Here is a 133,901-nt window from a genome sequence, read left to right as displayed (position 1 = left end):
GATCGGATTTATCCAATATTGCAGTGTACATTATCGTCCTCCAGCTCCATAGCGCCCAAAAATAAGACATTTCGGCTTACTTTAAAACAACATTTCAAGTTCAAACAAATTTCTGTTTGTAAACAAAGACAAAACAGTATAGCCGTAGAGCATGCAGATTGACCACTTTGGTTACACTGGGCACCGAGCGGAATATATAGCATTTTCGGTCGCCGGAAAATTTAGCGCGTCTGAGTACTAGGCTTTAGTGATATATATAAAAAAGCCGAAAACTAAAGTGAATGTGGTTTCGACAAGAAAATATCGATGGAACCACCGATGGTATCGATATTTCTATCATTCATTATTAATGGGTTTCAAATGCAGCTTGGAAAAACACATTTTACATTAACAACAACAAAAATATCGTAATAGCGGTACGTATCAAAAATAAAATAATATCAGCAATGCTAATACAAAGTAAAATATAGTCATCATAGTGCAATGTCGATCTACAACTTATTCCAAGGCCACGTACCACAATCGGAGGCAGTGATTAACGGGGCCGACTTGTCGATCACGCAAGTACATTATTCACACCTCTTGAATGTTGGTGCGATCGAACAGATCTCAAATTTGGCACATTTCTCATCTGCTGGGCCGTTTGCAATCATTTTTGACGTGTTCCATATTCCCTGGTTGCCTAGGCCCGCCTATCTGAACTTTCACAAGTGGAAGGTGCTGGCGATAGCGGCCTTCAATCTGGACGGAAGCAATTTCCTTTATTTCTTGTACATGACAGTGGTAAGTTAAGTGATGTGATATACCATATATATATGAATATATTAAATTTAGTATATATGTATAATAATGGCAGGTCTGCGTAAACAGGGATATCTGCGGCCGCAAGGTCATAGACGCGGGCCTGGAGCACGTCATGCACTCGATCCGGAGAGCTGGACTGACGACCAGCTTGATGGCGATAATTTCCGATGGCTGTCCTGTCAATTTGAGGGGAAGGATAAGAGCCACCCATGATTTCCCTATCCTTTGGGACATCGTTCACCTGCGGGCCAACTTGGCCAAAAATCATGGAATTACCGACACGGTGCTGGATCAGATTTACTGCCTGAAATTCGATGCCGAGCACTGGCAAGCCATTGCCTATCCGCCGGTGCTGCAGGACTTGGAGGACGGACGGATCCAGACCGAGGTCGATAGCATCCGGCGCTTGGTAGAACGGCGCTTTGCCTTCTCGGCGGAACCTTTCACCACCCTGGAGCGCCTGAACAGCACCAATCTGGAGCTGTGTGTTCGGGTGATAGTGAACTTGGTGTTCAAAGTCCTGGAGCGGCATGGAGCCGCAGTAATGCAGCCGGCCCCTGTGCGGTTCATGGCCCGGACTGTGGGCGTTGCAGAGCTCCTGACGCCCAAGCCAAACTCCATCTATCAGAGTCAGGGTCCATAGCCACAAAAGTTTTTTAAAGCAAATTTTTTAATTTTGACCTACACCTTTTTTTTATTAATATAAAGTGTTTATAAAAGCATTTCAAAATATTTTAAAATACAAAAAATGAAATTTTTGTAAACTTATTTTTATGTACCATTTAGATTCTACATCTTTAGGGTGAGTAGGGCGAGGGGGGAAAGCACTGAAAATTAATTTCCATTATGGCTATAATTATGATCCGATCTAATTCAGATTCGGCAATCTGGTAGATATGGTCAATTTCTACAATTTTTAGTTTTATCGTATCTTTAAAATTGTGGCTGCCACTGATTTTCGTCCTTTGTGGAGGCGGAAGGGGGCGGGGCGAAATTTTAAAATACACTTGTAGCAGTGTGACTCGGCTATTGATGCTGATCAAGAATATATATATATATATATATATATATATAAGAATATATATACCATGAAAATAAAAAATACTTGTTTAGTTGTTGGCAGCATGTTAAGGGCTGGCTACATTTTTTATTAAATTGGCAGCATGTTATATTATGGGCAACATGTTTTTAATAAATTTACAACATGTTTTTGCAACCGTGGCGCCACTATAATCATATAACTGGTATACTGCTATAAATCTCAAACTTGGCAATTTATGGACAACATGCTTTTAATAAATTGGCAACATGTTATTTTATGGGTAACATGTTTATAATAAATTGGCAGCATTTTATCTTATGTTAAGTGGTTGACAACATGTTATTTCGTTGGCAGCACGCTGTTAGTACATTGGCAGCATGTTAAGTGTTTATACAGGGCTTGAGTGGGTTAAGCGCTCAGTATTCTTGGTCACACTGTAAGTATTGTTTTGTTTTGTTCGCTCGCAAAAAATGCCGGGAAAAAGGTAAATTATTCATTAATATGCATTAATACGCATTAAAAAACGCATTTGCAATGCATTCCAGAGCTCGACGCCAGCTGATTAAGAAGAAACAAAGGCAACGGAGACGCCAGAAGCATGCCAAAGAGCGTGACAGGCAGGAGCAAGAAGCAGAAGCAAGAAAGCTGGAAGACTGCGCCTACCAGCAATGGCTTACAAAGCAGGCGGCGCTTGAGGATTTCCAGCGTTTGGCTGCGGAGCGCCAACAGCAGGAAGAGGAGGAAGCCTGGCTACGACGTGAAGCCCTCGCCCAACGCCAATTTCGTTTGGATGCGGCCAAACGGCAGCAGGAGGAGGCGGAAATGGAACGTTTGCGGGATGAAGAGGCAAAGGCGCTGGCTAAACGAGAAGAGGAGCAGAAAAAGCGGCGTCAGGAACGGCAGAAGTTTGCCGAAAAGGCTGCCAGCGAATTCGAATCAATGATGAAAAGTATGGACGAATACTTGCACAACGCCAAGCAGGCAAAGCCACCGGACCATCTGTTGCGTATGGTAGATACGCACCCCGAAGAGCGACCCTGCGAATTCTTCACTCGCACAAACTCTTGCCGTTACGGCCAAAGCTGCACCTTCAACCACAGACGTCCCATGTTGGGAAGGATCCTCTTGATCCGCCACTTCTTCAACCATTCGCTGCTGCAGAACAAGAAAGTGCACAAAGAGTACGCCAGCGGCGATGAAGGCTTGGAGCAGACGGAGCACGATCTGCGCAGCGACTACGATGAGTTCTTCAGCGACGCGGTCACAGAGCTGGAGAAGTTCGGCAAAATTGTCAATTTTCGTGCTGTGAGGAATACGCTGGAACATCTCAGTGGTCATGTCTTTGTTGAATACGCGAATGAAAAGTTTGTCTTGCCCTTTCATCCATAAAAGTGTTGCTTAATTCATTTCTCGTTCCTTTTCCAGATGTGCCTTGCGTGCCTTTATCAATCTGCAAGGTCGCTACTATGCCTCCAGGCGCCTCAACGTGGAGTTCTCCAATCTTTACCACTGGCGTGGCGCAGTCTGCGGTACGTGACCTGCATGCCAAGAGCCGTATCCTTTGACAAAACAAAACAAACCAAACCATTACCAATCACGCTTATCTTATTTATTATACCATTTTTATGCAAATCTATTGATTCTTAAAGGTTTGTCCTTAACACGCAAATGTCCCAAAGGTAATAGCTGCGGCTATCTGCATTTGTTTCGCAATCCAAACAATTTGTTCAACAAGGATTTGGAGTACACGACCACACCAAGAAGTGCTCGCAATTCGGGAAAGTCTCCCCTGCCCAAGACTCCAAGGTAAGGATATCTACAGTACGCCATTTCATAATTACTGATTCTACATTCCACTGGAGCAGCTGGAATGATGGTGACGATGATCGCGGCAGGAACTGGCGCTGGTCGGAGAGTCCGGAACTGGAACTGGAGAACTCCAAGGCTTTGAGCAATCACATTCAAAAGTCAAGAAGAGATCACGATCTCAAGAGTCCCCGCCACACTGAGCATCATTCCCGATCAAGAAATGGCAGTGATCGTAGGCCAGATTGCAGTTCATCCAGATCTAAACGCGAATACTCTTCAAGAGGAGATCGCAGCTCCTACAAATCATATAATGACTGCCACTCCTCCAGATCTAGTCGTGATAGTAGTCCTAGTCCCAGTCCCAGAGCATATGGCGGAAAGTCCCACCAAGAATGGAGTTGCCGCAGTGAGCACAGTCGCTCCAGATCCCCTCAGGCCCATAAAAGACTTCGAAAATAAAAACTAAAGTATTCATTTAAATTTGTTTTATGGGATCTTTACAAAATTTTATTCAATCTCTTTGTGGGGTGCAGGAGGAAATATGAGTGTCTCAAACAAGAATACTAAAGAGATTTTCAATTTGTTGTATAGATGAAAGTCAGAGCAAAGTTCCAGTATAAATATTTCGTCTCAATTGGAGTTTAACGTGCAAAATTGGCAGTATCGGAACGAGATGGTGAAATATAGTATAGTTGTCGGGAAGGGAATACGAGTGAGTGCTGGTGGGGAGGGGGTGGTGAGGGAAGGAGCACATATACATATGTGGTATGCATGTAGGTGGTAAGATCGGAAATTATAAATTCTAAAGTCTATTTGTCTTGCTTTCTTCCGTTTTCGTCGTACACATACAAACAAAAATTATACAAAAACTCGTTTAAGGAATATTATAATAAGTAGCTTTAAAATTAGGCAAACAACACGACCTTCTTATAGACGAATGCCAGGATTTGTGGCAGCCACATAGCGCAGCAGCTCCTCGTTGTCCTCACAGATGACGGGCTTCTCGTGGTAGCAGGCAACATCGTGCCATGCGATGCCATCATTGTACACGTTGTTCAGCACGGACAGACACTGCTCCTTGGTCTGGTTGATGTCGTACTCGGCATTGTCGGGCTGTGGACGCTTCTTGTGACCGGTCTGCGACCAGGGATTGTAGCCCCATCCCTGAGGAATGCGGTTGGTGGCCTGAATCTTCTCGCGAGTTGCGGACCAGAACCATCCATAGACGCTCTTGGGCTCCAGATCGGGACGGTTCTCGCAGCCAGCAAAGTCACAAATGCGGCCCGCTGTCCAGATATAGGGCACATCGTTCTGCTGAATCACACGGAAGATCAGATTGTTTTTCTCTTGGGTCTCCAAAGCCACCAGGTCCATGCAGTATTCGCGGCACAGGTTACGGCCATCCAGCCAGTCGACCTTCTTGTTGGCCAAAGCGGGCACGTGGGTGGTTAGGAACATGTTTTTGCCGCGGTAGGAGAACTCCTTGGGGCCTGCAACAAAAGATAGAGAGTGTGATTAGCCTGGGTGTGGCACAATACCGGTTATCATTGTCCCCGAGTTCAATTTCAATTTCAATTTTTCAATGCGAATCCCAATGCAATGGACTTGTACCTGTACCTCCACTGCCCCATCCATTGGCGAAAAGGCAAAAACGCCATGGGGCTTACACAACTTCCCCACTCGAAGCCTCGAGGGGTTACGCAATCTTCGCAATTTATGCAGCATGCTTCTTTTTTTGCGCTGCTACTGCTGCTGCTGCTGCCACACCGAGAGCTGGAGCTAACTGTCTGCCTCTGTTTTGTGCCTCGCAAAAGGTTTTGTGTGCCTTTGTTTGTCTACGGGGAACAACAATGGGAGGCGAGGCCCCCGCGCTTCCTACAACCCAGTCGTGGTGGTGGTTCATCTGGTGGCACATCTGTGAGGCCATTGTGCCACCAGTCGTCAGTTCCTCCTGCTTCTGCTGCTCTTTCTCGAACTTGTTTCACTTCGCTGCCTCCGTTTGGCTACTGCACCTCTTCGCCAGCTTCCATTTGATTAGCTATATGTACATATGTGCGATATGCCACGCCCCAAGCCCCCCTTCCTCTAGCCCGTTGCCTGTTTCCACTGCTGCTGGCACGCGTCATTAGCCGCGCTCTTTAAGCCGCTTTTACAGCGGCGCCGTTGCAGCCGTCACTTTTGCAATTTCCAGCCTCTGACTTCACGTCAAATCAGCTTAAGTCTCCGCATAATGGCCTTATTTGCCATTGTTTGCACATTATTATTTATTTAAGCTGCCGCTTCCAATTTCCCCATCACACATTTCCAGGCTCTTTTGTGGTGTCGTGTGGCACCCAGGTCAAGGCAATAAACAAAAAGTACACAACATTCAATGCTCAATGCCTCACTTTCTTTGGCTGTAGTATAAGTACTCATATTTTCCTAACTTGGAAAAAAAAACTTGCATAATAATCAGGTAGTAGTTTTTTGCGATTGGCATCTGTAAATGAGCTGTTAATTTCCACAGAAAACCCCCTCGTCTCACTCGAATATGGCTCAGACAAACCAAGCGCCTAGAAATACGATTGCCCCTTGTCGAATATGATTTAGAAAAACCAGAAAAAGACCGTTTTCGAATGTTAATGATGAAGCGAATGCATGCCTGGGAGAGTGCTATTGTTGTTCGTCTACAAAAGGCAATTAAGTTTTGAATAGTTAATCAGTTGATTTAACTATTTGAGACCTAAAAAACTTGCGCCTGCATAACTGGAAATTTCTAAAAAAAAAAAAAGATGAAAGATCTAAATCGCAGCAGCGTCGGAGCAACAGCTTGAACAACAAAACTGGAAATGCAACTTTGTGACGCCCCAAAATTAAGTTGCATGTTTAACTGCTCGACCTGTATATGCTCACATACTCGTACACGTATGAATGTATGTATGTATATATTTTGCTGTGTGAATGAGCGTGTATTAGGGTTTGTCTAATTAGCAATAACTGCAAAGTGTTCATTAGTGTACCGGATATGCAGTGATGATGATGCTATTGTTTAAGCGTTTTGCCTGAACCCTGATGCAATTTTTGCAATCTCAAGCGATGACTGGCAGCACCAATTACGTGCAGGGTACGGGTACGTGAGAGACAGCCAGCGGCAGCTCTTGCACTGGAAGTAAGAGTGTTTCCAACTATGCAAGGATCTAGTTTTTTCAGTTCTTGATAGTTTTTATGGTGCCAAATGGAGTAATAAAATATAACAAGTTCTCTTTCGAAAATATATGCAATTGATGAAGAAATAGCCCGCAACTGGTTCTGCGTGTAGGACGGACCCGCTCCCGTTGAACTAGAGCTCACGTCAGAGCTCACACCGAAACAAGCTTTGTGGAATTTATTTATTTAACAAAAAATGGCAGGCAAAGAAAGTGTGTAAAAACTATTAAACCAAATGGTAACAAAACACGTCAGCGACCTTCAGGCCAGCCCCCGCACCACTGCTGTGGTGCTGTGGCTACACCCACACGTCGCATTGCCCAACGATTTCAAGTGCAAACTTGGAAAACGATGAGACAACTGCCATGTGCTTAACATTCTCAACACGTTCCCCGCACTTTTACTTTTCGCCCAATGCATTTTTGAGTCCCATTTATATCTAAACTTTGAATCTATTTTGGGATACTTACGGCTGGCGCACTTGGCGGGCACGGGCAGTGAGAGGAAGCGACCCGGCTTGGTCGCTGTCGTTGTTGTGGTGGTTCTGGCCGCATTGCCGCAGGCCGCCACCACGCAGAAAGTCGCTAACGCCAAAGTGACTTTCATCTGCAAATACCAAAAAGAAGAATAGGTTGAAAAAGCGTGATTAAAACGTTTGTAAATAAGTCAAAGTGAAATATGGCAAGACAAGCCATTCATTTGTCGGATTTGGCAAGTTTTTCGTACAGTTAAAGATGGAGATACGGGCTACAGCTACGGATATGTTAATTGTTGACACGTTGTCATTAACATAAATTTGTACACGATTATTGAGCGATAAAGATGCCATTCCGCACCGCGCCCTTTTGTCCGCTTCACCAATGCGTGCGTATACGCAATTTTGTATAAATTTTCAACTCGATGGCAAATCAAAGATGTAAGCTGGCGTGTGAGATCGGTTTTTATGTCAAGGATGCGCAACCGGTTGCCCCCGGGGGCACTTGAGAGCGGCCACTGACACACTGCCACACTGACTACCAAGCGCCGATGGCTGCTGGCTGCTGGCGTTGGCTGACGGTGGCGACGACACTTGAGACTTTATTATTTTTATTGTGGCGCAGTGGCAACGTGATCAGCATCGAGCATCAAGCGGCCAGCCACAGCGGCAGCATCGTCAGCACATCAGATTATTCATAAGTAACATAAATGAGTTTACCGAAGCATGAGATACCCTTGTAGAGCCACTGTTTGACTTGCAAGACTTGTTCTTTGATCAAAGAAATTTGATCTATGCAAAAGATTTAGCCAAGGGACATCGGAAAGTGTTTCATTCTCTGCCTGACAAACATCTCGTCAAAATATTAATAGCTCGTACCAAGTAGGGTATACAAATTCATTTAGCATCTGCATCAGCTTTAGCGGCAGCAGCAGCCACAGCAAACATGTTGATTACACAAGCTTTGGGGCTGACCTTAACTGGTTTTATTGACTTTTTATCGCCTGCTTTCCGACGTTGCGTGTCTGCAGGTCCGGCTGGGCTAGAACCTTCCACGCTTTTAGCATTTCAATTAAACTCGACGCTATTTCTTCCTTCCTACTCCAACTGATGCTAATGCTATTTATCGCGTTTATTTGACCGCCTGTTGTCCGTTGATTTGGCAACTATAAATCATTAATGACTCCGCTTATCAACGGTGGCCAGTGGCTGATTTGGAAATTCAAAGAAATCAATTTCATGCATAATGAAAAGTGGATTTCAAAGCATGGCCTGCCTATTATCTATTTCATTTTTGACAGCGACATTTTCGGAAATCCGAACTGAAGAGTTTAAAAATGAAACGCGCCTCTCTGTCCATCCATCGGTCAAACAAACGAATGTGGAAATATGCATTTCAATATCTACGAGTATTATTGTTTCTTTTTTTTCGGTTTATCGTCATTTTGTTTGTTCATTTGTTGCGTTTTGTAATTTGTCCATCAGCGCCTTGCCACTCCATCGTTTCCCCGTTTCCCATTCCTCGTTTCATGCATGTTAATAAATCAGTCGACCAGGCTGATGATGCATTTAATTATATGGATTGCTATGGCTATTGGGCTCCACAAACAGACCCGTCAGTCAGTGCCCTTTAAAGCCTGTCCGTGTAATCGTGTGTTTCTCTTTTTCAGCCCTTTTTCGTCAAGAGGTTATGGGTTATGAAAATTTTCATCTGCAGCTTGCGCAAACTTTTCAATGGAATGCATCATTTTTAGTGGGAACTGCTTAAAGTTTGACCAGAAAAATATAACTATGAAATTCTTTGGAATCTTCGGGCTAATTTTCCATTTCAAATAAAAGACTTAGGAAGCAAACTTCTTTCTTGAAATGATGCAGATCACACGTTTCTTGTTCTTGGCACAGAAATATTAGCATTTGAACAAATGACTGAAGCAACGAACTCGTTTTCTGAAGATTCTCCCGTCAAAGCAAATTAGTTCTCATTTATTCTGGTCTTTCAAGTTCTGAATTGGGTTTTTTTTTGTTGTATGTTTGTCTCGGGATGGGTTTATCAAGTTTGCATATCCTTGAACAGCTCACAGCACTTCAATTGTTTCGGTTATATATTTTATCACACACTTGTCTGGTAGTCCTTCGATTGTTCACACACACATACAATATGCATGTATGTTATATGTATAGTATATAGAGACACTGTATATCCTTGGACGCGGGTCTGGCGCTTACCTTTGCTTGCTTTTCGGGTAACACTTCACACCGCTGTATTGTCCACTCTTTCAAAGGGAGACAACCAGACGAGACCAGACGCAAACGAAAACAAAAGTCAATTGGCAGCAGCAAAGTGTTTTATAGTCGAGATCCCCCTACCAGGTGCGACTTCGTGCAGCTTTGAAAAGCTGCGATGGTGACGGCGAGTCAGAGTTCGGCTTTCGGCCTCAGCTTCGGCTTCGGCAGCAGCAGCAGCAGCAGCTTCGTCAAGCTTTATGGCTTAAAGCAACAAAATCTCTACGAGATGAGTTGGCCAGAACATCTTTCAGACGATGGCGACAACTCTTGTCTATAAATATTTATACCCCGAGACGTTCTTTTTTTTTTTTGTTAGCGTTTTTTCTTATTTATTTACTTTTTATTTAAAGCAAGCTTTTGTCTCAAACTGTAGTTTGATCGTTTTTTATAGCTCAACACAGATATATCCATTAAGTAGTGGATCGTTGTAGTGCCTGGCACTCGATTCGAGCCCGAGTACGAGTATATCCCAACATTTTGTTATAGACGTATTTCCAAATTGATTTATGCAAACACTTGGCGCACCTTCTGCTCATCCATCTCCCTGCCTGCCTCATATATCAAATTTGTGTGTTTTTTTTTTGTATAGAGTGTTTCTGCTAGGCCTTGATCTTGAAAAGCCTTTCGAAATGCCATTAAAACAAAAAACACTGATGATTTGGCTTCTTTTTTTCGGCTATTGGCTTCCGCGCTCGGCCTTTGCGCACGCGCTGAAAGCGGTTCGATTCGATCGCGTCTCCGCTGATTTGTTGTTTCTTTCCGAAAATATTCCAAAAAATTGCGGATTTGTTTAATTGCCATGTGAATGAACTGGCTGTTTCTTTTTTTGGGGAAAGGATGGTCGCACACATTGGGTCTCGTAAACGCCCCCGCTTTGATGGGGCCCCCCCTTGGGTGCTTGGCAGTGCCAGCCGGATCTGAGAGTTATTCGGGTTTTGTTCTTAAAAAGTTGTAGAGTTTTATATGTGTTGCCTTTTTTATTTTCGCTCATAAATATGCAAATTAATTTCTTGATTATGTAATTTATTATGTGTCTGTGTGCGAGTGAATCCCCCCTGAGCCGCTACCCCGCTGAAATCATTTGGGATTGATTTGGTTCGCATTTTTTGTCACAAGACGCATCTTGGGGGGCAAGTTCAAGTTGAAAATCCTGTTTAATTGTCATCATCAACTTGACATTTGACGGATTTTGAACCCGTGACTCTTGGACAGCTCTAATGTTTAACCTTACAACCAGCGACGGGGTGACGGGTGACTCTTTTGACGCTCGCTTTTCGTATAGGTATTTCTACGCGTTTTGTTACTTTTATTTTTGTTATATTTCTGTTGTCTGCTAATTGACCATGAAGATGTTTCAGCCAAGTTGTTTGGGTGGCACTTTTGTTTGCCATTTAGTGGCATTTAATAGCGAACTAATTTTGAAAGCGGATTTGAAGTTTGAACGTACAAAAGGAGCGGCTGCAGACAGTCTCACACACAGACACACGGCAGCTCCAATTCCAGCTGCTCCCTCTCTACGGGGCGCTCCCAGCCATGCCCCTTTGCATATTTTAATTAGCCCTATTAATATATTACTCTTTTAAAGTTTGGCAGTCACCTGCCTTGGGTAGGGGCCATGTGCCAAAGCCCTGAATGGTGTTGGCCCAACAGATTAACACCAGCACCAAATTAATTACACCTTTAGCTGTTCGGTGCTAAGTTCACATTGCCAAAAACGAAAAAATACACATAATACTTGTGTGATTGGGAAACATTTCAGTTGGTGACTAGCACGAAGGCTGGTCACGTTGATCAAGGATGGAGTCGTGGGGGAAGTACAAAGGTACACGTCACTTAACATGTGATCCATCATTTTACTTGGGCTATAATTTTTTATTAGCTTCCACACGCATTTAAAAAGTTTAAATCTAAAAAATGTTATCAGAAGTTAATTTATTAATTTCACAGCAGTTTCTTATTGGTGCACACGGCCAGACTCTAGCTCATTTCATTAGACTTTGGTTTTTTTAGCCGGAGCTCTCAGCTTATGGGTCTTCCGCTTCCGAAAAGTTGGATTGTCTGATTCGAAGAACATCGAGTCATCTGTTGATTCATCGACGCATTCCGTGCTATAAATCTTTTCCTACATAATTCTCTAATCTGTTTTCCAAACTATGGAAATTTAAACAGTTTTTTAATGGTCTTTGCAATAATATCCGATCGGTTAATGATTCTGGCGTCTTTGTTCGGTTTCCGAGTTCTTCTTAAGTTATCGTATATTGAATTCTTGATACAAAAATATAAACATATTATATTCTGACATGATTTTTCTCTCGTTTCCATAACATCTTCGTTGACTCATGAAAACAAGCCTTGACTCCTGACTCGTAGCAAAAGCCTGAGCTCTGCAATTAAAGCACCCAACAAAAGTGCATCTGATTCCCTTTCCAAGAATCATTAGCAGCCATTGTTTCCACTTAATAATTAGAATGCAAATCGACAATGTTCTTGACGCTTCTTGGAGCTTGCAACATCCGCAATTCTCAACATCTTTTTTGTTGCCTTCCCCATTTTGCATCTGTTGCATCCGTTGAATGTTTTTCATTCCTTTTTTTTTTTTGTCAGTTATTGTACATTTTCGACCTTGAATCTGGTTTTTGAATTCGGGTTTTTGTGTGTGTGTCTTTACAGATGCCTGCACTTCCTGCGGCTCTGCCAGCCACCGATGGACCTTGTGAAGTTCAAAAACCGCTAAAAAAAAAAAACGAGACCTGAGAGAAGCGTCAATTGCTCTTAATCACAGATACTTGGAACAGAAGTAGCTACTCGTATGTGATACATTCTGGGTAGTTTGGTTTAGTCATCTCAGGGAGATCTCTTCTGAAGCTGAAGACGCATCGTGAGCGCTAGTCATTCAAAAAAGCAAATTGATTGACAGTTTTATGCGATGCCCGACCTTCGACGAAACATAAAACCTTTTGCAACTACAATAGGCATGCGAATGGCTATCCATGCTTTATTTTTGTATGTGTCTCTATGTGTCTACGCAGATGTGGCCCGCACCGCATTTCCATAATCTAAAGCAAAACATCAAGAGCTGTTTGAAAGCAAAAAAAAAAAAGAAACTTATACAACTTTAAACAAGATCAGTTCGCCCTGAGCGCGGAAGCACCCGTCGACACCAGAAACAGCAGCAGCGTGAGCAGCATGAGCAGCAGCAGCAACAGTATCATCTACAGATCTGAAGCAGATTCATCGAGGCTTCCGCTTCAATGAGATGCGTTGCGTTTTGAGCAAAAAAAAAAAAAAAACAAATACATAATACACACATCACACAATCAAGATGCAAATTGTCGAATCAACAATAGCACAAATAGCAACAAAAATAATCAATCTATTTTAACAAACGAATTCGAGCTAAAGAATAGCCTGAAGCTGACCTTAGCTCGAATTATGGGATTCGATTGGATTGAATTGGACTCGACTTGAATCTGCTGTTTAATTTTTTTGGTTTTTTTGAATTGAACTTTAGTTCACTTTTCGTTTTATGCTTGCGGTTTTGTTTTTATTTTTAGGTTTGGTTAGATAGCATTGATTGGCCGTATAGAATTTCTATCATTAACATTGAATGGGTCAGCACTGCGGACTTCAACTCATCTGGGGAATGCGTGAAGGCTGTCCGGGGCCCGGTCCCGTGCGTAATTGCAACTTGTTTTACGGCCAAGAAGCGCTGCCATGTAGCCAACAAAAAATCGACAACTAAGCATTAAATGAGAAAGAAAGGATACATTTGAGAGTCGAAGATTTTGATACTCTTGCAGAAATTTCCGTTACGTTTACGACCGATACTATCTATGGAATCTGTGGGATACAGTTTTCCGATTTCAATCTTACTTGCAACAAAAAGTATTTTGAATAGAAAAAGAGATAGATTATGGATATACTACTGTTAATGCAGAATAAAAATATATATTTAGTATGCTTTCTTCTCTTTGCCATCTGGTCTTTGTTATCTCTGTAGAAAAATGCATTCCGATGGGTTTACAACTTAGAGAGTCTGACTCCCTTCTCCGCTTTCCAAATCTTTTCACATACTCATAATACCCTTTTTAAGAGTATTAAAAATGCTTTTTAAATGCTTTTGCCTGATCATCAGATGGGAAATGTTGCCAAATTTGACCCCAAGAGGCCGGCCATCGGTTGTTCATTTACACATTAGTTGAGATTTAAATGCAGCAACAAAAGTTGTTTGTCTCTTTGTGTGTGCGCTGTGCGTTGGTTGTTGGTTGTTGCTTGTTTGTTGTTCAAGTGTTGGCGCTTTTGGCTTTTGTCGCACCACACGAAAAGTGATTGGCAACAAATTAATCAAGACCTTGCCGGGTCTCGCTCTCGCGTCAGCAGCAGCAGCCCCGTAGCATCCGTAGCTCCATTCCGAAGCTCCCAGCCGGAGTGTAATCATGAAACCTTTTATTCAGGCGCTAGGTGTGAAGCCAAGAAGAAGAACCTCAGCCCCCAAAAAGAGTATCTCCCAGAGATTACGCAACCAGCGAATGGATCGTAAAATCAAAAATACTCAAAACAAAAAACAAAAACAAAAAAAAAAAGAAATATTAAAATGATTGATGTCTGCAATTTAGCGCATCTGTGTAAAATAAGAAGACGAGAAACGGACCGACTGTTCGTTGTGACACAAAAGAATTAAGTGCCCGGGCACATTTTAAATTCGTCACGGAAAACGTGACAAAAATTTTCCATATGCGAAAAGCTGAAACAACATCAACGGCCCAAGAGATGATTGCGAAAATTCACAGTACAACAAACTTTGACACACATTTGGCATACACACAGAGAGATACAGATACAGATACAGCTAGAAGAATCTTTGTATCTGAAAGCTGTTTATGAATGAGTCGGATCTTCGCCCCCACCCATCCCATCCGAAACCATTCCATCCCATCCACATCTGGCTATGGCCATATTAAATGCTGCCAAACACAATGCAACATAAAGAAACAACCGGCGGGCTAATTGCACAAGACTTGGGCCCAGAGTGAAGTTCCTTGTATTAGTTCATTTAGAATCGCCATTTGTCTAATCAGCGCCATAAATCCGACAAATTATATAAACGTCTCCACCAACTGCACGGGAAAAAGTAGGTGTGTGCGGAACCCCAGTCGACTCTGGTTCCCAAACAGCCAGACAACCCGACAACCAGACAACCAGACAACTAGACACCCAGACGATTTAGTCAGTCAGGGGCAGATGCGGATGTGGCAACGTTGAGATAGCCATACCATAGAATGCGCCACCCAATCCGAGTCCAGAGAGTCTCCGTGAATATGCAATAGCTCAACTTTGCATAATTTGTGAGTGTTTTACATTCAGTATTATGTGTGTATATATATATTTTTGTAATTTTTACATCATCATCATACCATCCGACAGCGGGCGGCGCTCAGCGTTCAGCATTGTCGTCGTGGAGGAAGTTGCATATTTATAAGGCAAGAAATTAATTTTTTTGTTGTATTTATTCAGCGCTGGCTGGGGTGTCATGCTTATGAAATCAATTGAACATATGTTTCGGCCAGCGCACGGCAGTGTACACTCGTATAGTCATAAATCAGAAGCGCTTAGTCAGACAATTTTCTACGGCACCCCACAGATGAGAACCGCCACCAGACACAAAAGACTTAGGCAACGAACGCGTACTTCTCTCGCTCTTTTGTCTGGCGGCGGTACATATGTACAAGTACTACTGCAGGTCGTTAATTGAAATTGGATGGAGATTTGGAGATTTTAGAGATGTTGGACTACAGCCTCCAAATGAGGTTGGTCTTTTGCGCCATGGTAATGGCCGCTTCTCTGATGATGATGTATCTCAATGGCGGACATAAATGATCTGATTCTTTTCGCTTCATTCAGCTTCTCTCTTTGAATTGCTTTAGAATTTGTTAACTAGTTCAGCGCTTTAATGATTCTATTCTGCTATACTTATTCCATTTTTCGAGCTCGTTTTCTTTTTTATTCTTCTGCATGCAATTATTTTCTATAGCTAAAGCTATTCCTTTGTTTTCACATCTACATACATATGTATGTACAATTTACATCCCGTGATTTCTATGGAGTCTTCTCCATAAAGAAGACCCTAAAATCCTATTGCCAACTCTTTTCTACGGAAAATTCCTGCCTCGAGGTCTACCCAAAAAGAAACTCTCGAAATTGATGATCTTTTTTGGTGTCTGGTCAGTTGCAACTTGGGTTGCTGCAACGCACTTGTTGCACAGCCAACATCACTCAGTCTTACTCCACCCAACCTCTACCTCTACCTCACCTAACCCCACAACATCCGCGGCTGTCCGCTCAACCCAAAAGCAACTTGTGTTGTGTAAAGTTCATGGGTCGCCGGGTATTTTGTAGATGATGTTGCTCATGTGGCTGCTTCAGATGTGGCTGCTGCTGCTGTTGCTGCTGCTTCTGATGTGTTTTTGGGGCCTGCTCTGGGGGCTGCAGTTCGCTTAACAGTTTCAGGGTTGGCTGGTTTTTTTTTTCTGTTGGCCACAACTGCGTCACACGACCTCAACTGTCAGCAGAATTAGAAGCAACATCTACAACATTGGACCGCAGAGAGGATCGCAGCCGTTTGTCAGATCTTGTCACATGTCTGCCTCATAGCAACCCCCCACCCCAACCCCTTTGGCAGATGCGTGCCAAGTGAAGTCAAATTATTATTACAATTTTGTTGTTACAAAAAAAAAAAAGAGACACACAAAAAATTAAACACGCAGCAGACCTGTCCAACTTGTTGTTAGGTCTGCGGTCAAACAAGTGCACTTTAGAAATTGTTCATAAATCATAAACCCCAACGCGAGAGAGACGAGCAACGAGCCAGTTTCAAATGTAAAACGTTCAAGAAGTGCTAAGTGCATTCCGCACAGTCATTAACAATATTTTTATTGTTTACAATAATGTACTATACACAGGGAAAAATAAATATATACTATATGTATAATTTTTGGCCAAATTCAAACATATCCATTGAATATTTAAAATATCGAAATTACAATAATTAACAATGAAATTCTTTGTACCCATGAGATGTTGGGAATATATAGAATTGAACTCTAAATATCTCGTTGAAATGGATCATATTTGTTTGCCAGTGCAGTCATGCAAAGAGTTGATAATGTACATAGTACACACAGACTCTCCATATGTGGCTTTTGATCTGCCCGATTTTGGCTTCAGTTCAAGGACAGCTTCAACCCCCAAATAGCACACAAATCTTTCTTTTTGGCTAGATTTATGTGACAAGCGAAAAGCTTCTTCAAGAACATCTTCTTTGGCTGGATATATAGTCGTAGTTATTAATTAATCCATGGAGACCGACCAGACTCGTGCCAAGCGGCGAGGCGACCATATTCAGACAAAATCTCGCATCTCGGACCGCACTGCTCTCGACAGTTTAGCGGCTCCGCTCCGATACAACCAACAATGTTGTGGATGGGATGGGATTAGATGATGATACCAGTTTGCCTCAACCTTGAGCAGAGCGACAACAACATTTGCGTACCCCGTACCCAGTGCGAGGTACGAGATTTACCAGTACTCTGAAGAGCACTTCTTGAACCATCTCCATCTCCGTTTCTCGGTGTCTCCGTCTCTCTCATCGCTGGTAACTTTGTTGTTGCTGTCGCCACGATAACGCGGATGCGAAAATAAAAAGTGAATGTATAAGCCACTCGATGACGTTGCCTGAGAAGCGAAGAAGATGCCGCCACCGGTACGTGGCAGAACCATTAACCAGCTTGTGACTTGTTCCGCTCTGAACCTAAATAATATTTTTGGAGCTCTGCCACGGGCCTCTCGCTGAGAAGTGGTGGAGATGATACGGAGTGCGGAAAACAATGAATTGGATTGTTATTGGTAGCAGTTTCAAGATGAATCACATTATATCGTTCGTTGATGAGTAAGCAGTGTGGAAATATTGATCCTGACATTAAAGAGAAGTGAAAGGAGTTCGTTTTGAGGGGATATAAGCAACCAGTGGATCGGCAATGAAGGGCAAAGAGTAGTTAATAGATTGTTCATCTCAGAAACAATCAATCAATGTGAATATGTTATTGTCCACTTAAGAAATTTCAACCAGTAAAGAATAATATCTGTAGATTTGAAAACTGGAACTTTACAGAAGAAATCAACTCCGAAGAAATTCAACAGTTCTCACTACAGAACCCTAAACTTACCCTAACTTACTTAATTCAAAATCTTCATTCCACTATAATAAACCAATTTAAAAAAAAACCAACCCATTACATCCATATAAAGATATCATTTTATTTAGCTTAAAAACATGCAAATTCAATGATACTTTGTAAAATTTTCCATCGCCTTATACACATGTATGTATGTGTTAATATTTCAGTCCATTCAACTTTCTGTAAAAGGAAAATTATATTCTTAGTATTTCCAAATGTGAGCAACCTCCCCCATAGTTCAATATACCTTTTATATGATATTACCACACTCCATCATTTAATCTGTTTCATTTTTCAATTTTATTTCAGTCATGTGTAAAACTTCAAAACAGGTTGGAAATTCGAAACCATCTCAATGAGATAATATTTCAAACACCTACTCCTAACATAAGTAAATCAAATAAGCATATCGCATGCGATAATTCATTAATATTTATAATACCCACGAAATAAATAATGTAACCAAATGCAAAGTCAAAATAAAGCAATAGTTTGAGAACAGCCGCTAAAAAACAATGAAAAATGAATGACAAGTGGGAAAAATTAGTGGTTAAATATAATATGCATAAAATATTTATATATAATGAAGACAAACAAACAAAGATACTTAAAATAACTATTAAAGTCAATGAATATCTTCATAAATTTTATGTTAACATGCTTCAGCCATTGCTTCATTAAAGCCTCAGGGAAAAGTTTGTGCGCTCGAAAAGGAGAACAACCAACAAATGATTATCCTGTGTACGAAAAATAACGGGCCTAAAATTCTTCTTAAGGGGTGCATTTAATTTAGATGTGGCTTCGAAAGGCAATCTCCATTTAATCCAGATTGCTCACTTCTATAGGATACTTATATATATATATATGATATAGTATCCAATCCTGGTATTCCATACGTTCCAAATTAGTAAACCCTCTCTCAGGCGCGATTTTAAAGACCTTAAGAGCGCAACGAATCCACTTCCCACATAGCCTAGGCATCTCAAAGTCTATGACTATTTGAAAAATCCCAACATAAAAAAAGCTAATGGAACCATTTATCATGTATGCCGCCTGACCTTAGCACATACATACTGGGGATTGGTGGTCCACGCTTCAGTTTTCAATTTTGTTTAATTAAATTTGAGATGCGTTAAATATTTGCAGTTGTAAATTTGTATGACCTCTCTTGCCGCTTGATTAAATATTCATTTTAGTTGTTACTCAAAAGTGTGAAGTACATATTTACATGCATATATGGGTGTATTGATAAAGAGATTGTTTAAAATAGTTGAGGCTTAAAATAGTAGAAGGAATAAGCGAAAAATCGAAGGAAGATTCCAATTTTATTCATATTTTTGTATGGGCTGACTTTCTTCATACTATGAATGACTACATTTCACAGTGGTCCATTCTGCCAATCTGGCAGGTAATAAATGAAAAATTAAAATGCCGAATCTTGTTAATTTTTTTAACTTTTTGGAAAGTAAACATCCCACTGATATTTATTGCGATATTTATATATTTTTCCTATCGATAGTCCAGCACCGGTTGCACGCGGTTGTATCGCAGAAAACTTTCCTGTCCATACCTAAGTACATTTTACCGCCTTTTTATGGCTTTTGGTAAAGCAAAATAAATCTTAATGTTTTGTGTATTGTATTAAAATTACCATCCATTTTGATCAAAGTGTTATGTGTTGGTCCTGTGCTTATATGTATCAGTGGTACATCGTTGTAGAACTTAACATTTCCTTTAGTGTGCTATTAATAACATACCCGAGACTTGCATGGAATAGATCTTTTGACATCCGTCCCCATCCGTCCCCATCCGCCTTCAATCTTTTTTATTTATGAAACCATTTTTTTTTAAACTTCTGTGTTGAAACAAATCCCGACTACGTGCCACACGTTTATTTATTTGATTTTATAGGAAAAGTGGCAGTGTCAAAAAGCACGCTTTTCGCGATGTTTCGCAAGGAAACTGAGTAAAGCCTAGTACTCAGATCGGAAAACTGTTTGCCAGCAAACGAATGTCATATATTCGTAAGATACTAGAGCTATGTGAAAAAAAAAACAAGCGCTACCTCTGAAAAAAGCTTAAAAAAAAATACCAGACTTCAAAAATTCTTCAAAAAAAAGTTCTGCCATAGAAAAAAAACCATAATTAATTAAAAAAAATTGTAAATCCCCATATCTATCAGAAAAAGTCGGTTTGGATCCTTGAGGAAAAAAAAGCGACTCCTGTTGCGTGTTGTGAGTGGGGTGGGTATGGATGGTATGGATATGGCTGGGGTGGTTGATATTGGAGACATGGCTGGGGTAGAAGAGGCACGCTATTAGACTGATTGGTATTTTTTGCATCCATTTTCTGAATTTGGTTCGTTTTGTAGTGTCGTTTGGCAAGCAAATCTACGACAAACTAATAACTAATAAAAATCAAAAAATAAAAAAAAAAAAAAAAAAAAAAAAATTTTTATTTTTTTTTTTTTTTGTTTTTTGTTTTGCGGGGGGGGGGGGGGGGGGGGGGGGGGGGGGGGGGGGGGGGGGGGGGGGGGGGGGGGGGGGGGGGGGGGGGGGGGGGAAGAGGGAAAAAAAGGAAATTTGGTTGGGGGGGGTGGGGGTAGGTGGGGGGGGGTTGGGGGGGGGGGGGGGGGGGGGGGGGGGGGGGGGTTGTGGGTGTTGGGTTTTTTTTTTTTGTTTTGGGGGTTTTGGGTTTTGGGGGGGGGGGGGGGGGGGGGGGGGGGGGGGGGGGGGGGGGGGGGGGGGGGGGGGGGGGAAAAAAAAAAAAAGGGGAAAGGAGTGGGGGTGTTGTGGTGGGGGGGGGGGTGGGGGGAGAGAAAAAAAAAAAAAAAAAAAAAGGGAGAGAGGGGGGAGGGGGGGGGGGGGGGGGGGGGGGGGGGTGGAAAAAAAATATGGGGTCTTTTTTCCCCCTTTTCACAAAAATCCCTATTTTGGAAATGCATTAAGCAGAAAGTAAATTTCACTGCAAGTACTACATTTTTGAGCATAGTCATCATATTGCAATGGCACTAGTCGCCTTTGACTTCAAACCGAACCATTAACACGTACATACGTCTCATTTAATGTGTTTAACATTAAGAACACACATACTAAAAGTAAAAAACTGGAAAATGATTAAGTTCACGAAAGACGCGGGTGAGCTACAGCTCTATTCCATTATTCTCCTTAAGCAACTGTTAATGTAATGTTCATCAGCGATGATCAATGGAAGGTAACAATTGTCATTGTTATATATGTATATGAATATATTAAATTAGGTATACATATATGTATGTATAATAATTGCAGGTCTGCGTAAACAGGGAGTGCACGTCATGCACTCGATCCGGAGAACTGGACTGACCACCAGCTTGATGGCGATAATTTCCGATGACTGTCCTGCTAATTTGAGGGGAAGGATGAGATCCATCCATGATTTCCCTGTCCTTTGGGACATCGTTCACCTGCGGGCCAACTTGGCCAAAAATCATGGAATTATCGACACGGTGCTGGATCAGATTTACTGCCTGAAATTCGATTCCGAGCACTGGCAAGCCATTGCCTATCCGCCGGTGCTGGTGCCGGATCCAGACCGAGGTCAATAGCATCCGGCGCTTTGCCTTCACGGCGGAACCTTTCACCACCCTGGAGCGCCTGAACAGCACCAATCTGGAGCTGTGTGTTCGGGTGATAGTGAACTTGGTGTTCGAAGTACTGGGGCGGCATGGAGCCGCAGTAATGCAGCCGGCCCCTGTGCGGTTCATGGCCCGGATTGTGGGCGCTGTCAGAGTCAGGGTCCATAGCCACAAAAGTTTTTTAAAGCAAATTTTTTAATTTTGACCTACACCTTTTCTTATTAATATAAAGTTTTTATAAAAGCATTTTAAAATATTTTTAAATACAAAAAATTAATTTTTTTTAAATTTATTTTTATGTACCATTCAGATTCTACATCTCCTCTGCAAGAGGGCGCTCGCGTACATAACGCGACAGAGTGTGCGAGCGAGAGAGAGAATGAGTAGCGGGTCTCTTGCTGTAGGAGGCGGGAGAACCAACTAAAAACTAATTGTCTTCATTTTCGCTAAAATTATGATCCGATCTGATTCAGATTCGGCAATCTGGTAGATATGGTCATTCTCTACGATACTTTTAGTTTTATCGTATATTTGTATCTTTAATAATGTGCCTGCCACAGATTTTCGTCCGAGTAGCCAACAGTCAAGGCAGACGAATCACCACTTTCCAGCCTATTTCCAACTCTGTACGATTAAGACCAATAAAAAACCCTTTTACTTTCAGCTTTCAACCACAGCCAGAAACCTAACAAATTGCTGTGAACCCGGCGCGGCGAGCATACCCGGCCGAAGCGACGTCACAAGCTTTCCATTTAGCAAAGACACGAACCCACCCAAAGCTGCATCGTCACTATGGTTATCCCGCTCTAGCGCACAGCTATACATATATGTACTCCATGCTACAACACTATGGCCGTCTCGCTCTCGCGTCATCCCTCGAAACAACTGCGGCGACAAAAATGTTTGAAAATTGCTTGCTAAAACCGCTGAGCGCCTGTTAAATGACGCGCGATACAACAAATCGCACTAAGGCGGAAAAAGTCGCAGCAAACCGTGCCGTGTGTGGGCGTGTGTGTGGTGAGAAATTTTGCTGCTTGCCGCATTTTTCTAACGCCAAACACTTACGTGCCTCTGCCTCAAAAGACTGCTCTCACCTGTTGAGCAAAATGTGGGCACACACTGCACACCACTCTCAAGCACCAGGGAAAACTCAATCAGACACCAATCAGGCCCAATTACAATTGTGATTTCCAATAGGCTCGGGACCTATCGTCGAATGCAATGGCCAAAAACAATGGCCAATGCGACATGATATTCGAACTCCACCCACATAATTGGGGGGGCTATTGAAAGGCAAGGACAATGCTACATTGTTTATTTGTGTATGCGACTGTTTCGCAACATAAACCTGTTCCTTGGCCTGTTCATGTTCTTGCAGCACCAACTTGATCACTTCGATTGCAGTTCAAGAACTGTGTCCCCCTCCCTGCCATTTGTTTAATAGAACTTATTGGTTCCCTGTCCCGTCGCTTTGGGCCACTTTGGCCAGTAATGGTTTTATCCCTCTTTAAAGCATTTCTGGTTGGTCTGCCCGTCGCACCAGTCACAGTAAACAGCTGACGCCAGCCTTGACGCGCTATCATTTAAAAGCAAGAGGGAAACGAAATAGTTGCGAGTCTCGACAATAAGATTCCTGGCAGTCACGGCATACGTAGATGCGTATGTATAATATCACTACTCCATTAAAAATTGGGAACACCAATGCGAAACAGCCTATGTAAATAAGGAATAAAGTTAATTATAGATCATGCAAATCTAAAGAATCAATGGAATGGGAAACACTTTCTCCATGACGTCCGGCCAGTGAATACGCCCTTGTTCTCTTAGTTTACCCAGTATAACAATCGCAGCTGTGACGGCAGCCAATAAGAGCCGCCATCCAACTATGTGAGGGCAACCACCATCTGCATGTCGCTGCGCGCTTGGTATTCGCTTTGTGTCATTCGACCAGAACAAACTTTTCGAACTCCCGCATGCAGGCACTGGTCTGTATAAACCCACCAACCAAGCAGCGACGAATAAAAGAAGCAGAAGCAGAAACCAGGCCAAACGCCCGCATCCATCCGTCACGTACGGGCATGAATTTTCAGACTGCCACGGTGTGTGTGAGTTTGTTTAGCTGTGTGCTTGTGGTGTATCTGTGAGTTTGGTGTTTGGTGTTTTCGTTTTCATCTGGATTCGATAGAGCACGCCCCGTCTGTCTGCGGGTTTCTGTTGGCCTGGCTGAAATATCGGTAGTTTTCTGGCCGCGTGACATCGCCATTGATTGGAATCGGTATCGATAAAGTACTTGCTGTTGCACTCCCCGATCATCATTTTTTGGCCATTTGAATGTAAACCTGATCGTGTCAGGCATCTCTTCGATATCATTGAAAGATTTATGGTTTAAATCCATTGGAAACTCTGTTTTTGAGGCATTTTCTTCAGAAGCAGAAGCACGAGATTGAATAAACTGAAGAAATTGTGGCTGCATCGTGTATTCTTTGTGATGATCGTAATATTTTTCGTTTTTATTTCAACTTACTGATTAATGTTGATTAGTTAAATCTTTTATCTTGTAATAATGGTGACTATTTTGAAGATCTCCGTACAGTTGCATTTTCTTTACGCTAGTAGAAGGTATCTTGGTAACTCAAAGTGAGTACATTTCGTGCATTCTTAATAGTTGATTGAAATTACAAAAACCATAACAGATAACTAGCACATAGTTCATTCCCTTTGTTCATACATAAATACGTACTGAGGAGTGCGATTTGTCGACAATTACTATACAGTTCTTTGTTGTTCTCTCTCGCTGTTTGGAGTAAAAAATATACGAGTATGCATTCACATTCATCTCCGGTCTCGTCTCTGTCCGTATTCGTATATTTGTTTATGTTACGTTACCCTTAATGCAAATGTTTATCGCTCGTTTGCTTTCGTGCACGAGTGTATCGAATTCTTTGTCATCTGCTCGATAGGGCCAAGGTCGTTCATCTATACATTTCTGTTGGCCTGGCCGAAATATCGGTAGTTTTCTTGGCCTCGTGACTCCCACATCGAGTTTTGTTTATTTTGGTATCGTTGCCGTGAAGTGAAAAGAACGATGATTCATGCAGGAGCTGTTTTGACTTATTCATTGCCAAGATAAAATTTGAACAATCCCCTAACAACAGTATTATTAAACATACATGCATATAATAAATTAAAAATAGAAAATATTTTCATTTTTATTAATTTCCCCAAGTAAATTTCGATAGTGCAAGACCGATAATAAGTAACATTCAAAATCGAGGTGATTACAGAATTTAATCCGTTCCGAAACATATAAAAACTACGAAACTACTCCCTGGTTGCTAACCATCAATATATGATATATTTTATATATATTTCCCATAGAAATTTGTAATTTGTTCTTAAGTAACAGTCATACTTCCCACCAACTGTCAAATGCACATCTCTTTATTTTCCGCAAATATTTAATCATCGCACAGAGTTTCTCTGTGAGTTGAAATACCGATAAGAAATACATACGAAAATCGTGGTGGTTAAAGATATTTAAATGTTCGTACTTTTCACAAAAATACTTATCACAGAGGAAGTAACATTTAAAATTCATTGAGCCAATATCTTTTTGAGATCCATTGAATTTTTCAACTTTTACATAAAGAAATTTACATAGGTGTGGCATGAACCACAATCAAATATATGTACAAACATAATAACGTTTTGAATACTCGTAAATAAATGCTAAATTCAACTAAAATGCTTTGAAATGCATACTTCCCCATTGCCTGTTCGGCACAGCCCACTTCCCAATAAAAACACTCAAATGTATTTGCTAATTTCTTTATTTTCACATATCTTGTAATAAGTAATTTGTATAATTAATGCTCATCTCTTCGTTTATCCTTGCACATTCGGTTGAATTTTTCATATGTCCACAGTTACCACACGCAAAGTTATTGCAATTTGCCGGCAATTTATCGTAAAACTTACATTAAACATCCTTCAAATCTTAAATTCAATTGCTTTACTCTTACATTCTGTGTGTGTTTTGGTTTTTGGGAAATAGAAAACTATTTGCTTTTTGTGACGCCACCACCACCACTCTATCTCTCTCTTTGGCGGCGGCTATCATCCATGGTCGCCTACTCGCAATTGAAATATCTTTATGTCATATGTATGTATGTTTTATTTTAATGTATGTATGTAGTATCCATATTGGCTATCAATATTTTGGCTGGTTGGATGAACGATCAATCGATGTATGTATGTAGGTAGTTTTATTTTATGGTATTTGAGTAGCTTAATATATGATCTCTGATGAACTGAAAGTTGCTTTTTTTTTGTTCGTTATTGGTTCAGTGATTGGTTTTGCATAAATAGACTTTGTATTTTTTAGTTCGTTCGCAAAAAGGGACGGTAAAAATTACAATAAAATCATTATTTTGAAATATGTATGTATTTTCTGTTTGTTTTGCTTTGCTTTTGTTTCTGGCTCGATATCTCTACTAACTTCCATATGTATATAAATATATTTACAATTGGTTAGAGTTTGGTTTTTTTTCATAAATAATTTGTTCATAGGCAACTCCGAGGAGTTTTTATCTGTGAATGCATGAATGGACGTTGTGTGTTTGTGTGTCTGAGTGTGTGTGTGTTTCAGTGTCGTTTGTGTACTTTAAATATAAATTCAATTTAATGGCTCGGTAATTTACACAATATACGATCTTGTATATATAAATTTCATGTAGAATCTCCACCTCTTTCGATTGACAACGAAAACGAAACATCGTAAACCCAAAATGAAGCAACAAAGTTTCCATCTCTTGGAGGGTAGACTGGATGGGTACTGCTACTAGATAATGTGCTCTGTTGGTTGGACACTACTTTCGTGTTTAATTAGCTACGATAATAATATTTATTTAAACTTTAACGCTTTGTCTCGCTATTTTGTATGTTCGGTTAAGCTGCTTGGTAATCACCAAAGTTATTTATTTTGTGTGTGTGTTAAACCATAAAGTGTGTATTATATTAAGGCCATAAGAGCTTGTTGCTGCTGAAAGAATATATGATCGTAAGTTCGTCTAATGGTTTCATTAGGCGTGGCGTGGCACAAGATATTCTATATTTTCCTACAGCAACAAAAATAACAAAACTCATTGGAAATGAAAACAAAATTCTTATTTACTTGCTTGATATTTTTGTGTGTTTGTAATTTATTAATTAAATTAAATAATAATGCACAAATCATATGTTATTTCTGCAATTAATGCTAAGTGTGAACCACAAAAAAAACTAGGTTTTTTTTTCTCCATTGCAAACAATAATTAATTTCCTACAATTTCTTCATTTTCGCGAGACCCCAGTGGCGCTCTATAAATACAAATAATCATCATCAGAATCGTCTTTGAGACTTTGTAGCTTGTTTGCTACAGTGTTGGTACAACAATGGCTTGCGAACACCATCGATAATATACATTTCGGCGAGGAGGGAGGGGTCTTCTCCTCTTGTTCGTGTTACGTACATTTTTAGGGGGTACGACTGTACGAACCCTTGTGAAAATACTCTTGGTTATCGGGCAGGGCAGGCCAATTAATACAATACATGATACCACAATTGCCAATACCAATTTCGTTTGTTCAACGTCAACATTGTTTATCAATTTCTCTCGTTTTTTTGTTTTTTTACTTTTCTTTGCTTGCGCACAGCGTTGATAACAAAAATCAAATAATCAACGCGAAACTTAACAAAACTCAGATTGAAATCATACTAGGACGCTATCGAATACATATAGTACATGTGATTCGCATTTAGAAAAATACAATTCGTTACGTTATATCTTCTCGTTACCTCACACTTTTCGTTTCGTTTTAATTAAATTAATTGGACGTTTAAGTAACTAACCGTTAATAACCATTTACTGCTTTCGATCTTGTCTAACACAAAACTTTCATTCTAACTAAACTTTCAATAAATACAAATACAATACAAACAAATATATAGTTATAGTAGTTAGATGGAGAATAGTTATAGCTTCGTTCTCAAATCGTTCTCAATCTGCAGTACGTTTTTGTGTTGCTGTATTGCTGCAGGGGGCTGATCTCTTTATGTATCTCTCTCTCTCTCTCTCTGAAGGAACTCCAACGAACTTACAACTTAAGCAAAGTATAAACTAAAGCCAAAAGTTTACGCTGCACGCTGATTTTATGTTAGAAGGGATTGGCATTACTGCTCGCTGGATTCCTGCTCGATGGACGTGTACTGAACGAGGATTTGCCGCGTGTGCCGCTCTGCGGTGGCATCGGACGACGCACATGACGCATTTCGCTGTTTGGGTGGGGAGGAAACGAAAGAAAGTTGTTAGTTTTGTGAGTAGATAGAAAGTGAACAAGACAACAATGGTTATTTTTGGTCCCCATTGTTTCAACACTATAAATTTTGATGAGCGCACAGCGGGGTATTCTTGGGATTAGGCGGATTCCAGCAACGGGTTAGCAGGCAGGAAGGCGGCAGACATGCAAAGCCTTTGGGTTGCAATTTGCAAATGCTTACCGAATGCTGGAGTCTCAGGAATTGGGAGGGATTCAAGGGAGAACATAACAGAACTTTATGTGACAGTGACAGATGTGTGTGTGTGTGTGTAAGGGATTGATGGCTGACTTTTAGCGACCCAAATGCACCCACCGATCCATTTCCATCTCCTCCAGACGCTGTGTGAGGGCCAGCTTCTGCTGGACAGCCAGACGCAGCAGCTGATTGAGAGTCTTCTTCTCCTCCTCGGCAGCCTCCAGCTGGCGATTCAGATCATCCACCTGAGTGACATACTCCTCGCAGCGTGCAGCAAACATGGCACGCAAACCTAAGCAAACAAAAACAAAAAAAAAAATGATTAAGTAGGAGAAACACGGCAACTTATTGCTGGATAATTACTGGAGAAGGTAGCTGCATCCTCTTTGAGCAAACGGAGCTCGTTACGCAGCTTGGACATGGTGTCGCTGACAATGATCTTTTCGTTCTCGTACTTGGACTTGAGATTGGTGAGAGCCACCTCGGCGGTCTGTTTGTTTGACTTGAGCACATTGCGCAGGGTTCCGATTTGTTCGCGTTTCACCGACAACAAACTCTTGAGCTTGACTATTTGCTCCTGCAACTCTTCCATTTCCTCGGTGTTGCCCTTTTCCACAGCTGTAATAGATGATAATCCTTATAAACGATAATGCTTTCATACTCAAGAGAGTCCCACTCACCATCTCCACCCTCGGAACGAACTTTGTGTTTGTTCAAATCGATGGTATGCTCCACAGCTGTCTTCAAATGCTTGATCTGGTCGCTGACCGTGTCCACATACTTCTTGATCTCCACCGAATCGGCCAGACCCTGCAGATCCTCAACGATTTGTGGACGAGCAATGAACACATCAGACTTGAACTGCGATTGGATGGCAGTAAGCGAATCGTTCTCAAAGCTACAATGGGAATACAATTACAACGATTACAAATAACTCTATGAAGGAATATTCTATTATACCAAGCTAACCTCATATCATCGCTCTTATGATCCAGTAGGACACGCGTTGGCGTCTCCCCATTGACAGTGCAGACCAGATGATAAAGCTGAGCCAAATCATCGCTGAGGGCCACCAGAGTGCTACGCGCCGAGCCCAGGCTCTGGCCGGCATTCTGGGAGATGTGCGTGAGGGTCTGCACATCGCTCTGCAGATCCAGGGACTTTTGCTCGGTGGCCAGGAGCTTGTTCTTCAGATTGGTCACCTCATTGCGCAACGTGGTGGTGGCATCCGTGTAGTTCAGCCCCTTTTGAAGCTCGGAAATGTCAGTCTTGAGGCCATCGATCTCCTTGGCTGAGAGCGTGAACCAGTTGGCGTACTGCGAGATGATTGCCCGCAGCTGCTGCTGCAGTTCGTCCTTCTGGTCCTGTCCAGCCGTCTGGTCCTTGACATCGATCTGCTTCTTGAGCTGCACCAAAGCATCCACATGGGCGGCCAATAGTGCCAGGCGGGACATGAAGTTCTGCAACTCATTTTGTGACTTGTCCAGACTCGTTTGTGCCTCCCGCAGATTGGCCGTCAGATGGGTTTTCTCGTTCTCCATGCTCTCCAGCTGCTTTTCGAGCTTCTTCAGCTCGTTCAGATGGATTTCGGAGAAGAGATCGCATTTGGTGCCATCGGGAGATTTCAGTTCGGTGCTCAGGTCAGCCTCCAGGCGTTTCAGTGCTAGATTCTCCTCCTCGCCATCCGAATTCTGGCTGGCATTGTCCTCCATATTGTTGCGTATGCTGTAGGCCAGATTGCTGATGTGATACATGGACTCACGATTCAAATGGCCATCCAACTCCTTCTTCAGCGCATACTTTGCTTCGCGTTCCCCCTAATGCAGAATGATATTGAATCAGTATTTATGGATACATTTAATCATTCAAATGCTGCACCTGCAATGCCTCCAGGGCCTCCTCCATTTGCTTTTCGGCAATCTTCTTGAGATTCGCCAGCTCATCGACCTGTTGATTCAGCAGCTCAACCTCTTCGGTGAGACGACGAATCTCATGTTTGGCACCTTCAAATTCCACCTAAAAGAGAAGAACACAAATCATTTTGTTATTTCATCTTCCTATAGCATTCCTATCTATTGCCAGATGGACTCACCTGCGAGCTACGCAGATTGGAGACCTGCTTCTGCAGCGATATGTTCTCCTCCTCCAGCTCCGAGTACTCGCTGAGCATACGCGTCTCCCGAAACTTAAGATCCTTCAACTCGGACTTGAGACGCAGTCGATCCGCCTCGTTGTCGCTCTTGTCCCGACCAAAGTCCGAGTTCTCCTGCAGCATGCGATCGCGCTCGTTCCGCACACGCTCCAGCTCATGGCGCAGCTGTTTCGTGTCGTTCTCCAGATCAAAGATCTGCAGATTGAGCGAGGTTTCCCTGGCCGCGGACTCATTGAGCAGTGCATCCTCCTGCTCGATGCCCGTCTTGTTGGTGACCTTCTGTGAGCTTTGGAACTTTGTGAGGGCCTGAAATGGATAACAACCGAACGGAGGAGAGGGATGAGCGAGGTGTCAGATGGGGCGGCGTAAAGATGGCACAGCACAGTAGTAGTAATCATAAAAGTTTCCTTCCAGCAGCCCCAGCCATTGGATTTTTATTGCAGTAATTTGCATGTGTAAGTTATGGCGGGGCATGATGGGTGTTCGAAAGGGTGTGGTTCGCTTGGGTTGCTTCGACGAGGGGCGTTTACCACTAGGGACCTTTGCTGTGGCTCACTGCCTTTCACTTGGTTTCATTTTTCATTAAATTCCGTAGCACCAATACGCTTTAATCTCTTGGGTATATAAGCATTGGGAGGGAGCTGGTGAAACGTTTGCTTTTGATTTAGACCAATAGAAAAGTGGATACTCATAGTTGGTAAATGTTAAAATATTTCTACTCCAACGCACTATAATCCCATCTATCTCTACTTCCCTAAAGGATGAGTACATTCGCATTTTCTGATTGAAAAATATTTCCTTAATCATGTTCGTGTATTATTTTTCTCCCTCTGCAGTGCACTGCTATCTCCCTGATGCAGATGTATAAGCTAGCTGCTCGCTGGGATTCCCGGGACGCTGTCGTTCGCATTTATTGAATTTTCGTTAATTGCGTGCCTGGGCAGTGGCAGAGCCAGTAGTGTCGGTAAGCGCATTAAAGACGCTCGGAAGCACATAAAGGTTAATGGGGGGCACACCCAGTACCCAGGACGACGAGAGCCATGGCCGTCTGTTTGGCCAACAAGGTAAATATGTACGAATATACGAGGAGTATACATAATGTGTATGGGGGCCAGGCCAAGCCCTTAACTGGCCGCTGGAGACGCAGCTGACTGTTGGCATGCGGCATGTCCATATGGTCAGGGAGTGGATGGACGCCGGGTGGATGGGGTTGGGTGTGGTCTGCTCCCACCGTATTTGGGGGGTGTATAAACCTTATGGCGGCTTTAATTGAAATCTCAAACCCCGTCTGCCTGTCTGCCAGTTTTCTATGGGCCCATTTCGAGTACGTGCTTCACAAAGTTTCATCATCAAAACGCGGCCAGAAATCATGAGTGGGAGTTCTACAGACCGAGCTCAAAGCTAGAGAGAAGCCAGAATGTTTGAACCACAGAGTACCAACCACATTGCCCCACGAGGAGAGACCACGAAAAGGAAAGGAAAAGCGAGAATAGAGGAAACTGCATTAAGGACCAGTGAAAAGTTTCATTTGGGCCTTTCTTCTGGGTTCTCTCTGTCTTCCGTTTTAAATGCTGTGTAATTAGCAGGCGGCAGAGGCAACCAAATGACGCCAGTCGTGTCTACCCTTAACCCGTTGATAAGCCGGGTCTCGTTGGCCCACTCCTTTCATTTCCCTTAGTTTTTACTGTGGCCGTATAATTATCGTTGACGGCTCTGGGGCGACGTCAACCAACGCTTTTCCTCTTGTTGTTTCTGCAATCTCAATTTGACAATCGCACACACCCACAATCACTCGCCTCGCGGCCCTCTCTAGCCGCTCGGGCGGCGGGCTGTTTTAAGCCAAGTGCATTTCGTTAATTAGTGTAATACGAAGCGGAAGGAAGAGGGGTTATGGGGGTACAGAGGGCTGCATAGGCGGCCAACCTAAAAGAGAAAGCAAACAAAAGGCCAAGGCAAGAGTCGGATGGAATTTCAGCTGCCTAAAAGCTGTCGCACGTTCGTTCATGCAACCGAATGGCAAGGCGCCTCTTTAGTTAAGAGGGGAAAGAAAGAGAGATGGCTAATAGGGAAAGAGCTGGGAGAATGTAGGGTGGGGCAAGTGTGAGATAATCAACAAACAAAGAATCTGAAATGAGGGCGGATTTTAAAAGCATTTCTTTCAAATTTAACAAAGTGCATTATCCATACAGTAGAGATCCCTATACATATTCTTCGAGACAGCTTCTATGGTGTCAGATAATAAAGATCACATAACATTTCCATAGGTGGAATCATTTCTACGAGTAATGATTTGTTAATTCTTAACGCTAGTTGGTTGTTCTACATCAAACTTACACCCAAACAGGAATAGCCATCCGTAGTGAAAGATGGGAAATATGTACATCGGCTAATTGAGATCCTTACATTCTGATTCTCATTCGTATTACATTTATGAACCTAAACAAAGGCCAGCAACGCATCGATCATAAAGGAAAGGGAAGGTGAGTTCCTTTCGTTTTATTCTGGCTCAGATTGTATAACTTGTATATAATCTAATAGAAACATTCACACTCTTATGCAAACTTTGTTTCTATTCAGACATTTTTCAGAGCAAGTTACGTGTTCTATAAGTCAACCTTTCATGTAATCAACATTGACATCTCAGAGATAAGGAAAGCATCACAAGGCAAAATATTGTAGGAATACATTAGCAAAAAATCGAATTTGAAAGATTGTAAAATGGAATTTACCAACGATCTTCTTTGTATTTGGGATCCCAATTCTACAATATGCTTACAATCGAGTTTTCGATACTTCTGGAGACTAATCGAACGCTATATCCATTTATTTTAAATGCTCAAGACTTTCCTGCCTTTATTTTGGGTAAAAATAATTCCATTCTATATTTTAAAGCATATTTCTCTTCAATTTCAGTTTAAATTTCAGAAACATTGCAATTACACTCTATAAATAGAATATCATATCCTTTAATATCTACAATATTCCCACAAATACCGCACATATTTCTCACAGTGCACCCTCTCCAGCCATGTGAAGTGACGCCATAGACCGGGCAACAGGCCACAAACAAATGACGGCATAAACTTTATGCAAATTAGAAAAGATTTTTAATTAAGTCGAGCAAATATTAACACAGTTCAGAAGAGGCCAAACAGAGGAGGCACACCAGAAGAGGCACTCCACATAGTATGGCGCCAGACCAGACACCGGGTCCGTGTCCGGGCCTATGCCCCCATCCTCGTGTCTAATAGAACATTTCACAATGTATCTGCGGTTGGATTAGACGCAGCGATATCCCGTTCAAATGAACCGAGAGTGGAGAGGCAGGAGGCTGTGGCAGCAACAGCTGTTGCCGTCATCTCTGTCTCTGTCCCTCTCTATCCCCATCTGGATGAAATGATGTTGCAATGTTTGGTTTCCCACTGAAACAGCCACAGCTCCTCCTGGCCGAACAGGCACTAAAAATAGACCAGATTGCCCACATTATGACGCCGATGAGCAGAATTTTGGAGCGCAATGTGGCTGCGCACTTGGGTGGGAACAGCAGGGTACGGTCCGTACCGGCAATGGGCGACCGTAACAATTTTCCACCTCTTCCTCATTTTCCTGCAGTGCTACGGATACAGAAGACTGGGTGGGGTGAGGTCTGCTATGGGTGGTTATGCTCCCCAATGTTGATAAAGTATGCCATGAATGACTGAACAGATTGTATATATTGCATATTCCATGGGGGCGACACCACGCCCATCTCGTGAACCGACGACTGAGACGGCAACGGCCGCTTCACTCTCATGGAACGCAGCGGAGTAAATTTAAATCTGGTAACAGCCTACGAATGCAACACAAATAACAATCAACAATAAACGGTTTTGTGCACAGGCAAAAGTAGGGGTACCGTGTCGTAACGTTATTGTCGAGACACACGTATAAAAAGATATATAAAGATATCTCGTAAATGTTGCTTCAAGAATTGCACAAATTAAATCCATATATTCCATCTATCTAAAAAAGGTATTCAAATGATCTTCCATCTAGCTGCCAGCTATCTTTCATTTAATCTTTAATCTTCAAATAGTTTTCCATGATTCTTCAATCTATCTTCAAACTATCTTCAATCTACATTTCTTCACATGATCTTCCATCTATCTTCAAATGATCTTCCATCTATTTTCAAAATGATCTTCCATCCATCTTCAAATAATCTTCCAACTATCTTTAAACTATCTTCCATCCATCTTCTATTTATTTCAATCTTATTTCAATATCTATAAACATACATATGTATCTTCCACTTTCCATTTTATTTTACCATGAATCCTCAAAGATTTACAAAATTCTTCAAATAAGATTCGGAAACTATTTCCTAGCTAAGCTTTTTTTCCTCAGTGTACTGTTTGTTATGGTCTCTGGCATAATCTCTAGCCCACACACACAAAGTGAGAGAGAGAGAGATCCCCAAACACTCTGGATGGAGAGAGAGAGCGAGAGTGGATGGACGCACATTTGTGGCCATGTCAATGCACGGGCATGACACTCTCTGAATTTGAAATGTCGCCAAACAGAAGAAAAAAGAAAAGCCACAAAACAAAAAATAAATAAAACGACAAATGAAAACGGCGACCAGAGAAGCGAGAAAACTGCAAGAGAAAATAATGTGTGTGTGTGTGTGTGGAAATTTGTTAGCATGGAAACTGTGGCACAAAAGAACTCAAATTACGCCCTCAACGAAATGGGAATCCGTGAGATTTGCCAGCTGCGGGGCAAGCGGAATGTAGCATACCCTCTAAAGTGGCAGGATATGAAGGGAGTAATCCTGTTGGCCTGAAGCATACCTGGGGGTGTCCTAACATATCCATACAAGTGGAATTTTAAATTATATTTTTAAATTGAATATTCTACGAGTCTTAACGAAATTTTAGAAAAGAAAATAAAGCTCAAGTTAAAGCTGAAGATGTGAAATTTTTCATTTTTCACGGATACAAGAACACTTAAACTTTAAAAAAGAGAACTGCAAAACATTTCCTCAACCTAAACAAGCCCCAAGAAAACAGTGAGCTCTCAAGCAAAAATGCAGGAAATGTGAAATAGAACACAGCGTGGGGCATCCTACCACAAATCCTTGAAGGAGCGGAACCACATAAAACGAAATAAAAATAACTATTCCGAGTGCAGCAGCAGCGGCATCAGCATCCTCTTCCTCATGCTTCTTCTGCTACTGTAATATCTATTCTGGCAATGTGTGTTGCATAATATGCAGCGAATACTGGAATCCTCGCCCCCATTTAACAGCCAATAGTCATTCCGCGTTGCATCCATCTGGTTGCACATTGGCACACTGTTTCGAAAGCGATGTGGAGATGATTGCCATGCAAATGTCATCTGGCAGGCATCCAGCAACGGGATGGCGAAACGACTACACTCGAGGTCAAATTAGGAGACGGAACCCTAAAGGGGATGCGCCAAAAAGTTTACGCAAATAAATGGCACAGTCATTATGCAGGACAAACCAATCTGGGGTCCACACCAACACAGCCACTCACCCAAAACCCCATTCAAGATTCAGAGCCATCTTACTTGCACAGTCACCACCAGGAGACAGGACTATGTATCCATCGGCTAGACCCCACCAGGAGACAGAATTCCATCTCTCAAACGAGCCCCATCCTGTGCGACATCTCTCGCCCAGATCCCCTCCAGGACTTGCGACTACAAAAGTTCAATTGTCACAACAGTTGTCCTGTGTGCGCCCCAGCATCCTTGCTGAGATTTTGCTCATCATCGTCACAAGTTTTGTGTACTTTACATTTTCATTGCTTGCAATTCATTGCAACGGCCTCTGGGGAAATGGAAGGTAGGGGAGCTGTCTGGCTGTTGGGGCTTGGCGGGAAATACAACACTTTTTTCCTACTCATTTCCTTTTGCCGCTGCGACTCCTGCCACTGCCACTACCACTGATGCAAATGCAGCTGCCTGACTGCGACGGAAACATGTTTTGTCAGTGCTCAAGCGCCACATTTAACCCCTTGCAACCCACCATGCCCGCCAGCCTCCTTTTGTGTGGCATCCACTTGCAGTTACGGCTCTTCCTCTTATTGTTGTTGCTGCTGCCAGTTTGATTGCCGTAGAATTGCAATTTGCGCCAAAAGAACAGAACATCAGTGTCAAATCATTATAATTCTCTATTTTTTTTCTTCTCCTTTTTCAGCTCTGTCTGCTCTTAATCCTGCTCCTGCTGCTGCTGGTCCGGATCCTGTTCGTACTCCTGTTTCTCATTTTGTGGCTTTCATGTTGCTGTTGCATTTCTAATTGTAATTGTCTGCCCAGGATTTGGCTTGGTTGAGCATTTGGCAAGGATTCAGACTGCCATAAATTAATGAAGCTTAAGCTTAAGGTTATTCAAGCACCATTGCTGAGGGGATTATATTTATGGGACTGATTTGGATTTGATTTCGAAAATGTTTATATGGAAACAGAGCCATTAATTAGGATACCAATTTAAAGTCACTAATTGGACTTAAATTCGTGAATTTTTTCAAGTTTTCTTCAACTTTTTGGAAGACACATCAAAGGAAATATGGTGGTCCTTGCTCTTAACTGCTCGCAATGTTTCTATAAAATATGCTAAGTGCCCGACATTATGTGCAAATTATTTTCTCTATCAGCTAACGTACAAATTCCATTTGGAAAATTCACTTAAATTCTACTATTTTAACCTTTTTGTTAGTTTTTCAACATTCCACACAACTTTGCTTTAGGAAATTCCACACGAAACCACGACAAATAATGGCATTAATTATTAAATTTGTATTAAAAACTTTTCGGTTTCGACCAGGGCCCAAAAAGTAGCAAAGTTGACACAGCAGGCCCCGCGACAGGAACAGAACCCACAGCACTACGGCGGAATGTCCTTCGTGTGGGCCATAAATTATGGCCATCACACACACACACACACACACACACACACACGAACCGGACAGAACAGCGCCCGGACAGCACCAAACAGGACAGGAAATTCATGTACGAGGTGGATGGGAGGAGGGACTGCGTCCATGGTTCGCTTTATGGCCCTTGTTTCGGAGCCCATTTTAATTGCCGCAGTTACAAACGTCCGAACAACATCGTGTGTATCGCCCTGCCCCCTCTTGTTGCACTAACTCTGATTCCCTATGAACTGAATAAATTGCCAAATGGGCAACTGGCTCTGTGGCTGACAGGTTCTCCTGGCCAAATATTTGTTCTATGGCTGAAGTTGTTGCCAATTTGCAGGAATCCCGAGACCTAATCGAAACTCATTGCATTAAAACTCATTCAATGGGAAAATTTTTACCTCCGGGCCAAGTCTCATGGTAATTTTTCGATTATATGTATTAATTTTAGCAAGCTAATTTCACGCCCCGGGCACAGGTCTCTGGAGTCACAGTAGGGCGGAAACTTTCCATTCCGTGTCGTATCGTACCATTCCCCTCAGATTTGTGTCATTTCACGGTGAGGTCGCCCACGGCTGATATCTTGATTACAAGTGGAAATATGTTCCCCCCTTCTCATGCGCCACAGCCCCAGCCCCTGAGTTGCAGTTAGTGAAAAATGCCCGGAGTGACGTTGTCGTCGACGTTGCGAAAATTACTATACTCTTTCGGGATATTTTTGTGCTCATGAGATGTTTGTAACGCATAGAACGAAACAACATATTCCATTCCCACTAGAATCAACTCATTAGACGACATTTTATTTTCATATAACATTACCCATAGCCATAGTCTTCTCAGTCTACTAGAAAAAACCACTAGATAATATCAGTAAAAGACTACAAAATACCATAAGTATACTAGATATAAATATGAACCGTACCAGAAAATACTAGATAAATACCAGCAAAATACTACATATATAGAAAATATATATTTTCAAACTGATTTTTTAACTTCACGTAGATGAAAAAGGTAACTTTTACTGCTCGTCGAAAACGATAGGGTATGTTTAAGTCGTTGCGTATCTATTTGGCGTTACGTTTTTTAATTTTAAGCATCCATTAAAATGTGTGAGTGGGAGAGAGTGTGAATGTGTTTGTACGAGTATAACTGTGTGGGTAAGAGGAAAAGAGGCAGGCATTCATGGGGGTTTCCTCTCGCACTCGTTTTTTTGTGTTCTCGGAAAAGTTCAGTTGAGTTCAAATCCAACAAGCTGGAAACTATCAAGCGGGGCACAAGTACAAACTACAATTAATTGGCAGGCTTTTTATTATTTTCATGAATATGCAGGTGTTAACGTCCCCTGGGGGAGTGTTTACCCCAGATCTTTGAACTTTGCATAACCCTGCAGTTATGACATAATTAAGGCCAAAAAACAGTTTGTGGGTGAATATTATGCATATTTTATTAAAATTTAATTTAATAATTTTACGGAGCGACAACACATATTTTCATGAATATGTAATATTAATACAAAATTGATCATTCCTGAACGGTTTCATAATAAATATATTAATGGAAATTAAAAAAAAAAATATTCTCAACTATGTACACACAATTTGCACGTTTTACTTTGAGTTCTTATTTTACATACCGAAATTAAATATTTTTCCGTTCAATTGAAAGCAAATTAAAAATTATCGCATAACTTGCATAATTAGACAGACATTTTTTATCTCTCCCCTGCTAGTCATAACCGTAGAAATATCGTTTGCTTTAGCAACCGCTTTAATTATCAACAAAACAAAGAGAAAAGTAGAGTCAGCAATGGCAAACAAAAAAAATAGGAGGCAGAATGATTATAGTTCCCCCATTTGATTTTTGCAGACAAAGGGACAAAACTTTGCCTGTCGTCTGGCTATGCCCGGTTCCTGTCTTTTCCATCCAACCGCCTAGGCACCCCAAACGGTAGAAATTCCAGCGGAAATGCCAAGCGGCAGCGACGACTAATTGGCAGAGAGTTTGCTTAAACTGATGGGCATGAGCGGGACAAAGAGAGAGAATATGGCGCTAAACGTAGGTGCAAAATGAAATTGCAAAAATAGATTGACCGTGCAAAAACAAGAGAACTAAAACAATGGAAGTAATATTGACAGCTGTTTTTGATTTTTGTTTTCTTTAACGTTTACAGCTATTTACAGGTGTTTTTTCTTGCGTATTAAGTATTTGCGATATTTAGCCATTTTAACACACAAATATATTTAAAATTTTTAGTTGTATCAGTTACGTTACAGTACAAGCTAATCAGCTGTTCATGAAATTAAATTTTCAGAACATGGATACGAATCAAAATCCAAACAAAACCACTTTCAGGAAGACCCCTTATGCCTGCACCAATTAACCTTGTTCAGGAGAGAGAGAGAGAGACAAAGCGAGAGTTAGAATGCGTGAGAGAGAATGCACTGAATCGGTTAAAAGTACCGCAAGCCCAGTTTAGAAAAGCAGCACGTGACCATATGGTCATGGACAGTGGACTCAGTTCGATCAGCGATTATTTCAGGTAGACCTGGCAGACCAGACAAAAGAGAGTAATGCAAAAGACAAAAGCCAGAGAGAGAGAGAAAAGAGAGAGACTGGCCAACAGGTGAGCGAGTTAATTTGCCAGCAAGACAAATTGAAGTCGATTGTGAAAACGCTTGTGCTCTATGTCTGTGTGCGTGCTAAATAGTTGGGTGAGCAAGATAGCAGATAAGTGGCGAATACTTGGAAACAGATCAGAATGGTGATTACAGTGGACCCTGGCTAAAGGAGATTCCGGTGTATTGCGTAACGAAGGTTTCAAGAGCACATACGGAAGTCTGATAAGGGCTTCACCGGAAGGAGATCCGCAATGTACTTGCATATAACAGATTACAGATTAATCCCATCCTTTAATGAGATATTTACAGATATTTGAACTGCCTGTTGTACACCTCAACGATGTCCCACTGTATATTCCCCCCTTTCCCGACCACCGCTTACCTCTTGCGTGATGTCCAGCTCGTGCCGGGTGTTGTCGTAGAGCGTTTCCAGCTCCTCGCATTTCTGCTCCAGCGCCGACTTCTCCTCCAGCAGGGATAAGCCATATTGCGCGGACTGGGCGCTGGCGGAGGAAACCTGGTCAAGTTCCCGGGTCAGACGCTCCACTTCCATGCGCAGCTCCTCAAGGGATTGGCTGCCCTCCGTTTGGCTGGGACTGGACATGGCTGGTGGAGAAGAGGGTGCTGCTTATGGAGAGGGGAGTGTGGCTGGATCGGACGGTAAAGGCAGCCCGTAGGCGTGGCAGCGGCTCCGCCTGTCTCTCTCCTGTTGCTTGGGCGGAATCGTAGATTTCTTGTTCTCCCTCTGTTTTTGTTTTTGGAGGGAAATCAATAAAAGTTTTTCGTCTCTTTTTGTTTATGCCGGACGTGGAGCGCGCACTCACACACATTCAAAATGTGGGGAGGCGTTCATAACTCCACACACACACACACACACACTGTGATGTTCTCAGCTCTGCGCTGCGCTGGTGTGTGCGTGTGCGTTTTACCTTTTCTCTTTTGTGCTGCTCTTCAGTGAAGTGTAATGAAAATTGGAATTTCTGTTCAATTAAATTCTTTTTCACAAGCCAAAATGTGCGTTTGTTTTTGCACTTGTCGCACTTTGAACAACAAAATTATATTCCAGGCGCGTGTTGCACACTCGCCCACACCCACACAGCAGCAGTAGGCAGCGCAGCAGTGCAGGAAGTTGTTTCAATTAACAAAAAACGGCAGAGCAGAACACAGTTTTGTCGTCAACATGACATCACACGATTTCCACTTTCATTTTGATACGAATTTGTGCCCATACTTTTATTGTCGCCTGCACTGGCGCTCCGTTCGCGTTTTTCGTTGGACAAGTTTCGATGGAGACGGAACTAAACTGATATCATTTATCGTTATCGTTGAAGTGGAACTTAATATTACTAGCTAGTTGGGCCTCTCAGCCCTAAAAAAATAATTTTATCCGATAGAGACATCAATTTTCTACAAGATTGGCAAGTTTACAGAAGTCCTTTTTATTGGATTGTTTATATATTAAGGTTCAAACAAAAACAACATAAAACGAATGTGACGTCGTTTTGTGGCGCTGCCAGACTCGTGCAATTCGTAGTTGCTGCGGGCTGCCATACCATAATATTTTGTGACATGATATTCCTCGATTTTGATATTCCGTTTAATATTACTAGCTAGTTGGCCCCCTCAGCCATAAACCAATAATTTTATCAAATTCCTTAATTTTGTTAAGGATTGGCTAGTTTTCAGAACTATTTTTAATGGGATTGCTTAGATAATAGGGTTCAAACAAAAACGGCCAAAGCAATGTAACGTCATTGTTGCTGGTCAACCTAGTTTCTTCTATGCGTATGGACTTTTGTATACCTTATTTCCTTTAATTGATGTTAAATTTGTTGTTTCAGGCTGCTTTAAAACATTAATATTGCATTTTCGTTAGATTAAGTAATTTTTTACCTATCTATGCAAATGTTTTGTGTTTTATATATACATTTATCCCGGTTCTGATACCTATTATTGGTACCCATGAGCTACAAAATTTCGTTGATGTGTTTTAGTAGTTTCTGCATTAATTGGATCCTGAAATTACAAACAATATCTCAAGTCCATAATATCCATTTTCCCAAGGTATGCAGATTGTTGCTCATTCCGTGCCAAAGTTGCACAACAATGCTGCTACTTAATTTCCACATGCTGCTGAATTTTTTCCTATACAAATCAAATGTATCTTACGGGAACGTCGCAACCATGAATCTACGTTACCGTAAGATACATGCTGCCACACCACGAAAATGAGGGGAAAGTCACCACGAAAACGCTCTCTTCACCTCGGAAAAGAGAGAAACTTTTGAAAAACCACCACGAATTGAGAGCGAAAAATGTCAGTATTTGGCGGTAATTTTCAAAAGTATATTAATATATGGAAAAATAAATATTTCACTTCATTTGTTTTGTCGAGTGTGACTGGAACCTCAGAAACCGAGAAAAAAAAATAGGTTATCCCCGCTCTATTTAATCAGGTTAGTAACCAGTAAATATCAACGAAAAAATAATTAATAATTATTTGAGCCCGATACTATCACGATAGTATCGATTTTTTTTTTCAAAATATTCAAAACTCTCGATGGCTTAACTATCAATCGTTTGACAGCTCTAAGGGCAATAATAGAAGGCATAATTTTCAAGCAAAATCCAAAAACAAAAAACTTTTACTGCAATCACGTGCGACTTGGCTAAAACTAAAAGTTGTTTTTTATTTTCGTTGCCGGAAAGGTAAAAAAAAGGTATGGACAACACTCAAAACGGCCCATAAGACCAAACGCATGCTATGTAATATCCAACCTTTTTCCCAACATACCATGAAGTTTATAAAAATGTCCCAATCTGTATGGTAAGGTGAGGCTCGTACGAGACTTGTAATTTCCCTTGGCTGTTTTTGCCTGCCATCCATACCTTTCCATGACAACCCAAAAAATACCCCACAAATATACCTTCGCATTTAAAAATATTACGTACATATACCAATGAAAAGCAAATTTATTTTATTATTAAAGTGTGTATTCAAAAGTTTTTTGCGTTACGATATGTTGGTATTTACATGAACTCTCCTTCAACTGGAGAAGTGCGCATGGCAACTCTGTGCAACAGATTCCCATTTTCTGCAATTTGGTAACGCTCATATATAGCATATTGACCTGCGCTTATGAATTATAAGAAATTCATAATTCGTTCCATTCTATATTTACCCTTTTAAGCAAGTCCAGACCGAGCCTCTGATCTAGCTTTTATAGTATCCGCAGTCATTTCGCATAAATTATTAATCCCAAACAAATCTATTTCATTTTCAGGCATACCCTTATTCTGAAACATCCCTTCGATTTATTCCGATAACAATAACATTACAACATATGTTTGCGGCGCCTAACAGCATATTTTTCTTCTACATTTTTCTCAAAACAAAACAATCCGAGCAAGAAACATAAGAAATTCAGAAAATCCGCACAATTTGGTTGGTTGTTATTTTTGTATCGACTAAATTCCATCAATTAATGGTGCGTTCCTGTATTCCGTTTATTAAATATTCATTTACCTGCAGGAAAATGGAGGAACTATGCAGAGTTTGCATGGGAACGTCTGAAGCCTTCACAAACATTTTCGATGTGACAGAAAAGTGGGACACTTCGATTGGTGACATGATTGCCCAGTGTACCGGGTACGTGGTTAGGCGAGGTGACTCACTACCAGAAATCATATGTCCGCCTTGCCTTGAGGATGCTGTGAATGCATTCAATCTTATAAAAACCTGTGAGCAGAGCCATCAACTATATTTCACCCAGATGGAAGAGGATGAAGAAGAAGAGCTGTGTGATGATCCGAAAGACAAGGACTGGAAGCCGCCACCTAACGAAAGTGAGCTATCGCAACAAATTGAAACCGATGCTAAAATACATCGAAATAATACTGATAAGACGGATAATCCAAAACGACCCCACAAATGCTCCCACTGCTCGAAATCCTATCCACGAAAATGCGATCTCAGATTACACTTCCGTAACCACACTGGTGAACGACCCTACATATGCTCCGTATGTTCGAAAACTTTCGCACAAAAATCCAATCTTGAAAAACACATCCGTACGCACTCGAGTGACAAACCATTCAAATGCCCCGACTGCCCAAAATCCTTTCAACTAAAAACCTATCTCATGGGACACATGCTTACCCACAGAGGGGATCGACCCTGTCTATGTTCGTACTGCGGAAAGTCTTTTTCGTATAATTACGAGCTCGAAAAACACATTCGTACTCACACGGGAGAGCGTCCGTTTAAGTGTATTCACTGCCCCAAGGACTTTGTTCAGCTCAAATCTCTCAATTCTCATATGCGTATGCACACGACGGAACGAGAACAATCTTACCAGTGTCCTCACTGTTCCAAAGTTTTTAAAAATCAAACCAGCCTAAGAACTCACATTCGAATGCATACGGATGAAAAACCGTTCACATGTAGCGAATGCTCAAAGTCCTTCCTATACAAATCCCATCTTAATGCACACATGCGTATTCACACAGGGGTTCGACCCCATAAATGCTCTCACTGCTCGATGTCATTTCTACAAAACTCCCATCTCCAAGTACACAGTCGTATCCACACGGGAGAAAACCCCTACAAATGTCCACACTGCTCCAGGTTATTTAAATACAATAACAGAAGCTACAAACAACATATCCTTAATCACACAAGCAACAATGACTTGACGAGCGATGAGCGACCGTACAAGTGCTTGCACTGCTCCAAGTCCTTTTCCCTAGCTGGAACTCTTGGGGTTCACCTCCGTACACATATCACCGAACGAGCCTACAAATGCTCCGAGTGCTCAAAGTCGTTCAAACAAAAATACGAACTCAAAATACACATCCGTACGCACACTGGAGAGCGACCATATCAGTGCAGTCAATGTTCGAAATCGTTTACACAAAAATCTGGCCTCAGTGTGCACATCCGTACGCACACTGGAGAATCTCCATACGAGTGTTCTTACTGCGAAAAGTCCTTTAAAAAAAAAAGCCACCTGCAAATACATACCCGTACTCACACAGGAGATCGACCCTACTCGTGCTCTCACTGCTTGAAGTCATTCAATCAAAAGCCCCATCTCGCCAAACATGTCCTTACTCACACTGAGGGAAAACTCCACACATGTTCTTACTGCCCAAGAACCTTTAAGAAGAACTCTCATCTTCAAAGACACACCCGAACTCACAATAAACGGCCCTAAAGTGTTACAGATGGAAAAATTAAATTTTTGAGATAAAATATACACGCCACATAAAGAATGTCCCTTGCGAGTCCAGACGACCTCTAAAAAAGAAAATGAAGCAGTTGAAGATACTGATAACTGATACTGATCATATAAAGAGGATAGAACGCAGAACGATTTTTGGCATGTTTGCTACTCGATAATTAATTTAACTTTAGTTATTCCTGGAAAGTCCCAAAAATGTATTGTATTATTCAATTTAAATATAAATTAAATCATTAAAATTAATCGAAATGGTTTCATTTGAACAGGACGATATCGCGCTGTAGTCTCCCACGCTTATCTCTGAAAAATGGGCCATCAGTGAGGGCTCGCATAGAATTATAAAATAGCCGGATTTATATACATACATATGTACATACTATGTCCCAAATGATACAGGGCGATGGTACTTAACGCTGGCCAGAATATTCAGCTTATGTTCTGTGATGCTCACAACAGACCTTTCCCTCGTCAATATTTGGTTGCAGCGTGTTTCTGATCAACTCTTGCATGGCATACTTTTTTTGACGGGGTATGACATTACGTAAACATCTATCTACTTACATATGGTCCGCCGGATGCTGATTAGCGCATACGTGTGTATCCAGATAAATTATATATATGTAGATGCGAAAATCCAAGCAATATTATTGCCTGAACTCTTCGGGAGAATATCCGTGTGCATACCGGTAAGCGACCCTACTAATGCAGCCACTGCTCCAGATCTTTCTCCCAACGCACACATCTCAGGGATCACATCCGTACACATACCGGCAAAAGACCTTACCAATGTTCCCACTGCTTAAAGTCGTGTATAAAGAATTACGAACTCAAATTACACATCCGTACGCACACAGGTGAACGATCATTCCTATCTTCCCAATGTGGAAAATCCTTTTCGAAAAATTTCAATCTTAAAGTATAAAATACAAATGTAGTCACTACTCTAAGGGCTTTCGTCCGATCCGACTATTCCGCTCCCCAGTGTCCTCACTGTTCCAAGTTCCTTAAAGAATTTTTGCAATTTGCATCTGGCATGCTCAGATTACACAAAGGATACCTTTGGGCTCACGAGTGAATTAATGCTTTAATTCAGGGGATTACAACGTTAATTTAATTTTAGTATTCGCAGACGAAGCTAAGGAATTGAGTTCTGCAGAAGCTCCAGAATGCAGACACTAAGGATGAACCGTCACAAGCTCGGGCTGAAGACATTTACATAGAAATATGTATAAAAAAAAATATTTGTTATACAGAATAGTTTAAATACATAGAATAAATTATGATAATAAATTTAAAATTGCATTCTTTAATTTTGTGTTGATGTAAAATCGATTATGTATTCTATTTAAAGCTAAGTCAGTAGCTGTAACGACTCCGATTTCAGTTTAGTTACTTGTTGAACAGCTGTTTTTGTATGGCACTCGTATTTTAAGCAGAGGGAATAATTTCTTTTGTAGCTAATTTATATTACAGTACAATCCAATCACAGAATTTATTACTTCAAAACAAACGTAATTCATTTTCAGGCATACCCATGCGCTGAAACATCCTATACGAATTATTCCGATAACATAGCATAAGTTTTATCCGCATACAGAGTCAGTATTACGGCTGCCAAATATTTAACAAATATCATATCGATGATCTATTATTTTTTAACATATCAGAGTGATATGATATATATCGCTTAAAATATTGATATATCGATATTTTAAATATATTTTGGATAGCCAGCCCTAGTCGCAATTCAGCAAAGAATTATTAAAAAAGAAGAAAGTCCGCATACTTTCGTACGTTTTCGTTATTGTGCGTCGATTCCGTGTATTTAAGTTCTTTTTATTTACAGGAAAATGGAGGACATAATGTGCGAAATTTGCCTAAAAGGTTTTTTAGACAAAGACGAACTTCAACTTCACATCCGTAAGCACACTGAAAAGAGGCCGTATAATTGCTCGCAGTGCTCGAAATCCTTTCCACGACAATGCGATTTAAGATTACACTTCCGTAACCACACTGGTGAACGACCCTTCATATGCTCCGTATGTTCGAAAAGTTTCGCACAAAAATCCAATCTAGAAAAACACATCCGTACGCACTCGAGTGACAAACCATTCAAATGCCCCGACTGCCCAAAATCCTTTCAACTAAAAACCTATCTCATGGGACACATGCTTACCCACAGAGGGGATCGACCCTGCCTATGTTCGTACTGCGGAAAGTCTTTTTCGTATAATCACGAGCTCGAAAAACACATTCGTACTCACACGGGAGAGCGTCCGTTTAAGTGTATTCACTGCCCCAAGGACTTTGTTAACACCAAAGCTCTCACAGCTCATATGCGGAAGCACACGAATGATCACGAAACACCTTACCAGTGTCCTCAGTGTTCCAAAGTTTTCAAAATGCAAAGCAGCCTTAAAACTCACATTCTAATGCATACGGATGAACGACCTTACAAATGCAGCGACTGCTCAAAGTCCTTCGTACAAAAATCCCATCTTAATGTACACTTCCGAACTCACACGGGGGATCGACCCTACAAATGCTCTCACTGCTCGATGTCATTTCTACAAAACTCCCATCTCCAAGTACACAGTCGTATCCACACGGGAGAAAACCCCTATAAATGTCCACACTGCTCCAGGTTATTTAAATACAATAACAGAAGCTACAAACAACATATCCTTAAACACACAAGCAACAATGACTTGACGAGCGACGAGCGACCGTACAAGTGCTTGCACTGCTCCAAGTCATTTAAATCCAATAACAAAAGCTACAAAAAACACATCCTTAGTCACACAAGCAATGACTTGTGTGCCAGTGGAGTACCCGACGAGATAACACCGCTCCTAGAAACTAAACTGGAACCTCTGTAAAGATTTCGATGATAAGATAAAGGATACGTTCGGAATGCGAGTGCATTATTGCAACTATTAAAAGGGGATAATTTAGGTATTCGCAGACGGAACTACATTATGAACCATTCGGACACTCACGAAAGATTCGCAACAATTTCGAGCTGAAGACATAATACATTGAATGTAATTTAGTGATAAAAAAGTAGATTTATTATTCAGAACAGTCTCGATATTAACAATAAAAACATATACAGGCAGACTCCCGTTTTCGCTTACTTTGGCGTTTTACTTTTTCAGCCAAAAGTCATACCTTTCATTTCAAGGCGCTCTGACATTCGCAGAAGTGTGGTTTATTTCATCCTGTACTGTTAGGCGCAAAACTTATTTCTATTATTCATACGCGTTAGTGCCAGCTTATACAAAAAGCCCCTTGTTATGGTTAACAGGGATTTATCGATAGCCAGATCGGGCTGCCACAGCTGTAAAGATGAATTCACTTTTTGTTTTTGCCCAGAAAAATTTTTTCAGATGAAATCTCGAGGTTGGTTTATATGAAAATTATTTATAAAAAGTGCACAAGCTGAATTGAACTGGTAATGGTTTCAAATCCATGTCAATGCATCAAACAGCCATCTATTTTTTGTTTATTTTTCAATTAAGATTAGTTTTGTTGTATATAAAGCCGTTTACTTTTCATTTTGGTGAGGAATTTGCAATTGTTTTGAAAACGGAAAAATGTTGCGGTTTCCGAATGCGGGAGTGCTTAACTTTCCGTTTTCAAAAGTATATTTTATTGATAGTGACAACCGGAGCCTGCCTGAAATCGCTTAAAAAAAAGCAAACAAATTTATTGAAAGTACCGAAAATGTATTAATTATTATTATTTAATTAATTCTAATTCATTATATCACAAATAATCAGAAATTAGTTTAAATTGTACAGGATACTGTTGTTATCAAGCGTTACACTTAGTCTATGTACCATTATTTAAATCTGTCCTACTAGAAAGTGGCTTCGAGATTGGTTTGGAGTGACCCCATTTGTGTCAAATGATATAGCCAGCAGGTTATCGACATGCACAAGATGGCTCAGGAAGCTCAAGATCCGTGACACCTTCCGCGCATTAGATGTTTATATATTATATACGCCTACAGACCTGTGAAACGGATTGATTATACAGTCCAGGTTAGATAATACATACATATATACAGATGCAAATGCTTTCGTTTCTTTTTTTTCTGAGCTATAAATAAACAGATAATAACAATTAAAATGTAATTCAAGTTCCTTTCCCTGTTTTCGTTAATCCAAATTATCCATAAACAACTTTCAAGAATACCCATATTGTTACCAAATCTTAAACCTCTGCACAGATTCGATAACACAGTCCAACAGATGTTATTCGCGCATTACAGCACATTTTGTTTCTTCTTTTCTCAAAACAAAACAATTTTAGCAAGGAAGCGTAAGAAATTTAAAAAAAACGCACAATTTGGTTGTCATTGATTGGTTGTCAAGTAATGGTACGTTCTTGTATTTCTTTTATTTAAGATTCATTTACTTGCAGGACAATGGGGGAACTATGCAGAGCTTGCATGGGAACGTCTGAAGCCTGCACAAACATTTTCGATGAGACACAAAAGTGGGACACTTGCATTGCTGACATGATTGCCCAGTGTACCGGGTACGTGGTTAGGCGAGGGGATTTACTACCAGAAAACATATGTCCGCCTTGCCTTGAGGATGCTGTGAATGCATTCAATCTTAAAAAAACCTGTGAGCAGAGCCATGAAATATATTTCCCGGTGTTGGAGAAGGATGAGCATACAGAAGATCTCTGCGAAAATCTTGAAGATGAGGATTCGGAAATTTTAGCCAATGAAGGACAGCAGTCCGAATTTTCCGGCCATGCAAAAATACACAAAGATGATAAGGATGTGGCTCTTCCGTTCAAATGTAGTCACTGCCCGAAGTCCTTCTTGGAAAAATCAAGTCTACAACTTCACATCCGTACGCACACAGGGGAAAGACCCTTTAAGTGCTCCGACTGCTCGAAATCATTTAAACGAAAAGACCATCTCATGGAACACACCCGCATCCACACAGGGGAGCGACCATATCAGTGCCCTCATTGTTCAAAATCGTTTAAAAAGCATAACACTCTTCAAACGCACATTCGTGCGTACACTGGGGAGCGACCATATCAGTGCAATCAATGTTCAAAATCGTTTCCAAACCGTAAAGGCCTTAAAGCGCACATGCGAACTCACTCTGATGATCGACCTTTCAAATGCGCTTACTGCACAAAAACCTTTAGGCAAAAATCGGGCCTCAGTGTGCATATTCTTACGCACACTGGAGAACTTCCGTACGAGTGTTCTTTCTGCGAAAAGTCCTTTAAAAAAAACAGCTGTTTGCGAATGCATATCCGTACTCACACAGGAGAGCGACCCTACTCGTGCCCTCACTGCTTGAAGTCATTCAAGCAGAAGCGACATCTCACCGAACATTTCCTAACCCACACTGAGGAAAAATTCCACTCATGTTCATACTGCCCAAAGGCCTTTAAGCTAAAGTCTTCTCTTAAAAGACACGCCCGAACTCACACAAAAAGCGGCCCTTAAAGAGTTAAAGATGAAACAATTCATTTACTTATTCCGCTTATTTTTGAGATAATCTATACGTCACATAAAGAAGGTCAACCGCGATTCCAGACGTGGACGACCTCTAAAGAAGAAAATGAAGCAGTTGAAGGTACTGATAACGGACGATCTCCTCATCAATAAAGAGGATAGCACGTATAACGATTTGTCGCATGTGTGCTACTCGATAATTAATTTAACTTTAGTTATTCCTGGAAAGTCCCATAAATGTATTGTATTATTCAAGTTAAATACCAATTCAGTACATTAAAATTACCCAAAAATGGTTTCATTTGAACAGGACGATGTCACGTGGTAGTCTCCCATTCCACGAGTGACAAGTGGGCCATCAGTGAAGTCTCGCATAGAATTATATTACAGCCGGACTCATTTATATACATATATACAAAAAACCTTGCACTCGTCAATATTCTGATGTGTTCTGATGAACCATTGCATGGAATACTTTTTTTGACGGGCTATGACATGAAAGTATCTATCCACTTGCATATGATCCGACGATATGGTCTAACCAATATCATTAGCCTAGTCAGGACACGTGCATCTCCAGTAGATCCCGTTCATTGTAAATAATTCGGATCAGTTACCAAATAGCCTGTATGAAAAGTTGAAGCAGTCAATTAAGGTTGCAAAAATGTGTGCCAGTATTCTGAGTATTCCGAATGAGTTAAAACCTAGAATGCGAAGTCATATCACTTGTACCAAAGACTATAGTCTTTGCTTGTACATACCATTATAATAAATTTATAATTAAATTCGATAACATAATATTCATACAGTCCGACCAATTTTTTTCGCGCCTAACAGCACATAAAAGCAATCATATGTGCTACATTTCGAGCTTCACAGTTCTATTTTCAACACAAAATAGTCGTGAACAAAAATTGTATTTGCAATTCATAAAAGTTTGGTTTGTTTTTGGTTTTATCTTCGCATCAATTCGTAATTGTGTGTTCATGTACGCCGTTTAATAAGATTCATTTACCTGCAGGAAAATGGAGGAACTATGCAGAGTTTGCATGGGAACGTCTGAAGCCTTCACAAACATTTTCGATGAGACAGAAAAGTGGGACACTTGCATTGGTGACATGATTGCCCAGTGTACCGGGTACGTGGTTAGGCGAGGTGATTCACTACCAGAAAACATATGTCCGCCTTGCCTTGAGGATGCTGTGAATGCATTCAATCTTATAAAAACCTGTGAGCAGAGCCATCAACTCTATTTCACCCAGATGGAAGAGGATAAGGAAAAAGATCTATGTGATAAACTTGAACAGGAAGATTGGCAAAAGTCAAAAAGAGGAAAAAATGATAAGGAGTTGGATCTTCTGTTTAAGTGTACTCACTGCTCGAAGTCTTTCAAAAGAAAATACAATTTGCAAAATCACATTCGTACGCACACCGGTGAAAAACTTCACCAATGCTCTCACTGTTCCAAAACCTTTGATCGAAAATCAAGTCTTCAAAGTCACATACGTTATATCACTGGGGAGCGACCCAACAAATGTTCCCACTGCTCAAAATCATTCGTAAGCATGAGCGCACTGAAGGTACACATCCGTACACATACCGGGGAACGACCCTATAAGTGCTCCTACTGCTCAGACTGCTTTAAAAGTAAAAGCGAACTTACAGTGCACATCTGTAAGCACACGGATGAACTACCCTACCAATGCCCACAATGCCTAAAGTCATTTAAGCTAAAATCGATTCTCCGAAGACACTGTCCTGCCCACACGGCGGAGAGACTTTACAAGTGTTCTGACTGCTCAATGTCCTTTATTAGTCAAAGCAAGCTCAAAATGCACATCCGTGTTCACACAGGGGAAGAGCCTTACCAATGCACCCACTGCCTCAAGTCATTTAAGCGACAGGCTAATCTCAAGAGACACAGTCGTATCCACACGGGAGAGAAACCTTATAAGTGTTCTAAATGCTCAAAGTGTTTTGCCATTGGCTCCAATCTCCAGGTTCATATCCGTCGATGGCACTCAGATGTACGACCCTACCAGTGCTCTCACTGCTCGAAGTCGTTTACAGAAAAATCTCATCTCAAGATACACATCCGTAAACACACTGGGGAGCGACCGTACAAGTGTTCACACTGCTCCAAGTCCTTTACTCGAAACGGACCTCTCAAGATTCACATCCTTACGCACACGGAAGGATTGCCCTACAAATGCACCGACTGCTCGAAGTCATTTCAACTAAAATCCCAACTCCAAAAACACACCTTTACGCACACAGGTGAACGACCGTTCAAATGCTCCGACTGCTCAAAGTCATTTCTACAAAAATTCAAACTTATTGCACACATCCGCTCTCACACACGACCTTACAAATGCTCCCACTGCTCGAAAGGCTTTATAGACAAATCCAATCTTAAAAGACATACCCTTACGCACACGGATGAAAGACCCTACAAGTGCTCCCACTGCTCGAAATCATTTCAAGAAAAATCGAATCTCAGGGTACACATCCGTTCTCACACAGGGGAGCGTCCTTTCAAGTGTGCCCACTGCTCAAAGACATTTCGATACAAAAACAATAGCTACAAAAGACACATGCGCACTCACAAAAACACTAAAAAGAGTGCCACTCCGGCAGTCTTTGAGATCACATCCGCAAGATCGCTGAGAAAGGATGATTCGATTGCGCTAACTGCAGAACGCGATTTTTAAGCTCTTTACATATGTACATAATCTTTGCATGTTTAATTATTTTCGCTAACCTCTTTACTGTGTAAATTCTTAATTGAAATGAGTAAGAAAATAATTTAAAACGATGTATGAAGGTATGGAAAAATTGTTGGTAGAGGATGACTCCAATAAGCCAGACGATTATTTGGTCGAAATAATTAACAAAATGACCAATGGCCAATATCCAACATTATGTATTTAATGTTATTGTTATAAACAGTTTTAAGTATTAATACAAAAAAAATGTTACTACTGCATTAATTAATTAGAGAACATATTTTAAATATAACATACTTTAAAAATCAATCGGAAAACGCTTGCAAACGTCAGAGCAGTTTTTATTCATTTTTACGTCTCTTTTAGAAAAAAATTTTATTTTATAGTTTAAACTTTAGATTAATAGATCCGATCCGCTTGAATTTACCCAAGGATATGTGAAGTATATCTCTTATTCTTTATTCAGATACTCAGTCACTTCTCACGAATGTTATGATTTTTAATTTTTCTCTTTCAGAAGACTAAGTAAAAATATTTCAAACTTTTATTTATATTTAAGGTACATATGAGATTAGTTTCAACGACGATTAAATACACAAAACCATCTATGGTTAGAGATTACGAAATTTGTATGCATTTCTTCTTCTTACAAAATAAATATTCTCCAGAAGCTCAACTGTGCGAATAGGTATGATAATAAGATACAACTCGAAAAATGTATCCTTTTACAAGCTGGTTCTGATCCAATTTTGATAATAGCCATATGACATTAGACTTTGCTAAGTGACTAGCTGGAAAAATAAAGATGGCCTTATGGAAAATGCCTGCAGTCAGAGCGGGAGAACTATATGCGTCAAGCTGGCTGTCCAGTTGAGCTGCGAGAAGCGCTGCGGCAGAATATATAGAAAATTTTACTTTGCGGATACAATTTTGCTGGCTTTGTGTCTGTGTTCTGCTGGAAAACATCACTGTGTGTCAAGTAGTGCCTCAGTTGTTCTACTAAAAGCCATTAGATGTGACAAGAGACGGCTACGAACAATAATGTTTCATTTTGTCTCTAGTGCTATCCCTCTCTACGCAAAAAAATTGTCTTGGTCTAATGTCATATGGCTATAAGCACTGAAGAAATTTATTAATCAAATCAGATCAAAGTGAAAACTAATTGTAGGAGTACCCATGTTCTTACATCCGATAACATAACATATGTTTTCATTCAATTAATATGTTTGCGCTTAACAGCACTTTTCCAATATTCATTTTTCTCACAACAAAATTTTCGCCAAGAAATATATACTTAAACTCAGAAAAACAACACCATTTGGTTTCTTGTGGGTTTGATTTCGCTCATTTCAAACGAATATACATATTGGTGTATTCCGTTTATTAAAATTCATCTAATTGCAGGACAATGGAGGAAATATGCAGAGTTTGCATGGGAACGTCTGAAGCCTTCGCAAACATTTTCGATGAGACACAAAAGTGGGACACTTGCATTGCTGACATGATTGCCCAGTGTACAGGGTACGAGGTAAGGCGAGGCGATTCACTATCAGAAAACATATGTCCGCCTTGCCTTGAGGATGCTGTGAATGCGTTCAATCTTATAAAAACCTGTGGGCAGAGCCATCAACTCTATTTCACACTGATGGAGGAGGATAAGGTAGACCCATCTGATAATCGGGAAGACGAGAACACGGAAATGTCAGGTAGTGGAGACGAGCAGTCCGAATGTTCCAGCGGTGAAAAAATACATAAAGTTGATAATGATGTTGATCTTCGGTTAAAATGTCCTCAGTGCCCGAAGTCTTATATGCGAAAATCCAGTCTCCAATATCACATCCGTGCGCACGCTGGTGATCGACCCTATAAATGCTCCTTCTGCTCGAAATCCTTCCCACAAAAATTCCGACTTGATGCACACACCCGTATACACACAGGAGATCGACCCTACAAATGCTCCGAGTGTCCAAAGTCTTTTATACTAAAAGCGGAACTCAAACTACACATCTATACGCACACAGGTGATCAACCCTACAAGTGCTCCTACTGCTCAAAGTCCTTTTTACAAAAATCCACATTCGATATTCACACCCGTGCTCACACGGGGGATCGACCCTACCAGTGCACCGAGTGCTCAAAGTCGTTTAAACACAAACACGAACTCAAATTACACATCCGTACGCACACAGGTGAGCGTCCCTACAAATGTTCCCTGTGCCCGAAATCCTTCGCGCAAAAATGCAGACTTGATGCACACACCCGTACTCACACAGGGGATCGACCCTACAAATGTTCCGAGTGTCCAAAGTCGTATATACACAAACACGAACTCAAACTACACAGCCGTACGCACACAGGTGATCAACCCTTGAGTTGCTCCTTCTGCTCAAAATCCTTCGCACAAAAATGCAGACTTGATGCACACACCCGTACTCACACGGGGGATCGACCCAACAAATGCTCCGAATGCTCAATGTCGTTTATATACAAACATGAACTGAAATTACACATGCGTATGCACACTGGGGAGCGACCGTATGAGTGCAATCAATGTTCAAAGGCGTTTACGCAGCCTAACATCCTCAAAGGGCACATGAAAACACACAAGCAGGTCAACTAATATATGCATTTCTTCATTCCTCCACTATTCGAGAGATCATCCTCCATACAGTACGTTCCGAACGGTTCTAAATATTATATCGCTTAGAAAAAATCAAACAAATTGATTATTGAAAGTCCGAAAATGTATTGTTAATTTCAAATACAAATTCATTACATTGTAACTACTCAGAAATTGGTTTCATTTCAACAGGGTACTCTTACAAAGCGTTGCACTTGGTCGTGGGATAATCTATTTCCCATGCTTTTCATCAGACATTTGGTGTTGGGTGTGAAGGCCTGCATAGCATTAAAGAATTGACAGACTAAGGGCCGGCTGCTCGACTTTGGGTTAAAATTAATCGCTTCGTTAAAGTGTCCAAAAATAAAAGTTTGTTTTTTCAAAGGCTCATGATAGGGTAAACTTCCTACCGGCGGCAGGCTCCATAACTTGGAGAGAGAATTCGAGTTTGAAGATGAAGTCAACTTTAGTAGTGAACAGATTTTCAATCCCATAACTGATGATGGTGATATAAACGTACAAATAGAAGCTCTGAATCTTGATAAGTTGGATACTGAAAACTGGAATGAAGAAATTGGAAGATATAGACAAATTTAGATTTCTGATTATTTCGCAATGTAAGCTTATTCTTATTTTAATTTATAGTATATGCTTCCTAGCCTCTGCCTGTTCTATCTCAGCTTCTCGTAATTCCTTTTTAAATTTAATGTTATGCTTCTCCATTTCAATTTTGTGTCTTTCAGAAGCTTGCATATTTACGTCAAGCGGGTCGTCTTCCTAAAAGTAGATAATCCACATATGTGCATACTTTAAATACTTTACATACTATTTTAGTTTTACAACCTGCTGCATACAGCACTCGGAAATGCTGCAGGCTGCAGCTATTCGTTAAGGCGATCGATTTGGAAGCTCCGTCATTATCTGACATCAAAAGATTATATGCTGCAGATTTAAAGAAAACATTGTAAAAAATTGTATTTACAAAATCCATCATACTTGCCATCATCGTCAAACGAATTTTCCAATCTACGAGAAGAAACTTGGACAATACCTCCTATCTTTTCGGAGAGAGCAGACACAGAAGTGGAGGAAGGCCCTCTCCCAACAGTGCGATACCGATTCTCGGCAGCAAATACACGTCGGGCTTTTCTTTTTAAATTGTCGTACTTGTCCCTGAGTGCTTTCCAAGGGCAAACTGATCCAGTTTGTGCAGCAAATTTTTCGGAAAGCCGATTTCACGCTTCCGTTTTTACCTTCCATGTAACTGCATTACTCTTCTTATTCTCTAATATGTTTTTTACGCTATCTACGAGATCGACTAGATCGACTGCTCCTCCACCTGGGAAAAGTTTTTCCCACGAACTTTATCTTTCAACATTTTCCAAATATCACGAACGAAAGTAAACAAAAAAACAGCTGCTTGAATAACACTACTCTACTCGACAAATTAAACTTTTTATTTAGGCTGTGAACCAAAATGAATTTTCTGATAGACTTCGGGATTTAAAAGTTTTCTTAGTACTTTATTTTTTTTTTTGGTGTCATTTTTTTTTTAAAGAATTTAAAAAAAACTGGTATTTTTTCATGGTTTTTTTCAGAGGTGGTGCTTCTATTTTTCACATAACTTGTACTGCAAACTTAAGTTTGCAGTTCTGAAAAGCTGTTAAATGCAGCTATAAATCCGACCCAGACCCTTTGTATCTACTGCTTAACGCCTGAAAGATATTAGGCTTTCAACTTCAAATTTCATCATTTTTTGCGTTATTTTTTCCCGAAATTTCGTCTCTAATCTCTTTTTTCCAGCTAGTCAGAGAAGGTGTTATGACATTAAACTTTGGTACTGACTAGCTGGGAAAATAGATATAGTCTTATGGGAAATGCCTGCAGTCAGAGCGAGAGAAGTATACCCGTCAGCTGGCTTTCCAGTTGAGCTGGGAGCAGGACTGCGGCATAATTGTTTGATTGTTTTACTTTGGAACACTAATTTGCGAACAGTCAGCAACACCATAACTAGCCTTCGAGAAAACAGAATTTTTTATCGAGAATTTTATATGGTGCTCAACTTTCTCCTAACGGCAACTAACCAAAACCGTAACCGAAGTCGAGAACTAACATTTTTTTAAGTGATACAGGCAGCAGATTGTAGACTTATACGAGATGGCTCGAGAACCTCAATATACGAGAAACCTTCGCTTTTCAGATCTTTATATTATATCAGAACTGTGAACAGATTGATTATGGAGTGCAGGGTAGATAATACATACATATATTCAAATGTAATCCAAGTTCCTTTCCCTGTTTTTGTTAATCCAAATTATCCATAAACAACTTTCAAGAATACCCATATTTTTACCAAATCTGAGACGTCTGCACAGATTCGATAACACAGTCCAACATATGTTATTCGCACTTTACAGCACATTTTGTTTATATTTTTCCCAAAACAAAACAAAAATTCATGAGGAGTAATTGTCAATCAAAAAATCATTAAATTTGGTTGCTTTTGGGTAAACCCATTAAAATATTCAAGACAGTTCGAAAATATGTGAACATTGTTGTATTCTGTTCATTTAAACTCATTTACTTACAGGACAATGGAGGAAATATGCAGAGTTTGCATTGGAAGCTCGGAAGCATTCACAAACATTTTCGATGAAACACAAAAGTGGGACACTTGCATTGCTGACATGATTGCCCAGTGTACCGGGTACGAGGTAAGGCGAGGTGATTCACTACCAGAAAACATATGTCCGCCTTGCCTTGAGGATGCTGTGAATGCGTTCAATCTTATAAAAACCTGTGAGCAGAGTCATCAACTATATTTTCCGGCGATGGAGAAGGAGGAGGATACAGAACATCTCTGCGCAAATCTTGAAGACGAGGATTCGGAAATTTCAGCCAATGAAGCAGAGCAGTCCGAATTTTCCAGCGATGAAAAAATACATAAAGACGATGGGGATGTGGCTCTTTTGTTCAAATGTAGTCACTGCCCGAAGTCCTTCTTAAGAAAATCAAATCTACAACATCACATCCGTACTCACACAGGAGAACGACCCTTCAAGTGCTCCGACTGCTCAAAATCATTTCTACAAAAATCCCATCTCATCGAACACACCCGTATCCACACTGGGGAGCGACCATATAAATGTAATCACTGTTCGATGACCTTTTCCCGAGCCGGAGTTCTAAGCGATCACATCCGATCGCATACGGGCGATCAACGCTTCCAGTGCTCATACTGTATAATGTCTTTTAACAAAAAACAGCATTTGGAAACACATGTACGCACTCACACGGGAGAGCGTCCGTACAAGTGCTTGCACTGCTCCAAGTGCTTTTCCCAAGCTGGAACTCTTGGGGTTCACCTCCGTACACATACCGGCGAACGAGCCTACAAATGCTCTGAGTGCTCAAAGTCGTTTATACAAAAATACGAACTCAAATTACATATCCGTACGCACACTGGGGAGCGACCATATCAGTGCACTGAATGTTCGAAATCGTTTACACAACATAACACCCTCAAAGCGCATATCCGAACTCACTCTGATGATCGACCTTTCCCATGCGCTCACTGCACAAAAACCTTTAAGCAAAAATCGGGACTTAATGTGCATATCCGCACGCACACTGGAGAACATCTGTACCAGTGTTCTTATTGCGAAAAGTCCTTTAAACAAAGCCATCATCTGCAAATACATACCCGTACTCACACAGGAGATCGACCCTACTCGTGCTCTCACTGCTTGAAGTCATTCAAGCAGAAGCACCATCTCACCGAACATGTCCTTACCCACACTGAGGGAAAACTCCACTCATGTTCCTACTGCCCAAAGACCTTTAAGCAAAACTCTTATCTTCAAAAACACATCCGAACTCACACAAAAAACGGATCTTAAAAAGATAAATATGGATAATTTAATTCTTCATTCGCCACCTAAAGAACATCCACTGCGATTCCAGAAAATGAAGCAGTTAAAGATACTGATACGGACGATCTCCTCATCATATAAAGGGGATAAAACGTATAACGATATTTCGAATGTTTGCTACTCGATAATTAATTTAACTTTAGGTATTCCTGGAAAGTCCCATAAATGTATTGTATTATTCAAGTTAAATACCAATTCAATACATTAAAATTACTCAAAAATGGTTTCATTTGAACAGGACGATGTCACGTGGTAGTCTCCCATTCCACGAGTGACAAGTGGGCCATCAGTGAAGTCTCGCATAGAATTATATTACAGCCGGACTCATTTATATACATATGTCACAAGTGATACAGGTCGATGGTTATGAACGCTGGCCAGAATATTCAGCTTATGTTTTGTGATGCTCACAAAAAACCTTGCACTCGTCAATATTCTGATGTGTTCTGATGAACCATTGCATGGAATACTTTTTTTGACGGGCTATGACATGAAAGTATCTATCCACTTGCATATGATCCGACGATATGGTCTAACCAATATCATTAGCCCAGTCAGGACACGTGCATCTCCAGTAGATCCCGTTCATGGTAATTAATTCGAATCAGATACCAAGTAGTCTGCATGAAAAGTTGAAGCAGTCAATTAAGGTTGCAAAAATGTGTGCCAGTATTCTAAGGAAGTTTTTGCTTTCCGAATGAGTTAAAACCTAGAATGCGAAGTCATTTCACTTGTACATACCAAAATTATTTTCTTTTATAATTTATATTTCTAATTAAATTCGATAACACGATATTCATACAGTCCGACCAATTTCATTCGCGCCTAACAGCACATAAAAGCAAACATATGTGCTACATTTCGAGCTTCACAGTTATATTTTCAACACAAAATAGTCGTGAACAAAAATTGTATTTGCAATTCATAAAAGTTTGGTTTGTTTTTGGTTTTATCTTCGCATCAATTCGTAATTGTGTGTTCATGTACGCCGTTTAATAATATTCATTTACCTGCAGGAAAATGGTGGAACTATGCAGAGTTTGCATGGGAACGTCTGAAGCCTTCACAAACATTTTCGATGAGACAGAAAAGTGGGACACGTGCATTGGTGACATGATTGCCCAGTGTACCGGGTACGTGGTTAGGCGAGGTGATTCACTACCAGAAAACATATGTCCGCCTTGCCTTGAGGATGCTGTGAATGCATTCAATCTTACAAAAACCTGTGAGCAGAGCCACAAGCTATATTTCCCAGGGATAGAAGAGGATACAGAAGAAGAACTCTCTGATAATCAGGAAGACGAGGATTGGAAAATGTCCGGTAGTGAAGGCGAGCGGACCGATATTTCCGGTGATAAAAAAATACACACCCACGCTCAAACAGGGGATCGAACCTACAAGTGCTCCGACTGCTCGAAATCCTTTCAGCGAAAATCCCATCTCATCGAACACACCCGTATCCACACTGGGGAGCGACCATATAAATGTAACCACTGTTCGATGACCTTCTCACGAGCCGGACTTCTAAACGATCACATCCGATTGCATACAGGTGATCAGCGCTATCAATGCTCATACTGTATGATGCCTTTTAACAGCAAACAGCATTTGGAAACACATGTACGCACTCACACGGGAGAGCGACCGTACAAGTGCTTGCACTGCTCCAAGTGCTTTTCCCAAGCTGGAACTCTTGGGGTTCACCTCCGTACACATACCGGCGAACGAGCGTACAAATGCTCTGAGTGCTCAAAGTCATTTAAACACGATCATGATCTCAAATTACATATCCGTACGCACACTGGTGAGAGAACCTACAAATGCTCTGACTGCTCGAAATCCTTTGATCGAAAATCCAGTCTTCAAAGTCACATTCGCTATCACACTGGGGAGCGACGCAACAAATGTTCCGAGTGTTCAAAGTCGTTTATCCAAAATTACGAACTGAAATTACACATGCGTGTGCACACTGGGGAGCGACCGTATAAGTGCAATCAATGTTCAAAATCGTTTACACAGCGTAACACCCTCAAAGCGCACATCCGAACTCACAGTGATGATCGACCTTTCCAATGCTCTCAGTGCTCAAAATCATATAAGCATAAATATGACCTTAATACGCACACTCTTACGCACACTGGAGGACATAAGTACCAATGCTCTTACTGCTCAAAATCATTTAAGCAAAAATCTGGGCTCAAAGTGCACACCCGTTCGCACACTGGAGGACATCCGTACCAGTGTTCTAACTGCAAAAAGTCCTATAAGCACAAGCACGATCTGCAAGTACATACCCGTAGTCACACAGATGATCGACCCTTCCCGTGCTCTCACTGCTCGAAGTCATTCAAACTTAAGCACCATCTCACCGCACACGTCCTTACCCACAGTGATGAGACTAGTTACACGTGTTCTATCTGCCCAAAGACCTTTAAGCAAAGGTCTTCTCTTCTAAGACACACCCGCAATGAAATGTGTTCCAAGTGGAAGAAACACCTGAAAGACGGCCCTTCTAGTATTTCCACTTCGATTCCAGATGTGGACGACCTTTAAAGATGAAAATGAAGCAATTCAACATACTTTCAAAGTCTAATTGCGATAGTCGAAGACATAATTCAATTCTCGCCACTTGATTAAGACACCCTATTAAGTCAGTTTTCTATCACCGAAATTTTTAAATTAAATCTTATTGTATGATTGTCATTTGACTGGAAAAACAATTTAGTTCTAATTCTTAAATGATTTATAAAATATTATTAACGAAAAAAACGTCAAAATTTGGGATTACAATTTCGTTCCAATTGAATATGAAAAGCATATAGTTTAATCGTTATCTTTGAAAAAAATACAGATATATTTAATTTGTTAAAATGTGTATATTATTTTGTTAAAAAAAAACGTAAAATGGTCTGAGTTAAAAGCCGGGACTTCGATATGTCATCATTCAATTAGGAAGATCCTGAACAAATTTTCCTTATCTCCGCGAAGAAACCCATCATTTTAATAGACTGCATATCAGATTTGTAAGTGTGAGGGACCTTTAATTTTATGGTACCTTAAAGATGCTTTAGGAATATATACATATATTCCATTAAAAAATCTTAAAATTTCTTGCGAATAATTTATAATTTAATTCGATAACACAATATTCATACAGGGCGAGCGATTTCATTCGCGCCTAACAGCACATAAAAGCAATCATCTGCGCTACATTTCGCGCTTAACAGTTATATTTTTACTTTTTGTCAACACAAAATAGTCGTGACAAAAAATTGTATTTGGAATTCATAAAAGCCGCATATTTGGTTTGTTATTTGTTTTATCTTCGCATCAATTCGTAATTGTGTGTTCATGTACGCAGCTTATTTAAGATTCATTTACCTGCAGGACAATGGAGAAAACATGCAGATTTTGCAAGGGAACGTCTGGAGCATTCATAAACATTTTCGACGAGACACAAAAATGGGACACTTGCATTGCTGATATGATATCGGAGTGCACAGGATACGTGGTTAGGCGAGGTGATTCACTACCAGAAAACATATGTCCGCCCTGCCTTGAGGATGCAGTGAGTGCATCAACGCCTGGGAAACCAGGCCCTAAGAAGACGGTGAAGACGGAGACCAAGTCGGTTCATCGTCCTCAATCAGAAATCGCTTCGTGGAGGGCTCCGACAAGCAAATCGGGCCAATCCATGACGAGGGGCACCGGGGGCAAACCGGTTATCGAGGAGGCTAGCAATCAGAGCGAGATCGCGGCTGGTAAGCGCTTTGTGACGGGAGGACCCCCGTCAACCTCGGCAGGCGGCGACGCGGCGACGGCAACGCAGGGTAAGAAGCCGTCCTACCAAGACCGTAGGCGCGCTGCCTTCATCCTGTCCAATGATGACCCGGAGTTCAGGTCATCAGCCAAGGGGATTGAGCAGAGGCTCTGGGCCAGCTCAATCATCCCGGACTTCCAGCCAGCCAAAGCCGGAAAGGGTACAGCCAAGGCACCGAACAAGCGGCAACGCTCAGCGGAGGATCCCGCTGCACAGCCATGCCAAGGCAAGCGGGCAAAAGCCCATTCTGCAAACAGATCGTTTGCGAAGGTAGCGATGGGCAAGACCCTAATTGGCGTCCTTGACAGGGGCGCCAAGGACGGTAATGTACCTCGGGATAAGTGGCATCTGGTCGATGCAGAACTCCAGGACAAATTTCTGGAGGAGCTTGTGGAGAACGGCGGGCCACCGCCCAAATGCGAGGACGCCGGGTGGCATCAAGGCACGGTAAAAGCCATCGCCTGTCAAGATGCTCGCTCGGCGGGCCTTTACATTAAGGCGGTTGCAGCACTCAAGGAGGTCTACCCAGGAGCCAAGCTGGAGGCCGTAAAATGGGAGGATATCCCCAGGATACCGAGGGCCCGAGCGTGGGTCTCGGTGAAACCTGCAGAGCCGGAGAAGATCCTCAAGGTTTTGCAGGTGTGCAACCCCCACCTACCTACAACCGATTAGAAGGTGGCCAAGGTGGAGGAGATCACGGGACAGAGCCGCCAGATCATTCTCGTCTTGAATGAGGAGTCGCTGGAGCTCTTGGAGAAAACGTCCGGAATAGTAGACTATGGCTACCGGAAGGTGACCATAGTTCCCTACAAGTCCGACTCCAAGGGCAGGCAAGCGGAGGTCGAGCCAGACCTGGAGCTGCCGGAAGTCCCGAAAGCGGTAAGCCAACCCGTGTCGGACGTGGCGTCTGTGGTGTCAGATAAAATCCTGGACGGCTACGCCAAAGCGTTTAGGCCCATCAAGGTTAAGGAGGAGCTAGAGTCCCCCGACAGTAACGCCGACACTACAATGGGTGAAGCGAGTCTCAGGAATGTCGCTGACACTCCTGCAGATAAATCTCCACCTTTGTAAAGCAGCATGTGGTGCCCTACTGCTCCACCTAGCCAAGGGTGGAGCCGATGTAGTCCTCGTTCAGGAGCCCTGTATCCTCGGTAACGGGGTTTCCGGTCTGAGGACTCAGGATTATAAGCTAAACGTAGCTGACACCACAGGTAAAACCAGCATCTGCATTCTTGCAAAAAGAGAGTTACAATTATAATTATTACAATTAGCCTCGAAGGCCAGGAGAGCTCACTGAGGATCTGCTCGACATACATGGGTCACGACCAACCTGACCCCCCTCCACACGCGTCCCTAAGGGCGCTCATCGCAGACTGCGAGGCCAAGGACATCGGCCTTATTGTGGGATGCGACGCCAACGCACACCACTGCCAGTGGGGTAGCACTGACACTAATGAACGGGGTGAGTCCCTTTTCAAATACTTACTAACCACTCAGATGGTCATCTCAAACCGGGGGAATGATTGCATCTTTATAGTTAAAAATCGTAAGTAGGTCCTGGATATCACACTAGCCTCTCACACGATACAGCAGGATCTTTGAACAACACCCCTTCTCGGACCACAGATACGTGGAATACGATATTGGAGAGCGTCGTATGAACGGTGTGTGTCGGCGATGAACTCAAGATTATTGTTTCCTTTTTGAATCATAGTCTCTCGTGCGGTCGCCAACCATGAACTCAGCAATGTGTCAACAACAGTAGCTTTGAATCTATGCACGTGATCACCATCTGGTGTTTTACCGTACCGATAAGCAAGCTGTTCAATGGTACCGGTGGCGTCTCAATTTCAGGTTGTTGCCCTGATCCTGATACGCAACACATACCTTTGACTCATGTTAATATGCGTGAGCGCGTGACAATGAGGACATTCTTTGTCTAATCAACACTTTCTGTTGAGCGGAATTTTTAATATCTGGCTCGTATTCGAGTTGGAGATGAAGGAACGAAGAGGATGTAAATGCTCTGTGTACTTGATGGCGTTGTCGGTAATTTTCTCCGATATTATCAATATGTACCGACGCAATAAATTAAAGCATTACTTGATTAAAAAAACACTAAAATCTATTAAAAATTACGGGTGATATGAAGCTTAAAAATACCTTACGACCCATTCGTAGTTCTACCTATAATAAAAAAAAATATCATAAGAATCGATCGTGCAGCTTGGGAGGAGTTCAACCACAAACACGAGATTTATATATATATTGATTTGATATTGCATTATTTAATTTTTCGGTGATATGATATTATGTCTTCTAATTGATTATAATCAAATCCAAAATAGTAGCTATAACGACTCAGATTTAATTTTAGTTTTGTGTTGAACAGCTGTTTTTGTATGACATTCATTCTTTCGTTATATGATATTTTTAAAAATTTTATTTTTTGTTTTTTTTAAACAAAAAGATTAAACTCTGTTTTACTACAGTACAGTCCAATCACAGAGTTTATCACTTCAAATCAAATTCAATTCATTTTGAGGCATACCCATACGCTGAAGCATCCTATACGAATTATTCCGATAACATAACATATGTTTTTCGCGTGTTCAAGCAAGCACGGAATTAAAATCATAACAAAATTCGAGCAATGAATCATTAAAAAGAGAAAAACGTATTGTACGTATTCGTTATTGTGCGTCCTGGATTTATTTAAGCTATATTTATTTACAGGAGAATGGAGGACATAATGTGCGAAATTTGCTTAAAAGGCTTTGTAGACAAAGACGAACTTCAACTTCACATTCTTAAGCATACTGAAAAGAAGCCGTATAACTGTACTCTCTGCTCTAAGTCATTTTCCCTTGCCGGAACTCTTCGGGATCATATCCGTGTGCATACCGGCGAGCGACCCTACAATGCACCCACTGCTCCAGATCTTTCTCCCAACGCACACATCTCAGGGACCACATCCGTACACATACCGGCGAAAGACCTTACCCACGCCCATCTACGCCCATCTACAAGTACATAGTCGTACTCACTCGGGAGAACTACCTTTCAAATGTTCCCACTGCTCCAAGTCATTTAAAACAAAAACAAAAGCTTCAAAAAACACATCCTTAGTCACACAAGCAACTTGTGTGCCAGTACAGCACCCGACGAGATCTCACCACCCGTAGAAACTGAACCTGAAACTCTGTAAAGATATCATCATCATGAGATTTCTAAGATTAGATAAAGGAATCTTTTGAAAGCGTGTGAACTATTCAAACTATCCAAAGGGGAAACAAGGCTAATTTAGGACGTCTACTTCGCAGACGTAAATAATCAGACACTCACGAAAGATCCTCAACAATTTCAAGACATTATTTATAGAATATAGAAACATAATAAGGTAGATTTATTATAAAGATTAATAAATAATTTAATGTTTATGCAATTGCTTTTCCCTTTTATGCAAATCCAGACTAGTCGTCTGTCGTAGTATTTATGGTATGCCACAGTCATTTCGCAGAAATTATTAATCCAAAACAAATCTATTTCATTTTCAGGCATACCCTTATTCTGTAACATCACATTCAAATTATTCCGATAACAATAACATTACCACAGATGTCTGCGGCGCCTAACAGCACATTTTTCTTCTACATTTTTCTCAAAACAAAACAATCTGAGCAAGAAACATAAGAAATTCTGAAAAGCCGCACAATTTGGTTGGTTGTTATGTTTGTATCGATTAAATTCCATCAATTAATGGCGCGTTTCTGTATTCCGTTTATTAAATATTCATTTACCTGCAGGAAAATGGAGGAAATATGCAGAGTTTGCATGGGAACGTCTGAAGCCTTCACAAACATTTTCGACGAGACACAAAAATGGGACACTTGCGTTGCTGACATGATAGCTCAGTGTACCGGGTACGAGGTAAGGCGAGGCGATTTACTTTCAGAAAACATATGTACGCCCTGCCTTGAGGATGCTGTGAATGCATTCAATCTTATAAAAACGTATGAGCAGGGCCATCAACTTTATTTTCCCGCAATGGAGGAGGATATAGAAGAAGATTTATGTTATAATCTGGAAGGCGAGAAATGGGATGTGTCGGCTAGTGAAAGTGAGCAGTCGAACCACTTGAAAGCCGATGTCATGACGTTCAAATGTACTCATTGTTCAATGAGTTTTAAGCAAAAATTCCATCTGCAGAGGCACGTAAAAATGCATACCAATGAACGACCTTACAAATGCTCACAGTGCTCAAAGTGCTTTATACAAAAATCGAATCTTGAATCTCACATTCGTAATCACACCGGTGATCGACCATATCAATGCCCGCAGTGTCCGAAGTCCTTTCAACAAAAATCACACCTCAATGTACACAGTCGCACACACACGGGGGAGCGACCATACGAGTGCACTTACTGCTCCAAGTCTTTTACTCGATCCGACATTCTTCAGGGTCATATTCGAACGCACACAGGCTATCGACCCTACAAATGTTCCCACTGCTCGAAGTGCTTTATACAAAATTCCGATCTCCAAGTACACATCCGTACTCATACGGGGGAACGACCGTATAAGTGCACTGTCTGTCCTAAGTCATTTAATCAAAACTACTATCTTCAAATACACAACCGTACTCACACAGGTGAACTACCGCCCCACCAGTGTTCGCATTGCTCGAAATCTTTTAGCAAGAGAGGAAATCTCCTGACCCACATTAGGACGCACTCGGATGAACGGCCCTACAGATGTACCTACTGCTCGGAGTCTTTTAAGCTCAAAGGAATTCTCAAAAGACATACCCTCATCCACACAAAGAACGAGCCATCCTATCCACTATCCGACACTCTCGACATTATACCTGCAGGCCAGCTGAAAGACGAAACTACAATTGCTCCTACTGCAGCTCGATACAAGAACAACAGTAAAGATTTGTAAATTACGTTCTCTAGAAGCGTAACTTAATCATTCCCACACTCAACAAAAATTCGTTATATGCTCGAAATGAACATATTTACCTCACAATAAAACATATCTAGCTAAGGTATTTGTTAAATGTAACATCATATTTAGCCAAGTTTTCAAATGAAGATGGGATAGGGAAATTCAAAAACAGTTTCTGGATGATTTTTAAACTAAGGCATTCAGTAATATCGTTATTCAAATCAAAATATTAAGCCGCCAAAACCACTTCAACCTATCGCACAAATGTACCGAAACAAAATTTCCTAAAAATGTCAACAATCAATACATATCGATATATTAAAATATCAGTTAAATATTCCTAGAAGGGTGACCGTTTCCATTATATTTTGACGTCGAAATTGAGTAGACGGTATATAATGCAAAATGAATAACATAAGAAACCTTGAAATTCCAATATATCAATGTTTAAAACCATCGATGAAACGAATATCGATGGTTTTGCAGCCTTACGACCATGTTTAAACCATCGATGATTTTACAAGCTCTAAGTGACATGCCAACATAATTTTCATTTCCTAACCAAATTTACAAAAATAAAAAAATATAATATTTGTCGACAAGATGCCAGACGCTGTGCAGCAAAGTTTTGTGCGCTCCTTCATAGACTATTTGAAGAAGCAAGTGGATGTGATGTCCCCCGATCAGAGCGAGAGCATTGAGGTGGCTATCCAGTGCCTGCAGGCGGCATTTGATGTCGGTGAAGAGGAAACGGCAGCCGAGCAAATCGAGGCCACCGCACAGAGCACAACGAGTGCACAGCCGGGCGGAGATGGCGCTGCTACAAGTAGCAGTACATCCACAGCCACTGCCGTGAACACCAAGAACATCGACATGTTCGAGCTCTTCCAGTCGCTGTACATTGAACGGAATCCAGAGTCGCTGGCGCTGGCCGAGTCAATTAAGAACGAGGCCAACCGCCTGATGAAGGAGTGTAAGTACAACGAGGCCCTGCTGCAGTACAACCGCGCCATCACCTTCGACCCCAAGAATCCGATCTTCTACTGCAACCGCGCTGCTGCCTACATCCGTCTGGGTGACAACGAGCGCGCTGTCACCGACTGCAAGTCAGCCCTTCTTTACAACAACACCTACAGCAAGGCCTATTGCCGCCTGGGGGTCGCCTACTCAAACATGGGAAAGTTCAGCGAGGCGGAGCAGGCCTACGGCAAGGCCATTGAATTGGAGCCGGAAAATCCCGACTACCGCAACAACCTGGAGGTGGCCCGGAATGCGCGCAATCAGCCACCGCAGCTTTCGCATCTGACCGACGGCCTGAACGCCATGCTGGCTAATCCCACGGTCCGCAATCTGTTCAGCAGCGCCGAGATCGACCTGCAGCAGCTGCAATCAATGACCCAGAATCCCATGGTAATGAATACTATCGGCCAATTGTTAACCAATATGGGCGGTCCAGGTGTCGGCGGAGGACCGGCCGCTCCAGGTGGGGCCGCTGCCCCTGGCGGTGGTGGTGGAGGTGCTGGTGGCGCCGGGCCACAGATCCCAGCCATGCCCAACGATATGCTGCAGCTGTTCCAGAGCTTTGCCAGTCAACTGGTGGGGGCACAGCCCCCAGGCGCCGGCAATCCCAATGCTGGTAACGGACAACAGCCGGGAAACCAGCCGCCTCCGAGCATCTGAAAAAAAAGAAACTATAATTACTGTATTTTTAATGTTTAAAAAGCTTCGATTACACATAACATACACATACATAAATATATATTTTTATTAATGGTAATAAATGTATACAATATAAAAACGATGATCTTATCAGCGAAACAAAGAACTTTCTCGAGCATTTCCATGGCGATTGATTGCATAATGCTGCTGGATTATATTTCCAATTTCAATTCCTCCCCCAAAAATATATTTCTTCTAGCAAGAAATGGCCGATGCATTTGATACACTGCCAAGTATATATCGTTCCTGCGATATAGTCATCCGGATTGGAATACATTCAAACGTTGATTGTTGAATTATGTGCACTTGAAACTCTTCTTTTTAAGGTGCACTTCATAAGCGACAGTTGATTCTGAATATCATTTAAAAATACGTATAGGAATCTTACTTTCCAGACTCTGAGGATGTTGACTTCGCTGCTTTGCAGACATATGCATGCTGAAAATCAAAATACTCTTTTCAGCTAGCAATAAAAAAGCATTGATTTTTTTAAGTGTTCGTTCTTTAAGTTTGCTTTTATTGGATTCAAAAAATGTATGCAGTATGCAGATTTTTGCAGCTCTCTAAGTGGTACAATTCAGTTATTGTTTATATGTTAAATAAAAATTAAATATAATTATGCAAATATTGCTTGTAAAAAAAAAAACAAAAGCCGATTCAACAAACTCTGTGGCACACAAATCGGTTGCCTCTCGTGAGCATAATGGATCGGGTTTCAAGATTATGAGGATTATTGTTATTTATGTGGATAACGTTAAGATTCATTTTATAGTTTGATTTTGCAAGAATTCGTTTGTCTGGCTCTATTATTAAATCTTATATTAGACAGAGTCGAGTTTGTGGAGCGTGATATAAATTGAAACAAGACCAACGCACCCACGAGCATGAATAATGAGAAGAATGAACGTGGAACGTGGGACGTGGCGGTGTTTAAAGATTTCACGCAAACATCTTTCACAAAACAATAAAAGCAATGCGAGCTGGTGTGAGAGTTTTGCTAAAAATGTTGCTTGCCCGTTACACTCCGGGTAAAATTGTGCATTTCTGTAACAAACCAAAGGGAAAAAGTTAATTGGAAAATTGACATTACTTACCAGCAGCCGCCGCCAAGAGAAGTCGATTCGTTTGCTTTTGTTTTGTTGTGTGGTAGTAGACCCTGGCCTGATGCCAGGACTATTGAAGTGGTTTTATTGTGGACGAAGTTTTGGGATATTCTAATCTCTGGTAATTGATTTTAGTTTAAGGACTAGGAAAGACAATCCATGCAGAAAGTTGCGGAGTGGCTGGTGCTTCAATATCTGTTGTAGCGTCGATTCCTGTAGCCACCACCGCCACCGCCTCCGCCACGCTGCCTGCCGCGGTTGTTGTTGCCGTAGTTAGGATTAACTTTGTGCGAGTATTTGCCAGATGGTGGCGAATAAAATTTCTGATCGTTGGATGGTCGCGATTTCTTCTCCACGTCCTGGTCTTTCTCCTTGCCGTTTGCTTCGGGTTTCTCCCCGAATGTGATGGGTGCATGTCGTTTGCCTAGCTTGTTCTGCAAACAAAATTCAACGAATTCGGTTTACAATGTCGAATAAATAAACAGTTCATATTCTTACAGCTTTTGGCACAATCCATGATAATACAATATCATGCTTGAATATGGGCGGTGAATGGAACAAATCGCGTATCAATACATTGATATTTGATGTTGTTTTCAGCGCCGTTTGCTTTAGTTGATTCTCCTCCGTCTTCAGCTCCTCGGCTGATTTCCCCTTTAAAGCCTCCTCTAGTTTTTTAATATACCTGCCCCAAAGCAAGGAAAATTAGTATTCGACCTAGATATTATTTCTGCAGCGAGTGTGATGCTGTGATGCTTACCCCTGTGTTCCCCTGGCTAGATATTGCAATCTAGCACGAAAGTCTTTCAGTTTCTCAGCGTCTTCTACAAAACTTAAATTAGTTGGATGCTTCTTGCCCAGCGTGTGCAGTGCATAGAGCAGGCATTCAGCATGCGAAAATTCAAACGATGGTGGCACATCCACCAGATCCACCTCGCTCAGTTTGGGCAACGGCATATACTCCTGTAAAATCAACAAACAGACACGTTATAAATGCAATAATTTGGATGAACTATGTTTGATGAACCCACCAGTAATACATTATAGACATTATTGATGCGTTCGTTGGCACTCTCCAGCTTATCCGTGTTGGCTATCATCTCGGCAAATACTTTAAGCAATCTTAATTGGATTTGATCTTGTGACACTGCTGTGGCGATCATGTTCCATGTCGGAATAGGCAACAGTTTGTCGCAGACATGGGCAACGAATGCTGTCGATTTGATAGTTTTCTATGGATAACAGAGGAGGTTTAGTTTTGTATAAACTTAATGCAAATCTGGCCCGTTTACTCACCGAAAAGTATGGTGCAGCCGCAGTGGCACATTGAACGAAACGTTCCACAACCTCATCATCTACAGCAATGATGTCTGCATCCGTGCTATTGAGCTCCGCCTGTTCCGTGGCCAGCTTGACCAGCTCAGCGTGTCCGGTGATGGTGTTGCCCAGTTTTGTGGCACCCAAAATGGTCATGCATAAATGAAATTCATCGGCCGTGACATCCTGCAGGGCTTTCTTGATCTCCTCGACAATGTATTCTTCAATTTCCTTGGTTATTACAGTGGGACCCATGGTCAACAGCTTGGTTGAAATAAACTTGAAGCAACGCTCTCTTGTGGGCTCATCGCCCGTGCTGATTTGTTGGAATATACCAGCTACAGCGCTCTTTGTGTCCATTTTGATGATGCTAAGCAGTGAATTGTTCACCTGCTGCAGCTCTGTGGCATCGTCCAGTATCAGCAGCTGGGCGAGAGTGTCGCCCACGCGTGTAGTCGCCTCCGCATTGCCCTGACATAATTTGGGCAAATCTTTAATGGCCTGGCGGCGAATCTGGAAAATGTCAAATAACATAACATAATAAAGGTAATCTGTGAATGAGTTGTGCTGAGGCGCGCACAAACCTGGTTATCATCATCTTCGCAGAGATCGAACTGTGCATCAATTGCTGTTTCGGCCAAATCGGGGAAATGCTTGAAAAAGTTGCCAATAAATTGCGATGCCAAACGCTTCTCCTTGGACGAGCCTTTAACAGCCTTCAGTATTTCCTTGTATTCATCCACGTGCTGAAAGGGAATGCAAAGAACATATTTATTTTTCGGCACATTTTCCCCATAGCAACGTTGTGGGGCCGCGTCTTTCAACAATGGCGGTCCGAGCCGCTTACCTCAGAAATTTTATCGCCTGCCTCGGACAATATCTCGTAGCATTTGTAAAGTCGCTCTATGTTGTCCATCTTTCTTAATTAATAAACCTCAATAATCACAACTAATTTACACTTTTACAGTGAGTTTTTCTGAGATATAAGAAGAAATTCCAATTTTTTTTCACGCTGCGCTGCAAACAAAATGGTGTTCTAGAGATTTCGATATATTGATATGTCAGTGTATCGATTTATCGCCTGGCTAATATATTGGGTGAAAGTATCAATATTTTTGTGCGATAACTGCAAATTATGCTATGAATATAATTTATTTTAAATATTAAAGAATAATTATGGAATAGCCTTCAAGGCCTGTTCGAAATAATCGACCATCATGGGATAGACCTCATCATATTGTTGAATATTCTTGCGCCTGGCATTATCCCTGTATCGTTGCAGTGCTCCCGAAATCAGCTCCAATTTCTCCCTTTCCGCCGTATGCCCATCCAACCACTCAACCAGCCGTTCATTTGACCAATTGGCGGTGGTGTGTGGCGACTGCAGGTCCGCTCCAGCGTGACCAAATAGCAGCAACAGCACTATATAACTGGGTACCAGGGAATCCGGTCCGATCGTCTGCTTTACCAACTCTTGCGGGGTCTGGACGATGAGCAGGGACATAGCGCGCAACAGGCGCGAGGGCTTGCCCAGCTCGGCCAGATTGGCACAGAGGGGCTTTAAGCCCTGATCCATATGCTGACAGTCCTGCTTTAGGCGCTGCCTACCCGCTCCGCTTAGGGGCCGCAAAATGCAGACGTTGTGAAGGAAGAGCTCGATGCATCGCTTTGCCAGCTCGTGCCCACATTTCGTCGTCATGGGCTTGTCATCGAAGAGTGCAATGTGATGCGACCAAGAACGGCTGACAAACTCCTGCAATCAAATGAATTTTCAATAGAAGGAAAATTACGGATCCACGGATTACTCACCTGCAATTCCTTCATGTACATTGAGGGACCCGTCGTGGACAGCCTGTCCGAGTTCAGTCCCGGCTCACGATGCATGCTCAGTATAATTATGCTGATGGTTGTAATGATTGATTCCATAATCTGCTGCAAAATGGTTCCAATCAGCAGATCTGCCTGCTCCAGGGATCGAGAAATATTATCCTTAGCCGTGCCCGGGGTCTTTTCGAAATGCACTTGCAGATCGCTCAGCATGCGCCGGACTGAGTCCTTGTAATAATATAAAACATTTGCCAGCGTAGTATTCTGCTGCTGCTGAAGATTGGGCAGGTCCACAACCTGCTTGGAATCGGCACCCAATTTGATTTGTGCCTCCAGTTTGGTGCACAGCTCCTTGCCACAGGCGATAAAGACATTCGCTATCGAGTTTGTCAGACGCCCATCAATCAAGGCAGCACTCAGCTCTGTGGAAGCCACGCGTATGAAGTTGTCCACCGTCTCATTGCCGGGCAAATCCACGCCGGCCAGGCAGGCCTTCATGTTGGCAGCGCACTTGCTCACATAGCCCACCTCCAGAGGGGCAAATAGTTCGTTCTCAAACTGGAATTCTCCATTCAGACGCTGCTCCAGGCCGCGCGCCGAAGTTAGCAGCTTGGACAGACCCTCCTGCAGCGTCTGGGTGACATGCTGTGAGCACTCATCGAAGGATTTTCGCAGCAGCTGCTGCACTTTCTGCCAGAAGCGCTGGGGTATGTACTGATCCGAGGACTCGGAAGTGTAGCCAAACTGATTAATCTGCTCCAGGGCCGCTTTGAGCAGCTTGATCTGTGTGCAACTTTCATAGAGCTCGTCGTACAACAGCCAGTGCAAAGATTTCCAGAACTTTGCTCGGTAATTTTGCGTTGTGGTCAACTGTGGCGTCTTACCCGGGCCACGGGCTGCAGCCGGCTTACTCGTGGAGCTGCCACTACCATGCGTGGGCGATTTGTTCAGCACCGAAATGTCGTTGCCGGCAAAACACTCTTTGAGGGATTGCTCCATGTCGGCTATGAACGTGGCCAACAGGTTGTCAAGGGATTTATCCAGTGTGTTGAAGTTCATGAAGATCTGAAATGCAATAATGATTATCTGCAGGTCCACCCACTGTTCTAATGCCCACCTTCAATGCATTAACCACTTGATTTTGATTGCGCTCCTGGAGGCCAGTGACCAGCTGCATCTGAGTTAGATTCCGAATTTTCTGGCCCGAGCTGATCACAAACGCACGCTCCTTTTGTACAAACTCAATGTCCTTCAGGTCCTTGTCATCTATTAACTGCGCCAGCTCGAAATGGAGCTCCGCCTGACGAAGCACATCTTTGGTGCCCTTCAATTTGGCCGTCAGGGCAAGAAGCGTTCCGGCCGAGCGCAGCAAATGGCTGACATCATGAAGGCGACCCAGCACTTGAGTTTGGTTCTCCACCAGTTGGTATTGCGTGTCCACTTGGTTCTTGAGGCGATGTCCGGTCTCCCGTACGCGCTGCACTTCCTCCGCTAGCGTGTTGAGAGCGGCATCAAAACGCCCTGCATGGGTGGCCTGCTGTAGCAGCGCTCCATGCTTGTCCCGCACTTGCTGATGCAGCTCCTCCGTGGTGTTTTGCAGCCGCTTCGACAGCTCTTGTATTTGTTGGCCGATGGTGAGGTGGGACATGGCTGATGTGTAGTCGTCATCATCTGAACCGGCTGAAGATGTGGGCTTCGTGGCCCCAGGATCGCCTGTCACCATAGTGCAAGTTGCCCTAAGCTAAGGGTATACTAAATGACTACTTTATGCAGTTTTTAAGTGCTATAATTTAAGAAAATTAAATAAAAACTATTTTTCCACGCAGCGATACTGAAATATTTAATTTATATCGATAGTTGGATCAGCTGTTTCTTGGTTTGTTTTGTGTAAATAGCTGTGAATGTTGGAAAAAAAGTGAAGTTAATCCGTTTTTAAGTCATTGTCGTCGCCATTTTGCTCATTATCCATGTCGGACGACATTAAGAAGTATTTCAATGGGCTGCTAAAGAAGTATGTACCGCCGAAGTAATGTATTATTGCTGAAATTACATATTCCGCCTTTCCTCTTCTCTCGTTTCTGTAGGGTCAGCGGCCTACACGTCATACAGATAACGGATCGTGATGGCGTTCCCCTCCTCCGTGTGAGTCAGGAGAAGAATGTAGATTTCGCCCTGATGCCTTCGTTTATACCCACATTCACGACGGCGTGCGATCAGGCCAGCAAGCTGGGCTTGGGTCGCAACAAGACCATCATATCGATGTATTCCAACTATCAAGTGGTCCAAATGAACAAGCTGCCATTGATACTGACCTTTGTGGGGGCGGAAAACTGCAATACGGGGCACATTCTCGCCCTCGAGCATCAGGTGGACGGCTATCTGGAGGACATCAAACAGGCCGTTACCGAGTCATAGACATACATACACATACATAGATACCAAACCATTTACTATATAACTTTATATTTTTAAAAAATACTAACTGTTTACACTTTATTCAAATTGAAACATGTTTTTTTCTTAGGTTTTGCTTAAATGCATAGACTGAATGATTTCACTATATTCCTTAATGATGTTCGCCCGCGCCCGGCCGCCCTCGCTCCTGTCAGCATGGGAATGTTCGCGACAAATATGATATTTCAAAATCCACTCTCTACAACTTAAATACAATCCTCCTTATTATGCGGATCTCTTCGGGCTATGCACACATTACCGTTTCATCGTATTCTCAGAGCTCGTCGTGGACACTCTCCGCCTGTTGAGCTTCGCTATCGCAGGCGGCGGGGGTCTCAAACTCAAAGTAGTACTCGCAGCGATTGGGCTCGCCCACAGAAGTGATACGTGGCTCCAGGGCGCAGCTAATGATGATAGTGGCCGACCGCTGGGGGCCGTTCCAGCAGGCGGCTCCATTGCCGTACTTCTGCTTTGAGTACTTGTATCCCTCGCCAATCCATTGTTCCCAGCGACCGAGGGTGGTCTCGGCTCCACCGTTACGCGGCTTCTGCGAGGCCCTGTCGAACGGACACAGAGTGTAGACGTATTCACGATCCTCAAAGTTGTAGCATTCGCCGTCCAGCACTGCCCATTCTTCGTGCGGGCCATAGTCCTTGGCACTCTGCTCATCGATTTCCTTGACTTCCTGTTCGATCTCGCGTATGTTGCGCTCCACCTCTTCCAGAGCATTGCGCGCCTCGTTGGCCTGCTCGACGAGACGCTGCGTCTCTGGGTCGTAGACGGGCGGTGCAGGAGCTTCCACTTCGGGCAAGGCTTCGCCCACACCCACATCTCCCTCCTCGTCTTCGTACTGATCTTCGTCGCCTTCTTCGTCAGCGTCACCATCCGTGCTAGCTTCCATGTCGACTTGTTCTGCAAACGTAATTCTAATTAGACAAAAATCCACAACGACATGGCGACAGTTTTCAAGTGGAAATCTTCTTACCCTCGGTGGGCTGTGGATGGGATGGCTGGATTCCTTCAGTGGTCGCCTCAACTGGCACTTCTCCGACTGGAGGAACCTGCGCATCCGCATGTGGGGGCTGGAACAGACCCTCGGCCAGCATTTTCAAGGGCTTGATGCGTGGCCAGGCCAGGGTGACGAATGCATCTAGATCCACACGCTCTCGCTCGTCCAAGAAGTACTTGGCCTCCTCCACGGTGACCACGCCGTTACGGTCGCGGTCGAGATTGACGTCCACCATCAGCTCAGTGACCTCCACGAAGCCATCCTTGTTGATGTCGTACACCGCAAAGCTGAGCGAGGCTTCCTGGCGCATTTGCTGGGGCTCCTCCTCGGCCTGGACGGTATCGGCATCCAGCTCCCGTTGTTGCTCCTTGAACACCTCCAGAGCATCGCTTTCCAAGGCCTCGGCGTTGGTCTTAATCTGCTGTTTCTCCGATTTCAGAGCCTCCTGATCCTTAATGCGTCGCTCCAGCTCCTGTCGGCGGGTTTCTCTGTCTGCTCTCAGCTGTCTACCCCGGGCAATCATCTCCAGCCGCTTCTCGGCACCCTGCCTGTGCAGCTCTGCTTGATTCTTGCGCTGGATGGCAGCTGCAGCGCCCAACGCTGCACAGGTGTTTGCACACCTCACCACCTCTGACTCATCGCTGCCGTCGCAGCAGTCACAGACGCCATCCTGGACACGCGAGCTGGGAATGTCCACCGATTCGTGGCCTTTGTTTTGGCAGTGAAATTGGCCCTGCGCGCAGGCGGATGTGCCGGGCTCATCGCTCCCGTCGGGGCAGTCGCAGTAGTCATCGTTTATCTGCACAAATGGAATCGTTTTGCTGCCATCTAAGCAAACCCAGCTATTGTCGGCAGCTCGGGGCTGATAGAGCGCTGCCTTTATGAGAGACACGCCGCGGGGACGTGGAACATCGGTGGCTGCACACCGAACCACTAAGGCTAGTATCGCTGCCAATATCGCTAGCTGCTGGCTTATTGCACGGTGCATATTTGTGTAATTTGGACCACTTTGTTTCCATTTCATTTTAAGGTTATGTCGGTCTTCTTAATCGAGATGGGAAAGTTTTAGAAACTCCGACCAATCCGGAGTCGCCACGGAGTTGCTCCCATCTCCAAATCTGACTTATCGATAAAATAAAATAAAATAAAAAACACGATTCCCCTCCATTTAAGCGGTCTGGCATCACTGACCGAAACAGCTGCCGGTTTGTTATTCAACCAAATTGGAGATTTAGATATCCATTAAATATGGATTTCCTGACTAAAGTGTGGGCTAAAGAAGCGCCTACTCCTACAGATATTGTAACGACGCCCACTGACAGAAAGGAAAAGAAACCCCCTCCACCCGTCGTTGCAGCCGATTCCCAGCATGTTCAAGACTCTCCGTCCAACGACCAGCCGCCCAGCAATGAGAGTAAGGATTGGGGTTATGATCTGTATCCGGAGCGACGCGGCGTAACCTTCAAGCCCAAGTGGACACGCATCCTCTTCGGTCTGGAGGGGCAAGAGAGCATTGATCGCTACAAGTGCGAACAGAATGTCTACTGGTGTGTGAAGAACGGTCCACTGGTCAAACTAATGATGGGCGCCCTGAAGAGCTCCGGGTGTCCCATCGACCTGCGTCGGCACATCTCCTGCGAGGTGTGTGATCCCTCGGTGACTGGTGGCTACGATCCCAAGTTGAATCAGATTGTCGTCTGCCAGAATATGGCCAGGAACAAGAGCATGGTGCACGGTGTGCTTACGCATGAAATGATACACATGTTCGACTACTGCAACAACGAACTGGACTTTCGAAATGTAGACCATCTGGCTTGTACGGAGATCCGAGCGGCCAACCTGGCGCATTGCTCTTTTTTGAGTGCCATGTTCCAGGGCGATGCCTCGCCCTTTAACGTGAAAGAGGCGCATCAGGTGGGTGAATCAATTGCACTGTAAATTCGTATGGAAAATCGTTTCATTCTGATCTATTGGTTTATCTAGAACTGCGTCAAGACCAAGGCCTTGGCCTCAGTGCTGGCTGTGCGGAACATAAGCAAATCAGATGCCATTGCGGCTGTGGAGCGAGTCTTCCCCAAGTGCTATGCGGATCTAGAGCCCATTGGCAGAAGAATTCGGCGCAATTCCACGGACCAACAGAAGGCCTACATGGAGGGACCCATGTACGGCTATGACGTATACTGAAATGCCTGTAATAGATTGTTTTGTTTTTTGTTTTAAATAAAACTATGTTTTAAGCTTTAAAGTTTAAACGTTTGGTGTATCAGGCTGAACCAACAGAATGGTATTTATAGCGAAATGGATTGCGATTAAATGAAATATGTACGATTAGCCATGGAAATGTACCAAGTTCAAAACAGAAATACGATTATGGTGCATACTATGAGGCAATTCATGACCAAATTTTAGGTATATAAAACCTTTGTTGAGGGCTCTAGGGTTTAGTGAATGTTGGTTTACCATAAAGCAATAGTGATGGAGGATTGTGAAATAATTGGAATGATATTGGAGTTCATTGGGGACGTTCTATTCGGTTGTAAGTTGGAGGATATTGGAGAAGAGGAACTTGATAAGTAATATACATACATACATACCATGAATATAAAAGCAAAGCTTTAAATTTATTTTTCCTGATATAAAGTAAACTAAAAAAAACATTTCTGAATTTCCAGCTGATGGCAACGATGACGATTACGACTCGTACGACTCTAATAGCACTTAGTGCGACAGAAATCATTATACAAATGTCCCACAATAATATCCTATAATGAATATTATAACATTAATTAAATTACTCCGAATAATGGTCATTAACCTTCAACATTCATCTGCTATAAATACAAAAATCTCGCCAGTATCCAGAGTTATATATCATAAACCATGGATTGCTGCGAGCTTATTGAAGTATTTCTGGCTTTCCTCAACGATTTATTCTTCTCCGATATAAGTGAGTAATTTGTTTAGAATCTCTTCGTATAGTTGCACATAATTAATGCTCCCTGTTCCTTAAAGCGGACGCGGAGTACTTTGGTGACTACTATTACGACCAAAATTGAAATAATCTGAAGATCATGATGAAAGCAAACAAATAAATTTGATATGACCACTTAAATGCTTTTCAATAGGCACAAAATACATATTATTTTTGTGGCCATGATTGACCTAGATCATACAATCGCTTTGGCCACGAATTAGGCCCGAATTACTCTTCCGTTTTTGGTCGCGGCTCATTAAATGAGTTGGGTCTGGGCCCCACATGAAATCAAAATCAAAACCGTTTCCGATCCGTAATGTCATTGTACTTAGTTACAAAACGTTGAGCACACCAGATCGAAAATGTTTTGGGATCTACTTGGTGGAATTTTCGAGTTCATTTTCGGGCTTTTGTTTCCCAGTAAGTTGTGAACCCTTTTGATATGTGGAACTTTTGCGATCTGTGAATTGATGCAATTCTCCGTTGAACAGGTTCAGACAGCGGTGATGAGCCGGATTCCGGAGAGGTGGAAACCACCTGATGGCCTGTAGCAATTCAATTGATTCGATTCATATTTCGAGTTCTTGTGAAATTCAAAGAGTTTTCTGTATTGTATTCTACGTAGAGTGTGTATAGTATGTAACATAAATTGCTTCAAATATGTTCTACAATTAATGGATTTTCATGTGGACTATGTACAGTGCCCAATCGGTCGGATCGGCACGTTGGTTTAAAATAATCTGTACTGCTTTTTCAGCTCGGTCTTCTTCCATTTGGGCAGCACATCGAAATCGTAGAAAGACATTTTGAAAACAGAAACAAAATCATCGTGAGTGAGGTGCACCTGGAGGAAGGAAAAGAAAAGTTTCAATGCGAATGTCTCTCATGGATTTGGGTACTCGAACAGACCTCTCGCTTGAGCGGATCGATCTCGGCTGGCAGCATATCCATCTCCTGAGTCAGCACCGGCAATGGATACTTTTTATGCCCATCGAAATCCTTCTGTCTGTCGTTCAAAATGAGCGGAGAAGCGCCATTGACCGCGCTAATATTACTGGGAGCTGCGCTGCTACCCAATTCCTTGCGCATTTGCTCGTAGGACAGGAAATTCTGAAACGAAAACAGATTTTATTTTCAGGTTGTAGTTGAGGTACTTCTGAAGGGCTTACCTTTCCGTGGTTATTGTGCCAGGATTCGAAGAAGCCCTTAAACACATTTGGCTCCTGATACTGCCGCACCACGGCCAAGGCTGTGGCCGAGCGACGTCCGAATGGAGCATTCTGGACATAGCACTGGGCAATGGATGTGTATTTTTCTTGCTGCTGCGCCTGGGCACCCAGCCAGACATACGTGAGGGTGCCAGTGTCCAGTATGTAGGTGCAATCCGCACTGAGATCCTGCTGCTCAAAGCCAATGATCTCCTCGTAGCGCAAGGAGCTCTGCTGCCACCAGACCAGGAACAGCTGCACCGGCGGTCTCGGCTTTGACGGCACGCACGTGTTGAGATAGCAATTGTTGCTCAGTGTGGGTGAGACATTGCCACCGTTGGAGCTGCCGTTGCACATGCTGCCGGCGCCACTGCTGCTGCTGGTGGTGCTGCTGCCGCAGGAATTGGCATGGCCATTGATGACCAGCGCCTGGTTAAAGTACATGGCCACCGATTGCCAGAACTCTTTGCTCTCCTTGCCCTCGAGTATGAGCGTGTACTCGCCCATGAGAGCACCCACCGACTTGGCCATCTCGCGCGCATCCCCAGTGCTGCTCTGGCCACACCAGACCCACACATGACTCGTCTTGATCACGTAGCAATCTTTGGAGGTGATCGAGGACAGCGGATGCTCCTCCACTGCCTTGGAATTGTAGCTGGCGTCTCCGTAGACCTTCAGCAGGAATGTCTCCAGCATCACGTTCGTCTTGAGGTCCCCGTTGTTGTTGTTGTTGCAGTACAGCATCTCGCTGCGCTGTCCCCGCATGATGATGAGCTTGCCATCGAAGATCTGCAGGAAATGCGGTGGCTCATCGAACTCGTAGAGTTGGACCAGCATTCCGGGTTGCTTGAGCGACTCAAATGCGACCATGGCAATTTTATTCGCTGTGGCAATGGATTCGGCCGATGCCTCCGAGCCGTTCCACTGATAGATTATGCTCTGTATGCCCACCGAGGCCAGATCTGCGGGCACAACAGTTGCGCACTGCAGACGGGAAATAAATCTCTTAGTTTCAAGGCTGATTTTTGGATTTGGATTGATTTTGGAATGGATATTTACCTGCACACTGTACTTGACCACATAACTGGCATTGGTGGTGAAGACCACCGTCTTTGAGGCAGGCAGCTCCTGCACCTGATCTCCCAACACGCGATACACCACACGCTCTCCCCTGCCATCGTCCACCAGCTGTGTGTCCGCTGCCATCTTGGGACGCTCGCACAGCGAATGGGCATCCAGTTTGCCGAACTTTGTGGACACGGGCTTGTGGCCGCGTGTGTTCTCCTGCCCCAAGTTCAACCAGTTGGAAAACAGACGCTTAAACTCGACCGGCTCATGGCCCTCCACGACGCGGACCACCAAAGTATTGTCCGGATATGACTTCTTCTTGACAAAGGCACGGCCATTGCCCATGGCTGAGAGGGCTTCTGCCTGCGGGGCCTGGGCACCCACCCAGAGCCAAATGCTTTGGCCATAGTTATCCAATAGATAGACCCCATGGGCATCGCTCAGATCATCCTTGGCCGGCAGGCCCACATCGAGCTGATCCAGATGCAAGCGTCCACGCAGATTGCACTTGTAGATGCGGAATTTGTTGCTGCTGTAGTCCGTGTAGTCGGTGACCAGCTGACTGGCCTGGCAGACCATTCGCTTCTGCAGCGGCAGCAGTGTGTTCCACAGCTCCTTCTGTGGTGCTGTCATGGCCTGCTCGTAGCCATCATCCACAATGACAACGGGACAGCCGCTGGTCTGCCCCTGCACCCAGGACAAGGCGCCGCGACGCTCGATGCCCGAACTGGAGCGTCCGATCCACACGAATGTCGTGGTCTCTGTCTGCAGAACCATGATGTAGTCCGAGTTGAAGTGCGACCACTCGATGGTGTCCAACTCTATGGAACGCAGCCATTTCCGAGCACGCAACTGATACAGGCGTGGCCGCTGTGGAGAGCTGATCAACGCTCCCGAAAGAATACTAAAAGAGATTTGCGATTAGAAATCATTATGACTTGGATTTTCGATAATAAATGAGCTTACTCATATCCCTTCTTGAAATATGACAAGAAACGCGGACTCTCATGGTTCTGTGTCTCGCGATAGATGGCCCCCACATTGCCCAGATACGAGTCCAGCTCCTGAATCTTGTGCATCACATTGGAGCGATTCGTTTCGCTGACATTTCTGCCCAGCCAATAGTGTATATATCGTTCCAGCAGCACATTGGGCTTCTGTTCGCGTGTCTAAAATGGGAATCCAAATGAGATATACCATGCATGTGGGATATTTGGGTCTACCTACGATGGTCTCGTGATTGGCATAGTGCCCCACCAGATTGGCTGCATATATTATGTAGGCGCTGTTGTCGTAGAAGGTTCCATACTGTGCACGGGCCACGGCCTCCAGGCGATCCTCATCGATTTTCCACAAGGAAAAGGTAATTGCATTTTTGGCCACCCTACGGAAGGTAGCATCTACTTTTGGATCCGGTATGGTATTAGGACGCACCTCCTGAAATTAATTAAGAGAGGGGGTTCTTTCGTTAGTAAATGGTTAACAGGAGAGCAGAGGGATTGCTACAAATAATTATGAATTCGATTTAAAAGTGAACGAGATGGAACGTGTGTGTCGCTTCAGAGGACGCGACTCTACTTATACCCGTACTCAGTCAGTATATACATTTTTGAGCATATGATTTTTTAAAAATTTAGAAATAAATTACACTTATGAAATACATTTGTAGCAGTGTGATATCACATGAGTCTGGAAACCAAATTTGGTTGCCCCAGCTCTTATAGTATCTGAGATCCAGGCGCTCAACCAGACGGACGGACGGACAGACAGACATGGCTATATCGACTCGGCTATTGAATATATATGTATACTTTATGGGGTCGGAAACGTTTCCTTTTCTGCGTTACACACATCCACTTTTACCACAAATCTAATATGCCCCTTAACTCTTTTTGAGTACGGGTATAATTATAGTAAAGAGCACTCATAAGTGACTCACAAATTATTATATAAAGACCATATATGAAGACGTGCTAGAACACAGAACTCTTCCCACTGCTTCATTGAAAGAAACTTCTCTTATTTCTTGCTTTAGTTTGAAGTTCAATCCGCAAACACGTAGCTCAACTCGACGACTCTCTTCGATGTAAGCAGGTTTTGATTTGATGAAATTTCATCTGCAATTACCATTCTATATTTTCACCGGACAATGCCTGGGATAACGGGCAAATCGAACAGCATTTTTTATCGACATTAAAACACCTTTCAAATTGCCTCCAATTGTCACTGACATGAGACAATTTTCGAAAAATACTCAAAACAGGCGCCAAGGATCTACACACACCACCACAGCACACCACGCCATACCACAGCACAGCACACAAAAAGAAAAGAAAACCCGACAGCAACCCACTTGGACAGGTCTTGGGGAAGTGCTCTGCATCTGGCGGCTGGGCCTGGCATAGATTGTGTCCGATTGCCTCTCCTTCAACGAGAGGCTGGTGGCCAAGTGATAGTGAAAACTGAACCACAATGCTGTGTGTGGTGCGCGGCGGCGGTCGGCATCTGTGGTGCGAGTTTCAGGCCAGTTTTTATTTCGAACATTAATTTTTTTTCTGTATATTTATGGAACGCAGTTAAGTGGAAAGTGGTTGAATGCTGAATGTTGAATGTTTTGGGGCGTCTGCATTTTCATCTCGATCTTGGTTAACGGTTTGGGGGTCATTAGGTGGCCGTTGACTAATTAATGCTTTGACTATGAACCACCCATTCCATTTGTGGGTACATCTCTAAGCCATAATCATTTGATTACAGCTCTCGTGTTCAGAGACCAAAAACAAGTTCATGCTCCGCCTGGCACTGAATTCTCCCGCGACAGGGCGACATTTCATGGAAATCACAAACATAATTGTTACCTTTTGTTTGTGTTATACTCTTTGGGGAGGGTATTCGGATTTGGAGAGCTAAGAGAAGGAAGTAGTTTCGAACTGTAGAATCTTCTTCCAAGCAAACCAATCCATTAAATGTGTATTTATGTGGCTTAAACATTTCTACGGAATTATTCGATCTTGCAAGGGCATTAATTAATTCGGCCCAAGCATCTTTTTTATTTTCTTCTCATAAATAAGCAATGTATAAAATGTGCAGCATGGAAACATTTTAATTATTGTCTGCAAATGGGAAAATAACTTGGATGGATTGCTTTGGGTGGGGGCTGTGTCTGTGTCTGTGGCTCTGGCTGGGTTAACCAGGTTTTCCAAACGATCATCATCAAGATTGATCGATCTTCATCGTGTGTTGACAGCTAAACTACATTTGTCATGGCACCACAACCACAAAAACTGGTACAAACGAAATCTCTTTCTTCAAGATACATATACGAAATTATAGGTATATTTTTTGTTGCTTTTGTTTTTTTAAAGGCATTGCCCCCAAAGAGAGACTTTCACAGCCATCAATTAGCGACATCTACATCGAAAGCCATGAAAGTTTAATTGATGCCCCGCGTGCAAGAAGAGTTCTCAGCAGAATGCCAAAAAAAAATATGTATATATAGATTCTCATAGATCTCTGAAGTGAAGCTTGACGAGCATGAATGTTGGCTTTAATTATGGAACATTTTAAATTTTAGTTTAAGTCTTTAAGTTATTATTTGGAGAATTGAACCCTAAAATTGGTTAAAATAAAGATTTAATCTTCTAGATTCTTTAAAAATGTTAAAAACTGATGAATTTTAATAGTTTTTATAATTATTAAAGGAATTACAAATGTCTACGATTAATAATGAAAAAATTATTTTTAACTCGCAGAAAAGTGACATAAAACTATGGAAATTAAATTAAGAATAGATATATCAGACGGAGACATAATAAATAACGAATTACTCAAAGTATAAATAATATTTCCTGTTCCTTATCTATTCAGTTTTTAAGGTCCTTGCTCATTGTTAAAAATCTACAGCAAAATATAAAGATAAAAGTGAAAACTCAATCAAAGATCAATAATACAATAATTTCCCCATAAAATACAGATATCATCATTTAATTCCTGTTCTCTAATCTATACTATAGATCTCCAAAGATATGATCATCATAATCGGGAACCAAAATTATGGTAATGGTCAAACAAATAATTGTCAGCTCGTAATTATCAGCTGGAAAATGGAAAACTGGCTAAAGCAAACCCACGGCGCAGTGAAAGATGCAGGAAAATGTAAAAGAGTGATGGAATGGATAGAGAGAGAACGAGAGAGAGAGAGAGAGAGAGAGAGACTGGACTGGACTGTTGTATGCATAATGAAAAGCCTGTAATTACCGTTTCTTTTGGTGACAGCGATAGCTCCATTTTGGACAGGCCGAAGACTCAGAGAAGAAGCTTGCGGACCGAATATGTTGCTCGGCGGCAAGTGAAGGCAGCCTTGAACTAGTTTTGGTTTTCAAATTGATAGCAATTCCGATTGCCGGCACTCTTGCCGGAGAGCACAAAGTGAAATCCTTTTGAAAAGCGAATGTCGCGAGACACACACATCGATCTATCGACCGATCGAAAGCGATCAATAGAAATTTCACAAGGCACTACACGACACAGAATACAAATTTATTTATTTTATCTGACTTTGAAAATTTAGAATCCATCAATTTTACAAAACGAACTGACGGCAAACGAAAATCCCATTCGATTTGATTTTCCTGAGCTTAGTCCGAAGGCCTTTGGCCGATCTGAGAGCGATGGCACTCACTCGCGTGGAGAGCCTTTTACCCGGTTCAGAGCTCTGATCAAACGCGAAAACCCGTAGATGTCAGTAGATCTTTAAGATGTGGCTGCACGACTTGTTAGGCAGAAAGCCAAATGCAGACTGGTCGACGCAAAATGCGGCACTCCAAGTTTATGGCCAGGCCAGCAACAGAGCAGCAGAGCAGCAGAGGCAGCTCGGCCGAACAGGTGGGAAGTGCGGTGACTGTGACTGTGACTCAGAAATCGGCTGTGACTTTGGTACTGGAACATGAATGAAAATTATCAGTTATATTGTCGGCAGCCTCTGCCACTCGCAGGCCGAGAGTGAGAAATGAAGAAAAGCAGAAAGCGCAGCGCATTTTGTTGCGGTTTACTGTCGCCTGCCACCACGGTTCGAGCCAGGTCTGAGTCTGGTGTTGGGTCTGGGCCCAACGTTAAGCCAACGGAACTTGGAACTTGGCTGCGGGCCACAAAAGGCCACACGGAACAGTTGGCAAAAGGGTCTAAGCAAATTCTTTTCTAGTCTTTTGCTAATTCTTACCATTAGCCATGTGTGGACAGACACACTAGTTTTTACGAGTCGCTTACTTGGGTTCTTTAAACGATTTTCAGATCTTCTTTCAGTTGAGTGACCACAAGAGGAGGAGGAGGAGGAGGATCTAAGGTTTAAGAGTTAGGGAGTCTTAGTCTTACAGTGAAATATGTAGATTTTGAATGTGTAGATTGTGATCTATATGCACAAATATATGTATATGAATAATTCATGGTATATGAATCAGATAGATGATATCAATGGCTGCCTAAATAAGATTATTCTTTAAATACTTGTGGATATTCCATAATATTCCCATACAGTATATTCCTGCAATAAATAGGTTCTCAGTTCATAAGAGTGGGGGGTTCTTCTGAAGTAGAAAGTAGGTTATAATTAGCTAGACGTTACTGAGAATCCCTGGAAGAGGGTTCACTGGAAACTCAGAAGTCTAGTCCTAGACGCCACTAACATTTTTAAATAGAATTTCTACGAGTTTCTGTGGGTTCCGCCTTCAAAGAGTATTCCATATTCTACTTTTCCAATTCGCCTGCTTTATTTTCTTGTCTAGCTGGAGTTGTCTCTTGCACCATCCACACATTGATGTTGCATTGACATTCTCCACAGGCAATCAAGCACAAAGAGAGAGACAGAGAGAAGCGACAAACATCGATGCAGCAGACACCCCGTCCGTCGATTTGCATCTCGCGGGTTTCCTTCTTCTGCCTTTTGTCAACTGGCTGCATCGCTTGACTGCCTTGAGTCTTCACTTTTATGATTTATGTATGGAGTGGCAGACAGGCAGATTGTGGCATTTGTGTGGCACAATCATTAACAGCCAACGGGCCCCAATTGGATTCGAGTGAGTGAGGAAAGTAGTCAAATTATTTCGACCAACTATGTTTGCCAGTGATTTGTTCAACACTCGTACTTGTACTTACTTGTGTGTTCATCTCTATGAAGGCCCCCCGAAAAATTTAAAAACGTATGGTAATGGTTTTCCAAACTGTGTTTTCCAAAGCGTGAACGACACTAATGGGGCCCTCCCCATCACAGACACGGGACACGGGAGAACACTGTATCCGTATCTGCGGGGCAGCAGACAATGCAATGCCTTTCAAAAGCTAAATAAAAGCAAAACAATCCCAGGTAACTCTTTCTTTCTCTGCCATGAACCATGCTTCATGTTTTTCCAACTCAAATTCCAAATCTCTGACAAGTTCAATCAACCGTTGGGGTTGAGGCGTGAACTGGAAAAAATGAAAGCAAATGTAAATGTAAAATGCGGATTGCGAAATGTGGGGATATATGAAATGCAAAGAGCATTTTCTTGCACTGAAAATGTGCGACTTTTAGCATGAATGAAAATGCAATTTTACAATTTATGATAATTACACACGTCAACTTGCAGAGACAAACGACGACGCCTCGTCCAAACAATTGACTTTTCCTTTTACCAAAATAAAAGGCGAACGCCTGATACAAATTTTTGTTGTTTGCTTTGAAACCCCCCCTCAAAAAACCCATTAAGAGCATTTTGTGTGTGTTTGTTTGTTTGTTTTGTGGCACAACACACGCGACATTTACGTAAACTTTGAGACTTATAAAAAAGCCAAACACAAAAGCAGGCACAATGCAACATTGACTTGTGGCATTTGCCACATCTGTTAACTGCAAAATGCAATCGGGAAACGGGAAACGGGCCAGCAATGTACCGCTTCAGACTGCTTTATTTTTTTTTTTCTTTCGTATTTTTCAGTATTCCTTCCCCATCTGCTGGATGGATCCCCGCTAGCGGTGATTGTGCCGATTTGTTTCTGCCTCCTCAACTCATCTCAGCTGCGAGTGAGTCGAGTCTCTGCTGCTCTTTTCTGGCTTTTCATTAGCCATGGAAGATCTCCAGCAGACTCTGGCTCTGAAGATGGCAAAACTATGGCAAACATGCTGCTGCTGCAAGCAGCTTCTTTTTTCAGTTGATCTTCGTCGACTGGAAAACAGCAGCCCACATTAATTGCCAGCGATTCCAGACCACAAAGCCAGCTGACTCTACAATATATGGTATATGGCGTTCTCCGCCATGGGAATGGGATGCTCTTCCGTGGGGATTGGGGTTAGTGGCAGATTTGTAAGAACATTTGACTGCAATGAATATCAGTAATTGATTGATCTTTCTGCATTCACGAGTTAACATTGCATGTAACATTTCAGAATGCTACAAAGGGAATTATGGTTTTATTTAAGATTATAAAACAATTTAGAATCTGTTTGCATTCATGCGTAATATAAAATATGTATAAAATAAAACCTAAAAGATTCAATCTAAAGTGCATCAAATGGTCGCTGTTTCGAGGGTGAAAACTCTCCATCTGGTGGCCTATTATGAGGCCACTGACAAAACACTGGGGCCGCCATGTCGAATGGTAAAAGCAGAACGGCAATAACAATAACAATAACAGGTGTTTCGGCTGGCGATGCATTTGATTTAGCATTACGAAATGGTTAATTAACGTTGATACGATGGAACAAATGGCGATCAATAATAAATATTGATTTCGAAAGGCAAAGCCCGCATGGATTTTCCTGCACAAATTTCACAAAATTGCCACAGCAAACGGTAGTTTTATTTTTTGGTACTTTTTGTTTGGCTTGGATTTCCTTTTGCCGTTCGTAATAGCGATTTGGAATCAAGTGAAAAAAAAAATAGAGATGCGGTAGTCAGTCGCAGTCGACAGCTTCCCACGCCAGAGGCCATTGGCAAAGGTGTGGGTGAAGCCACGGAGGTAACACGAAAAGTTCAAAATAATTTCTTCATTAAAAAAAATAAGAGAGACAATTGCAAAGAAATGGCTGGGACAACAATTGCGATGGAAGCTGAACAATTTTGGATGAACATTTTGGTAGCCATAAACAAACCCGGCAGCTGCACGAATAACTGTTATTTAACTGTTGGCTAACATGCAATTAACCTCGCGTTAAATACTAAAAATACAAAAACCGAAGAAAAATGCAAATATGTATGTATGAGGCAGCCTCTCGGTTCGGGTTCAGCTGCTCTTGAGATGAGATAAGCCCCTAAAATTTGGAGCCCGAACTATCCGTAAATGTGGTGCAATAACTTTCTAACCAGCCAAAGACTCGGGTTCATTCATCTTAATTATCACACGATGAGGAAAAGCCACGAAAATTAAACAAAATGTTGCCTTAATGCTTGGAAATTCATTAGGCAGAGCCCCCCAAAAAATCACTCGTAATATAATCATAGTATTTCCCCCCCGTGGATGGTCTGCAGCTTCTGAAACACTGCCCGTTGACCCATTTGCATTGGCTTACCTACCCATTGGTAAGTCCAAGATCATCGGACTCAGACAAACGATCTTCTTGGTGCTTCAAATTAGTGGAGAAAGAAGAAAGCTTTGATGGGTGGGGCAAAGGGTTTTCTTTATGGGTTTGCGTAGAAATTGTTCCCACCTTTATGGTTTGTTTTGGGTATTTTCTTTTCTTAGTTCCCAGCATGGGATGCCGTTTGTTTATGCGTGGTTCTGTTACCTCCATTGGTCTTGTTTCTGACATTTAATCACCGGAAGCCATCTGTGAGCAGACCATCTGCAGAGGCCCACTTAATTACAGAAAATCTCTTTTCGGTTGTCTTATTTCATCTCCAGCTGGTCACCCTGATTTAGATAAATCTATTTTCTATTCAAACTGGATTCCCATCCACAGACAGGCCAGGTCTATGGTCTATGGCTTCATTTCGTCTATTATTTGGTTTTGAATTTTGGCCAATTAGACACGTTTCTTGTCTGTCGCTTGTCGTTCACAGGTATCCACTATGATTGATTGTGTCGAATAATGTGTAACTCTACTATCTTTACTGGCTCTGACGCATTCGTTTGTCATTGCTGTTCTACTTTTCTCTGTAGAGTAGATACTAGAGACGCGTATTCTAATTAATTGATTGGAGTTTCAAGGGCAATTGCAATTGAGAGAGATGTCATCATCAAATAATAATTGCACAACGATCTCCATATGCAGGTGTCGAGGTAAAGTTATGAATTGGTGGTGAAGGAACTTAAACTCGGGTGTTATTCAATAAAACCGATTTCCTACCACGGGATATTCGCAGGATACTTGTTTATTCACTTACCAGAAGACAGTTTCACAAGGAGATTAAAAAGGGTATCATTTAAAACCGTATGGTTTCTTTTGAGCCAAGGGGCACGACTTTTCCCTGATCTGTGCATCACATCTGCATCAATTTGTATCACAATCGCAATTTTACCCAGTTTTTCCACTGCATTTATATGGGAAAACATCTTGCTCCATTAATATACATAGCTTGGTACCGAAACCTACTCAATCTGTAATAATCTTGGCGTTGCCAACAAATGTCTCCTCATCTAGTTGCATTACCACACAAAGGTTAATTAATTTACCATGTTGACAAGCGACTTAACGCGCAATAAATGCATTTGCATTTATCTGCGCGCACACTCGTATGCAAATTGAAACATTTAAGTGCTACTGTTCACACCAAACATTTAAATGGTACCTTTTCCACACTCCTCACCTGCTTGATGAAATTAAACGGCGGCATTTTGTTGTCCAATTTGTTGTGGCTCCCGCGATGCAGATATGTGCGATGTGCGGCAACGCTAATGCAGCTGTAGTTTTCTCGTAGTCTTGCGACGGCGCTTTGCAACTTGAAATCAAACAATTTTAATTGTTTCGCACTTAAACATTCGCTTCGTTTATTGATGTCACTCCTTGCTCTATTTGGCTGTTTTTGCTTATTTTCTTTCGTCACCTTCTTCTCCCACTTTGCTTTGTCGCCTTTTTCCTTATTGGTCACTTCTGGCAATTTACCGTTCCACCGAGAGATAGCAAGACTGTGGCAATTTTTTTGTTTTTTGCACTGTGCAATTACCGCCCGGCGTTTTGTTAATAACTTTTTGTGGCTTGCGAAAATATGAAAAACTGAAAAACTATTTGCCGCACTTTCCAAACAAATTAACCCGAATTATGTATGTATGTATTTGCAGAGCGGAAGCAAAAGGCAGCGGCGCAGCTGTTCCCGCGCAGGAACGAAGTGAAGTCTTGGTATTAGTACTGTGCGTGCGATCCGGTCGCTACTGATCTGGCGTTAACCCGTGAAAAGTCGGCTTACGACTGGAAGCCCCCGACATGAAAAACTTCAATTGAAGCGGCGCGATCGCATGTCAAGGCAGCAGCAGGCTGGGGCTACGTCGGGGCTGGCGTCAGTGAGTGGAGGAGGAGGAGGAGTGGTGGTGACCCTTTCCAGGTGCGGAAGTGGCCTGGCAGTGGGTATATTAGGCAAGCTGATCGAAAAGTCCAGGGTACTCTAGTGAAAAGTGTATAATTATTTTTGTTGATATATATGCGTTTTAAAGCGTAAAAAGCTAAGGTAATCCAGCCACTTTCAGGAATGCTATTAATGCGTTATCGTAGTCATGCATATCGATAACTTGGCTTTTTGGAAACATTACACTACACCTACTACCTGTCTGATATAAGAGACACTGAAGAGACGCTGAATCCTGCTAAAAAAGAGAGACTCGGCTATCAGTCTATGGCACTATTTGTACCAGGCTAACTTTGACGTTTAGATATGTAGGAGAGGTAGCTTAAAATAGTGTCATACAGCCATTACTAATGTCACTGAAAGCTATAAACTTCCATGTAGAGTTTAATTCCAATCTATACCAAGGGTATCATCGAGGCGACCCCAAACATTCCCCTAGCACCATTCATGATGGACAAGTTTTGCGCTCCGCTGCGCGCTAGTGTCAAAATGCCGGCCATACCATACACAAACCAGACCAGACTCTTTTTCATGTGCTGGAAGTTCTCAGAACTGAACTCCCCACTTTTTGTTATTGTTTTATTGTTATTGTTCTTTTAGTGTGGCACTCACTGGAAAGTGTCGTAAAATGTGCTGCGGTCAACCTGCACCGGATGACGTCACTCGTCGGCGGGAATAACTGAAGTCTCCAGCTCTTCGCGCTTTAGGATTTGTTGACCCGCCTTCACCACGACACGGGCATTGGCTATTTCATACAACAAACGGTCCGAGGCGATGCGCCTCCCCATGCCAGTGGGGTTCAAGACGGCCTTCATCTTCCCCACAACGGACACAAGATTATCGAATGTGTCCACAATGGTCCCTTTGGGATCCTCGTCGGCAAGAAGCTTATTCCCAAAGGTCATCCCAGTTTGGGGAGCTGCTCCACTGAAACTTTGGCCCTGCGCTTCGGACAACTGCTTCAGCTTGGCCTGCATGTATTTTGTGTAGTCCAGTTTTTCCATCACCTCCTTGTACTCAGTGGCGTAGGCCAGGGCGGCGGCAGTCTGCTGCTGCGATCGGGTGCGCAAGGAGCCAGACCCGTCAGCCGGTCCGAATGCAGAACCGACGCGATTTTTCGATGGATATTGTCCAGTCGGAGTCGATGAGATTGGTCCGCCAGCAGAGGACGATGAGGTGCCGCCCAACGGAGTTGATGTAGAGGGTCCGTATGCAGTGCCATTACCAGAGGATACGCGTGTAATTTCTACGCGTGGCGTTTGCTCCTTCAGAGTAGCCATCTTGAAGTCCTCTTCGTTGTCCTTTTGTTCTTCCTTCTTTCCACCAGCGGGCAAAGCGGTTACTGTTAGGTCGCTATACTTTGAGCGAAACGATTCTAGGTCCATTTTTTGTTATTCAATTTTGCGTAAATTTTTATTTAATTTAATCCTTCTAATCGAACAGACTAAATGAAATGTCAGCTATGAACCGACTGCTCGACTGAAAAAATTTGACATTTCAGGAAAAAAAAAATTGGCACAGTTGAGATTTAAGCTGGCAATGACATGACCTTTCTTGATAACGATTAAAGTCATTCGATATGCTGTGCTTGTTTGGAATCGCATCCGAATGTATTCCGCCACCCAAATTGTGAAGAGATTTATAATTCATCTAACATTGATTTCCAGCTTCATTTGATGAACTCTACACGTGACCCGAAGGGCTCATTGAACTTGCGGTGGAGGTCCCAGAAGAGTAGCTTCATCCAATACCTGTTTTGGCCTTTTCCCCCTTTTTGGCAGCTTTCTTTGGGCCAGCACCTGAAGTGCCGGTAATTACCGGCTACAGAACAAAACACGTTCATAAACAGTTCATTCTACTGTCCATTCTTCTACTGCTGCTGCTGCCGCTGCCGCCGCCGACGCCGCCGGAAGGCGCTCAAGCGTGCTTCCCGTGTTGCGCAGGCGCACACAGGCATTTCACTCGGTTACCCCAATTTTTTGCCATGACTCATGGTATTCAAAGTACATTTTGTACACTTGAGGTTCGTTGTAGTTATTGTTCTTATTCAACATGCAAATTTTGTCCAGAATTTGGGTCTAATTTTTGTTGTGTGTAATTTGGTTTGGTGTATAACAATGTTGTATGCTGCAGTCGTCTGGCTTTAGATCTATTTAATTGCTACTCTGCTCTCGGGAGCGAAGAATTTCGTCGAGATTGCCTTTGGTCGCCTCGCCGCACTCGTACCGATGATAGTCGACAACTGTGGTCTGGTTCTCCTTGAGAATTTCTCCGACAGTTCTGTCCGAGTCCAGCAGATACTCCTGATGGATGAGACACGTCTCGTCGTCCTTGTTCTCGACAGGCTTGTCCTTGTCGTATTCACCAATCTTCTTTGGCTTCAGGCCCACAATTTGCTGGCAAATGCTTTTCTGGAACTCGTAGTCCGGATACTTAACGTCGGAACGGAATGCCAAAATGGTACCGTATTTGCCCACTTGTGTGGTGTCCTCAGTGGTGCCCACATTGGCGGGTGCCGGATGGGCATAGCCGCACAAATTAATGTCATGCTTGGCCTTAAAGCAGATGGCCCGCTTGATGGTGGCATTCTCGCCCACAGCGCCGATAAGCAGAGCCAAATGATCGCCCAAATTGCGGCCCTCATCAGTAGGAAGATTCCTTAAAGCCTCCGTTTCGTAGCCAAGCTGATAAAATAAATGCTCGATACGTTAGCCATTAAAAACCAGAACTGAAATGTATAAACTTACCTTCCAGAGATCTCCGTCAAATTCAATCGCTTCCGTGTATTGCAGGCAGATCCGTGCGACATGGTCCACGAAGCGCTTGAAGACATCATTGCGTGCCACGAAATCGGTCTCACAATTGAGTTCCACCATGGCGCCTAGATTGCCGCGTATGAGAACCCCGACGAGGCCCTGGGCAGTGGCACGATCTGCCATTTTGGTGGCCTTGGTCCAGCCGAGACTCTGTGCCTGTGCATGCAGCCATTTCTCCGCCTATTCCAGAAAGAGTGACAGATTTAAATCTCTGAGAGAATAGTGTACCAGATGATAGGTCACTCACCTCGCTGACATCGTTGTTATGCAACTCCAGGGCCTTCTTGCAGTTGGCGAATGTGTAGCCGGTCTTCTTGCGTAGGGTGGACAGGGCACTCTTCTCCAGACCGGTGCCTGATCCACTGGCATACACCATTCGTGTGGTGTGCAGCGCGCGCATGCAGAACTTTTGTAGCAACATTGCAGGTTTTTTTATTTGAATTTTGTTTTTTACTTTTTTGTGTGATGGAGTCCTAGGGGTATGAGGTGACTTGTTGCTCTGGGCCGCCTGCTGCTATGGGCAACGCCGGTTGCTTGTTTTTCCAACTTTTCCAAAATCAATTCAAAATAAACAGGAAAACGTGTGGCATTTGCATTTGTTTTCAACACGTTCGTATGTTCGGATAAAAAAAACGAAAAAAAACGCGTTGCGGCGCGTACTAAACAAACAATTTTTGTGTGCTGCAATAGAACTACGACTGGTAAGTCGATGTCTTTACTTAAACTTAAAATTTACTTAAAATTAATTTTTCGGGTTGCACAATTCACAATAGTGATGGTAAAACAGCAGCCGGTATCATGTGTTCATCAATCGATAACGTCTGACTTGACGAACTTAACCCAACAAACCTCCATTAAAACAGTTGAACACCTTGAGTTAAACAAAAAAATGACCACGATATCTTTCAACTGAATTACGCTAAAGTTAGTCGTTTCATAAATTTCGTGGGAATATTTCATACCCCCGTGGACAATAATGGGCTAACGTTCTTTTCAGTTGATGGGAAATCATATTTCACGATTTTAATATTCGGCTTAATATTAATGGCTAGCTAGGACTCTCCGCACTTTGCATATAATTTTATCCGATAGATGAATAAATTATCTACAAGATTGGCTAGCTTTAACGACTCCAGTTAATTGGAATGTTTGTAAAATAAGGTTTAAGCAACAAAGGTCATATCATAAAATGTAAGTCTGTCTGAAACGGTTTGCGCTATCGATATTACCGCATGCCAGCGCTGCCACCCAGAAACTAGCAAAGACTCCAACCACTTTCCTCATGAACCGGATATAGTTTAAATTTAAATTCAAATTTGATTCTTTTTACAGACCACAACATGCAGAACCGACAAGATCCCAATAGGGATATGAGTATACCCAGCTTTACTTCCATTTGCGGCGCTCGCCGCATATGCGAAAAGTCCAAAATGCTCTACACCCGGCCCAAGCCGGATGTGCTGCAGAGCATCCTGCAGTCGAAGGCCAATCCTGAGTACAAATCCCGGCGTCTCTGGTACGAACTGAATATGCCGGAGTGCACGAGTGGAATACTGGATGGGAAAATGGTCTCCGATCTGCCCGAAAGCATACTCTGCCCCAAAAAGCGTGCCCGGCGCAAGCGGGAGGAAAAGCAGGCGGAGTCTGAACGGAAGGGCAAAGCCAACTACATGGCGATGCGGGTGGAGCGCGAACACTTTCGACGCAAACTGGTCGAATTGATACTGCACATGGACGATGATCAGGATGCGGAGCAGGTGGGTCAGTGTCAGATACCCTTTCCCGACAAGGACGAGAAGGAGACCCTTCGCTACTATTACTACATCAAGCATGGCATCGACACGATCCATGTGTCGCCGCTCAACAGAAAGATTCTCAAAAGGTGCGCGGAGTCATCCACATAAATATTTCGTTTCATCCATAACTATCTCTCGGTATTTCTTTGTAGGATTACGGATCTGGTGCCGGCGTTTCTGAACAAATGGCAAACCGCTCTCAATGAGAACATTGCCGAGGTGCGTGCGGATTATGTGTTTGCCATGAAGAAGGCCGTCGTTGACTATGTGCTGCGTCACACGGCGCTCGATCGGCTGACCAAAGAGGGTTCCACGGGACTATTCGAGACCGCAGAGCGTCGTGAAGTGAGGCTGCTGACGAATCATTGGCGTTTTCGGTGAGTTTTTTCCAACTAATTGTCAGAAAAAATAGAAGCTAAAATTCAATTATGGATTAATTTAAAAGTTAACATAAAAAAACCATTTAAAGGTAGTGATTAATGCCATGCAACATACGAGTATACCAACCACATATAAGGCATACACGATCTATCATCTCGTTTTTCAGCTTTTATTTTCATTTCAAGAGTTTTCGCAATGAATGGAGAGGCGAAAATTAACTTTGACCTTCCTCAGCTAATGCGAGATTCATTTTTTTAATTAAAATAAATTATACCCATACCTCTGCCGGCACCCGCAGTAAATTTTGCGCTTACAATGAGCCAAACAAAAAACAGCAGAAGTGAAAGAAAAAGTTGCCATAATTGAATGCGAGCGCTGGGGCTTCCCTTTCCCTTTTTTTTTTGCCCCAAAAGAAGCGTGCAATTGACATGCAATTACATACACACAAGCACTCGAGCATACCGTATCCGGATCCCGCCCACATATGTGGAAATGCTGGCTGGGCTGGGTTTCATTGTGGATTAAAATCCCAATCCGATTTTTATGAAATGAATTGCCGCCCTTTGAGTTGCGTTGCGGCAACGCGCGAAATCTTATGAAAATACTCGTAACTTCATCTCGATTTGCGGCAGCAGTGTGACGCACACACAATGTTGCCTCGGAGATTCTTTCTGCTCTCTGGGAGTGAAAATAACGAAAGTCGTGCGACATTATTAAAAGCTTCTTGCAATGGGGAAAACGCGAGAAATCGCTTAGCGGCGTGCCAAAAACTTTTTAACCGCACTTTTTCAACTACAATGCCACGGAAATGGGAAAGGCAGCACCACCACCACAAGCATCCAGGGCCAAGGCAACAGCAATAGGAAACATAAGGGCGGGGTCGAAGCTTGAGATACTCTAACAGAGCTGAGTTATTCGTATTGTCACTAAACCAAAGCTAACATTTGGCTTTTCTGACTTAGAAACTTGGATAGTTTTAATACTCAGAAATTATGTACTTTGATGATGATTCAGTGGGTCCTTCCCTCGTTGCAAGCATCTTGTAAAATTCATCAACACCTCTTCAAGGGTATTTCCAAACAAAAGCAAAAGCAGCGGCAGCGCAACAGAAAGTTAAGTCCTCCTGTGTATTGGTTTGACATTTGATGAGCAACAGTAAGCTGACTTGAAGTTGCGGGCGGTGGCGGCGGAAGACCGGAGAAGATGGTTGATGCTGCTTGCTGCGTGCTTTTTTGGGCTGGGATTTGGTTGAGCAGGGGGCGAGACATAAATTGCAAAAAGGATATGCTTAAAAATGAATTGAACTTGTTTCTGACACTGAGTATTAAGCCGCTTGGTGTGGGTGTGTAGGTGTGGCTGGGCGGCTAAAGTTTTGTCGGCTAGCGATGTGCAAGTGTCGTGACACGAGCACCCAAGCAGATCGATAGCACTTAACGGCCGCTACCTCGCCCATCACAGATAGCACGTGTTTCGGCACGCTCCCATCTCTAATTCGCACGTAAATAGTTTGGGTTTGGTTTGGGTTTCCTTATCGGGGGCTTCTAAGTGGGTCGGCTCTTGGCAAATTGGGCGACGGCGATGGCCTATCGATATATAGAAGCCCCACAGCCGTGTGAGGTTCGGTAATTTATGGCCCTTTGAGCATTTGGCATCATTAAGAATGCCTCTGGCGTCGGTGGTTGCGTGGGTGGCAGGATGGTTGCGTTGCGTTGCGGTTGCCTGCACTGCTTAATGGGCTGTGACGAAGTAGCTCGAGTGAAAAGTTTTGGCGTAGACGCAGATAATTTGCATAGCCAACCCAACTAACGCTCCCGTCTCCTATCTCCTTCAGCTATGATGAGAATCGCAATCGACTGATGAAAACGCTGTTCAGCATACATCGAAGTGTGGCCAGCATACTGGAGCTATGGAGCATGAAATACATCAACAAGACTTTGGTCGACATTCAGGAGGTTAGCCAGGCTGAGGGCCCATACACGCTGTTCGGTTTTGTGGTAAGCTTAGCGCAGGGAAGGGATTACCCCAGCAATCTACCTTGAAATTGTTTCCACTTTGTTTGCCTGGCAGTATCTGTGTGGATCGCATATCGATAAAGTCAAGACCATGCTGGATGAGACATGGTTTGGCGAGATACACTCGACGCTGCTGAAGGCCAGCAAGCGCGGCCAGTTGCCGGATATTAGAAGAGTGACGCTGGTCAAGCGTTTCTTCAACTGTGTGGCGGCACTGATGACCCAGCAGCTGGAGGACATTTGCATCCGGAGTCTGAAGGCCTTTGCCGACTTTGTTTGCGATTTCGGGGTGAGTGAAAGTAAATTCTTGGCCTTCAATAGATTAAATGAAGTTGCTTCCCCTTGACAGCATTCGAATCCGGGCTTTGAAATCTCTGTGATGCTTAGCGATGAGGATACCATCAGCTTTAATCCCGGCTTTTCGAAGATCCAAAGCGAGTTGCTGCGTGTCATCGATTCGATTGTGATGAGTGTTACCATGTTTCCACGCATTGAGAGCAAGCTGTATACGGATCTGGTGATATCCAAGAAGATGTTCCTCACCCCCGCCGTGCCGGATAGCATTGTGCAGGATACAAAGAATCGGATTTGTGCGCTTTTGGAGGAGCAGCGCATTGGGCCCGAGCTGCGACTGCAGGACTTTGATCAGTTCATTGATCTCATCAATGGCATCGATGCGGAGCGTGTGGCCAACTTTATGGAGGGCGAGGCCACCTTCGATCAGTATTCGGAAATGGTCTACGAGTACAAGGAGAAGGAGGATCGCATTGCCAGGGAGGTGTGGAGCGTCATACGCATGGGCCTGTACGAGTTCCATCGCGATAAGTTTATTCTGCATCTGGAGACACTGGCGAGGCAGCTGCAGAACGAGCTACTCACCCGCATGGTGACCGATCAGCAGCAGAGAATCTCCAGGCTGGGCAAGGAATACGATGCCATAGCAAAGAAGGCGCTGACTGTGCCCAAGGACACCGCAGAGCTGATGGAACTGAAGGCCTATGTGGTGCATGCCGAGGAGAATCTCGTGCCCGAGATGGAGGCCCGTCTGAAGGTTAACATGGGCGAAATTCTGTGGCTAATGGATCATACGCTATACTCGCCGCTGGAAATAAAAAACAACAGCAACTCCTTCCAGTGGTACCTGAAGCTGCCCTCCGTATTCGAGCAGCATCGCGCCATCATAGCCGAAAAGATGATCGAGTACCAGGAGCTGCTGAAGAAGCGCATCGATCTGTTCCGACGCGAGCTGCAGAACTACTACGAGCAGGTGCAGGCCTACGACACATGGGGCGACATCAAACAGCTGCAGCGGTACAAGAAGAGGGCCAACCTATTGGATCAGCGTCTGATTCAGGCCATGGAGACCATCGATCAGATCAACGAGGAGGAAACTTCCTATGGCTGGGATCTGTCGCAGTATCCGATGCGCAAGAAGGCCCACGATCAATTGAAGCCCTATAAGGCGCTCTTTGATGCCGGCCAAGACTTTATGGACAAGTATGACCTGTGGATGCACTCCCAGGTGGGATCCTTCGATCCGGACGAGATCGACACGGATGTGTCCAACTTCCATCGCATCATCCAGAAGCTGGAGAAACAAATGGGAGATCATCCCACCACAATGCAATTGATACTCGATGTCAAGGATCAGATTGAGGCCTTCCGCGAGCACATGCCCATCATCAATACATTGGGCAATCCGGGCATGAAGGCGCGCCATTGGGAGCAAGTATCCGAGATAATTGGCTTCCCCATTAAGGTGTCGTCGGAGCTGACGCTCGAGAAGATTATCGAATACCAGCTGGATGAGTATGTGCCCAAGTTTGAGGCCATTTCGGAGAGTGCCACCAAGGAGAACAATCTGGAGAAGGCCATGGCCAAGATGGTCAACGAATGGGAGGGCGTTGAGTTTACCATTTCGCCATACAGGTACGCCACAGTGGGAGGGGTGGAGGGGGGGGCGTCCATGTTCATGTTCATGTTACTGTAATTGAAATGTCTCCCACAGGGACTCCGGAACCTTTAAGCTGTCCTCCGTGGATGACATACAAATACTGCTGGACGATCAAATCATCAAGACGCAGACGATGAAGAGCTCACCCTACATCAAGCCATTTGAGGCGGAGATACTGTAAGTATATGCGAGGGTTCTGTGAGGGTTTCTTAAGGAATGGGAATAGCAGACACACTTGTTGTATGGTTTAATCCACAAAATGTTGTTAATATTCTTACCCTTGGGAGTTGCAGAGAGTTGCAGTGTCGCCCTGGCCTGGCCGCCACTTCTGCTCCATCTATTTATTGAGCTGTCAGTGCCAGAGGCGTACACACACACAAGCCACACAAGTCACACATGCTAACCATTGTTGGCCTTTTTGCAGGAAGTGGGAGGCCAAACTAATGCTGCTGCAGGAGATCCTGGACGAATGGCTGCGGGTGCAGGCAACTTGGATGTACTTGGAGCCCATATTCAGTAGTCCGGACATTCAGCAACAGATGCCCGAGGAGGGGCGACGCTTCAGTGCCGTCGATAAGGTGAGTGGGTGCCGTGCCCCCAACCCTTGCAGATTTTGGCATCCCATTGCTATTCGCTTTGTGGTTTTGTAGATATGGAAGGAGCTGATGAAGCAGGTGGCCTCGGATCCACGTGTCATGACCGTTGTGCAAATCGACAAGATGAACGACAAGCTGAAGAAGGCATACAGCTTGCTGGAGATTATCCAGAAGGGTCTCAATGCCTATTTGGAGAAGAAGCGACTGTACTTCCCGCGTTTCTTCTTCCTGTCCAACGACGAGCTGCTGGAAATACTCTCGGAGACGAAGGACCCGACGCGCGTCCAGCCGCATCTGAAGAAGTGCTTCGAGGGCATTGCCACGCTGAACTTCACCGAGGAATTGGATGTGACGGCCATGCGCTCCTCGGAGCGTGAGGAGGTGGTCCTGGTGGATGTCATCTCAACGTCCAAGGCGCGCGGTCAAGTCGAGAAGTGGCTGCTGGAGCTGGAGATCGACATGAAGAAGAGCATACACCACAAGATGTCGGAGGCCTTCTACAGCTATCTGAAGATTGTGCGCAATGTGTGGGTGCTCACGTGGCCGGGTCAGTGTGTGCAGTCCATATCGCTGACCTACTGGACGCTGGAGATTACCGAGTGCTTCGAGAGTGACGACCCCAAGGGGAATCTGGCCAAATATCTGCAAAAATGCATACAGCAAATCAACAAGATCGTCGATCTGGTGCGCGGCGATCTGAACACACAGAACCGCATCACACTGGGCGCCCTGGTGGTGTTGGATGTGCACGCTCGCGATGTGCTGGCAGAAATTGTGGAAAAGGAGGTGGAGGATCTGCAGGACTTCCAGTGGCTGTGCCAGCTGCGATACTACTGGGAGGAGAACAACCTGGACACGCGCATGATAAACTGCTCGCTGCCCTACGGCTACGAGTATTTGGGCAACACCACGCGACTGGTCGTCACCCCACTGACGGATCGTTGCTATCGCACTCTGTTTGCTGCTTTGAATCTGCATTTGGGCGGTGCGCCCGAAGGTCCGGCGGGCACTGGCAAAACGGAGACCACCAAGGATCTGGCCAAGGCCGTGGCCAAGCAGTGTGTGGTCTTCAACTGCTCGGACGGCCTGGACTATCTGGCTCTGGGCAAGTTCTTCAAGGGTCTGGCCTCTTGCGGCGCCTGGTCCTGCTTCGATGAATTCAATCGCATCGATCTCGAGGTCTTGTCGGTGGTGGCCCAGCAGATTATGACCATCCAGCGGGGCATCAACTCTGGCAGTCCCACCTTGGTGTTTGAGGGCACCACCCTCACCCTGGACCCCACTTGCGCGGTCTTCATCACAATGAATCCTGGCTATGCTGGTCGCTCGGAGCTGCCTGATAATCTGAAGGTAGGGTTTGCCTTTCGTTTGGCATTTCATTGGCTTAAATTGCTTCCTTCGCTTCGTTGTTTAGGCACTCTTCCGTTCTGTGGCCATGATGGTGCCGGATTATGCTCTCATCTCTGAGATAGAACTTTACTCCTATGGCTTCCTCACGGCCAAGCCTTTGTCCGTGAAGATTGTGGCCACCTATCGGCTGTGCTCCGAGCAGTTGAGTACTCAGTGCCACTACGATTATGGCATGCGTGCTGTGAAGTCTGTGCTGAAGGCAGCGGGCGCCTTAAAGCTACGTTATCGCAATGAGAACGAGGACATACTCGTCCTGCGCTCCATCAAAGATGTCAACTTGCCCAAGTTCCTCAATCAGGATATTCCCCTGTTCCAGGGCATCACCTCTGATTTGTTCCCGGGCGTAACATTGCCGGAGGCCGATTATGTGATCTTTAACGAGTGCACCAGATGGGCGTGCGAAAGGCAGAACAAACAGTGCACTCCATTTGTCCTGGAGAAGGTTCAGCAGGTGGGCCAGATCCAAGTTTTGATTATTATTCACTTAAATATTCATTGGTTCATTCTTTCGCAGCTGTATGAAATGATTGTGGTGCGGCACGGACTTATGCTGGTGGGTTATCCGTTTGGTGGCAAGTCTACGACATATCGTGTGCTAGCAGAGGCTCTGGAGTGCATGGAGAACAAGGTAGGGGCGCAAATATTGATTTAAATTAGAGAATATTTAATATTCACTTACTCTCCCGAATGCTCGTCGCAGGATGGTTCCGAAAACAAAGCCATTTATACAGTCATCAATCCGAAGGCCATTACCATGGGTCAACTTTACGGACAGTTCGATGCCGTCTCCCACGAGTGGAGCGATGGCATTCTGGCCGTCAATTATCGCATCTTCGCCGTGTCTGACAGCCCCGATCGCAAGTGGCTGATCTTCGATGGGCCCGTGGATGCCATTTGGATCGAGAACATGAACACAGTGCTCGATGACAACAAGAAGCTGTGCCTGATGTCCGGCGAGATTATTCAACTGTCGAATAGCACCAATCTGATATTCGAGCCGATGGACTTGGAGGTGGCCTCGCCGGCAACAGTGTCGCGTTGTGGCATGATCTACTTGGAACCGAGCTCCTTGGGCTGGGAGCCGTTGGTGGCTTCGTGGAAGAACACCTTGCCGGCGGCCTTTCACACGGTCAGCAAGCAGTTGATCTCCTCGATGATCTCGCGCTTCTGCCCGATCCTGCTGTACATTGTGCGGAAGAGCCTGAAGGAGATCGCACCCACTTCGGATGCCAATCTGATGGTGAGCCTCATGAACTTCTTCGAGTGCTTCATCGATGACTTCAAGGACGAAAAGTACGTGGCCAATATATCGGACTTGGACTTTCGAGCCCAACTCGAGGGGATATTCTTATTCTCAGCCGTTTGGTCGCTCGGCGGCTCGCTGGATGCCGACAGCCGGGAGAAGTTCAACATTATCTTTCGGGCTCTGATGGAGAAGACATTCCCGCAGAACCTGTACGAGCTGTATGGTGTCACAGCCGATCTGTATGTGGATGTGCTGGCGAAGCCTTTCATATTCCCCATACCAAAGAACGGATCGGTCTTCGATTATCGATACATAAAAGAGGGCAAGGGCAAGTGGAAGCCATGGCAGGATGACGTGAATTCGGCTCCGCCCATACCCCGCGACATACCCGTCAATCAGATCATAATCCAAACCAATGAAAGCGTTCGCATTGCCGCCGTTCTCGATCTGCTGGTGCGCCATGCCAAGCCCCTGATGCTGGTCGGACCCACGGGTACCGGCAAGAGTGTCTATGTGATTGATTACATGCTGAAGCGCATGGATTTGAATACCTACAAGCCGCTGCTGATCAGCTTTTCCGCACAGACCTCGGCCAATCAGACGCAGGACATTATAATGTCCAAGCTGGATAAGCGGCGAAAGGGTGTATTCGGTCCACCGCTCAATAAGCGTTTTGTGATCTTCGTGGATGATGTTTCCATGCCGCTCAAAGAGAACTACGGGGCCCAGCCGCCCATCGAGTTGCTGCGCATGATGCTCGACCACATGATGTGGTACGATCGGAAGAACATTGTGCCCATGAAGCTGATAGACCTGCAAATGATTACGGCCATGGGGCCGCCATCGACGGGCAATACAGTGACACAGCGATTCCAGCGATTCTTCAATGTGGTGGCCATCGATGACTTCAACAACGAGATCATGACCACGATCTTTAGCAAGATTGTGCTCTGGCATTTGGATACCAGGTAAGACCCGATAAATGCACTTCGATTGAGGGTTACTCAATATGATTTATTCTGCCTGCATTTAGGGGCTTCTCCAAAGAATTCGATCCCTGCATAGATGAGATTGTGAGTGCCACGCTGACCATTTACAATGATGCCAAGCTAAATCTGCTGCCCACACCGGCCAAGTCGCATTATCTGTTCAACCTGCGGGACTTCTCTAGGGTCATACAGGGTGTGCTGCTGTCGGTGCCCGAGGCGACAGAGGACATGAACTCGATGCGTCGCCTGTGGGTGCACGAGGTATTGCGGGTCTATGGGGATCGGCTGGTGGAGGATGCCGATCGTAGCTGGTTGTTTGAGAACGTGTGCATCACTGTGAGGAATGCGTTCAATGTGGATGCCACGAAGCTGTTTGGGCGACTTGTGGGCAAGGGCAAGAAGGGACTGGAGGAGTCCGATTTCCGTCAGTTGATTTACTGTGACTTCACCAATCCGAAGGCCGATACCAAGAACTATGTTGAGGTGCAGGACCTGGAGGAGCTGCGCAATGTGGTGGAGGCCTATCTGGTGGAGTACAACAACATGTCGAAGAAGCCCATGAATCTGGTGCTTTTCCGCTTTGCCGTCGAGCATTTGTCGCGCATATGCCGCATCATAAAGCAGCCACGTAGTCATGCTCTGCTCATTGGGGTCGGCGGCTCCGGACGCCAGAGCTTGACTCGTCTGGCTTCGCATATATGCGACTATGAGCTATTTCAAGTGGAAATAACTCGATTGTATGGCCCCTACGAGTATCACGAGGATATCAAGACAATCTTACGCAAAATTGGGGCATCCGAGATGCACGGCGTTTTTCTCTTTACGGACGTACAGGTGGGAACTGCTACTTGGCTATTGGACTGCTACTTGCCTGGGTGCTTGGTTTTTCTAACCCGCTTAGACTCGTTATAGATCAAGGATGAATCGTTCCTGGAGGACATCAACAATCTGCTCAACTCGGGCGAGGTGCCCAATCTGTTTACCAACGAGGAGAAGATCGAGGTGGTGGAGAAGATGGCGCAGATCGACAAGCAACGCGATAAGGCTGTCCAAACGGATGGCAGTCCTGTGGCTCTGTTCAATTTCTTTGTTACGGTGGGATCACAGCACGAACTAGACGCATATCTTTCCCTTTTTATGTACTAATTTTCGTATCTGAATTTTCCCCCTTAGACTTGTAAAGATCAGCTGCATATTGTGCTGGCCATGTCGCCCATTGGCGACGCGCTGCGCAATCGTATTCGTAAGTTCCCTTCCATTGTCAATTGCTGTACCATCGATTGGTTCCAATCCTGGCCGGAGGATGCCCTTCTGGCCGTCTCCACGCGCTTCCTGTCCACCGAGGATCTGACCGCCCTGGAGCGCAGCACCGCCATTGACATGTGCATGGAGTTCCACACGTCCACACAGAAGCTATCCGAGAAATTCTTCTCCAGATTGCACAGATACAACTACGTGACACCCACCTCATATTTGGAGCTGATCCAAACATTCAAATCTTTGCTCAGTCAGAAGAGAAAGTGAGTAGAACTCGCCGTCCAAGTGCACTTCTCAGTGGGAATTTATCTGCTCCTTTTTAGCAACATCACAACGAACCGCAATCGCTACTTGACGGGCATCTCACAGCTGGACATTGCCGCCCAGCAAGTGGGTGTGATGCAGGAGCAACTGCAGGCGCTCGAGCCCAAATTGAAAGAAGCCTCGGAAATTGTGGCCGAGCAGGTGGCCAAGGTGACGGCAGACAGTAACCTTGCAGCCGAACAGAGGGAGATTGTCAAACAGGACGAACAGTCGGCCAAGGAGCAGGCGGCTGTGGCTCAAACGATCAAGGACGAGTGCGATGCCAAATTGGGTGAAGCGCTGCCCATTTTGAATTCGGCTCTGGCCGCCCTGAATACCCTAACTACCGCGGACATTGCTGTGGTCAAGACAATGAAGAGTCCGCCCATTGGTGTGCGAATTGTCATGGAGGCCGTGTGCATTCTCAAGGATGTTAAGCCGGACAAAGTGCCAAATCCGAGTGGCGTGGGCACTGTTGAGGATTACTGGGGACCCTCAAAGCGTGTACTCAGCGACATGAAATTCCTGGACAGTCTGCTCAACTTCGATAAGGACAATATTCCGCTCGAGGTGATGAAGAAGCTGGCCCAGCGCATCCTAAACAATGAGGCATTCGATCCGGATAAGATTAAGATGGCCTCGACGGCCTGCGAGGGTCTGTGTCGATGGGTCATTGCCCTGTCCAAGTACGATGTGGTTGCCAAGATTGTGGCGCCCAAGAAGATTGCCCTGGCCGCAGCCGAAGCCACCTATGATGCGGCCATGAAGACGCTCAATGAAAAGTTGGCACAATTGGCCAGAGTTGAGGCCAATCTGGCGGCCATTCAGAAGATTCTCGACGAGCAGCTTAGGCAATATGGGTAAACCTATGGGGCAGCTATCTATTTATTCCATTTTTAATATCCTGTTTTCTTTTTTGCAGCGTTCTTTTGGCCGAGCATGAGGCTTGTACGAAGAAATTGCAGCGCGCCCAGGAGCTCATCTCTGGCTTGGGTGGCGAACGCACCCGTTGGTCGGAGACGGCCAAGATGCTGCAGGGCAGCTTCAAGAGCGTCACCGGCGATGTGCTGATCTCCTCTGGCGTGGTGGCCTATCTGGGGCCCTTCACCATCGATTTCAGGCTCAAACAAATCAAGAAATGGGTCGTCAAGTGCATCAATTATGGCGTCGTCTGCTCACCCGATTTCCAGCTGGCCGTTGTGCTGGGCGAACCGGTGGAGATTCGTTTCTGGAATATTTGCGGCCTGCCCACGGATGCGTTCTCCGTTGAGAGTGCCATCATGATGAAGTGAGTACTTACTGCTTTTATATTCTTGGAGGGGCTAGCTGACTGGAAAGTATAACTATGGGGAGCATTTTAGACTTTAAAGTGAGAGTCTTGCAATTCTGAAGATGTGGAAACTTTGCTTGCCCATATTGTAGGACTTTAACTGTCATTTTAATGATCTTCCTTAGAATATTCCAACCCTAGAAACTACCTAGATAATTCAACATGACACAAAGTTCCACTCTTTTTTTTTCCTTTCATAGTTTGAAATGCTTTTTGTTATTCTCAACATACCCATAAGATCCCCATACATTCATTTACTGAATCTTCAGAAAATCCCTCCAATAATTCTCACTACGGAACACCATTAAACCAAAGTTAGATTTTGTATCGTATTTTTCTTCAAGTGCAACGGAAGATTCTAGTCTTCTAATTGAAGTTTCTTTTTACTACTCAAAGTTATGACAACATCTGGCATCTAATCCTAGTCCCTCCCCTCTGTTCACAACAATTAAACAACCTGACACGGTAATTATGGGTCCACGGTCCTCTTCCTTGTGCTCCGTTCAGTCCGTTCCTTCAATGGCGATGCGATGCCTGTCAGCGACACGACACGAAGCTGGAGTTTTTGTTTTGCCTCTTTTTCTAATTACAAAACATAAAACGTTAGAATTCACGCATATTAGGAAAATTAAAGATACGCCTCGTGCAGGCGTCGCGATGGTGAGTGTGAGAACGGCACCGGATGCTGCTGCACGGTAGCCAAGCCAGTGGAAAGGGAACCGGAACGCGTAAGCAAACGCGAACTCAAATGGGAACAGTAGCTGGGGGGTAGGTAGGTGTTGTTAGGGAGGGTGCACCCGCATGTGGCCAGAACGAGTCGTTGCCAGGACACGCCATCCAGCAGCCAGCCAGTAGCTCGCCCCGGTGGTTGCTGCTCAAGGTACAAAAGGGCACAAGAAGCTGCAAGGGTGCAAGGGGGGAGATGGAGGCAGAATTTTCATGTTTGATGCGTGTATTACGCATCTGGTGGGTTTCTCTGAGGTCAGGGAGCGCGGCCATAATACCACTCCACATCTCCAGTCTTCCTTCCATCTTCCCTCTTCCCGTCCTGTCGCTGGTCGATTTAATAAAGGAAATTCCTGGCTGCTGCTGCTTCGGCAGCCGCTTTCCATGAAAGTGTTCAAAGTAATTTGGAGCATGCCCAAAAATACCTGAGGGCCCCAGAAGTGAGTGAGTGAGTAAACGCGACCGCCCGGGCATGCGGGCTGCTTCTGCTTCAGCTTCAGCTTCAGGAATACTCTCCCTCTATAAGCAATTGATTAATGTGCGCCCAGAGCGGATTAGGTTTAATTTTTACATCGACACAGGGGTAGCAGCAGCAGCAGCAGCAGCAGCACACGATTGCACATCCTTTGGGACTTACATTGTAGTTTCGGGGCTTTTGTCTATATGTACATACAATATAGAAGTATTTGTATTTGCCAAATACTCGTATGCTGAGAGCCAGGAGGGGTGGCTGCGATATTCGATAGAACTCATTCCCTGTGTTGTCTTTACTATTAACATTCATTTGCTTAATATTCCGGGTGACACGTAGCACATATGGCAACCTCTGGCCCAGTCTTTTCCACTGACTCAGCGTATACCTCTACCCACAATCCCCCAATCTACCCCATCGTAAAATGCTATGTTCGTATATTGGGTATCAGGTGTAGAGCAGGTTTTTCGGGTCATGCCTCTACGCATAGGTTTGGGTGGCATGCCTTTGATTAAATAATGTTAATTTGAAAAGGGCAAAAACAATTTGTAGACCTTCGCTTTGGGTCGCTCGCAATGTTTTGAAGCTTTCTAGACCTTACAGAATTTGTAATGAGCTTGAACTGAGGACATGGTTTGCTGCTGGCTGTATCGTTAGTGTTGGTTAATGGCGAGCAGTATTGGGAAATGAGTTGAAAGGTGCTGGAAATGGAATAAATTATGGGAAGGCTTTAATAAAATGAGACTGGAAACACAAATTTACTTAACTTTATTATATTATCTACAAAGCATGTTGAAGCTTTCAATTGTATTTATTTATGCCCCACAATAGTATTTAAGCCACAACAATTCCCATAGTTGCGCTCAACAATTCCATTTCGAAATATGATTCCCTCTAAAACACGTTACTATAAGCCCCCTTTCCATGAATTGAAGCTTGATAAGTTTTTTTTTGCAAAATATATTGATTCTCTTTTTAGGTTTTTTTTTTTTTGTGCAACAGTAAAATTCCCCAACTCCATTCAACGGATTCTGAACGGATTTAACAATGCTAGTTGCATTGCATTTCTGACTATGTTCACAACTATTTTTCGTGCCAATTTTCCTTTTTATTCTGTGACAAACAGTTAAAATCCGTATCTCTTGCTGCTCCCACGGGTGGTGTGCTCTGAACTTTAGCAATTTTTCATATGGCAACTGCCTGCCCAGTGGCCCCGTCCCTCCACTATGCGGGAGTTCTTCCATTGTATAGGAGTTTTGAGCTGGAATTCCTTGTATAAAATTTGTTGAATTTTTCTTGTTATATCGCGGGTATCCGTACGGGATACAGGCAGCGGCCTAGGACCGGGACTAGGACCAGGACCAGGACCAGGACCAGGACCGGGACATTGTTTTTCTTTTGTTTTTCCATCAAATATTTTTCATTCATCAAGTTTTCAATTTACAAAAATGTTCATTCATTCGCACGAGCAATTTGTATTCGGTGTGAATTTGTCATGTGTTGGCCGCTGCCGTCGCCGGTTGCCATCAACGTTTGCCACTGCTGCAAGTTATTGTTGTTTTTCTCGCTCTATCTCACTCTTTTCATGCCATTGCCACAGCCACAGCCACATCCAACGGGCACCCATTCCCCCCATCGTTTTTGCCACTGCGGCTCTGAGTTATCGCAAAAGCTCCCTACCTCTCCCTCCCTTTCTGCATGTAGAATTCGAAACACACAAACAACCGCAATCGCCGTATGCACACATATCCATAAATATACATATATACATACAAGTATGAATATATCTTTCAGTGGCGCCCAAAAACCCCCTATTTGGGGGCTAAGTATCTACCAATCATTATTTCAAAATTTCAAATATTTTAAGTATGTTTATTGTGGTCATATTTTGATGAAGTTTATAGCAGGCAATCGAATGATAGTACTTTATATTTTGTGTATTGCTTGAGCTCATATTTTGAAACGTTTTAAAGAATGCTAGCGAATATAGAGAAAGAAACTTGAAAAACCTCATAAAATAAAATGATATATGTTTGATAAATAAAGACGAAGATACAGCATAAGTAACTGGTAAATAGCTGTAACTTATTCTTTAGGTTAAAAATCTGTGGACTCTGTAAAGCGGAATAGGAAAAAAAAGGGAGAAAGAGAGTAAATCTCCACATGATTTTAAAAACAAGACAAAACTAACATCAAAATGTATTTGATTTTGTAAGAGATTAAATAATTTATTTATTATTCATATAATTAGGCATATAATTATTCACATATAAATTTTCTACAGCATATCTTAATGGTCGTTATAATAGACCAACACATAGTCGTGCCTGCAGAAAAAGTCAGTCTAAAAGTAGACAGTATAAAGTATACCACAAAATTCCAATGAGATCGGAAATTTCTGCACATAATTCAAAGAACGTTTCCTTTTAGAATTAATAAGAATATGAAATATCACTCTATGAAACTTTCTAAAACCCCCCCTTGGATGACAATAACCGACTACGCGCCTCTTTGTAATATAGTTCTGTCTGTGGCTTAACGTTTGCGTTTGCATGATGTATTGGCATATTTGAAGCCAGAGGTTTGCTCTCATTGCAAAACCCACAAAACCCACACAACAGACCCCCCATACATACATGCATACATACATATGTACACATGAACATCCCCCACATAATGCAAGCAAAAACACTTCTATAGAATTATTTACGCTTATGAATTATTGACGTAAATATTGAATGTGTATTTTTATGCGGAATGTATTTTCTTTTTTAATATTCCAACTTCCAAACAAAATGATGGGCTCGTCGGAGCTCGTCCATGCTGTGTGCATGTTGACAAATTGCCTGCATTTGTAATATCATTTAAAGTGCGTGTTTAGATACAAGATTATGCTCATTCATTTGCAGGAATGCACGCCGCTGGCCACTGATGATTGATCCCCAGGGACAGGCGAACAAATGGATTAAGAACTATGAGAAGAACAATAAACTCTGTGTGATACGTCTCAATCAGCCCGACTACACGCGCGTCATGGAGAATGCCATACAATTTGGTCTGCCGGTGCTGCTGGAGAATATTGGCGAGGAGTTGGATCCCATTTTGGAGTCGGTGTTGCTGAAGCAGCTCTTCAAGCAGGGTGGTACACTCTGCATTAAGTTGGGCGACTCTGTGATTGAATATAATCATAGTTTTAGGTAGAGCAAAGGAGTTAAATTAGCTGCTTCTTTTACTGAAGATTTAAATGTTTGTTTTTTACAGATTCTATATGACAACAAAGCTGCGAAATCCGCATTATCTACCCGAGGTGGCTGTTAAGGTAACGCTACTTAATTTCATGATTACCACACAGGGATTGCAGGATCAATTGCTGGGCATTACGGTGGCCCGAGAGCGTCCCGACTTGGAGGCGGAGAAGAACAATTTAATTGTTCAGGGAGCTGAGAACAAGCGCATGTTAAAGGAGACTGAAGACCAGATCCTGGAAGTGCTTTCATCTGCTGAAAATATCCTGGAAGATGAGACGGCCGTACAGATATTGAGTTCGGCCAAGGCCCTGGCCAATGACATCAGTGAGAAGCAAATTATTACGGAGGCCACCGAAAAGCAAATTGATATCGCCCGATTGAGTTATGTGCCAATAGCCGAGCACTCCACAATCTTATTCTTTACAATAGGTAATCCATATATACATATAGAATATCCAGTATATCTTTTATTTTGTATTCTTTTATTTCAGTGGAATTGGCCAACATTGATCCCATGTATCAGTACAGTTTGGTTTGGTTTGTCAACCTGTACATGGCCTCCATCGATAACACGGAGAAGGTGGACGACATCGCTGCCCGGCTGCAGGACTTGCGGAATCATTTCACCTACAGCCTGTATGTCAACATCTGTCGCAGTCTGTTCGAGCGTGTGAGTGCCCATTGGCTAATGCCAATTATCGTCAAGCTTTTGCCTGTCCATTCGTTGGTTGGTTGGTTGGCCGGTATTCGTACCCGCACCCGTACCCGTACCCTTTAGCCTCGTTAGCCCCGTAATTGCGCATAATCTAATAATGTGACATTTGAGGCGTATTCCGTTGCGTATCATTTGCTTTGTGGCTGAGCTTCGTGCTCTACTTGACTTAACTTGACTTGACTTGGTTTTAAATAATATTTAAGTACTTTTACTACCCAAGTACACCGTACTTGAATGCCACTTCAACTGACAATGAAGGGCAGCCTTGCAGTGGCTGCTGCAGCTGCTGTTACAGTGGATGTTAAAGTCTGATTGAAGGACACAAATTGTAGATTGTTGTTAACATGGTTTTTTCTACCCTTTGAGTTGCATTTTTTCTATGTACAGTGACTTGTTTCTGTGTGTGGTGCCTCTCCTGATTAATCCAATTTGTGTCCCAAAAATTCTCCTTAGGTGCTGTTATCTCCTATTTTCTCTTTACTATAATTTTGATGAAATTACATTTCCCTTTCCATTTTTTCACATACTTTTTGAAACTAATTTGTGATTCAAATAGCCAAAGACCACCTTTACCTTTACCTTGCCCACTGTGCAACTTTTGAGCTGCTCGAATAACATTATTACGTTGCTGCCTGCAATCAAAGGATGTACGTTGCCAAAGGAAACTGCTGGAAGAAAGGAAAGAGAAAAAAAAAAATGAAATAATAATCCAAACAAGTTCCAGCTAGCTTTATGCTGTTTTCAGTCAATTATGCCATGCCCTGTACTTTCCCTGGGCTTCCACAAGCTAACCTTTGATCCCGGCCTTTTAATTTTCCCTTGCAAAAAAAAAAAGAGGAGCAGGAAAAACAGGGAATTGCTATCAGAGAAGCGGCATCGCCGCTTGGTTTGCTGCGGAAAATGCTTTGATTTCAGAGGGCAACCTTTTGGGTCTCGCTGTGTAACCCATTTAATGCGAGAGCGAGACTCACCCAAAATGATGACCCTGAACGAACCCAATCACACATTCCCATCGTTGGCCCTGACTTGAGTTTTCGTTTTCGTTCCTAATGAAATGTTTTTGGCCTTTCGCACAGGATAAGCTGCTGTTCTCGCTCATATTGAACATCAACATGATGAAGCACGATAACCTGATTGACAATGCCGAATGGATGTTCCTGCTGACTGGCGGCATCGGTCTGGAGAATCCGCACAAGAATCCCACCCCCTGGCTGGGCGTACAGAACTGGGATGAGGTCTGTCGGCTGACCAATTTGCCCAACTTTAAGGGCTTACGTGAGGATTTTGTTGCGAATCCGAACAGTTGGAAATTGTATTTCGATTCGAAAGCGCCGCAGGACAATAAGGACATACCCGCTGCCTGGAGCAAGCGCATCTCCGTCTTTCAGAAGCTGTTGCTGCTGCGGGTCTTTCGGCCGGATAAACTGGTGCCGGCCGTACTTAACTTTGTGTCCGGCGAGCTGGGTCCCAAGTTTGTCGACCCGCCGCAATTCGATTTGATGGCCTCCTTCGGTGACTCGCACTGCTGTGTACCCCTGATATTCATACTAACGCCTGGCTCCGATCCCACGGCCACGCTGCTGAAGTTTGCCGAGGATCAGGGCTTCGGCACCAACCGTCTGTTCTCGCTGTCGCTGGGCCAGGGCCAGGGACCCATTGCCATGAAGATGATCGATGAGGGCGTTAAAATGGGCAATTGGGTGGTGCTGCAGAACTGCCATTTGGCAGCCAGTTTTATGCCACTGCTGGAAAAGATCTGCGAGAATTTGCTGCCAGACTCGACGCATCCGGACTTCCGCCTGTGGCTTACCTCATACCCAGCCGATCATTTCCCGGTGGTGGTGCTGCAGAATGGCATCAAAATGACCAACGAACCGCCCAAGGGTCTGCGCTCCAACGTTCTCCGTTCGATGTTGAGCGATCCGATCAGTGACCCGGAGTGGTACGAGTCCTGCACCCAGCCGCGCATCTTCAAGCAGCTCATCTACTCGCTCTGCTTTTTCCATGCCGTCATCCAGGAGCGGCGCACCTTCGGTCCGATCGGCTGGAACATACCCTACGAGTTCAACGAGACCGATCTGCGCATATCCCTCATGCAGCTGCGCATGTTCCTCAACCAGTACGAAACGGTTAACTACGATGCTCTGCGCTACCTGACGGGCGAGTGTAACTATGGCGGTCGTGTCACCGACGACTGGGATCGTCGCACGCTCAAGACCATACTGGATCTGTACTACTGCCCCGCGGTGATTGACCTGGAGAAGCCATACTTTCTGGACGAATCGGAGCTGTACTATATTCCCGTGTTCAAGGAAGTCGAGATGTACATGAACTATACGCGAGAGCTGCCACAGATCTCGACACCGGCCATCTTTGGCTTCCATGCCAATGCGGATATTATGCGGGATCAGAAGGAGACGGACATGTTGCTCTCGCACACTCTGCTGACACAGGTAAGTGTCTTGCTCCATCTTGCTCATGCATAGTTTATGTACCGGAAACTCATACACCAAAAATTAATGCTTGGATAATTCCGATAGTCTCTCATTTATTATGCTCTTAAATTGCTTTTTCTATACACATTCTTGCTTACCATAAAAGGATCGTTGGGTAAGGTTCTTCCCAGTAATACTCTTAGCATAAAATGTAATAAATTTAACGCTTTAATTGCCCCACATTGCAAAACAGGACCTCTATGAGAGACGTGTAAGTGCCCAGCTAATGCTTGTTAGGAGCTTTCTTCTTTACAGAATTGTTTTTGCTTATTCCGCCAACATGCCATGGCCATGCCGCATTTTAGAAACTGGAGAAAACACAAAAGGTCTATGTAGAAGTGCTTAGTAGACGCTTTCCCGAGAACCTGTCCCTACCCACTTATCCCACAAGTCCCCCCTTCCTTGCCCTGTACCCATTGCCACTGAAGGATACGAGTGCCTCGCACGATGACAGCGAAGACTCCAAGACACTCACACCCGAGGAGGTGGTGACCAATGTGGCCACCGATATTCTAGAAAAATTACCCAAGCTCTTCGATCGAGATACGGCCCTGCTCAAGTATCCCACGATATACCATCAGAGCATGAACACTGTGCTGGTGCAGGAAATGGTGCGCTTCAATGTCCTGCTGAACACCATCCGCACGAGTTTGATTACGCTGCGAAAGGGAATCAAGGGTGAGTTTTACTGTTTGTTGAAATTCCAATATTTATTTTGCAATATTTTAAACACGCGAATCAGAAAACCTTCGCACCTTATTTACGTTGAGATCGTTGTGATCCTGTATCTGAGGCAACTTTTCCCACCGCCTGGGAGGTGCTTGACTTTTTGTTGAGTTGCTCATCTGAAGTTTGGGGTTCTATGGCTTTGATCAAATTGTATTCACTCGCCACATGGCTTGCCGTCGAGGTGAAACTGGTTTTGAAGACAGACCCACCGGCCTTAAGGTCGGCCTCGCCCTCTTCCGGATTAAGTAGTTGTATCGGTGATTTGTCGACATTCTCGATATCTTCCTCTTGGGTAACAATTGTTACCTGGGACTTCATTTTCTTGGTTTTAAGCTCTTCTTTGGGAGGTACATATTCTTCTTCTACTTCCTCCTCCTCCTCTGAGTAGACTCGATGCGACGAAATGTCCGTCTCGTATTCATGATTGTCATTTTCAAACTCATCATCAGCCTCAGACATATAATAGGGCCCAACTTTGGCTTCAAACTCTATGCCAATCCCTCCTTCAGCTTCCTCTTCAGCTTCCTCTTCAGCCTCTTCTTCAAGCTCAGCCTCAGCTTCAATCGATTTTTGGTCATCGTAAACTTCACTTGATTTCATGACACGGTGTTGGAAATGCTGCGTTTCTATATGTACATCCCGATGTTCAGAATAGTGGTCATCTCCATGGTATATGTCAACGTTTGACAGTTCCCTGGTGATCTTGTCCGCCGTCATTCGCTTAAACAAGTTCAGCAACTGAATGCGGAGCAGTTCTGTGTCCGGCAGTGACGGCTGTTCTCTGATTGCCTTGTAGTCTATTTTTTCCAGCCCACGAATGTTGTCCGTTAAGCTGATTTTACGGTTGGATATGGTGCGACGTAGATCGATCAAATCAGAGGGGAAAACGGGTAGTGGATTCTCGATCTTGTTCATGATATCAGCGAAGAGATCATCGAATAGATCGTTTTGGTTCTCGTGCACAATGCGTTCGGTTTCATCCTTCCAGCGCTGTCCGGGCACAGCATGGCGGATGAGTTTGCGTATTATGGCTTGAGACTCGTACCACGATGACTTCTGAGGTGTTTCGCTCTCGCTGTCCGTCGAGAACAAATAGAGATCGTTGTCGATGAGGCGATCAATGAAGTCGCTAGTCAGAGTGCTGGCTATGTCGAATGGCTCCAGCTCTTGCCACACTCTGCCAAATATCACGTCCTCCACAATATAATTGGCGATGAGCGACTTCTCGTGACGATCGAGGGCAGCATTCATGTCTGGGGAGACCATGTCGCGCAGCATCAGTCGCAGTGGTTCATAGGTGAGGGGCGTCTGGATGAGCTTGAAGCTCTCCAGCCAACGCTCGATATCGGCATCAATCACTTTCGCCAGATCGGTGACGGTTTCAGCAGCGTCGTTGGCAGCTATGTGGCTGATATCTGTTGTCAGAATGGTATCGAGATACTTATCGCCAATTTGTCTGTTGGCCACATTGCACTTCTGGAACAACTCTTCGTAGAGCCTTCGCATTTCGTTCTCCTTCTGGCGTAATCCTGCCTCGCCCGCCTCGCGTCTCCAGCGCTCCTTCTGCAGCAACATGGACAATAGGTGGAGCTTGCGCAACTCCTTCAGTCGTCCCGCCTCTTCCGACAGGAACTGCATGACCCAGCCAATGTGGGTGCCCTCGTACGTGTGCAATAGCTTCTCTAGTTCCTCACTGCTTCTCTCATCTCGCATTCGCTTGCTGAACACTGAGCCCACTGCATCTGGAGGATTGTCTTTGAAGGGAGAAGATTCGTATGTGGCTGTGATATCTGAGGTCTCCTGCTTGGCGGTTCGCATTATGCCGTATGTGGCATGGGGATATTCGTATTCGAAGTCTTGTTTTATAATGGACTCTGTGTCCACAGATGGTGTCGGCCGTTTCTTGAGACATTTCGGTTGTGACTTCTCCTTATTCGCCAGCGTTCTCAAGCCCTTCAGCGAGTCGTAGAGCTTCTGCAAGTTTTTATCAGAGCAGAAGTTCTGTTCGTGCTCCTTGATAATCTGCTTTGGCTTTGACCACTCCTTGAGCTTTCTGAACGGACACTCCAGCTTCTGCATGCTCACTCGCTTCTCCAGTTCGTCAATCCGCATGTCGAAGGCTTTGCGGTTAGTGCCCACAAAGCTGCGACGTGCCGGATCAACACCGTGTCGGATGAGTGGTCCATAGAACTCGGAGCACGGGGATCCCAGGGCATACATGGGACTCTGCTTCTTCCACTTTCGGGACGTGGGGTTACGCTGGCTTTCGAGGCGACGCTTGCCACGCTGATACTCTATCTCGTTCTTGTGCAGACCCCCTTGACGGCGCTTCTCGATTCGTTCACAAGCCATTTCAATGCGCGTCTTGGATGCTGTATGCATCTCCTTCTCGCGCTTGTCAAACATCTTTATGACGATCTCGAGTCGCATCATCTGACACTCCTGTATGTACTCCTCTCGCTCGATCCAACTCTCCCATTCGAATGCCTCCAGTATGGATCTGTATTTGGTTTGCATTGTCAACTCCCGCGCCTCACGCAATTGTCTCATAAAGTTCGTTTTCACCGCCTTATTGAAGGCCCAACGCTTGCGGGCCCGCTCTAGGATCTCGACCTCATGGAGTCCCGGTGGCTTATCTCCAGGCAGCAAAGACGGCAGGGTAAACAGCTCTAGATGCTCGTTCATCTCTTTGTTCATGATCTCTGGCAAATAGGCCACCGTTTGTGCCGAGGATTCCCTGTGAAGCAGACACTATAATGTTATCATCTAGAAATATGTTATAGGGTTTCCTCTGGCTCTTACCTATAGAGCGTTTGTGTGCCCTGCTCCTTGAATGGTCGCTTGTCCACATATTTCGGAAAGAAATCGCACTTATTGGAATTATTCTTAATTGAAGTCACAGAGGGACGCATCTTGACCTCATGGGTTGTGATACTAGTATCCCGTTCTGTTAGAAAATCAATTCCCGGTGCCTTGAACTGGCACTCACTGTCTGTACGCGGCAAGCGACCCGCAGACCGCTCGCCCGGGTTGTTGGCACCTACAGTGGAATAAAGATCAAAGTGATCAAAGTGATCAATAAAGTGATCAAAAGAAAATAATTCGGGCTCCGCTGTCACACTTACCGGCCGCTAGTCGACGATCCAGTGTGGACTTTGTGATCAAACAAGATGTCAGCCCCTGCAGACAGGCATCTTTGGGTAGCTGCGGTGACTCTCCCTGGGATCTCTGCTTGCTGAATGTGACCCGTTTGGTCTGACCTGGCGACGGCTTCTTTCGGTGTACAGGTGAAAATGTGTAATCCTCCACATTTGATTTGTGGTTTCGTTTCTCGTTTTCCTCGCGGAGGCCCAATGGTTTCTGGGCCTTTTTCACTTTCCTTTCGTGTGCTGGCATTTTGGGTGAACTTACCAGCTAATCTATCTTTGTATTGTTGCCGCGATTATCTTATAGTGTATTGTTTAAGTGTTTGTGGATTGACGTGTTGGTTTATACTAATTTAATTTTCAATTTTGCATTTGGCATTTTGTTCCTTGAACAGCCTACTACGAGTATGTTAACTTGACTGATGCTCTTCCATATTCCATACAGGTTTGGTGGTGATGTCTGCCGCTGTGGAAGCTGTCTACAAGTCCGTACTGATAGCAAAGATACCAGCAATGTGGGCTGGCAAATCGTATCCCAGCCTAAAGCCACTCGGCAGCTATGTAAGCGACTTTCTGCATCGCCTGGAATTCCTGCAGGTAAGCGAAGCGATTTTGCAATATAGCAACGGAGCCGCTGCTAGGGAGCCGACGTTTGTTTGCTGGGCCAATCGATAAGAGGTGCCCTGGTACGGATAGCTGGTAATAAACGAATGTGTTCCATACATTTCAGCACTGGTACGACCATGGCGCTCCCTCCACCTTCTGGCTGTCGGGATTCTTCTTCACACAGGCCTTCCTCACTGGCGCCCAGCAGAACTATGCACGAAAGTATGTCATTTCCATAGATCTGCTTGCCTTCGACTACGAGGTGCTCTCGCTGGAGGAGAACGAAATCAAGGGTATCACTGCACCCGCCGATGGAGTCTTTGTGTATGGCATTTACCTGGAGGGTGCCCGTTGGGATCGCACGGCCAAATATTTGGCCGAAGCGCGTCCAAGGGAACTGTTTGACGGCATGCCCTTGATATGGCTGAAGCCTCTCAAGCGCACCGATCTCCCCGAGCGTCACAACTATCTGTGTCCGCTCTACAAGACAGCCGAGCGACGCGGTGTCCTGTCCACCACGGGCCACAGTACCAACTTTGTGGTGGCCATGTTACTGCTCTGCAATCCAAAGACCCCTGTGTCACACTGGATTAACCGTGGCACAGCGCTGCTGTGTCAGCTGAGTTTCTAATAGTGCAGATCCATTTAATTATTATTAAATTATATTTTCTATATTCCTATCCTAGAAACTTCTTTCGGATGTTCCAATAAAAGTTAAAGTCAAGTGTTAAGTTAATATATTTAATGTGAAATTTCTCAGTTGGGTATTTGTTGTGGTACATTTCAATTAAGGAGTCTTTCGATACACAAATTATTTGATTAATCCACTATAAGGTACGAGCACTCAATTCATATTGGTTTTTTAATTATGTTATTTAGTTTTTACTGTTTTTTTTTTATAAAGTATTTTTTACTTCTCTAACTTTCTATTACATCTATATCAGATGAAAAGAATTACAAATTTTTGGAATTTATTTTTAGAATACATTTAAATTTTAAATTATTTTATTTTATTTGTAAAGTTTTTTTTTTTACTTATTTTTAATGTAAAGTTTTTGTTTTTGTTTTTACTACTCTAACTTTCCATTACATCAGATGTATAGCCTTAAAATTAAAAATTTATTTATATTTTTATTATTTTATTTATTATTTTAAATTTTTTTAAATTTTTTTTAAATTAAAGGCACTAAAGCTAATTAAAAATTAAAATTTTTAAGATATTTTATTTTATTTATACTTTGTTTTTTACTTTTTTGTAAATATAAAGTGTTTTACTCACGACTCTTAGTTTTCTTAACAACTACGGAAGATGTAAGGAATTTAAGCGAAATTACCATTTACATTTTGAAATTATTTTATTTTATTTGTAAATTTTTTTACTTATTTTTTGATGTAAAGTTTTTTTTTTTGTTTTTACTACTCTAACTTTCCATTCCAACAACGGCTGATGTAAGGAATTAAAGCTAAATTAACATTTTCATTGAAATTCATTATAACTGTCAAGAAATTTAAAAATCATCTGAACTTAAATACTTGAGAATTCGTCCTGTAGGTCTCGGCGTTTACTGACTGGCTTTGTTCCTCGGAAAAATATTCTTCTTCCACTTCTTCTACATTTTCGTTGCCTTCATGAGAGGTAAGAGGCAGACTGAGATCATCCGGTGTCTCATCAGCTCTCAACTCAGTCTTATCCTCCTCTTCAGCATTGGCACCTTCTTCCCCCTCAAAGACCGCCTCCTCATGGAGACTGCCAGGGTCTATAAACTCATTGGCCGATGGTATATTAACCTCTTCTACTTCTTTTTCATGCTTAAGCATCTTAAAGTCTTTCTCGTCGTCTAGATTTATCACGCCAGTGATGCTGAATACGTCCTCTGGTAGGTTTACTTGTGCGTATTCCATGGTGTTAAACTGTTCAAACACCTCTGATTTCATAAATGTATCAAATTCTTCACGTGAATTGTCATATTCCTGGTACTTATCGAAGGCCTTCAAACCAGCTGTAACATTGTCCTTTTTTAACCTTTTTTGTAGCGATAGAATTTGAAGGCGCTCGAATTCTGAGTTGGGCAATGAGCTTTGGATCATTGGGAGGACTTCAATATCTAAGGAGCGAAAATTGTCAGTCTTTGAAATGCGACGCTGAGATTGAAATGCACGCACAGCGATTAGGTCGAAGGATTTCACCGATGGAGGATTATCGATTTTGTTCATGATTTCAGCGAAGACATCATCAAACAGACTATTATAGTTCTCGTGCACAATGCGTTCGGTTTCATCCTTCCAGCGCTGTCCGGGCACAGCCTGGCGGATGAGTTTGCGTATTATGGCTTGAGACTCGTACCACGATGACCTCTGAGGAGTTTCGCTCTCGCTGTCCGTGGAGAACAAATAGAGATCGTTGTCGATGAGGCGATCAATCAAATCGCTAGTCAGGGTACCGGCTATATCGATTGGTTCAAGCTCTTCCCACACTCTGCCAAAAATAACTTCCTCCACAATATAACTGGCGATGAGCGACTTCTCATGAAGATCGATAGCAGCATTAATGTCTGGGGAGACCATGTCTCGCAGCATCAGTCGCAGAGGATCATAGGTGAGTGGGGTCTGGATGAGCTTGAAGCCCTCCAGCCATCTCTGGATATCTGCATCGATTTGCTTGGCCTGCCCGGTCACCGTTATAGCGGCCTCGCTCTCAGCTATGTGGCTCATATCTGTTGTTAAAAGTGCGCTGAGATATTCATTGCTAATCTCGTTGTGGGCCCCAATACTCTTCTGGAACAACTCTTCGTAGAGGCTTCTCATTTCGTTCTCCTTTTGCCGCAATCCTGCTTCATTCGCTTCGCGTCGCCATCTCTCCTTTTGGGCCAAAACAGTAAAGAAGTGGAGCCTTCGATGTTCCTTCAGTCGGCTCATTTCCTCAGAGAGGAACTTCATGATCCACCCAACATAGGTACCTTCGTACGTGGTCAGCAAATTCTCAAAAGCTTCTTCTCCTCTTTGAGCCTCCAAGTGCTTTGCGTGGAATGAGCCCATTCTTGTTGGTGGCCGAAGTGCGTTCGTGCGCGTCTCTGTCGGCTTGGACAGTTCGATCGGTTTTGGCGCTGCCTGATAGTAATGTATTTGACCTCGACTCTTATATTTCTCGTATTTATCATATTCCGAGGTTAATTTCTTTCTTTTCTTAAGACACTTCGGCTCAGCCCATTCCTTAGTCGTTTGCGTTCTCAAGCCTTTCAAGGATTCGTAGAGTTTTTGCAATTTAAGATCATTGCAGAAGTTCTGCTCGTACTCCTTAACATACTCTTTGGGCTTGGACCATTCCTCGAGCTTTTTGAACGGACAAGTCAGGTTGTTCATATTCACGCGCTTCTGCAGCTCGTCCATCCTTACATCGAAGGCCTTGCGGTTATTACCTGCAAAGCTTCGACGTGCCGGATCAACACCGTGTCTGATGAGTGGTCCATAGAACTCGGAGCACGGTGATCCCAGGGCATACAAAGGGCTCTGCTTTTGCCATTTCCGTGACGTCTTTGCGAGCTGTATATCGTTGCGGCGTTTGCCGCGCTGATACTCTATCTCGTTCTTGTGCAGACCCTCTTGACGGCGCTTCTCGATGCGTTCGCAGGACATTTCAATGCGTTTCTTGGATGCTAAGTGCATCTCCATCTCGCGCTTGTCAAACATCTTTATGACGATCTCGAGTCGCATCATCTGACACTCCTGTATGTACTCCTCTCGCTCGATCCAACCCTCCCATTCGAATGCCTCCAGTATGGATTTGTATTTGGTTTGCATTGTCAACTCCCGCGCTTCGTGCAATTGTCTCATAAAGTTCGTTTTCACCGCCTTATTGAAGGCCCAACGCCTTCGGGCCCGCTCTAGGATCTCGACCTCATGGAGTCCCGGTGGATTATCTCCAGGCAGCAAAGACGGCAGGGTAAACAGCTCTAGATGCTCGTTCATCTCTTTGTCCATGATCTCTGGCAAATAGGCCAAAGTTTGTGCCGAGGATTCCCTGTGAAGCAGACACTATAATGTTATCATCTAGAAATATGTTATAGGGTTTCCTCTGGCTCTTACCTATAGAGCGTTTGTGTGCCCTGCTCCTTGAATGGTCGCTTGTCCACATATTTCGGGAAGAAATCGCACTTATTGGAATTATTCTTAATTGAAGTCACAGAGGGACGCATCTTGACCTCATGGGTTGTGATATTAGTATCCCGTTCTGTTAGAAAATCGATTCCCGGGGCCTTGAACTGGCACTCACTGTCTGTACGCGGCAATCTTCCCACCGACCGCTCGGCTGGGTTGTTGGCACCTACACATTAAAGGATGATGAATAAATGAATGAAGAAAATGTTGATCTAACATGTTCCCACCGGCTGGTAATCGTTGGTCCATTGGTGATCTCGTGATCAGGCATGAGGTGAGGCCCTGTCCAGCTTGAATGATATCTCTTTTGGCCTTTGATGGTGGTCCATTATCTCCATTGCTTTTTTGTTTACCGAATGCGACCCGTTTGATGTGACTTGAAAATTGTTCCTTTTGACGAATGGGAAATTGTTGTCCCATTGCGGAACGTGTTGGTACGGTCTGGCGATTGTCAAGCAGCACCCGAAGCCCTCGAAGCTCCCTTGAGGGTGGCCTTTCCTGTGCTGGCATTTTACTGTTTAATTCCCTAATTACCGAGTAACCTATTGTCTATTGTAACGCGAAATATATCGTAAATGTTCAGATGTTTTGTGGTTTGTTGTATTTATTATTTGATGTCTGATTCGTGATTGAGTTTTATGTTTTTCAAGTGGCATGCTGGGTAAAATACTCCTGGCAGTTGTTCTACCGACTTTCTGCATCGAGTACTCGAATGTAAGTAAGTCATTTGGCTAGTAAGTAAGTCAGTAGTTACCTGGCAACCGCTGTGCTGCCAGGAAGTGGGAAGTGGCCCCCGTTTTGGGAATGTGCAAAAAGGAAAAATCATTTCTATGGTCTGTCTGCATGGTACTTCTCCCTTAGGATCGATTAGAGGAATAGAAAGAGCCCAGTTGAACTCACATTTTATTTTAGCTTGTGGTTCGAAAAAGTGCTCGAAATATTTACGAAATATTTTAGCCCCCTGAACCCTCGTAAGTCAATAGATCACCTCGTTAATTTGTTGTGTGTATCAATTGGTAGAAAAATAAATATTTATTCGAACTGTAACTATGTTAAAATGTGAATTAAATTTAACCAACTAATGGAATTATTTCAGAGCTGTTCCTTTTCGAAATACTATTGGGCAGAGACAACGTATCTCTTTCATCTTCTTTTTCATCTTCTTCGTTGATACTCTGATCCAAGTCCTGGGAGATTTCCATCTTATCTGGTGGCAATATTTCATCGTTTTCTTCAGCATCTTCGGAGGCGTTTTCAGTCTGGCTAGTATCTGGAATTTTCTGCTCCTCCATATCTATCTCCACTATCTCCACATCTATCTTTGCCTCCATCTTCATCTCTTCCTCTGTACCCATCTCTATTTCCTCCTGCGTCTGTATCGCCATTTCCTCCTCCAGCTCAAACTCCATTTCCACCCCTATTGGCAACTCTATTTGCGAATCAGTCTCTATATCTATCTCACCTTTCATTTCCATTTCCATTTCCATCTCCATCTCCATCTCATCTTTCTCAATATGCTCTTGTTCGTGGTCGGCGATTCCCCATGGAAGATAATATTCATTCACTTTGTATTCCACTTTAGTATGTCCGGTACCCTTCAACGCCTTTAGGTTTTTCTCACTACAAATATCAAGAATTCCCATTATGCTGAACAAGTCAGAATCTAATTGGTGCACAGACTCTTGAGTTCCGTAGCTCTGCGTTTTGATCAATGCATCGTCCTTTTCCAAATTAATGCTGGCATCTTCCCAAAATGTTTCATCGGTTTCCAATTTTTTGGTAATATTATCTGCTCTCATTTTTCTGAATAGCGACAGTATTGTTGTTTTAAGCTCTTCCGAACTGGTCGTAGCGACTTGATCTCTCATGGCCTGGAACTCCAAAATCTCCATAGCTCGAATGTTATCCGTTATTTTGATGGCAGCGTGCGATTGCGTTGGACGCACTTGGATTAACTCGTAAGATTGCACTGATGGAGGATAATCGATTTTGTTCATGATTTCAGCGAAGACATCATCAAACAGACTATTATAGTTCTCGTGCACAATGCGTTCGGTTTCATCCTTCCAGCGCTGTCCGGGCACAGCCTGGCGGATGAGTTTGCGTATTATGGCTTGAGACTCGTACCACGATGACTTCTGAGGCGTTTCGCTCTCGCTGTCCGTCGAGAACAAATAGAGATCGTTGTCGATGAGGCGATCAATGAAGTCGCTGGTCAGAGTGCTGGCTATGTCGAATGGCTCCAGCTCTTGCCACACTCTGCCAAATATCACGTCCTCCACAATATAACTGGCGATGAGCGACTTCTCGTGACGATCGAGAACAGCATTCAAATTCATGTCTGGGGAGACCATGTCTCGCAGCATCAGTCGCAGTGGTTCATAGGTGAGGGGCGTCTGGATGAGCTTGAAGCTCTCCAGCCAACGCTCGATATCGGCATCAATCACTTTTGCAAGCCCCGTCACCGTTCTGGCGGCCTCTTGGCCTGCTATGTGGGTCATATCTGTTTTAACAATCGTATTGATATACTCATTGCTAACATGATTGTTGGCAAAGTTGCTCTTCTGGAAAAACTCTTCGTAGAGCTTTCTCATTTCGTTCTCCTTTTGCCGTAGTCCTGCTTCAGTCGCTTCGCGTCGCCATCTCTCCTTTTGGGCCAAAATAGTAAAGTAGTGGAGCCTTCGCTGTTCCTTCAGCCGGCCCATTTCCTCAGAGAGGAACTGCATAAGCCAACCAATGTTGGTGCCTTCGTACGTTTGCAAAAGATACTCCAAATCCACTTGCCTCCTGTCGTCCTGTAAACGCTTGGCGAATGCGCTCGATCGATCGGATTCATATGTGTACTCCGGTTCCGGTTTCTGCTGTTTCTGTTCCGGTTTTTCAGGAGTGTAATGCTTAGTGGTCGCACCAGCAAAAACAGAGCTCATGCGCACACTCTCTGAATAAACGCAGGGCTTATGCCGTACCTTCAGACACTTAGGAGGATTTTTGTGCTCGCATGACAGCGTTCTCAAGCCTTTCAAGGATTCGTAGAGCCTTTGCAATTTTTTATCATTGCAGAAGTTCTGCTCGTACTCCTTGAAATACTCTTTGGGCTTGGACCATTCGTTGAGCTTTCTGAAAGGACACGTCACGTTGTTCATATTCACGCGCTTCTCCAGCTCGTCCATCCTTACATCGAAGGCCTTGCGGTTATTACCTGCAAAGCTTCGACGTGCCGGATCAACACCGTGTCTGATGAGTGGTCCATAGAACTCGGAGCACGGTGATCCCAGGGCATACAAAGGGCTCTGCTTTTGCCATTTCCCTGACGTCTTTGCGAGCTTTATATCGTTGCGGCGTTTGCCGCGCTGATACTCTATCTCGTTCTTGTGCAGACCCTCTTGACGGCGCTTCTCGATGCGTTCGCAGGACATTTCAATGCGTTTCTTGGAGGCTAAATGCATCTCCTTCTCGCGCTTGTCGAACATCTTTATGACGATCTCGAGTCGCATCTTCTGACACTCCTGTATGTACTCCTCTCGCTCGATCCAACTCTCCCATTCGAATGCCTCCAGTATGGACTTATACTTCGTTTGCATTGCCAACTCTCGAGCCTCATGCAATTGCTTGTTTAAATTCACATTCATTGCATCATTAAAGGCCCAACGTCTGCGGGATCGTTCTAAGACTTCGACCTCATAGAGCCCTGGCGGCCTATCGCCAGGAAGCGCAGAGGGTAGTTTGAAAAGCTCTACATGCTCATCTATTTCCTTGTCCTCGATCTCTGGCAAATAGGCCAAAGTTTGTGCCGATGATTCCCTGGGAATCAGAGAGAATATTCGTTTTACTTAGAGGAAAGCTAAGTCTTCGTTAGGTATTGAACGTTACCTATAGAGCGTTTGGGTTGCCTGCTCCTTGAATGGACGGTTGTCCACATATTTTGGAAAAAAGTCACACTTGTTCGCTAATTTTTCTTTGCGAGGATAGATCGAGGATTGCAACCTGACCTCGTGGGTGGTTATATTAGTATCCCGTTCAGTGAGAAAGTCGATTCCCGGTGCCTTGAACTGGCACTCACTGTCTGTACGCGGCAATCGACCCGCAGACCGTTCGGCTGGGTTGTTGACACCTGCAAGAAAATAAAATTAATATAGGCTAAAGGTTTTCGGATGTTTTTGTATGTTTTTGTACCTACCGCCTTTCAAACGCGGATCCGACGGTGATCTCGTGATCAGACATGATGAAAGGCTCTGACAGCTTTTCCTGGCTTCTTCCTTAAGATTGGATCCCGACCACTGCTTGTTGAATGTGACCTGCTTGCTGATGCGAGGACTCTTCTGGTTTTTTGTTCTGAGTGGATAAAGCTCAGACGACGTGGTTCTATGAATGCCCTTAGTTTCACCTTCATTCTGGTTGTACCACGGTATTCGCTCTCTTGTTAAAAACTTCTTCTGAGCTGCCATATTATCTGGTTGATATTTTCTGGTGTTTGATTTTTGAATAATGATTTAGTTCTCATTCAAACGTTTTTTGTGTAGTCTACTTGATTAGGGTTATTTATTTGTAATGAAGTATCTTTTATTTAGTTTGCGCTTGAAATTAGAGTAAATTTTGTATCAATTATAATTGAAAGTTCTATACCCCAGAAGGGTGCATTTTGTTTTGCCTGCCTAATGGGCTAGGCTCATCAATATCAATTTAAAAACATTGAGCAACAATCGCGCCAATGTTTGAGCGGATGATGAAGATGCCATGCCAACATTTATACAAACGCACTCTCAAATCCCACCCAGAGTCTCGACAGGACGTTAATCATTTATTATCCTATGTACATTGTACATGTCTGTGATTATTTAGCTTTTTGTCTTGGCTCAGCCATATTTCATTTTCTTTCTTGAGCTTTAAATTTTTTTTAAGTCCTTTGAGATGTTTGTCTCCTTTTTACTCTTCATCCACACGTTTTTCCATCGTGTTTTTCCTCTGTTGGTGTGCAACTAATTTTGTGTAATAATTTATGAGCAAAGTTTGCTTTGGGGAGAGTGGGAAATGCTCTTCGATAAGAAGTGTTTTTGACGATTAAGCGCGATACTCGAGCAAGTTGGAAAGCGTAAATTGTTGTTTTGGCCCCCCTGGCCCGAGGGTCTTAAACATTGAGAGTTCTTTTGTGTGCAATTTAGTGCTATTTTCGTTCGTGAAAGTTTTGTTTCGAAAGCCAAGAGCTAAGAGCCAAAACGAGTCGAGGCGAGGTTTTAGATGAAATCTGGGCAGACTTGACCCGTTTCGGAACACTTTTTGGCAGCTTCACAGATTGGTAACATTTAATTGGCTTCAATTTTATATCAGCTCTGGCGATAACCTAATACACAGTGCCACTCATAGACTCATGTTCGTGCTTCGAAGGCACATTAATTATCGCTTGAGTGCCCCATCTTCATCGCAATCTAGCTCCTTCTTGCTTGCACTTGCCCATTAATTACCTTTGCAAAGCATTTGCCCATTTATTAGGTCCGGGATTTGGGTTCTCCTTCCGGCTGTAGCATTTCTTTGTTGCCTGCGTGACCCCATCAAAAATAATGATGCTAATTAGGCTGCAGCATTTTCACCAAATGTTTAAACCGATTAGAGCGTCTGTCAGAATCTATCCTGGATAGAGAGTCACACCCAGAAAATCCACCCCGGAAAAAATTGTGATTTTGTATTCCAAACCTGTGCAAAGAATACCCTTTAATGTGTGTTGAGGTAATGCTTTAAATATTACTGAAAGTAGCATTAAGATAAGTCTTTGCCACCCACCAGGGCACCAGTCCACAGGGCAGCTTTATGGGATTCTCATTCTCTGCTGCTAATTCGTATATTAATAAAGTCTTCTATGTACTTTACAAAAAAGTATACTCATATCTTCGGTTAGCAGCAATTAGTTTTTTGCCAATTTCCTTTCTCTCTTTTTCCCATTTTTCCGTTTAGCCTTAGGGATGGCGCTTTTCTATTTTCATTTTCCAAATAATGCGTATTTATGAGTAAACAATGAAATTATATTTACTTTCGCTCTGTCAATATTTGCATGCAATTAATTTCCCAAGCAAGAACCATCATGGCCATGACGAGCAGTGAAAAATCAGAAACAAACGAAGCGTGGAGCGGAGGCAAAGTGCCGTAACGTGAGCGGGAAAGCTTCCGTATTGCCCCTGCTCCCCGTTCCCGTTCCTTTTTGCCGCAATTTACTTTAAAAGTATTGCCAACGAAGGAATCGAAGACGGCGAGTGGCTGTCATATCTTTTCTCTCTGCCTTTGCCTTTGCGTGTGGTTCTGCTGCTGCTGCTGCCGTTGCTGTTATTATTGTATCTGTCGAGCCTGATGATGGGCGATGATAACGATGCTCCCAAGAATAAGTTTTCCCAAGTTTGGCTTGCCTTTCCCCGTCACTGTTGACTGCCTTTGGCGCATCCTTTGTGGCGGGTATGCCATCAGCCCTCAAAAAGTTCTGGCTTATGCCAGCCGCATTTTCCTTTCCTTTCCTTGCCCTTTAAAAAACTTCGTTTGCATGCTCTCGACTTTTTTAATTAAATCTTCAAGCATAAGAAAAATAGAATTGGCCAAAGTGCGGCCGAATATTGGGAAATGTCCGTCTGAACCCTGTTCTAACCATTCCCCCCGAAATAAAGCCATTAAACTACATCCAACTTGGTTCGCTTAATGGCCGGCCGTTTAAATTTTCAGGCCTGAACCGCAACGGCACGAACAACCCACAGCAAAAAGGGATCTCTCGCTCCGCTCCGCTCGGTTTGATTTTATGTTATCAAAAATATTTTCAGGCACTTAAATTAATTTATAGCTCTGCAGACCCCATCCAAAACAGCTAAATATTAGTGGAGAGGCTTTTATGGGGTTCTCGTAATCAGATGCTTAGGCGGGGAGGGGCAGCTAATAACATGCGATTGGAATTTAATCAAATTTGTGAGGAATCTGTTTCCTAAGTAAGACCAATTTGAACTTTATTAAAATCGAATTAAATATTGATTTTAAGTCTCAATTTTTGGGTAGTAATAAAAGAGATAAGTGTATAGTACTTCATTTTAAATTTCTTATCTTAATATTTGTATGTGTAGAATAAAATGCACTTGGTTGTCGAAAATCAACATGTTTTTATCCTCTTTTTGTACACCGTTTGGTAGCGACGCCTCTGAATTCCGATAAATTAACGTTCTAAGCGCAAAAAATTGTAAATCAATATTTATTGTAATGCACAATGCTTGTGTTTTATGCTCTACAGATAAGGGTACTATAATTCTGTTAAGGAACTTAATGATGGTCAAAGCAATAGATATCATAGCATATCATTTGATGGGCTTTCAGATATGTAATAAAGAAAATATTGTACATAAATTTATCATTGGAAATTTTAGAGAATAGGTCGAAAATATTGCTTATGCTAAAGAGTTCTGTTTATGGTTAGCGTAGGCAATCTTATATTCAATTCAATGATCAAGATCGCATATCATTATACACTTTCTATAAATAGCCTTCTAAGGGTATTAAGCCTTCGCCCCCTGGCCGCTTAACATTTCCTATTTCCTTTGTCCTTCCATTTTTAGGGTGTTGGCTTTTGTGCTGTTTTTGCTTTTCGCGCTTATGTCGTAAAATTTATGACACGAAATGTTTTGGCATTACTTTTGGGCGGTTTATCTGCGGCCATGTACCACTCACAAAGGTAGGCGGCGGCGGCGGCGGCATTGGTGGCTTGTTAGGCGTGGCATGTGGTTTTGTTTGCCCATTTCCTTCCCTGTTATTTCAGAAATTTGACATACACATATATGTACACATATGCATACATATGTTTGAAAAT

At 43.4% G+C, this 133,901-nt stretch overlaps 26 protein-coding genes and 1 long non-coding RNA gene across 42 annotated transcripts; 16 read left to right on the top strand and 11 right to left on the bottom strand.

The window, feature by feature from the left end:
- The first annotated feature begins 2,238 nt into the window (after positions 1-2,238).
- Positions 2,239-4,122, top strand: LOC111075265 (U2 small nuclear ribonucleoprotein auxiliary factor 35 kDa subunit-related protein 2). Of its 2 annotated transcripts, XM_022368429.2 has the most exons (5): positions 2,239-2,330; positions 2,392-3,210; positions 3,272-3,375; positions 3,496-3,652; positions 3,712-4,122. In XM_022368429.2, exons 1-5 carry the CDS (start codon positions 2,317-2,319, stop codon positions 4,112-4,114), a joined length of 1,497 nt encoding a protein of 498 aa, XP_022224121.2. In that variant the 5' UTR covers positions 2,239-2,316; the 3' UTR covers positions 4,115-4,122. The 2 variants fall into 2 exon arrangements, with proteins under 2 accessions (XP_022224121.2, XP_022224122.2); XM_022368430.2 differs by lacking the exon at positions 3,712-4,122 and having other exon boundaries at positions 3,272-3,400; positions 3,526-3,618.
- Positions 4,123-4,135: 13 nt separating this feature from the next.
- On the bottom strand, positions 4,136-9,648 carry LOC111075266. Its single transcript, XM_022368431.2, has 3 exons — positions 9,543-9,648; positions 7,312-7,447; positions 4,136-5,145 (listed from the first exon to the last, which is right to left on the bottom strand). Exons 2-3 carry the CDS (start codon positions 7,445-7,447, stop codon positions 4,583-4,585), a joined length of 699 nt encoding a protein of 232 aa, XP_022224123.1. The 5' UTR covers positions 9,543-9,648; the 3' UTR covers positions 4,136-4,582.
- Positions 9,649-25,271: 15,623 nt separating this feature from the next.
- On the bottom strand, positions 25,272-41,011 carry LOC111075254 (protein bicaudal D). The gene is made up of 8 exons (XM_022368416.2): positions 40,087-41,011; positions 30,098-30,463; positions 29,884-30,021; positions 28,975-29,822; positions 28,686-28,903; positions 28,369-28,623; positions 28,123-28,297; positions 25,272-27,765 (listed from the first exon to the last, which is right to left on the bottom strand). The coding sequence occupies exons 1-8, from the start codon at positions 40,306-40,308 to the stop codon at positions 27,648-27,650; spliced, it is 2,340 nt and encodes a 779-aa protein (XP_022224108.2). The 5' UTR covers positions 40,309-41,011; the 3' UTR covers positions 25,272-27,647.
- Positions 41,012-42,993: 1,982 nt separating this feature from the next.
- LOC111082147 (zinc finger protein OZF-like) lies at positions 42,994-45,266 on the top strand. Of its 2 annotated transcripts, XM_041593906.1 has the most exons (3): positions 42,994-43,149; positions 43,237-43,550; positions 45,214-45,266. In XM_041593906.1, the coding sequence occupies exons 2-3, from the start codon at positions 43,241-43,243 to the stop codon at positions 45,249-45,251; spliced, it is 348 nt and encodes a 115-aa protein (XP_041449840.1). In that variant the 5' UTR covers positions 42,994-43,149; positions 43,237-43,240; the 3' UTR covers positions 45,252-45,266. The 2 variants fall into 2 exon arrangements, with proteins under 2 accessions (XP_041449840.1, XP_041449839.1); XM_041593905.1 differs by lacking the exon at positions 45,214-45,266 and having other exon boundaries at positions 43,000-43,149; positions 43,237-45,169.
- Positions 45,267-46,644: 1,378 nt separating this feature from the next.
- LOC121404443 (gastrula zinc finger protein XlCGF52.1-like) lies at positions 46,645-48,630 on the top strand. Its single transcript, XM_041593914.1, has 2 exons — positions 46,645-46,737; positions 46,794-48,630. The coding sequence occupies exon 2, from the start codon at positions 46,798-46,800 to the stop codon at positions 47,824-47,826; it is 1,029 nt and encodes a 342-aa protein (XP_041449848.1). The 5' UTR covers positions 46,645-46,737; positions 46,794-46,797; the 3' UTR covers positions 47,827-48,630.
- Positions 48,631-49,203: 573 nt separating this feature from the next.
- On the top strand, positions 49,204-50,620 carry LOC111079445 (zinc finger protein 239-like). Of its 3 annotated transcripts, none has more exons than XM_022374620.2 (2): positions 49,204-49,273; positions 49,376-50,620. In XM_022374620.2, exon 2 carries the CDS (start codon positions 49,380-49,382, stop codon positions 50,430-50,432), a length of 1,053 nt encoding a protein of 350 aa, XP_022230312.2. In that variant the 5' UTR covers positions 49,204-49,273; positions 49,376-49,379; the 3' UTR covers positions 50,433-50,620. The 3 variants fall into 3 exon arrangements, with proteins under 3 accessions (XP_022230312.2, XP_022230310.2, XP_022230311.2); XM_022374618.2 differs by having other exon boundaries at positions 49,218-49,317; XM_022374619.2 differs by having other exon boundaries at positions 49,262-49,325.
- Positions 50,621-51,279: 659 nt separating this feature from the next.
- LOC111079448 (gastrula zinc finger protein XlCGF57.1-like) lies at positions 51,280-53,353 on the top strand. 2 transcript variants are annotated; one of them, XM_041593904.1, is made up of 2 exons: positions 51,280-51,381; positions 51,463-53,353. In XM_041593904.1, exons 1-2 carry the CDS (start codon positions 51,296-51,298, stop codon positions 53,150-53,152), a joined length of 1,776 nt encoding a protein of 591 aa, XP_041449838.1. In that variant the 5' UTR covers positions 51,280-51,295; the 3' UTR covers positions 53,153-53,353. The 2 variants fall into 2 exon arrangements, with proteins under 2 accessions (XP_041449838.1, XP_022230314.2); XM_022374622.2 differs by lacking the exon at positions 51,280-51,381 and having other exon boundaries at positions 51,394-53,353.
- Positions 53,354-54,386: 1,033 nt separating this feature from the next.
- LOC111079443 (gastrula zinc finger protein XlCGF52.1-like) lies at positions 54,387-55,967 on the top strand. Its single transcript, XM_022374616.2, has 2 exons — positions 54,387-54,495; positions 54,572-55,967. The coding sequence occupies exon 2, from the start codon at positions 54,576-54,578 to the stop codon at positions 55,785-55,787; it is 1,212 nt and encodes a 403-aa protein (XP_022230308.2). The 5' UTR covers positions 54,387-54,495; positions 54,572-54,575; the 3' UTR covers positions 55,788-55,967.
- A 2,220-nt stretch (positions 55,968-58,187) lies between these two features.
- On the top strand, positions 58,188-59,932 carry LOC111079457 (zinc finger protein 501-like). 2 transcript variants are annotated; one of them, XM_022374633.2, is made up of 2 exons: positions 58,188-58,294; positions 58,378-59,932. In XM_022374633.2, exon 2 carries the CDS (start codon positions 58,382-58,384, stop codon positions 59,684-59,686), a length of 1,305 nt encoding a protein of 434 aa, XP_022230325.2. In that variant the 5' UTR covers positions 58,188-58,294; positions 58,378-58,381; the 3' UTR covers positions 59,687-59,932. The 2 variants fall into 2 exon arrangements, with proteins under 2 accessions (XP_022230325.2, XP_041449841.1); XM_041593907.1 differs by having other exon boundaries at positions 58,249-58,320.
- Positions 59,933-60,454: 522 nt separating this feature from the next.
- Positions 60,455-62,497, top strand: LOC111079453 (zinc finger protein 501-like). 2 transcript variants are annotated; one of them, XM_022374628.2, is made up of 2 exons: positions 60,455-60,649; positions 60,736-62,497. In XM_022374628.2, exon 2 carries the CDS (start codon positions 60,740-60,742, stop codon positions 62,270-62,272), a length of 1,533 nt encoding a protein of 510 aa, XP_022230320.2. In that variant the 5' UTR covers positions 60,455-60,649; positions 60,736-60,739; the 3' UTR covers positions 62,273-62,497. The 2 variants fall into 2 exon arrangements, with proteins under 2 accessions (XP_022230320.2, XP_022230319.2); XM_022374627.2 differs by having other exon boundaries at positions 60,456-60,654.
- Positions 62,498-62,597: 100 nt separating this feature from the next.
- LOC111079455 lies at positions 62,598-67,114 on the top strand. Of its 5 annotated transcripts, none has more exons than XM_041593911.1 (4): positions 62,598-62,742; positions 63,107-64,750; positions 64,811-65,001; positions 65,077-66,210. In XM_041593911.1, exon 2 carries the CDS (start codon positions 63,111-63,113, stop codon positions 64,209-64,211), a length of 1,101 nt encoding a protein of 366 aa, XP_041449845.1. In that variant the 5' UTR covers positions 62,598-62,742; positions 63,107-63,110; the 3' UTR covers positions 64,212-64,750; positions 64,811-65,001; positions 65,077-66,210. The 5 variants fall into 5 exon arrangements, with proteins under 5 accessions (XP_041449845.1, XP_041449844.1, XP_041449843.1 ...); XM_041593910.1 differs by lacking the exons at positions 62,598-62,742; positions 65,077-66,210 and adding exons at positions 62,949-63,024; positions 67,097-67,114; XM_041593909.1 differs by lacking the exons at positions 62,598-62,742; positions 65,077-66,210 and adding exons at positions 62,949-63,024; positions 66,276-66,954.
- A 109-nt stretch (positions 67,115-67,223) lies between these two features.
- LOC111079458 (zinc finger protein 239-like) lies at positions 67,224-68,853 on the top strand. The gene is made up of 2 exons (XM_022374634.2): positions 67,224-67,258; positions 67,346-68,853. The coding sequence occupies exon 2, from the start codon at positions 67,350-67,352 to the stop codon at positions 68,481-68,483; it is 1,134 nt and encodes a 377-aa protein (XP_022230326.2). The 5' UTR covers positions 67,224-67,258; positions 67,346-67,349; the 3' UTR covers positions 68,484-68,853.
- A 146-nt stretch (positions 68,854-68,999) lies between these two features.
- Positions 69,000-70,248, top strand: LOC111079459 (small glutamine-rich tetratricopeptide repeat-containing protein beta). Its single transcript, XM_022374635.2, has one exon. The coding sequence runs from the start codon at positions 69,093-69,095 to the stop codon at positions 70,167-70,169; it is 1,077 nt and encodes a 358-aa protein (XP_022230327.2). The 5' UTR covers positions 69,000-69,092; the 3' UTR covers positions 70,170-70,248.
- Positions 70,249-70,701: 453 nt separating this feature from the next.
- On the bottom strand, positions 70,702-73,673 carry LOC111079454 (apoptosis inhibitor 5 homolog). The gene is made up of 7 exons (XM_022374629.2): positions 73,476-73,673; positions 73,213-73,374; positions 72,608-73,141; positions 72,343-72,543; positions 72,072-72,274; positions 71,810-71,996; positions 70,702-71,745 (listed from the first exon to the last, which is right to left on the bottom strand). Exons 1-7 carry the CDS (start codon positions 73,542-73,544, stop codon positions 71,500-71,502), a joined length of 1,602 nt encoding a protein of 533 aa, XP_022230321.2. The 5' UTR covers positions 73,545-73,673; the 3' UTR covers positions 70,702-71,499.
- A 97-nt stretch (positions 73,674-73,770) lies between these two features.
- On the bottom strand, positions 73,771-76,537 carry LOC111079462 (conserved oligomeric Golgi complex subunit 5). The gene is made up of 3 exons (XM_022374641.2): positions 75,573-76,537; positions 74,438-75,520; positions 73,771-74,381 (listed from the first exon to the last, which is right to left on the bottom strand). Exons 1-3 carry the CDS (start codon positions 76,176-76,178, stop codon positions 73,803-73,805), a joined length of 2,268 nt encoding a protein of 755 aa, XP_022230333.2. The 5' UTR covers positions 76,179-76,537; the 3' UTR covers positions 73,771-73,802.
- On the top strand, positions 76,315-76,933 carry LOC111079466 (ragulator complex protein LAMTOR3 homolog). Its single transcript, XM_022374646.2, has 2 exons — positions 76,315-76,466; positions 76,540-76,933. The coding sequence occupies exons 1-2, from the start codon at positions 76,423-76,425 to the stop codon at positions 76,868-76,870; spliced, it is 375 nt and encodes a 124-aa protein (XP_022230338.1). The 5' UTR covers positions 76,315-76,422; the 3' UTR covers positions 76,871-76,933.
- Positions 76,921-79,007, bottom strand: LOC111079464 (glucosidase 2 subunit beta). The gene is made up of 2 exons (XM_041593917.1): positions 77,895-79,007; positions 76,921-77,821 (listed from the first exon to the last, which is right to left on the bottom strand). Exons 1-2 carry the CDS (start codon positions 78,940-78,942, stop codon positions 77,184-77,186), a joined length of 1,686 nt encoding a protein of 561 aa, XP_041449851.1. The 5' UTR covers positions 78,943-79,007; the 3' UTR covers positions 76,921-77,183.
- A 77-nt stretch (positions 79,008-79,084) lies between these two features.
- LOC111079465 (mitochondrial inner membrane protease ATP23 homolog) lies at positions 79,085-80,157 on the top strand. Its single transcript, XM_022374644.2, has 2 exons — positions 79,085-79,832; positions 79,902-80,157. The coding sequence occupies exons 1-2, from the start codon at positions 79,167-79,169 to the stop codon at positions 80,100-80,102; spliced, it is 867 nt and encodes a 288-aa protein (XP_022230336.1). The 5' UTR covers positions 79,085-79,166; the 3' UTR covers positions 80,103-80,157.
- An 87-nt stretch (positions 80,158-80,244) lies between these two features.
- Positions 80,245-81,038, top strand: LOC111079467. Its single transcript, XM_041593918.1, has 3 exons — positions 80,245-80,454; positions 80,591-80,865; positions 80,931-81,038. Exons 1-2 carry the CDS (start codon positions 80,367-80,369, stop codon positions 80,638-80,640), a joined length of 138 nt encoding a protein of 45 aa, XP_041449852.1. The 5' UTR covers positions 80,245-80,366; the 3' UTR covers positions 80,641-80,865; positions 80,931-81,038.
- Positions 81,039-81,473: 435 nt separating this feature from the next.
- On the bottom strand, positions 81,474-93,365 carry LOC111079461 (villin-like protein quail). Of its 2 annotated transcripts, none has more exons than XM_022374640.2 (7): positions 92,942-93,365; positions 84,396-84,605; positions 84,135-84,337; positions 83,160-84,072; positions 82,062-83,084; positions 81,802-82,002; positions 81,474-81,736 (listed from the first exon to the last, which is right to left on the bottom strand). In XM_022374640.2, the coding sequence occupies exons 1-7, from the start codon at positions 92,966-92,968 to the stop codon at positions 81,623-81,625; spliced, it is 2,691 nt and encodes an 896-aa protein (XP_022230332.2). In that variant the 5' UTR covers positions 92,969-93,365; the 3' UTR covers positions 81,474-81,622. The 2 variants fall into 2 exon arrangements, with proteins under 2 accessions (XP_022230332.2, XP_022230331.2); XM_022374639.2 differs by lacking the exon at positions 92,942-93,365 and adding an exon at positions 87,423-87,763.
- LOC111079468 lies at positions 90,939-94,032 on the top strand. Its single transcript, XR_002608349.2, has 3 exons — positions 90,939-91,714; positions 93,414-93,728; positions 93,816-94,032. It is a non-coding gene; the product is annotated as an uncharacterized LOC111079468 (long non-coding RNA).
- A 192-nt stretch (positions 94,033-94,224) lies between these two features.
- LOC111079452 lies at positions 94,225-95,620 on the bottom strand. Its single transcript, XM_022374626.2, has one exon. The coding sequence runs from the start codon at positions 95,077-95,079 to the stop codon at positions 94,354-94,356; it is 726 nt and encodes a 241-aa protein (XP_022230318.2). The 5' UTR covers positions 95,080-95,620; the 3' UTR covers positions 94,225-94,353.
- Positions 95,621-95,718: 98 nt separating this feature from the next.
- Positions 95,719-97,280, bottom strand: LOC111079451 (elongation factor Ts, mitochondrial). Its single transcript, XM_022374625.2, has 3 exons — positions 96,758-97,280; positions 96,442-96,690; positions 95,719-96,378 (listed from the first exon to the last, which is right to left on the bottom strand). The coding sequence occupies exons 1-3, from the start codon at positions 96,929-96,931 to the stop codon at positions 95,848-95,850; spliced, it is 954 nt and encodes a 317-aa protein (XP_022230317.1). The 5' UTR covers positions 96,932-97,280; the 3' UTR covers positions 95,719-95,847.
- Positions 97,281-97,842: 562 nt separating this feature from the next.
- LOC111079441 (dynein heavy chain 7, axonemal) lies at positions 97,843-122,655 on the top strand. 2 transcript variants are annotated; one of them, XM_022374611.2, is made up of 23 exons: positions 97,843-98,392; positions 98,459-98,683; positions 100,519-100,681; positions 100,755-100,988; positions 101,049-102,628; positions 102,708-102,830; positions 103,078-103,231; positions 103,304-104,599; positions 104,664-105,110; positions 105,174-105,287; positions 105,360-106,873; positions 106,939-107,728; positions 107,807-107,989; positions 108,068-108,414; positions 108,475-109,314; positions 109,377-109,742; positions 113,892-114,179; positions 114,244-114,659; positions 114,722-114,900; positions 116,022-117,398; positions 117,869-118,118; positions 121,761-121,912; positions 122,046-122,655. In XM_022374611.2, the coding sequence occupies exons 1-23, from the start codon at positions 97,851-97,853 to the stop codon at positions 122,550-122,552; spliced, it is 12,087 nt and encodes a 4,028-aa protein (XP_022230303.2). In that variant the 5' UTR covers positions 97,843-97,850; the 3' UTR covers positions 122,553-122,655. The 2 variants fall into 2 exon arrangements, with proteins under 2 accessions (XP_022230303.2, XP_022230304.2); XM_022374612.2 differs by lacking the exons at positions 117,869-118,118; positions 121,761-121,912; positions 122,046-122,655 and adding exons at positions 117,547-117,555; positions 117,634-117,854.
- LOC111082216 lies at positions 118,197-121,724 on the bottom strand. The gene is made up of 3 exons (XM_041593820.1): positions 121,295-121,724; positions 120,972-121,209; positions 118,197-120,906 (listed from the first exon to the last, which is right to left on the bottom strand). The coding sequence occupies exons 1-3, from the start codon at positions 121,563-121,565 to the stop codon at positions 118,197-118,199; spliced, it is 3,219 nt and encodes a 1,072-aa protein (XP_041449754.1). The 5' UTR covers positions 121,566-121,724.
- A 649-nt stretch (positions 122,656-123,304) lies between the features above and the next one.
- Positions 123,305-126,722, bottom strand: LOC111079450 (cilia- and flagella-associated protein 91-like). Of its 2 annotated transcripts, XM_041593943.1 has the most exons (4): positions 126,304-126,722; positions 126,005-126,242; positions 124,085-125,939; positions 123,905-124,026 (listed from the first exon to the last, which is right to left on the bottom strand). In XM_041593943.1, the coding sequence occupies exons 1-4, from the start codon at positions 126,584-126,586 to the stop codon at positions 124,006-124,008; spliced, it is 2,397 nt and encodes a 798-aa protein (XP_041449877.1). In that variant the 5' UTR covers positions 126,587-126,722; the 3' UTR covers positions 123,905-124,005. The 2 variants fall into 2 exon arrangements, with proteins under 2 accessions (XP_041449876.1, XP_041449877.1); XM_041593942.1 differs by having other exon boundaries at positions 123,305-125,939; positions 126,304-126,721.
- Positions 126,723-127,084: 362 nt separating this feature from the next.
- LOC111079442 (cilia- and flagella-associated protein 91-like) lies at positions 127,085-130,600 on the bottom strand. 2 transcript variants are annotated; one of them, XM_022374615.2, is made up of 4 exons: positions 130,254-130,600; positions 129,947-130,187; positions 127,757-129,877; positions 127,085-127,696 (listed from the first exon to the last, which is right to left on the bottom strand). In XM_022374615.2, exons 1-4 carry the CDS (start codon positions 130,519-130,521, stop codon positions 127,147-127,149), a joined length of 3,180 nt encoding a protein of 1,059 aa, XP_022230307.2. In that variant the 5' UTR covers positions 130,522-130,600; the 3' UTR covers positions 127,085-127,146. The 2 variants fall into 2 exon arrangements, with proteins under 2 accessions (XP_022230307.2, XP_022230306.2); XM_022374614.2 differs by having other exon boundaries at positions 127,085-129,877; positions 130,254-130,599.
- Between the last annotated feature and the right edge of the window lie 3,301 nt (positions 130,601-133,901).

Source organism: Drosophila obscura, unplaced genomic scaffold (assembly GCF_018151105.1).
Source record: "Drosophila obscura isolate BZ-5 IFL unplaced genomic scaffold, ASM1815110v1 contig_200, whole genome shotgun sequence".
Classification (NCBI taxonomy): Eukaryota; Metazoa; Arthropoda; class Insecta; order Diptera; family Drosophilidae; genus Drosophila; species Drosophila obscura.
Note: the sequence above shows the minus strand (reverse complement) of the source record. Positions and strands in the feature narration are given on the sequence as shown.

Bases quoted from the DNA above. Each gene is read 5' to 3' on its own strand.
- LOC111075265 (XM_022368429.2), top strand. The intron at 3,376-3,495 runs GTACGTGACCTG...TGATTCTTAAAG, and splicing joins CTGGCGTGGCGCAGTCTGCG to GTTTGTCCTTAACACGCAAA. The intron at 3,653-3,711 runs GTAAGGATATCT...CCACTGGAGCAG, and splicing joins CCCCTGCCCAAGACTCCAAG to CTGGAATGATGGTGACGATG.
- LOC111075266 (XM_022368431.2), bottom strand. From the start codon at position 7,447: ATGAAAGTCACTTTGGCGTTAGCGACTTTCTGCGTGGTGGCGGCCTGC. The intron at 5,146-7,311 runs GTAAGTATCCCA...CTTTTGTTGCAG, and splicing joins GCCCGCCAAGTGCGCCAGCC to GCCCCAAGGAGTTCTCCTAC.
- LOC111075254 (XM_022368416.2), bottom strand. From the start codon at position 40,308: ATGTCCAGTCCCAGCCAAACGGAGGGCAGCCAATCCCTTGAGGAGCTG. The intron at 29,823-29,883 runs GTGCAGCATTTG...ATTCTGCATTAG, and splicing joins AGGCCCTGGAGGCATTGCAG to GGGGAACGCGAAGCAAAGTA. The intron at 27,766-28,122 runs GTGGGTGCATTT...CCACCCAAACAG, and splicing joins GAGGAGATGGAAATGGATCG to CGAAATGCGTCATGTGCGTC.
- LOC111082147 (XM_041593905.1), top strand. From the start codon at position 43,241: ATGGAGGAACTATGCAGAGTTTGCATGGGAACGTCTGAAGCCTTCACA.
- LOC121404443 (XM_041593914.1), top strand. From the start codon at position 46,798: ATGGAGGACATAATGTGCGAAATTTGCCTAAAAGGTTTTTTAGACAAA.
- LOC111079445 (XM_022374620.2), top strand. From the start codon at position 49,380: ATGGGGGAACTATGCAGAGCTTGCATGGGAACGTCTGAAGCCTGCACA.
- LOC111079448 (XM_041593904.1), top strand. From the start codon at position 51,296: ATGTGCTACATTTCGAGCTTCACAGTTCTATTTTCAACACAAAATAGT. The intron at 51,382-51,462 runs GTTTGTTTTTGG...ATTTACCTGCAG, and splicing joins TTGCAATTCATAAAAGTTTG to GAAAATGGAGGAACTATGCA.
- LOC111079443 (XM_022374616.2), top strand. From the start codon at position 54,576: ATGGAGGAAATATGCAGAGTTTGCATGGGAACGTCTGAAGCCTTCGCA.
- LOC111079457 (XM_022374633.2), top strand. From the start codon at position 58,382: ATGGAGGAAATATGCAGAGTTTGCATTGGAAGCTCGGAAGCATTCACA.
- LOC111079453 (XM_022374627.2), top strand. From the start codon at position 60,569: ATGTGCTACATTTCGAGCTTCACAGTTATATTTTCAACACAAAATAGT. The intron at 60,655-60,735 runs GTTTGTTTTTGG...ATTTACCTGCAG, and splicing joins TTGCAATTCATAAAAGTTTG to GAAAATGGTGGAACTATGCA.
- LOC111079455 (XM_041593910.1), top strand. From the start codon at position 63,111: ATGGAGAAAACATGCAGATTTTGCAAGGGAACGTCTGGAGCATTCATA.
- LOC111079458 (XM_022374634.2), top strand. From the start codon at position 67,350: ATGGAGGAAATATGCAGAGTTTGCATGGGAACGTCTGAAGCCTTCACA.
- LOC111079459 (XM_022374635.2), top strand. From the start codon at position 69,093: ATGCCAGACGCTGTGCAGCAAAGTTTTGTGCGCTCCTTCATAGACTAT.
- LOC111079454 (XM_022374629.2), bottom strand. From the start codon at position 73,544: ATGGACAACATAGAGCGACTTTACAAATGCTACGAGATATTGTCCGAG. The intron at 73,375-73,475 runs GTAAGCGGCTCG...ATTCCCTTTCAG, and splicing joins CAGGCGATAAAATTTCTGAG to CACGTGGATGAATACAAGGA. The intron at 71,997-72,071 runs GTAAGCATCACA...GCTTTGGGGCAG, and splicing joins CTAGCCAGGGGAACACAGGG to GTATATTAAAAAACTAGAGG.
- LOC111079462 (XM_022374641.2), bottom strand. From the start codon at position 76,178: ATGGTGACAGGCGATCCTGGGGCCACGAAGCCCACATCTTCAGCCGGT. The intron at 75,521-75,572 runs GTGGGCATTAGA...ATTGCATTTCAG, and splicing joins AAGTGGTTAATGCATTGAAG to ATCTTCATGAACTTCAACAC. The intron at 74,382-74,437 runs GTGAGTAATCCG...ATTTGATTGCAG, and splicing joins TGTACATGAAGGAATTGCAG to GAGTTTGTCAGCCGTTCTTG.
- LOC111079466 (XM_022374646.2), top strand. From the start codon at position 76,423: ATGTCGGACGACATTAAGAAGTATTTCAATGGGCTGCTAAAGAA. The intron at 76,467-76,539 runs GTATGTACCGCC...TCGTTTCTGTAG, and splicing joins TTCAATGGGCTGCTAAAGAA to GGTCAGCGGCCTACACGTCA.
- LOC111079464 (XM_041593917.1), bottom strand. From the start codon at position 78,942: ATGAAATGGAAACAAAGTGGTCCAAATTACACAAATATGCACCGTGCA. The intron at 77,822-77,894 runs GTAAGAAGATTT...TTACGTTTGCAG, and splicing joins CCATCCACAGCCCACCGAGG to AACAAGTCGACATGGAAGCT.
- LOC111079465 (XM_022374644.2), top strand. From the start codon at position 79,167: ATGGATTTCCTGACTAAAGTGTGGGCTAAAGAAGCGCCTACTCCTACA. The intron at 79,833-79,901 runs GTGGGTGAATCA...TGGTTTATCTAG, and splicing joins ACGTGAAAGAGGCGCATCAG to AACTGCGTCAAGACCAAGGC.
- LOC111079467 (XM_041593918.1), top strand. From the start codon at position 80,367: ATGTTGGTTTACCATAAAGCAATAGTGATGGAGGATTGTGAAATAATT. The intron at 80,455-80,590 runs GTAAGTTGGAGG...CTGAATTTCCAG, and splicing joins TGGGGACGTTCTATTCGGTT to CTGATGGCAACGATGACGAT.
- LOC111079461 (XM_022374639.2), bottom strand. From the start codon at position 87,452: ATGGAGCTATCGCTGTCACCAAAAGAAACG. The intron at 84,073-84,134 runs GTAAGCTCATTT...AATCTCTTTTAG, and splicing joins TATTTCAAGAAGGGATATGA to TATTCTTTCGGGAGCGTTGA. The intron at 81,737-81,801 runs GTCTGTTCGAGT...TCCTTCCTCCAG, and splicing joins TCGATCCGCTCAAGCGAGAG to GTGCACCTCACTCACGATGA.
- LOC111079452 (XM_022374626.2), bottom strand. From the start codon at position 95,079: ATGGACCTAGAATCGTTTCGCTCAAAGTATAGCGACCTAACAGTAACC.
- LOC111079451 (XM_022374625.2), bottom strand. From the start codon at position 96,931: ATGTTGCTACAAAAGTTCTGCATGCGCGCGCTGCACACCACACGAATG. The intron at 96,691-96,757 runs GTGAGTGACCTA...TTTCTGGAATAG, and splicing joins ATAACAACGATGTCAGCGAG to GCGGAGAAATGGCTGCATGC. The intron at 96,379-96,441 runs GTAAGTTTATAC...TTATTTTATCAG, and splicing joins TTGACGGAGATCTCTGGAAG to CTTGGCTACGAAACGGAGGC.
- LOC111079441 (XM_022374611.2), top strand. From the start codon at position 97,851: ATGCAGAACCGACAAGATCCCAATAGGGATATGAGTATACCCAGCTTT. The intron at 98,684-100,518 runs GTGAGTTTTTTC...TATCTCCTTCAG, and splicing joins ACGAATCATTGGCGTTTTCG to CTATGATGAGAATCGCAATC. The intron at 102,831-103,077 runs GTAAGTATATGC...GCCTTTTTGCAG, and splicing joins CCATTTGAGGCGGAGATACT to GAAGTGGGAGGCCAAACTAA.
- LOC111082216 (XM_041593820.1), bottom strand. From the start codon at position 121,565: ATGCCAGCACACGAAAGGAAAGTGAAAAAGGCCCAGAAACCATTGGGC. The intron at 121,210-121,294 runs GTAAGTGTGACA...ATTCCACTGTAG, and splicing joins GGATCGTCGACTAGCGGCCG to GTGCCAACAACCCGGGCGAG. The intron at 120,907-120,971 runs GTAAGAGCCAGA...TCTGCTTCACAG, and splicing joins GGCACACAAACGCTCTATAG to GGAATCCTCGGCACAAACGG.
- LOC111079450 (XM_041593942.1), bottom strand. From the start codon at position 126,586: ATGCCAGCACAGGAAAGGCCACCCTCAAGGGAGCTTCGAGGGCTTCGG. The intron at 126,243-126,303 runs GTGGGAACATGT...TTTAATGTGTAG, and splicing joins GGACCAACGATTACCAGCCG to GTGCCAACAACCCAGCCGAG. The intron at 125,940-126,004 runs GTAAGAGCCAGA...TCTGCTTCACAG, and splicing joins GGCACACAAACGCTCTATAG to GGAATCCTCGGCACAAACTT.
- LOC111079442 (XM_022374614.2), bottom strand. From the start codon at position 130,521: ATGGCAGCTCAGAAGAAGTTTTTAACAAGAGAGCGAATACCGTGGTAC. The intron at 130,188-130,253 runs GTAGGTACAAAA...ATTTTCTTGCAG, and splicing joins GGATCCGCGTTTGAAAGGCG to GTGTCAACAACCCAGCCGAA. The intron at 129,878-129,946 runs GTAACGTTCAAT...TCTGATTCCCAG, and splicing joins GCAACCCAAACGCTCTATAG to GGAATCATCGGCACAAACTT.